General features: G+C 35.3%; 3 protein-coding genes across 8 annotated transcripts in view; all 3 read right to left on the bottom strand.

Moving 5' to 3' along the window:
• The window catches only part of LOC136025924 (SH2B adapter protein 1-like), a 44,280-nt gene extending 11,412 nt beyond the window's left edge, over nucleotides 1–32,868 (bottom strand). For 2 of the 4 annotated variants that reach the window (XR_010617176.1, XM_065702002.1), the window contains exons 1-4: nucleotides 32,731–32,868; nucleotides 17,521–18,391; nucleotides 15,275–15,519; nucleotides 3,531–3,706 (exon numbers count right to left, since the gene is read on the bottom strand). Coding sequence is in view for 3 of the 4 variants with exons in the window: in XM_065702002.1 (XP_065558074.1) it covers nucleotides 3,531–3,706; nucleotides 15,275–15,519; nucleotides 17,521–18,305 (1,206 nt within the window). In the remaining variant the exon portion in view is untranslated. Of the gene's footprint in view, nucleotides 1–3,530; nucleotides 3,707–15,274; nucleotides 15,520–17,520; nucleotides 18,456–26,713; nucleotides 26,873–32,730 lie in introns of all 4 variants that reach the window. The other 2 variants (XM_065702003.1, XM_065702005.1) reach the window with 2 other exon arrangements.
• Nucleotides 32,869–39,918: 7,050 nt separating this feature from the next.
• Nucleotides 39,919–66,664, bottom strand: LOC136025921 (glycolipid transfer protein-like). Of its 2 annotated transcripts, none has more exons than XM_065701994.1 (5): nucleotides 66,541–66,664; nucleotides 56,514–56,569; nucleotides 51,900–52,021; nucleotides 46,016–46,163; nucleotides 39,919–40,164 (listed from the first exon to the last, which is right to left on the bottom strand). In XM_065701994.1, the coding sequence occupies exons 1-5, from the start codon at nucleotides 66,545–66,547 to the stop codon at nucleotides 39,982–39,984; spliced, it is 516 nt and encodes a 171-aa protein (XP_065558066.1). In that variant the 5' UTR covers nucleotides 66,548–66,664; the 3' UTR covers nucleotides 39,919–39,981. The 2 variants fall into 2 exon arrangements, with proteins under 2 accessions (XP_065558066.1, XP_065558065.1); XM_065701993.1 differs by lacking the exon at nucleotides 66,541–66,664 and adding an exon at nucleotides 66,265–66,494.
• Nucleotides 66,665–71,353: 4,689 nt separating this feature from the next.
• Nucleotides 71,354–118,982, bottom strand: LOC136025920 (gastrula zinc finger protein xFG20-1-like). 2 transcript variants are annotated; one of them, XM_065701991.1, is made up of 7 exons: nucleotides 118,872–118,982; nucleotides 108,524–108,692; nucleotides 104,970–106,044; nucleotides 100,862–101,019; nucleotides 95,547–95,840; nucleotides 86,300–86,470; nucleotides 71,354–79,024 (listed from the first exon to the last, which is right to left on the bottom strand). In XM_065701991.1, the coding sequence occupies exons 3-7, from the start codon at nucleotides 106,034–106,036 to the stop codon at nucleotides 78,486–78,488; spliced, it is 2,229 nt and encodes a 742-aa protein (XP_065558063.1). In that variant the 5' UTR covers nucleotides 106,037–106,044; nucleotides 108,524–108,692; nucleotides 118,872–118,982; the 3' UTR covers nucleotides 71,354–78,485. The 2 variants fall into 2 exon arrangements, with proteins under 2 accessions (XP_065558063.1, XP_065558064.1); XM_065701992.1 differs by lacking the exon at nucleotides 108,524–108,692 and having other exon boundaries at nucleotides 118,872–118,967.
• Between the last annotated feature and the right edge of the window lie 25,197 nt (nucleotides 118,983–144,179).

Raw genomic sequence — 144,179 nt, 5'->3', positions numbered from 1 at the left:
GGATGGTGCCTGAATAGCTCAGAAAAGTCATTCATTCACCTTTTTCAATTTTTATTAGCTTCTCCTTAATTTATTTTTTAATCCCTTACTGAGTTAGTGTTTCTAGCGTTTAATCGATGGGCGTTTCTTTCTCCTCCTCTACAGGCCTTACAGGGAATTATTACTATCTATTTATCGCACGTTTAAATAAATTTTAACTTAAAATAACATTAAATCATGTTCAAGTTTGCATAAAATTTTATTACGTGACGAATGTACAATTTTTTTCTTATTCAAACAGCTTTACGGATACATCACTCAGCTTTACAGTCCCTATTACAGTCAACTTTCGTCCCTACTGGTCCCTGCTGATCTCCGTTTCTTAGTCCTTCCACCAGGTACTTTAAAGGTGAGTTGGGGACCAGTCATCCTGTACCATTATACATGCTTCGTGTTTACCTTCCCTGAATTTCTCCAGGTACCCATTTGGAGCCGGATCGATTCTGGCTAATCTTACAGAGTCACACCACTGACCTTTGTTCCAAACCAAATAATTGGCGATATCAGGAGTCAAACCCCTATTCCAAGGACATGGAATTACATGTCGGGTCATAAGCCTAGCAAGGAAAGACTAAAAACAGTTTTATGCATCAATAAGAGAATTTTTAAATGAGGGATTGCTTACTAAAAATGAAGAAGTAAAAAAGAATGATATTCAACACAAAATAAATATTAACATGAATTAAATTATTTAATTATTATTAAATTATTTATTAAATGTTAAATTATTTTATTAACAATTAAATTATTTATTAGTTTATATTATTTTATTAACAATTAAATTATTTAATGAATAAACAAATATTAACAATAATTTCGGTCTGAATTTTTCAAAGAATTTTAGAAGTATTAAGCCAAATTGAGATATTTCTTTTTATACAAATGTAAAGACCGTGAAGAATTTGGAATATTTGGATGTTTACTTGTGGGGCGGAGCATAGTCAATGTGCTTGAAAACATCTTAGTAAAAACTTTGTCAAAGTCCTGACGCGCAGTTGCGCATGCTCCTCCTCTGTCCATTATGCACGGAGCTAAACTCTACTCCCTCCTCAAGATAAACCCGAACACAATTTAAATTCTACTAAATTATTTGTTTAAAAAGCTTTGTATTTCATGTGCAATTTTTGATTTTTTTTAATATTTATATTTTATCTATATATTTCATATATTTATAAGTAATGTATTTTTATATATCTATTTATATTATTTATCATATTTAAATTTTGTACTACATTGGTGCAGTCTAGCGGTTTTAATATTCCAATGCAAGACGACTATCATTTCATAGCTCGGATTCAGCTCTCCCCGTCTATCGAATTACGTCCAATTTTAAATTTGCTTTCCATGTTTTAAAATCGAAAATATGCTGATAATACGTCAGAAACAAGCAAAAATAGGAAAAAAGTTCCGATTTTTAAAAGCAACTGCATATCAGTTTCCAAGAAAAACAAATAATACCATAATTCTGGCTCGGTAAATGTGTTGGTATGAAAATAATGAATCCAATTATATAATTATCTCGTTTTTTTGGTGCTATTCGTCACAAAAGCCAGCGAACATAAGCAAGACCATCGCAGCAGGTTCTGCCTTATTATAACTGGCAGTTACGGCTGGTTGAGAATAAATACTTTCAAGCACTATGGTTCAGTTAATTTTTTGGATGTAAAATTACACCAGGAAGCACCCATAAATGGGTACAATTGGCAACGGTGTATCAGGCGAATTCCGTAGACAATATTTTATATATTCATATATTATGTATTTTTATATATTTAATTATATTATTCATTCTATCTATATTTTATATTATGTTTGTGCAGTTTAGTGGTTTTAATATTTCAATGCAAGACGACTATCATTTCATACCTAGAATTCAGCTCTCATCGTCTATCGAATTACGTCAAATTTTGATAATTTCTTTCAATTTTTTTTTTAATTGAAAATATGCTGAAACTACGTCAGATTATAACATATGAAAATGCCTTATTATAACTGGCAGTTATCGCTGGTTGAGAATCATCATATGAAAACGCCCTATTATAACTGGCAGTTATTGCTGGTTGAGAATAAATATTTTCAAGCACTATGGTTCAGTTAATTTTTTGTTTTGAATGAGAAATTATACAAGGAAGCACCCATAAATGGGTACAATGGGCAACGGTGTATCAGGTGAATTCCATAGACCCCAAAAATGATTATTCCTACATCTGCTATCACTAAAACATCACGGCAGCACCAAACCACCTAAGGCCAACATAGCTACACGCGCTCATCCTCCATCCCAATACGCATAAACGACTTCCGATGAAAAGCAGAAATGCCTATTCCGCTTTTTTAAAAGCCCCTTTATTGAAAATCAGCTCCGTCACTAATTATCACAGTAATATACAAGTACAAATAAAAATTCTTCTCACAATTATTCTAATGCTGTCTATTCAACTCAATATTTTTATAAAACGACTATAAAAAACAAAACAAAAAGGAACAAGATCAAGAAAAGCCATAAATACACATTTTAGCATTTTAAACTAAAGAAACGTTTCGAAAAACAAACGCGTTCCGGATTTTTTCGAACCAATTAACCTACTGAGCTAATCTCTAGTCTCACCTATAGTGTTACACTTGAACTTTTTTAAACCTCTGGCAGTCTTTATTGTAAAAACAGATCTCACAAGCAAAACCACCGAACTTGAGTTTTAAGTCTAATTCAAAAGGAGTCAAAATAAACACAAAACAAAAACAAATAATGCATCGAAAAACGATGCTGTCTATAGAATAATAAGCAATAGACATTTGGACCAAAAAAATACAATATAATACCAATAGGATAGAATCAAATAAAAGGCAAAAAAACATCCAAAATAAATGAAATGAAACAATAGGTTAGAGAAAGTTATCACAGAGGGTATGATCTATTATTGACCAGCTCGATAATAAAAGGTACCAAGTTGGGAATTTGTAATGGAGTTAGATGGGATTTGAAAGGAGTCGGTCGCAAGGGCTATGGTTTAGTTCAATTTTGGATTTCATAGTGAATGTCTTGTTTTCAGTAATTAACAAAACGGACATCTGTAAAAATTTAACAGACACTATTCCTTTGTTATTGCTTTTTCAGATTGATTAGCTAAAAGTTTGGCCATCAACAGTCCGGAAAAATGAGAAAATTTACAGATTACATGGATCACCAAACACCTGCACAGGGTGGGGGTCTTTGCGCCAAGATGTTTTCGTATTCTAGAGACAATCCGCCACTTTTTTCTTTTTTCTTTTTTTTTTTAGCTTAAGCCCTTCAAGAGTAAAATCAGGCTTATTTGCTCGGGAATTGTCATATATATTGTTAGAAAAAATATTTTTCATGCCTTCTAATGATGTTGTTCAATTTCACATCCTACAAGCTAAAATTTCATCTTCTTTCCTTTGTTTCAGGTTAACAAGGTTGCATGAAAGCAATTTTTAATTTTACTAATTAGTACAAGCATGAATTGCCTTACCTTAGCCTTTCCTTGAAAATTAAATGTGAGTACAAATTCTCCACGTCTGGTCTCACTCTGGCGCACTAAAAATGTTCCATGGCCTGTCTGGCCATCTTGTAACACTAATTGAGCAGCATCTGACCTAGACAGCATTCCATGGAACCAAGGATAGGTGAACAATATGTTGTATAGGTCTAAATAAAATAAGTATTAAAATAACTACTGGTCGATTCCTAAGCTGTATCCTCTTATGTTTCCGTCTATAAAACACTAGAGTCAACCTGTCTTGTTCCTCAATAGAAAGGCTTTGTTTATATTGCTTAGATTATCAAAATAAAATCTCAAAAAAATTTATTAGCATTACTTAAAATTACCAAAAATAGGGAACACCATAATGGGATAGGAATAAAGACCTAACATTAATAGATATGGTAAGGATACGGCATTAGACTTTACAGTCCCTTCCGGCGGTGCTGATCTCCGTTTCATGGCCCTTCAGCCAGGAAGTGCAATGGGGGGTTGGGGGCCAGCCATCCTGTGCTTTCGCACACCCTTCCTGTTTACCTTCCCCAGATTTCTCCAGGTACCCATTTAGAGCTGGGTCGACTCTGGCTAAGCTTACAGAGTCACGCCACTGACCCCCGTCCCAACTGAAGAATTGGGTACACTGGGATTCGAACCCTCGTCCTCTCAGACAAAGGATCCCGAATCCAGCGCACCAACCAACTCGGCCAGGATACAACTAGATATGAAATTATGCTATTTGAAACTTTTCAAATTATTAGTTATTATGGGCTGGAGTTCGCTCTTTAATATGTTGCCCTTGCTGGGGCAACCCTTATCTCCTAAAGATGCAGCATGTGCCAACAAAGATTACATTACAATCCCTCAAGAAAGAATATCCATAATTTCTTTCTATTTGAAGGCAAGAGTGATTACAACTTTAAACACGGTACTAATCTTTGTGAAATCACATCCTAACGTCACATTATTATTGATAATCCTTGTGTAGCCACTTGCATGAGCAAAAATTTTCCTACCTAAATGTATTGGAGATGAGTAAAAGATACACAAATTACCGTAAGGTTATGACTCCTAATTTTTGTTTACAAGTTCTCTCCTGATGAAGGAGGAATAAGAATTTAAAGCATGACAGGGCTGCAAAGATCTACAGTCACAAATACCTCAATCAACGTCTATGACTGGACACCTCTGAAATTCTCATCTACTATTGGTCCAAGGTACTTGCCCCATAGATTTGAAGCCAATTTTCAAGAAAAACCTTTCTGCCATAAATCTAAAAGTCGGAATGGTACAGGAGGGGCCATAGTCACACTTTTTGCCTTCAGTCATACGGACAGAAAATTTGTAAATAATTGAATTCAAACAAAATGCAACACAGTTTTGTCAAAACATTTTCAGCGAAAGAAGAATGGGCATGGATCCAATTGAGCCTCAAATCATACAGGTTGAGAATCTGGCCACATTTCGATTTCAAGGAGCTACAAATGCAGACATTTCTATTAAGAAATTAGGAACTGGGAAGGGCAGGTTTGCTGGAGAGACCCGAGCCCTCTTTGGTGACAAAACTATAAACAAAGCTTGAGCAAACTCAAACTCTCAACCCTGGATGAAAGGAGGCATGAATTGCTAATGAACTCTGGAGCTACCATCCTGAAGTCCTCAGCCCTCAGCACACCGAGATGTCCTACCTCCCTTTACTTCAGAAACAAAACAAGGTTGGTAACTCTGAGAGAGAGAAAAACTGTCAGAATACACGCCTACACACTCAACGACAAGATTTTTAAACTCCTCTGTGCCCTACTACGTCAGGTCTACAACAACAGTGTCCTGAAGTCGAGGTTATGGCTCATCATTTTTGTTTTTGGTGTTGTGTCTTTTTGTGCTTTTCTTTTTTTGTGTTTTTTTTTTACAATAACCATGTTATTGCAGTGTGAAAAAGGGAACGAATAAAGATTATTATTATTATTTGTTTCCTTAATCGTACAGATTGAAAATTCTTGCATGGTTCCAGCAGAAACAAGTAGCAACATGCCAAAGCTTCTGCAAAAAAAAATAAAAAAAATAGCAAGGTGAGAGAGCTTTTGGAGAGGCCAAGGGTCCACTTTAGACCTTAAATCAAACCGACTGGAAATTGTTGCACGTTCTTGACTTAACCAAGGTGAAGCATGCCAACCATTATACTTAATATTTGGATGTGAGAGAAGCGGATTTGTTGCAAGGGCCATTAACCCCTTTAGTCCTCCAATTATAGGCTAAAGATTTTAAGTTCTCACAGGATTCCTACTGAAACAATTGCAACCTGCCTAACTTTCTGCTTAAAGTTGTCAGAGGGATGGGCACAGAGTGCAGGTGAGGAAACCAATCAATTTCGGTTCTAAATTATACAAATAGAAATCCTTGCGCCATCATGGTGGACCTTAATTTCGAATCTTTGACGCGTGGTAGCCTGCTTCAAAAAAACGAAGTGCTGTTGTCAAATAAAACTAACTAAAAGCTCTTGCTACTCCTTTTGTTTTGAGAAGTATTCTTTTGCTTTTTCATATAAGTTTATTGCGTGGTTAGAGTTTCTGGAATTTCCCTCTCCTGAACTCACTGTTTCCTAGCTCTTCTAGCCCCCTAAGGGAAGGGGGCCAATCATCTAATTGGTTATCAGAAGCGGATATTCCTATTGTTGTATCTCCAATATCCAATGATGATAGCCTGAATGAAACCATGATTACTGTCTCTGAGTCCCCAATCCCTGAAACCGATAACCTGCCAAATGAGGGTTTTCAGACAATGGGCAGAAAACAGAAACGAAAAAAGCCTTCCGAGTCCTCCTGAAATAATTGGACTCTCAAACTCAGTCCCAGTTGTGGAGATAAAGGACAAACCCATTATCCTTTTTACTCCAACAGTAAAAGATCAATCTTTCTCTATCAAAAATATTGCTAATATTAAAATGAATCTTTTCAAAGCTTTTAGATGCAGCTTTACTGTGAATGTAAACAGAGATGGTTCACTAACAGTTATGTTTCTAGACAGAAATAAAGCCTGCAAAGCGCTTAGCCTACATAAAATTGACAATATCCCTGTTACACCTGAATAGTGGAAACCAACCCTGAAAAATTTTCAGAAAATAGTGCTGTACAACATACCATTGGAACTGTCAAATGATGACTTGAAAGATGGTCTTACGAACAACAAGGGGGAAATGCTGGAGGTTCTGGATGTTCATCGTATGGGCAAGCTGGATTCTAAGGGAACAAGAAGTAGTAAGAGTGTCCTCTTTATCTTACCTGCTAGTTCCCAATTTGACTCGGTTTTCCTTTTTAGTCAGCAAAAAGCTCATAAAATATACCAAGAAAAACCTCTCCAATGCTCAAAATGTTTTAAGCTTGGTCACTCATCTAAGTATTGTTCTTCTTCTGAACCAGGGTGCCCTAATTGCCTTGGTAATCACTCCTTGTCTACAGAAAGTAGATGTACTGAAGTGCCTAAATGTACAAACTGTGATGGTAGACATCAATCAACAGATCACAATTCATGTCCTAAATATGTTCAACGAGCTAAAGTTTTAAGGATTGCTCTTCAAGAAAATGTCCCTTTCCCTATAGCTGCAATGGAGCTGGCCAAGCTCTCCAAAGTACCATCAGGTCCAAGAGTTAATGAGGCCAAGGAAGTGAATTTAGCCCTTCCTCAAAAACCCTGGCTACAGGCCCATAAGAACAACCAAAATCAGGCACTCATACCTCCTACTGAGACTTCTTACCCTCTGTTGGCTAAGGAGCATCCCAAGGTGGCTAGTCCCTCCCTCAACAATTCTAGAACTAATCCTAAATCTTGGTCTGAAAAAGTGGCAGCTTTTCCTAATATTTCTACTCAAGCAAACACGATGCAAGATAGAGTTGGACCTCATATTACTAATTTAATTAAATATGTTGCATCAGTGGACCTGATCTTACAATCAAATATGGCTAAAGATAAAAAAGCCAGTATAACAAAAGAAATCGTAGAACACTACTTTTCCAATTTTATTTTCAATGAAATAGGAACAGAATTATCATCCATTCTCTCAAAGTATCATGCATGTCACCTATTCAACTCTTCCTATGTTAGCTAAGCTGCAGATCCTACAATGGAATTGCGTCTCTTTAAATTCAAATAAACTTGCTGATCTTATCCAATGTGCAAATGATAATAGAATTGGGATTATTGGGACTAATCTTCATCAGTACAAGAAAATCAAAATGCCTGGGTACAAGTGCTACAGGAAAGATAGATCAACTAACAGAAAGGGAGGGGGTGTTGCAATCTTTGTTCATTTTTCAATCCAACACTCCCCTCAACCCTTAACTATCTACAGGGATGAAATAGATGTTGTAGGTATAATAATTACCTTAGCCAATGGTAACCATCTTCCCATAAAATCCTTTTATAATCCATGTGGGAGTAAGGACATCCAAAGTATCTTGGAAGCAGAATTATCAGGTAATAATACCTTTATTTGTGGTGATTTTAATGCCAATACTCCTCTCTGGGAACAATCAGCTGGTAGCAACAAAGCAGGAAGAAGAATAAAGTACATAGTGTCCAATTTTCCAGACACCTTGATTTTCACTCCATTTGACTTTCAGACCAGGTATAATATTTCTTCTAACTCTTTCTCAACTATAGATTTGCTTTTGGGTCCTTCTTCATATTATGATCTAGTTCAGATGGTAAAGGTGTTGTCTCTTCAATCTGATCAATGTGCAATTCTTACATCATTTCAAGATTAATACTACACTCCCAAATCCTACGTCCCTACATTTATTAACTCCAAAGGTAATTGGTCCCTTTTTCGTGAGATATTAAATGAAGTAGATTTTCCTTTATTTCTTCTAATTCTGATATTGATGCCATTGAGTTTTGAGATCAATCCAGCTGGAGTCAGCTAAATTGGCAATTCCAATGACTAGGGTGCATTTTTACAATGGCTCCAAAAGACCCAAGAATTGGTGGAATGATGAGTGTAGGGTTGCAGTTCTGGCAAAAAGAAAGGCTCGTAAAATGTTTCAAAAGCACCCATCTCAGTCAACAGCAACCTCTTATAAGCAGTCATGTGCTAGGGTGAAACTACTTTGTAGGAGAGCTAAACAGAGTACATGGCTGAATTTCAGCTCAAGTATCAGTTTTAGAACCCCAATTTCAAAGCTCCACAATTTCATTAGCCAACTAAATAGTGGAAAGCAGCCTAATGATGACCGTAAATATGATATCATTCAGGATGGTTATCCAATTGTCTCAGATAAAAAGAAGGCAGAACTGTTTACTGATATTTTTAAAAATGATTGCTCAGATTTTCATCCCATCCGACCTCCTTATTGTAATCTCCCTCTTACCTCTTCTTATAAGGGTACTCTGATGAAACTTTTTTCCCAAGATAAATTTTGTGTAGCGCTTAATTCTCTTAACATCAAGTCTTCCCCAGGTTATGATGGTATTTATATGAAGTGGATTCTTGAGTCCCCAATGGTGGTTCATACAGCCCTCTTAAGTCCTTATAATCTTATTTGGTCAAGTCGAAAGTTCCCAGATGCTTGGAAGATTGCTCAGGTATTTCCAGTTTTAAAACCTTCTTATTCATCTAGTGATGTTAAGTCTTACCGTCCTATTTCGGTATTACCTTCCTTTAGTAAAGTTCTGGAAAGGCTTGTCTTATCAAGAATTGAGTGGTTTACTGAAGTCAACAATCTCTTTCCTAGTGAGCAAACAGGTTTCAAAAAAGGACATAGCTCTTTAGACAACATTACCCGGCTAGAAATTGATGTTTGTAACTCTCTTAAAATAAGACATGTCACAATGGCTGTTCTGTTTGATTGGTCGGATGCCAATGGAAACGTAGTTCACAATAAATTATTGGAAATCCTAATAAATCTTGACTTCCCGTATTCTTTTATAAGTTTTATAAAGTCTTTTCTAACTGATAGATATTTTACGTTCAAGTAAATAAGTCTAGGGGTGAGCAATGTCCCATTACGAGAGGACTTGCTCAAGGTGCAATATTGAGCCCTCTTCTATTCACCTTGTATGTTTCTGAATTTCAAGTATCTCATGCATCATTTGGCCTTTATGCAGATGATTTCATTATTTGGAAGTCGGGAAGGGATATTGGCCTTCTTCAAAGCCTTATTTAACAGGATATAAATTTTGTTCATAGATTCTCTTTAGCATTTGGCTTCCCAATCTCAATCAGTAAAACTAAAGCCATTATATTTACTAATGGTACTATAGATCCTCTTAATCCACTGACAATTTTCTCAAGGAAGACCCCATATTGCAATTCAGTGAAGTTACTTGGTTTATTAATGGATTCTAAAATGCAGTGGCATGAACATATTAATTCTTTGAAATCTCTGATTATTCAGAGACTTTGTATTTTAAAGAGACTTGCTGGAAGTAAGTGGGGATGTCACCCAAAAATTATTTTGAATATTCACAAACTATATATTCGTTCAAATATAGAATATGGGATTCAAATTTTTTCAGCTCGTCCTCCATCCTCATTCAAAATCCTTGAATCTTTGCAAAATTCTGCAATTCGAATAGGTTTGGGCGTGCATAAACATACTCCTCTGTCAAAGTTAAGAATACTGTGGGGATTGGTGTCCCTAAGTGAAAGAGCATCCAGTCCAAGGATAAAATATTTCTCGCAAATCCAGGCTTATGGAGCCAAGCATGCTGTATATGCACATAAATTTGCTGAGAAGTCAGCCTGTCCCAACGCCCATTCATCATGGAATCAGTTTCAACTGGAGGTCCAAAATTGGAATCAACATTCGCTTTATGTATATCCCTTTACTGAGTCCCCCCCATGGGAAATGAGTCCTCCAAGCTGTCAAGTAGATCTGATCTCCATTAGTAAAGATTTGATTCCTAATTACGAGATCCAGACTATTTTGGCTGAACATATCTCAAAGGCTTACCCCAACTATAGAAAAATATATACAGATGGATCTGTCCAGAGAGAAAGAACTGGAGCGGGAGCATGTATCCCATTCCTGAATTTGAACATCTATTCTCCTCTCCCATTGGGATCTTCTATCTTGTCTGCTGAATTATGTGCCATCCGCCTTGCCTTGGATGCACTTATAAATTATAACATGAAATCTGAAAATATACTCTGTCCCTCCGACTCTAAATCAGCATTACTATTGATCCAAAATATTAATGGAATTGCTAATGACAAGGATTTATATAATATTAGAAGACAGCTTCTTAATCTTAAGATCAAAGAAAATGAAGTCTATTTCCAACATGTTCCTAGTCATAAAGGCATCAAATATAATGATATGGCTGATTCTCAAGACGCAAAGGCTTCCATGTTATTTCCTAGTCCATCCTCTGACCTCAATTCACAAGATATTATCAGGCAAAGATCTAAATTTAATCACAGTAAATTAATGTTATCTCCATTTCATACAAGATTAAATGCAGTGCTATATTAACGGCTGAAATCAGGTGCCCTACTTCTAAATAGCTTGTTATTTCATTGGAAGCTGCAACATTCCCCTTTATGCCGAGTCTGTTTTTCAGCAGATGACCAGCATATATAATTTGATTACCAGGCTCAGAGTAAGGAGACTATTGGTCCTAAGCGTTTCTGCTCCTTGGCTAAGATTCCAAATACTTATACAGCTATCCTGGATTCTAACCTGTCATGGGAAATTGATAGTAAGATATTTAAGACAGCAATTGATACCTTAAAGAAGAGAAATATTGTTTAATAAAGATTAAAGCTTGAAGAAGTCAATTTTTAAAAGGACGTGATTTGTTTTTGATTGTGCAGAAGAGAGCAGGAATGAGTAGGAAGAGCCGTATTGGTACCGGCCGGCCTAGTGGCCTTAAACTGCTGGGGACAGGTAGCTCAGGTACTCGCACTTCCCATAATCAATAACAGTGTATTATTGTTCATAATTGCATATATTCATTGTTAGCAGACTGGAGGAGAATAGCGCTTCCAGTGGCTAGTTTCTCTGGAGAAGAAGTCAAAGAGGTGAAAGGACTTGTTGCTAGTTCATATACCTCCCTACAATTTTTGGACCTGGGACTAGATGGTTCAAAAAATGTCAAAAATTGTCCATATTTCTGTAAGAAATTTATACTGAAAGGCCGGCGCAGGGGGAAGGGAGCCTGAGATGTGTATGTCCACTTGCCTCCCTCTTAACATATAGAATATTCCGGCATGATTCTGCTTCAAAAAGATTCAACATAGCTAAATTTCTAATAAAAAGTTTATGCGGAGGGGAAGGGGCGGATTTAACGAAGGCTAGGGGCCCACTTTGATCCTCTAGCTTACTTTTGCAAGCTAAAAAATACTATATCTTACTAACGAAATTTTGTGAAAAAAATGACTTGACTTGACTTAAGTCTCCTGCCGGGTACTGCTCGGCGTAGAGAGTGACGTCTGCCTCCTCCACCCACTTCGGTCCATGGCAAGTATTTGCTCTTCGCCCTGTCTGATGTTTGCCATCGCCAAGAACTCGGACAGGCTGTCGGACCAACGTTTCTTCGGTCGGCCGCGAGGTCACTTCCAAGCAACTTTGATAGGGTCGAAGTCATAGATCATCTTTGCGGGTAAATGTGGTGGCATTCGAAGCAGATGCCCGAACCATCGTAAGGTTCACTCGGCTGCTTGAGTCGAAAACCAAGACTGCTTTATGAGCTGCAGAAGCTTTAAATTGCTGACGAAGTCGGACCATCGTAGGCCCTCAATCCACCTCAGGCTCTTTGCATGAAATACATCTATTTTCTTGAGGGTTGCAGCTGATGCTTGCCATGTCTCAGCTCCGTAAAGCATCACAGAGCCGACTAGAGCGTTGAAGATCCGCAGTTTCGTTGTGCGACTGATATTTGGTTTTCGCCAGAGGTGACGATTCAGTCTACCCATGACAGAAGACGCTTTAGATAATCTTGCCTGCAGCTCGGGGAGAAATGAGCCATTTGAAGAAATTACAGAGCCCAGGTAGGGGAAGTCTTTAACAACCTCAATGATAGTGGTGCTGTCCAGGCTAACTGGAGAGTTAACAGCAGGAGAAGACGGGTCTATGGCCATAATTTTAGTTTTGTTCCAATTTATATGCAGTCCTACTTTGGCAGCATCTTCTCGCACAATTCGGAGCGCTTCCAGCAGCTGCTCCATGGAGTCCGCCAGAATGGCCAAGTCATCGGCAAAATCAACATCTGTGATGATATGATCTCCGAATTTGAGCCCAAAGCTGAGACGTGAAGTGATTTTTGTCATAACGTAATCTATGATGACATTGAAGAGCATCTGGGGCCACTGCACATCCTTGGCGCACCCCTGTCGTGATTTGAAAGAACGGGCTGCGCCGACCATTTACTTGTACACAGCTCTCCTTCCCATGGTGTAGCGCCTTGAGAAGTCTGCAATATTTCTCGGGTAGGCCAGTCAACTCTAGAATTCGCCAAAGAGCTTTTCGATCGACTGTGTCAAATGCAGCACGGAAGTCAACGAAGGCAATAAATGCTTTCTGTCGGAGCTCTATGGTTTTCTCTACTATTTGTCGGATCGTGAAAATCTGCTCGATGGTTGAACGATCCGACATTTTACGATCATAATTTGATCGTAAAAATGAGGATCAAATTTTTACCAAAGTCTTCAAGGATTATTCATCAGCATAAAAATCATCCCTCTTTGCTCGAAAGTCAATTTTATTCCAATTAGCTGACTTTCTGCAATCACTGTCTACAAAGAAGAAAAAGGTAAGATCCAATTCATTTAACAATGAGAGAATTACCAAGGTCAAGAATGCAAATGATAGCACTCATCTGCCTCAGCCCAAGATAAAAAAAAAAAAAATTACGAACTCAACTAAAATCACGAACAGAAAAGGCTTTTAACAGTTGCAGATGGCAGCACTATCAGGTCCATAAGAATATCTTTCTTTATAGATCTTAAATTTGTTTGCTTTTTTTCTTACTGTAAGAACACATTTTGGCAATGAGGCCAGGGAAATACCGCGAATTTGAAGCATTAATACAATTTAGTCTATTTGAAGATTATACCTTCTTACTTGCTTGCTTTAGTACTTTTTTAATCGAATTACAATATCTGGGCATCGATGTACATTGTGGCTCAAGGACCAAACTTCTGGCCCCTGACAAGAATTATATGCAGTTTCCCAAAACATAATGCCACACTTTTCAATCTAGCCAGATGTCCGGAGTATCCGTCAAAACCCTAACTACATTCTCAAAATAAAGCTACATTTGGCTCTACAGCAAAAAATTAGACAAGACCAGAAAGTTACTCCTGTAACACCTTTACTCTTGTTATTCTGATAGATATCAGTTGCATATTTATGCAAAACTGGAGTGAATGTAGCAACAATGACTTTCTCATTAAGACTGTCCCAAACTACATATACATCAAAACCACAGTTTTTATGATCACTGACCCCCTTCCCTCTATACCTGACCAGCACGAAGGAGCATTTCCACTTTTGAAGTCTAACCCACATCAAAACAGACATTAATTTTGTAAAAAAAAGTTTTAAATTCAAACGCTAATCACTAAAAAAAATATACTTGCTAAAATGTAATAAATAATGCTAAAAATATTAATAAATAATAAGTAGCAGAAATAATATATACCTAAATATTTTTAACCAGCATGGTAGGGTTGCTTCTCCTATGATATGGTTTAAAGATGCGTCAAAAAACAAAACCATAAACAAAACAAAAAACAAAAACCAAAAACAAAATAAAATCCACAAACAGTATTCTTAAATTACAGCATTGTATCCCATAACAGTTATTGCTGATTTTGCCTTAACAGACAGAGGTAAAAACCAGAATCCATAAGATCCTCCAAATTAGAATAGTGCATAATTACGCGTTTGAACACAGTTTTCAGAGGAAAGGGTCCGCTGAAATTAAGATTTTTTTTCCTTTTTAAATCTCCTTAAAACATAAATTTTTGATTTGTAGGATTATAATTTATTGTAAACAAAAGAAAAGAGAGATCAATACTAAAGCTTCTCATGAAAGCAAAACAAAAGGCTGAAGTGTTAGTATTTTTTTTTTCAAATGAAATGTCAGATATTTTTGGTAAATAAATGAACAAAAATTCAACTGAAAGTAATGAACACCATTAAAACTTAAAACGAAACGGAAATATTTTGTATATGAGGGAGTCTGCCCTCTTCTCAACTCCTGGCTCGCTATGCTAAAGTTTCAGCAGAGCTTCTTATTCCAATTAAGGCCGTTGTGTTTCGGAGGTTGTTCTTAAAAAATTACGACAAAAAGATAAACTTTAGCATAAAGCTTGACTTAAAGGGAAAAAATATTCCCTTCGCTGGAGTCCCCCCTCCACAACCCATTTCCAAAATGTACTAGACCGTTTCTGTAAGAAAAAAATTTTGGCTTTGTTTAATTAGAAGGCAAAAGTGTAAGCCTTTATATATACATCAGTTGTTGTAGATAACACAACTAGCAAGAATAACACTATTAAGTCATTTCATTAAAAAATAAAAAAAATGAACTGAAATTATTCATGCAAAACAAATCAGATTTTGAAACAGCAAAAAAGAAACTATAACAAACCGCTTCAAAAATATAGCAAAACGAATTTAACCTATATTTTACATGTTCTAATTTTTACTGAAACTAAATAAAAATGAATTTTGCCAAGAATTATCTCTTAATAGAAATAAGAAACTCTTTAAAGGGATACCTAGGAATAGGTACCTTACCTCCTTCTGGACCTTCTAGGCGGATACTAGGAATGGGATCTAAACTAGAAGATGAGAGCTGAGGAGCTTGCTTCTCTGTTCTTTGTTGAGTTGATTCAGTTGGACTAGATACAAGTCGACTGTCTAATTCAGGTACTCCAAGGACTTCAATATTACTTGATGAAGACTCATGAGGTCGAGTTAATGTTCCTATTCTTGACCCCCCATCAATACTTGGATTGACTGATGACAGGCTCAAGTTAGCTCTGGAAGTATTAAAAATAACCTAGTAAAAACATCTCAATAATAATTAACGTTAAACTTTCGCTTGAGAAAAAATATTCTTTTCCTCAAATGTTTCCCATGTGTCAATAATGCCAAATCTTCGAATAAAGAGGCAAGAGGACACCACCAGTATGCTAAAGACCAGTAACACCAGTGGAGTATATACACCAGTAAACTGGCTAATCAGTTCTACTGGCCTGGTAAATTGATATTCAGATTAAAATCCGGGTACAACTTGGTAAGATTAAGTAAGATCGTGGCGACAAAGTGGTAGCAACCCATCACCAGTATACAAGAGGGTATAGGCCAGTATGCTGCCTAATCAGTTTTACCGCCCTGCGAAATCGAGATTTCGCTTAAAATATAGGCAGAAATTGGTGAGACTGGTAACGATTTTAGAAAAATCAACAGATTTGAAGCACATCACATACTAAAACAACAAAATAAGAATATTGTTCAAAAATTCTGAGAAACATTTGAAAGAAGTCTTGAAAGCAAAATATAAATAGTAAGCTTAAGGCTTGCTTTATCAACAAGCAGTTGTTTCAGTTCATTCTAAGGGGTCCTGTTTTATCATTCCAATTCATTAATTATAATTTCTAGATATCTATATTTTAGGAGTGGAAATAAATAAATTGGAACTGAGTTCAGTAGCTATTTCTGTTTAATTCCACATTGAAGCTGACTGGATTGGACAGTTGGAGAATTTTCGCTCAATAAAACAATCAGTTTTAATAAAACACGAAAATCCAGAACTTGATCAAACTATAATGACATGATTTCGAGGAAAACATGTCCTTATTTCTAAAATCAAGAAAAACTGATTTGAGTGTTCCTACAGTGGCATGAACTGTGGGGGGGGGGGCATATGCCCCTCAATTTTTAAAAATGCCACTTATTGCATTGCATTTTCGTTGAAAATAACTTTTTTAGCATTTTCATTGAGAAAATAAAAAATAAGAAAAATTTGCCCCTGCTCCTACAAATACAAAATCCCTTTTTCTGAGAATTTTTATTGAAAAATTGCTTTTTCGGCATTTCCATTTACAACTAAAAAAAAAACTTAGCCCCCCTATAGATTCTGTAAAATGCACTCACCCCCCCCCAAATTTCTATGAAGGTTCCTAGCTTTTTATAAAAACAGATATATCAGAAAAACCAAAAAGTTTTCATAGTCCAAAATCTAGCAACAAGAGTTTGAAAGCTTAAAATAATCCAATGGAATATAAATAGATAGAAGTCTATCTTGGGGTTTAGCTCACTTCCTCTCGTTGTCAATATTCCCCGAAATTGACGTCTTATTTATCGCAATTAACAAAACAACATGCCAAGACACTTGCTGAAGAATCTTTTGTCAAATACTTGCGACCCCCCCCCCAATAAACGAACAAAACGATAGACAACATATTAAATAAAACAACCAGTAAGTTAATGTAAAAAACCAGCATCTAAAAACATGATTTTGACTTTAAATGAAGGTATTTTGCTTACAAAGCACTAAATGTAGAAAAAGCAGACAGATACTCCGGGTGAGAGGCAAATCTGGCATAAGCCCTTTTTAGGATGGTATACAAATTATGTCATCTGACTTGTTGATAGTAGAAATTTTGTGCCCATTGATTCATATTCCAGTAACTGATGAAAAAGAAAACCCAAAATAGTCAATAACTGACGGTATCAATTGATATAGACAAATGGTATTAATAGCGGGTGAGAGTATGAAAGGAACAAATGGAGCTGTGTAGCCTCAGGCAGCTTGGTGCTGCAGTGAGTTGTTAGTAGTAGTAGTAGGTAAAATGCCAACAAGGTATTGAAAGCGAAATGCAAGCAGGAAAAACTTCCGCACACATACACTATAAAGTAAATAAACAAAGTGTACATAATGTAGATAAGAAGTCGACTGGCTCTTGTCCCCTTTCAAGTAAGCAAGTAAATAAAAGCTAAATAGAACCTTGAAAAAAAAAATTTAAATAATAACTTACCTTATTTTCGGAGGTTTCAGTCGTTTCACAATTTCTTCTATCCATGTTCTCATGTCATTACTATCCTTGACTTCAATGACATATTCAATACCACAATCGACTTTCAGAACAAAAGTATTCTCAGAATCAGGCATCTCTAACACTGATGTTTCCCTTGCTTCCACAATATCAGAACAGAAGAATCCACACTTTGCTCGTGTTGCTTTGGGTGGAGAATAAATTTCAACTAACGAACCTCCACTAGTTTTTACTAGAGTCATTCTACTTTTCTCCCAACGATTTTCACCATCTAAATCATCACTGGTTGAGTAGTTGACATAACTCTCTTTTTCAACTTCAACAATGATTTTACTCAATTTTGTCCTTATTCCTTTCTCTCTTGAAGAGCTTTTAAGTTCTAATTCATCAGAATTTTGTTTTGAGAACAACCGCGTTCCTTTCCGTAAACCTTTAAATGATAGTCTTCTAAAGAAACCTTTATTAGTAAACTTTGGTGATGGGGTCTCTGGTTCTGAAAACTCGGATTGGAATGTATTCGATCTGGTAATTGACCCTTCACAATCAGGGTTACTATTCAACTGAATATGACTAGCATCTGGTTCACAAATAGACAATTCTTTTAATAAAGCTTTATGAAGTGAATTTATGTAATCTGCGACTATATCACTTGTGTTGGCTGGGTTACTTCTAGTTATTAATGAGGCTACTTCTTTGGCATCTGCAATGGCTTTAGCACTGAAGTTAGAAATAGTTGGACATTGTCCAGGGGTTACTGTTTCATCCATTGTCACTTTTTTTTATATCAATTTAATGAGAATTCTGACATTTAAGGTTGAAAACACATATATAAGCAGAGGTATCACCAGAATTGCTGTAAAAAGAAGCGGTTCAATTTGTGCGTTGATAAAATTATGAAGAAACTGAATCAATGTGAACTGAAAGAAGACAAAAAAACATGCTTGAAGTTTTAGAAAGTTAAGAAAAGTAAAATCAATAACAAAAAATTAGTTTATCATCAGAATTGAAAACTGCAAATGAGAATTGCGCGATTCAAGCCCTCAAATACTTTAATGGGCGTTTTATGACAATAGCAAAATCACTCAAATGTGGAGAGACAAATTATGTTTTTTAAAATATTAGGGAGAGGTGCAAATTTTTTTTTTTTTTTTTTTTTTACGAAAACATGAAAGAGCAATGAGTTTCAAAATCTAGGCCCTCCCCTCAGATTCGTGCGCCTGTTTGCAGAGTTTGTGGAATTTAAAAGATTATCCATTAACATTTCGTCATGGCATTAAACCACAGTTTCTAACAGAACAGCCTCAAAGAAGGGACTGTTCAATTTGTGGGTTGGTTAAAATTGTAAAAAGACTGGCATCAAGTGTATGGTACTAAAAGAAAAAAACATACTTGAAGTTTTAGTAGCTTAGAAAAGTAGAACCAAAAGCAAAAGTTCACTTGAAAGTTTAGCTACTCCTTAGCATTGAAAACTATATATGACAGTTCTGCAATTCAATCACTCAAAAATTGTAATGGCCAGATTGCTGACTGGGGCACGAATTCACTAAAATGTAGAGCAAGCAAAATATGTTTTTCAAAACTTAGGAGGAGTGTGCGATAATTTTTTTTCGATCTATTCAATGAAAATACCAAAAAGCAAATTTTTAAAATCTAGGCAGGGAGAGGGCATCCCATTTCCTACAATTGGTGCTCCTGTTAGCTGAGTTCTTGGAATTTATGACAAGATCCACTCATATACAATCATGTCATTAAACACTTCTCACAGTTTGCTTTTTGAGGTTGTAAAATTATGTAAACATATTTTATAATTCAGTAAGCACTGGCTGAATACCATTAGCGGGGTTAAATTCATTGCAGCAATTGCTTTATTTTGCCCTGCAACCCTGCTGTGTAAGCAGTAAAAATCACAATAAAATATCTTATCCAAATCTCTTTCTACTAGCCTTTGGGTAGTTTTGTGTGATGATAGCCACAAGGCGTCGTAAAATATGCCAGTGAAAAATGTAAACTATCGGTAAAATAGATAAAATACCAAATCTACAAGGGGTCCATAAAAATGATGGTAAGATATATAAAATGCCAAATTTTACCATGACCAATGTTACCATTTACAACACTATTGTAGGTACCTGCCAACGAAATTGCAAGTGAATCTAGTCACTTTATTACACAAGGTAAATACAAACCCATTCTTTTTGTCTTCTAGGCCAAATTACTCATTCAAGTAGACCTTAGGATTTCCTTAGTTGCCTAGACTGTTACAAACACCAAAAACAAGAAGAACAATAGGGAATTTTTTAAGACAGTGGGAAACAAATTAGAATGAATATTTTGGCCCTATGTCCAAGGGCCGTCCTCAGCAATACAAATAAGAAAAAACAACTTACGAGAGGATAAAATCTATAAAACTAAAATGAACAATTTTTCAAAACAGTCCCAGCATCCTTACCTCAGCGAAGTTTAACCAGGACTGAAAAATAAATTGTTATGAAACGAGGCAACTCAATGATTGAAACGATCATTGAATTAACAGTCCTAACCTAGACTGTTAGGACCAATGAAATATACTAGGATATATAAGAGTGCTGTACTTGACAGTAAAAGTAAAAATCACCATCTAGTAGTGTCGAGGGTTAATTCAAAGCTAAATACTTGGAAGGGTTATGATGTTGGTAGACTCCAGGAAAATGATTTGAGAAAAACTTCCTTGGAACAGTTGAATACATTTGAAAATGTAGAAGATGGATGTAATAAATTTAGGAAAATAGTTTGTGAAGTTGCTTATTGTGCCTTAGAGAAGAAAGTTAGGAACATAGCTAGGAATAGTAGTGAAAAGGCTTTATGTTTAATAGAGGAGAAAAGGCTTGTAAAAGAATTATCTGAATGATACATCGTTTGAAAGTAACAGGAATGTAAAGAAAGTGGGGAAAGCATTAAAATATGAACTAAGGTGGTGTGAAGTGGAGACCATGGATAAAATTGCTGAAGATCTGGAAGATGCAACTAGACAACATAATAGTTAAATAGTGTATTGGCATGTTAATAAATTGAGAAGGAGTAGTCAATCCGGACACGTCCCAGTTAAAGATAGGAACAGGGTCACAATTAGTAATAAGGAAAGAATTAAAGAGAGATGGGCAGGCATTAGCCTGGTCTCTGTATGTAGCAAATTACTTAGTATTATGATACTTTTAAGACTGACATATCTTGTAAACAAAGTTTTAAAAGAAAAACAGTGCAGTTTTAAGAAGGGTAGAGGAAGTGTTGACCAAATTGTCACTCTTAGGTTAATAATTGAGAAGTGCCCAAGTTATTAAACGCCTATAATCCTCAGTTTCACATATTATCAGCAAGCATTCAATTCTGTTGATAGAAGATAAGCTTTAGCAAAGGTCTTACCTCTGCATGGTATACCAGACAAATACATTAATGTAATTAGGGCTATGTACAAGAAAAAAACTGCTGCATTTAAGGTTGTAAATGACGTTAGCAGCCGGTTTTGTATTAAACCAGGAGTTAAGCAGGGTTGTGTTTTATCCCCCTTTATAAGCAACATTTTGATGGACTTTGTCTCGAGGAGCATAGGAAAGGCAATAGGAGAACACAGAAATAAATTGGAGAAGAAAAACTTTCCTGAACTTAGATTACACTCATGATTTAAGCATTCTAGATGAAAGTGTGAGCAAAATGAATGAGCTTTTAGAGGTTTTGCAGGTTCAGGGTGTTAGAATAGGTTTGAAAATTAATGTTAAGAAGACTAAGCTGCTAAGGCTAGGAAGAAGTGGATGAAAAGGTGATGTTGGGTAACATTAATGAAGTGGACAGCTTCACTTAGCTTGGTAGCATTATTAATAAAGATGGTGTGGGCAGTGAAGATGTTAAAAGTAGAATAGCCAAGGCTCAGGGTGCTTTAAAAAGTTTGGAAGAACCAGAAGATAAGTCTGCCAACCAAGATTAGAATATTGGAAGCTACAATGGTGACGATGGTCAAATATAGTTCTGAAGCATGGGTGCTCTAAAAAGAAACAGATCTGCTAGATGCTTTCCAGAGACATTGCCTATTGATTGTTCTGGGTACCAGGCTGACTGACCTTACTTCAAATAGTGGTCTGTATGAAAACTTTGGTTCAATCCTGTTTTCTAGGGCTATAATGGGAGAAAGGTTGAGATGGCTAGGGTGCATTAAGCAGATGAAGGATGACAGATTGCTGAAGATTGTCCTTTCTGGCCAACCATCTAGGGCTAAATAGAAAGCAAGTTGTCTGCAGTTGAGGTGAGATGCTGTCATAAAGAAAGATTTAAGGGAAATGGGAACTTCCTGGGAGGGTATAAAGAGGGAGGCTTCAAATCGATTGGGGTGGAGGAAGGGCATGCATAGCTCTGTTGGCCCCAGGCAGCTTGGTGCTGTGGTGAGTTACTGGTTGTAGTAGTGATGTTGCAAACGATTTTGAAATCCTCATAAAAAGTTTACTTTTGCTATTTTTACTTCTTAGACTTAAACATTTGAGGAGAACTGATCATCAAAATTACAAAAATATGAAGAATAAAAGATTAAAACAGGAATACTCTCCAAATTGAAGGGGCCTCTAACCTCCCCGCTCCAAATGACAGGCCTGTGTTTGATTTCAAAATCAGTGGAAAAACCAAACCAAACCCAGTTTGATGTCTGAACCAATTTATGCACTCCTTGATGCGCTGAAGGGAGTACCTTCATGCCAGTACCCTGCTAACCATGAAAACAAAATGAAACATCAGGGTTTAAAGCTCTTTTTCAAAACTCCTTTTTAACATTCTACAGCAAGTAATCAAGTCAAACTTAAAAAAGCAGAAACTAAGAGGAGTATGGCTGAAATCCCTCTGCATCTTAAAGACCAGAACGTAATTTGCACTTTTCTGAAAATAATCTTTATTTCAAGCCATTTGTTTTTATTTTTCTTAATAAAAAAAGGTAAAATAACAGGGAATTTTTCTGAGGCACTGAAATTTGTTTGAAATTTATAAGAATATTTTGGCTCTGTATTCAAGTATATATATATATATATATATATATATATATATATATATATATATATATATATATATATATATATATATATATATACTAGCTGTTGGGGTGGCGCTTCGCGCCACCCCAACACCTAGTTGGTGGGGGCGCTTCGCGCCCCCCCCAAGCCCCCCCGCGCGCGTAAGTCGTTACGCGCCATAATAGTTACGCGCCATTGTAGTTGTGTCCCTATGTCCCACCTGTGAATATAGATAGATATATATATATGGTTTTAACTACGTAAAACTTGCGAATATACAACATTCTTTGCTGTCCCATTGTCTTTGCATATAAATAGATTGTCAGGTTTACCGACTCTTGAACATGCAACATATAATGGTCCATGGGAAAACAATCTGTATTCAGATCTATACCTCATGATTCTAATGATTGCCCTTGAGCTTTGTTGATGGTGATTGCTAATCGACCATTCCCTGTCCCGGTGTCCCGGTCGTCATTTACATCCCCCTGTTTCCCCCGGTGTCCCCGTTGTAGTTGTGTCCCTGTGTCCCGGTCGTCATTTATATTCCCTGTGTCCCGGTCGTCATTTGTATCCCGGTGTCCCGGTCTGTATATACATTCGTTTTTTAGTTTATTTTTTCTCCTTTATTTTTTTCCTTTTTTTTTCTTTTTTAGCTTATTTAGATTTTTAGATTTTTTAGTTTTTTTATTAGTTTTTAGTTTTTTTTTCTTTTTAGTTTTTTTGTCCCGGTCGTCATTTATATCCCCCTGTTTCCCCCGGTGTCCCCATTGTAGTTGTGTCCCTGTGTCCCGGTCGTCATTTATATTCCCTGTGTCCCGGTCGTCATTTGTATCCCGGTGTACCGGTCTGTATATACATTCGTTTTTTAGTTTTGTTTTTCTCCTTTATTTTTTTCCTTTTTTTTCTTTTTTAGTTTATTTAGATTTTTAGATTTTTTAGTTTTTTTATTAGTTTTTAGTTTTTTTTTCTTTTTAGTTTTTTTGTAGTTTTTACCTTCTTTTTAGTTTTGTTAATTTTTTTTTTACTTGTGTCCTGGTCGTCATTTATACTCCCTGTGTCCCGGTGCTTTGTTGATTGCTAATCGAACATTCCTTTTGTCCTGGTCGCTTTCTCTTTGAGTGTCGTCATTTATTTTTTTTCTTTTTTAGTTCTTTTAGTTTTTACCTTTTTTAGTTTTTTTTAGTTTTTAGTTTTTTTAGTTTTTTACCTTTTTTTAGTTTTTTTAGTTTTTTTAGTTTTTTAGCTTTTTTATTTTTTTTATTAGTTTTTAGTTTTTTCGTAGTTTTTGCCTTTTTTTTAGTTTTTTTAGTTTTTTAGCTTTTTTATTAGTTTTTAGTTTTTTTTGTAGTTTTTGCCTTTTTTTAGTTTTTTAGTTTTTTAGCTTTTTTATTTTTTTTATTAGTTTTTAGTTTTTTTTGTAGTTTTTGCCTTTTTTTAGTTTTTTCAGTTTTGACGTCACCTGATCCAGTTTTTTCAGGTGACGTCACCTGATCCACGATCCACAGATTCACAGACAACTTATTTTTATATATATAGATAGTTTTTTTTTTTTACTTATGTCCTGGTCGTCATTTATACTCCCTGTGTCCCGGTGCTTTGTTGATTGCTAATCGAACATTCCTTTTGTCCTGGTCGCTTTCTCTTTGAGTGTCGTCATTTATTAGTTTTTTCCTTTTTTTTTTTTTAGTTTTTTATTGGTTTTTACCTTTATTTTAGCTTATTTTTCAGTTTTTTCCTTTTTTTTAGTTTTTTTTTATTTTTTATTTTTTTTTAGTTTTTTACCTTTTTTTAGTTTTTTTAGTTTTTTTAGTTTTTTAGCTTTTTTACTTTTTTTATTAGTTTTTAGTTTTTTTTGTAGTTTTTGCCTTTTTTTAGTTTTTTCAGTTTTTTTTTTAGTTTTTTATTGGTTTTTACCTTTATAGTTTTTTTTAGTTTTTTAGCTTTTTTATTTTTTTTATTAGTTTTTAGTTTTTTTTGTAGTTTTTGCCTTTTTTTTGTTTTTTCAGTTTTGACGTCACCTGATCCAGTTTTTTCAGGTGACGTCACCTGACACATCCATCCACACATCCATCCACACATCCACAGACAGACAACTTATTTTTATATATATATAAGATATATATATATATATATATATATATATATATATATATATATATATATATATATATATATATATATATATATATATATATATATATATATATATATATATATATATATATAATATAAGAAATAAAATGCAATTTTTCAAACTAAAATTAAAAAATAAAGCAGTCACCACATTATTACTTCAACTAAGTTCAACCATGAGTGAAGATAAAACAACCCAAAGCACTGTTATTTATTCAGGTAAATACAAATCAAGAACATGTTTAAACATAATTCTTGCTTTTTTGGAAGCTAACCTCATAGATCATTTTGTTATAATTTCATTGGTATTGGCTATTGTTTTTATAGTATAATTTGTTGAATCATTTTTAATTAAACTTGTAGATAAAGCATCATGTGAATACTCCCCAAAAATCCTATTTTTACAAATATTATTTAGCTTAAGTTTAATTGGTATTGTCTCACAAATAACTTGTTAAATACTCAAATCATTACTAATGAGAATGGTATTTTCAAAAAGTATTGCACAGCTGGGTTATTCTGAGATATTGTTGCTTAGAGTAAAATCAAAAAAAAATTATGAACATTAAAACCTTTATTATATAATATTCAAGCTGTTGCATGTGTTTTTACAAATTTTGGTGAGTTCTACCCACGTAATAATTGCTGCAGTCACATGGTATTTGATGAACTGCTCTTTGGTAAGTAATTGGGGTTTTATCTTTACTAGAGTTTAAGGAATTCATGATTTTTGAACCACAAGGAAACAATGCACACGATCTTGTGACATAAATATTTGTATATATAGTAACAAATGTCAAAGCAGCTTATTATTGATTTATGCTAATCTAAATAAAACAAAAAAATTAGATCAACCTTAATTATGGGGCTTCAGTCTCTTTTCATTGACCCTAATTTTGAAAACACAATTCCTATTAATTTAGTAGAATTTTAAGCCGTAGGTCTACCTACGGCTTAATCTTTTCAATTGCTTTAAACCTTATTAATCAGGAGTGAAAACAGGAACAAGACTCCAAATATTTTTGCTGTGCCTCAGTGTTTCACTTCCATAACAAAAAGACTTTAAAAGGTCATCAAAGGACACTGCTTCTTGAGGGGGAAGGCCCAGAAGTAGGTGCTCTAAACTACCTTCTAAGGGAATCAATACAGCTGTGGATGCTAAGATGCCTTCACCTTCCTCAACTACATTACAAAATAGACAATAGCTCTCCTGTAGAATTTAACCAAATATTTTCAAAGGTGAAATTCTAGATTAGTGTTTTTATTTTGGAAATTAATTGATTTAGGTGAATAATAGTCCCAGAATGGATCCAGAGCCTTAATGATCTCCTTGGAAGATATTTAGAATTATCCATGTCCACTCCCACCTCCCCAAATGAGACTTAGCTTAAACAATCTTTGTGTCATAAAGGTGAAACATGAGAAATTTATCTAGCATACTGTTTAAATGAAGCAAAAATTGAGAGTTTTGTGCCTTATACCTTTACTCAATCATTGAGCAAATCATAAGATTATGAAAAAGAGGATTAAAAATTAAGATAAATCTTTTTTGTCAAGAACCAAGATCAGTTATAGTCAGAACCCCAGGAAAATTTCGTACCTTATTTGGATAATTTACGTCGCATTCTACTCTTGCATTGCTGATTAACGATACGTTGATAAGGTGTATGTAGAAGGAATCTAACTGGCTATAGGCAATTAGCTCACACAACTAAACCCAAAGCATACCACTGTTTTACTTTGAGTCCATTTTCAGACGAGTTTTATGACCATATGTTTTGCATCAAATTGGAAGTGCTGGGTGATAATTTGATTCAACAATATATTGATGTTTTAACTTTCTGTATTTGTTGTATTGATTTTGATATCTCTGATAATTTTTTTGCTCAAATTAATTAACTCTTCTTTATGCCAAAGTTCAATAAAAAAAAAAATTGCAATTAAAGAATATTTTACACATTTTTTTCAAAACATGGAATAATATAAAAATAAGCTTCAATGAGATAAATGCTTACCACAAAATCTAGATTTGAAATTACATGGGCTCGGTCTCCAGATAGAGGAATAAACTACTGGCTGTTTTCGGCTATTAAAAATCAGCAGCATTTCAATGTTTTCCCCTGAGAACTGTTTGTGCCTTTGAGTGATTCAACAAAAAAAGCAGGCTTTTTCAGCTGAAGGAAAGGAACAAACTTAAAACTTAAGCGAACAGAAATTATTTCGTATATAAGAAGGGGTGGCTGGCGTTTTCTCCCCCCACCATGGAAAATACCCCCCAAGCTTTAAAATAAGGCTTTCGAAATTTGAGGATTTGATTTGGGTTTTGTTTTTTATTTTCCATAGTGGCAAGGAATGTTGGTACTTGTGTATTATAATGGGTACTTATTCAAGTTAATGCTATGTAAAACTTGAGAACAAGCATGTTTCTTTGTTAGCTTCTTTCAACTAAGTGTGAGGCAAGACAAAGACGAGTGACAGACTAGATGGAAAATACATGATTTGGGCTATATATTTTTTCACATAATGGTAGGGGGGTAAGTATTTGGACACTTTGAAGTCAGAAAACAATTCTAACTTCATAATATGCAGAATAACTGTACCTAACAAACTTTGCATCCAGACCTGCTATACTTTAACCCCCCCCCCCCCTAATGTGCAAATATATAGACCAAATTTGTTTTTAAAGTAACAAAGAAATGGATTTGTTCTCAAGTTTTACACATTGTAAACTTGAATGAGTGGCATATAATACATAATTACCGAAATTTTTCATGGAAGGAGCCGAATTTTCCAGTATTATTTAAAAACAATCAGAAATTAAATAAAAAATGAAATTTTTCAACAGAAAGTAAGGAGCACCATCAAAATTAAAAACGAATTGAAACTTTTAAATATATGAAAGGACCAGCCCATTTCACAACCCCTTATGCTCTTTACACTAAAATATTGACTGTTTGTCCTAATTCTTTAAGAACAATTCCTAAAACACAATGGCCATCTAATTAGAACAATGAGCTTTATCCTAAAATTCTATAAGAAAAAAAAAACACTTTAGTATAAAGAGTGAGGTCAGGAAAAGGAGACAACCCCTTTCATATACATAATAATTTCAGCTCGTTTTAAGGTTTGATGTTGCTCCTTTTTTTCAGTAGAAAAAACTTGTTGTTTTTTATTTAATTACTTACAGATAGTATTTGTTAATGGGAAACATACAGAACAAATTTTAACAGCAAAAACTTTTTTTTTAATTTAATTTCTGATTGTTTTTGAGTAATACCAGTAAATATGGCTATCTCTTCATGAAAAAATCTGGTACTTGTGCATTAAATGTCACTCACTCAAGTTTATGGTGTGCAAAACTTGCAAACAAACCAGTTTCTTTGTTATTTTAGAAACCAATTTAGGCTATATATTTACACATTAGAGGGGGGTAAATCATAGCTGGTCTGCATGCAAAATGTGTTATGTACAATTATTCTGCATATTATGGAGTAAGAATTGTTTTCTGATTTCAAACTTTCTAAATACTTTACTCTTCTCCTCCCCCTCCCTTTATGTGCAAATATTGAAGCCAAATTATATATTTCCCATCTATTCTGTCACTTGTCTTTGTCTTGTCTTGTGCTAAATGGAAAGAAACTAATGAAGACATCAGTTTGCTCTCAAGTTTTACACAGCATAAACTTGAGTGATTAGTGCATAATACTCAAGTACAAAAACTCCTTCCCCCTACAGAAAATAAAAAAATAAAACTCTCAAATTTAGAAAGCATGATTTTCCACAGAAGTTATTTTCCTGAGGGGATATTTTCTGCAGGGGGGGGGGTATATTTTCCGGGGATGTTGGGTATTCTTCATGGAGAGGGGAGTGTTTTCTATAGGGGGGGGGGTATTTTCCACATAGGGGTTCCAATATTTCTATGAAGGGGCAAAGGATTTCCCAGCATTGTTTAAACAACAATCAGAAATGAAATTAACAAAACAAGTATTTTCAACTGAAAGTATGGAACAACATTCAAACTTAAAAAAAACAGAAATTATTATGTATATGAGGGGATTCACCCTTTGCTCAATACCTCACTCTTTATGCTAACGTTTCTTTTAGTACTTTCAAAAGAGCTATTTATTATAATTAAATGACCTTTTTGATTCAGGGCTCATTCTTAAAGAATTGGAACAAAATTTGAACTTTAGCTTAAAAAGCAAGGAATTAACTAGGGGGACCCCCCCCCATATACATATAAAAGGAAAGGTAAAGGATACAGCATTAGACTTTACAGTCGCTACTGATGGTTCTGATCTCTGTTTCTTGGCCCTTCAGCCAGGAAGTGCAATGGGGGCGGGGCAACCATCCTGTGCTTTTGCACACCCTTCCTGTTTACCTTCCCCAGATCCCTCCAGGTACCCATTTAGAGCTGGGTTGACTCTGGCTAAGTTTACAGAATCACACCACTGACCCCATCCCAAACTAAACATATAATTCTTGTTTATTTTAAGTTTTAATGTTGCTCCATACTTTGAACTGAAAAACCTGTTTTTTATTATTATTTAATTTTACTAGTGTTAGACTGAGATGTTTGACTTATTTAGTCCAAGGATGCATAAATTTTAATTTGGCAGAAGTCATAATACTTCTGGATGGGTTCTGATGTTTTCAAAAATTTGGTATTTGCTATTAAAATATTTTTAATGCTCAATACAGTAATATTTTTATGAAATTAACAAGTTAATCAAATTTTGAGAGAAAAAACAAGTTTTTTAAACTAGAAGTAGGGACTCTTATTAAAACTTTGAATAAACAGATTTTTTTTCCATATATGAGGGGGCTTCCACCTCCTAAGTCCCTCTTTTTTCATGCTAAATTTTGACTTTTTTCTCAATTATTTAAGAAAGACTGCAAAAACATTAGGGCCACTTAATTAGAATAAAAAGCTTTGTCAAAGCAATGAAAACTTTAGTTTAAAGAGCAAGGGATTTAGAGGGATGCAGTCCCACTCATATATGGACTCTTTTTTGTCTTTCTTGATGTATTTTGGCAATTTCAGTTAGAAAAAACTTATTTTTAAAATTTCAATTTCTGATTGTTAATCAGATCATGCCAGTAAATCCAGCTCCCTTAAGGTTGTCTCAGGCACCAACCCCCATCCCCACTCTGCACCCACCAACACTCTCTCATAACTAATGATTGAAAAGTGATTGAAGGAGTTGCTCTTAAAGAATTGGGACAAAAAGTCAAAACTTGCAATTAATTATAAGTATTTTTATAGCAAAATATAGTTATACTATACACTAAACTATACTTACCATTAAGAAAGCTTTTTTTAAATTTACTTTCTAATTATTCTCAAATAATACTGGGAAATATGGCTCTCCTACATTAAAAATTCCTTCCCCCATGGAAAAATTCCACCATGGAAAGCTCTTTCAATGTAAAAATACCCCTCCCCCCATCCAGGAAAATTCCCTCAAGACAATTCCATTCCAGCTGAAAATTCTACCCAGAAACTTTCTTGCAAAAAATACAAGGTGAAAAATGTTTCTTGCACACCTTCATTTGAAAAAGACTTCATTTGAAAGAATTCTTATTGTTTTTAAAATCATGATGGTAATCATCTCTGTGAAAATTTTCCCAGCAAAAAGCCAGCAAAAATGTTTTTTTCCAACAAAGGTGTTTTTTTAGAGGGGTACAAAAACAAACTTTTTAAAACACATAAAAAAATGTGAAATTAATACCTACACCCTTAGGATTTCTGGGAATGTTTCTGGTCTATGTTGTTGAAAATAAAGAATAACATTAAACCCCAAAATGAGCAGAATTTATTCCATACAGGAAGGTAGAAATTGTCTTCCTTCTATACAGAAAGAAGGACAAGCAAAGATGAGAAAAAGACCATTAATATCTATAGATGCACCAAACAAGGCATGCTCAATGCTGATAAAAACCAGAAAAGAACAGAAATGTCTAACAACAAGAAAAAAGGAATTGCAACTAATCAAGTGAAGATGAGAAAGGGGAAAATCATAATTGTTTGTCAATAAAACTAAAACTAATTAAAATCTAACCTGCATTATGCTGGACTCTTATTACCTGGATGGGGTTGGAGTACCTTAAATACATTTGGTTTGCTTTTTTGTGTGGGAGGGGTAGGTCAATTGTTTTGGGTCTTTGTTCTAAAAAAAAAAAAAAAAATATATTGTTTCTAGTTTCTTATCTCTTCTTGGACAGCACTTGTTGTTCCATTCTTCTGGTTTGTGTTGCTTTTGTTTTTATGTGTTGCTTTAGTAGCTTATTTGGTATTGTGGACCAATTGCTTTAGTAAGAAATTTTCTTTGAGGGGCTGTAGCCAAACTGTAGGCTAATGTGGTAAAATTCTAGTTTAGCTATTTTTTGCTAGGCTATCTTGGAAACAGGTCATGTTAGAAAAATAAAACATTCAGGGATAGGTCTACAGACTAAAGCTTGGGGGGTGCAAAGCACCCCCACCGACTAGGTGTTGGTAGGGCCACACCAACAGCTAGTATATAATAACTCTGTAATGGTGAGTTTGCAGTAATTATGCAACAAATTTTGCAGTAATTTTCCAACAAAGGTTTTTTTTAGAGGGGTACAAAAACAAACTTTTTAAAATACATAAAAAATGTGAAATTAATACCTACACCCTTAGGATTTCTGGGAATGTTTCTGGTCTATGTTGTTGAAAATAAAGAATAACATTAAACCCCAAAATGAGCAGAATTTATTCCATACAGGAAGGTAGAAATTGTCCTCCTTCTATACAGAAAGAAGGACAAGCAAAGATGAAAAAAAGACCATTAATATCTTTAGATGCACCAAACAAGGCATGCTCAATGCTGATAAAAACCAGAAAAGAACAGAAATGTCTAACAACAAGAAAAAAGGAATTGCAACTAATCAAGTGAAGATGAGAAAGGGGAAAATCAGAATTGCTTGTCAATAAAACTAAAACTAATTAAAATCTAACCTGCATTATGCTGGACTCTTTATTATCTGGATGGGGTTGGAGTACCTTAAATACATTTGGTTTGCTTTTTTGTGTGGGAGGGGTAGGTCAATTGTTTTGGGTCTTTGTTCTAAAAAAAAAAATATTGTTTCTAGTTTCTTATCTCTTCTTGGACAGCACTTGTTGTTCCATTCTTCTGGTTTTGTGTTGCTTTTGTTTTTATGTGTTGCTTTGGTAGCTTATTTGGTGTTGTGGACCAATTGCTTTAGTAAGAAGTTTTCTTTGAGGGGCTGTAGCCAAACTGTAGGCTAATGTGGTAAAATTCTAGTTTAGCTATTTTTTGCTAGGCTATCTTGGAAACAGGTTATGTTAGAAAAATAAAACATTAAGGGATAGGTCTACAGACTAAAGCTTGGGGGGTGCAAAGCACCCCCACCGACTAGGTGTTGGTAGCACCACACCAACAGCTAGTATATAATAACTCTGTAATGGTGAGTTTGCAGTAATTATGCAAGAGAGAAAAGATGTTCCAAAAGTCAAAATGTATCTATTAAGTCAAAATGTATCAAATGTATATATTTCTGACCCTAAGCAATTGTTCAGGTAATAGGAACATTGACCCAAAAACTGATCACTGAAAATTAAGGGAAAATGTAGTTTTTTCAAAGTATCAATAGGTATAGACCTGTGTAGTAGCCTAGGCAAACTTCTAAGACTCAGAAATCAGAAGAGATTAAACATTGAAGCTTGGCAATGCCTCAACATAGGCTAGTAAGTTTTTAGCACTGTAATAATTACAATGCATTTCATTTTCCTAGCCTAGCCTCTTTTCAAGATAGCAAAAAGTAGCTAAACTAAAATTTTACTGGCTACTGTTAATAAGAGATGGTAGGCTATTTTCAAGAATGTTTGTCAGATATAATTCAGATATAAAGTCAGATATAATTGGAAGGTCCATAAAACAGCCTACAGTGGTGTCTCTACCTTCTGCCTAACAATTCCAATGTAGCCTAGTGAAAAAACCTCTAAATTTACCATAAAATCTTACGGAAAATTGAATTTATAACTTGCCTTTAAATTTTCTATGAAAGGCTAGCCTTTTTTTTTAAGAGAAGGATTTTATCCCGAATGCAGGGCCTTCAGGAAATTGACTAGCCGCGTATTTAAAAATGTGCATTTTTTCTGTTTCTCCCTTGAAAGAAAGTTTTTTTTACGGTGCAGGTTATGGCTTGACATTGCTGTGTTTTCGCGGAAAAAGGTCTTTGTGCAATCGGTCAAATTCGATTAATTTATTATTTTTTTTATCAGCATAGAGTGTCATCAATGATTGCTTGTCAAACTGCCTTTCAAAAGAAAAGCTGAAAATGGATTTTATTCATAAAAATTTTCAGTCAATTTAGATTGAAAACTGTACGAGCAGAAGGATTTTTTTTGACAATTCAAATTTTATTGCTGTTCAATTTCTTGTTGTTGTGGTCTGCATAACCTCGTTTTTTTTATTATACTCACTAAGTAAAAACCATTCTCCAACATGTCTACATCGGAGATAATTATGAAAAAGAAATCCGACTAAAAATTCAATAATTAAATCGATTACAGATAGTTTAGAAGTTCTTTCTTATGAACGATTGGCAAACATCCAAAGGGAAATTTCTAAATAATGCAGGAGTTTCTTTCATGTGGCCATTTGAGTGGAATTATAAGTTTACTACCCTTTTTGAGTCACCAGTGGTTGTAACCCAACCGTCTCCTATTCAACACGCTCCTTAGTCGACATAAAAAGGTATCAGATCACAATTTTGAGAATCTCATTTTATTCAAAACAGTCAAAAGGTGCAATTACTATGACTCCTGGGATGAAATACCACCCTCCTACTGCCCCAGGGGCGATGTCGGTAAATTTTGTAAGTTGGCCATTGCTTAGGTGTAGATTTTTATTATTTAGAAAGGAGGTATGTTTGATCTTGTGCATCGAAAGCTAAGGGTGTTAAGGTAAAACCATCAAGAAATGCTGAGGGGATGTAAAACTAAATAAAAAGACACTATGTTTTTCCAGCCAGTCCAAATGGATACTTGCGATGTCCAGACACGACTAAGGGTATTAAAATGAAACTATAGGCCACGTCAAAGCAGTGATGATTTTAGGCCTGGGCAGGGGCAGCTGCCCCCTCTCGCTTTTATGACACTAAATTCCTTTTAATTTACATTCTTGGGGCAAACCTTGCCCCCCCCCGCTCCCTCAGATTATGAGCCGTAAAACTGCTACTTTGGCTAAAAGGAATGTTACTTACTCACTTATGGTTGGAATCGGTGTATTTCTAGCTTCTCTAAAAATCATGAAGATCTCTCTGGACCATGCTGAATAATCTTCTGCCAGCTTCTCTGCAAATGCGAGCTGATGGGCTGATCATTTGTAATGGCACATTTAGGATTGCCTTGGTTCAAGGTCTGAGTTGCCCAGATTCCATCAATACTTCCTTTATCCTCCTACTCTTCTCTTGCAGGACCTAATAGCCTTGGCTAGAAGTAATCGATGAGGCAAGTATTCTGTTCTGATGTGATGGATTCCAAACCACGTTGTTCAACCTCTTTAAACGGTGAGCGTATTAATAGCGAGTTTAACATGGTGTCGACTAGAGCAATGTAGAGTCAAAATTTTGTTAAGACATTGAAGTCGCGATAATTACACAAGGAAAGAGGCAAATATAGTGTACGCTTTTAGTTTTCACTGCTGGATATCAGCGCCAAAAGATCCATCAGTACAAAGCTAAAAACATAGATAAATAGTAAAATGTTTGACTTGTTACATTTGGGTCGTGATTGACAATTAGTGAACATAATGCTTAGTGATTAATAGCCATGAATTTTATTTTTACCATGCTCAATTTCGAGCTAATCAGGTCCACCCCGACCATCATGCAGTCACGCATGTTTTGGGCCCACTCATAGTCTCAAACGAGGCCAACACCGTCCGTTTGATCGAAGTGAGTCAATGGTCGATTGACTCACGATGTTTGACCTGAACTCTTAAATAAGAGCACAGTGCACTTTGAAGTGCCCAGTAGACTCAGAAACTGAACAGAACCAGAGAGGTTGCACTTTTGTCTTACTCCATAGTCAACCAGGTATTTGGCAGTTTTTTCGCCATAGACCCTTAAATCAACTTGCTTCCACGTCATAGGATGTCTTCATCAATTCAGTAAATTTGAGTGGCATTCTGTCAATATCTAGGATTTTCGAAGTTTCTGGCAAATGATGGAGTTAAAGGCACCAATGAAATTTAAGAATATCAAAGGCCAGTTGATCTGTTAAACTGCAGGATATTGAGGCAAAAATATAAGAGCAAAAATATTACCACTACAGCCTCTACCTTGTCGAAGACAGGCTCAAGTTTCTCGAGTTCTCTTCTCCTTTGCCACTTTGAAGCAGATCGAGGGTATGGTCACGAATATTTCGACAAAAAGTCTTATAAGGCTTATCTCCTTTTATAGACGACGCAATAAGGCTGACTAAGTATAAAGTAAAATGACCACTATATATTATTTATCTTTTTTGTTCACAAAGGTACTTTGAATGGAATAAGTTGTCGAGAATCTTGAGAGGGGGCTTATTCAATTGGATACTAAAAGATTATGTGTCCTTTTCAAGAGTTAAAAGTGATTGAAGGGCATTAAGCCCCCTCCCCCTCCCACGCCCATGATTGTCTTGAAGACATATGATACTAATTTGAGGTAGCTAATTTGTTTAACACAGTTGAAAGGTCTGATAACTAAGCCTCTGGGGGTGAAAAGACCCCTCCCTAACTCCCTTGGGGTATTGGCGGTAAGTAATGTAAATCACACAATACTCACATATAGTATTTACTATTGTGAAAGAAGGTATCTTCAACTATCGGTATCCAAAAAGGCTAAGGATATTGAAGTATAGCTTCCAGGAAATGTTGAGGGAGGTGATAAGTCTGAACTGTATGGTGGATGTTCAGGTAACTCTAAATGGAAATTTTCCGGCTAAGTCTTTATTCTCACCGCAGCATGAGGCAAAGCATCGTAGTGAGGCCGAAACAAGCAACTAAAAATGAAACTAATTAATAGAATTAATTGATTAATATATGAAAAAGACCTTTTCTTGCACAGTGGCTCTTGGGGAATCAACATTTTCAGAACATCTGAGAAATATTGCCTACCATGCTCTTGAATATCTCCTTGGGTAGTAAACAGCCACCCTCTATTGTCCTCTATGAAAGGACAAGGGTTGGTTTGAGCACCAACAGCTTTTCCACAAGTATTTACGCGGTTTTACTGTTGCCCAGACAAGCTACCCTTCTGCCTTATCTGCAGTATTCTCAGGATATGCCCTCATCATTCCTTGCAGACGTTTTCACTTTGCTTGTTTCGCTTTTATATCGTGATTTTAAACTATGAAAGTACTCCCTCTCAACAGATACAAAAAAAAGAATACATACACCCCCAAAAAAGGACATGATACTAACGAAAATTGGGGTGGAAAACGCAAAATATAAGAAAAAGCTTGAATAAAAGCTCAGAGCTGCTATCTATAATTAAACAAAAGAAAACAAAAACTTAAGAAAACCAATATACCCAAGAAAATCGGTGATAATTGCCTGTCTATTTGTTCGCTTTTCTTTTTCCATGGATAGCCGTATCAGCCTAGTTGTCTAATATTAATGGAAGAGGAAAAATTAGAATGTGAGTTTAAGGTTCCAACGTCCTCTATGACTAGTCAAAGAAATCACGCAGAAGTAGGGAATCGATGTCTACCATTTTTGTCAAAAAACGAAACAATCCTAAATCATAGAGTTCCAAAATGCTTTCGAGGAGAAATCTTGAAACATCCAGTTATCTATCGATTGGCAATCTAAACGCCTTCGGTTTCAAAGTGTGTGGTGGTACACAAGGGCGCATTCGTTACAAAGGATATGTGAAGTCAATAAAAAGTAAACAGTGGCTATAAGCCTCTCATCCAGCAAAATTAATAGCTATACAGTCACAGGAGCTATTAGGGGGGTTTCAGTGATTTCTTTTTCGTGTGTGTGTGGGGGAGGGGGGGCCTAAAAGCCTAAAAAATGTTATGCCCAAGTTTTAAACTTACTACAAGATATGTTCCGATGAGTATGGGATTGGGATTTTGTACATGATTTCCCTTCCATGTTCTTCGACAAAAAGAACAATGTGAACAACGAAACATCAAAAAGCTGACGCTGATATAAACATTTCTTAAAATTTTATATGTTTGTTTGTGTATACTTTTGCACTATGAAAATAACTTTTGTAACAAACAGGGTATTTAGGCTATGTCCTTATTTCATTTTTCCAACATAATATAGAGGGGGGTAGTTGCCCTGTAAATTTTTTGTTCTGTTAGAAAGGTCTCTACAACTTTTAATTTCCATTTGAATGAGCACTCTCAGATCTTTTAAGACCATTAGTTTAATGCAATCATTCATGAAAAAAAAAAAAAACACATACACACACAACCACGATCTATCTTCTGGCTGAAAATACAAAATTCAACATTTTTGTAGGTTGGAGATTCAAATAGATATTATAAGCTTGATAATACTGTTGCTTTGTCTGTTTCATTACTTGTGGATCATTATATGTACTTGATGATGATTCTTTTTACTTGTGTAGGACATAAGTAGCCTATAAGGAAACCAAGGTCCATGCTTTGATTGGATGGAGGGGCGTGTGCAGTTGTGTAGACCTCCAGTGGCTTCGTGCTGAAGTGAGCTGTCAGTAGTAACAGCACATGTATTGGTACCTGTTTAAGATTTGAACAGCTTCCTTTCAAAGGAGCTGAAAAAAAAACTAATATTTGTCTTGAAAAAGATATTTGAGATGTTGATGGAAATCCTCTATTCTATCTCATACAGCTTCAAAATCAGTTGATTTCCATGGAATGCTACAAATGAGCACAGAATAGAGGAGGCACAGGAACCGGCAACTAAGTAGACATATTTTATTATAATACGCAACTTTCCATATTCATAGAGGCTTTTAGTCGGCTCCCTTTGTTTTGCTAGACAGTGTTCTATAATGATTCTTGCGCATTGGTTATTAAGAAGTTTGATGATACTCAGCTCAATTCCCTATTTCATTTCGACCTTTATATTGAAACAGAGCTATAACATTGTAATAATTTATACGGACAACCCTCTTCCCATCCCCAATGAAATATCTGGTCTAGGTTTATAAATTTTTATTAAAAGTCTAAACCTACACTATCATCTTGAGTCTATCAATCTTGTTTTGACCCCCTGATTTCTTTCCTAAAACATGATTACTATTATTATTACTGTTGCTTATTTTTCACCCTTACAATACAATAGTATAATACGCAAAAAATAGGAATAACGCAAGAAATAGAAGAAGAGACTAACATAGAAGGAGGAAAAAACTCAGAACTGAAAGGACCTAATTTGCAAATTCGGTATCCAAACCAAGATTCAAATATTAAATTTGCAGTTTAAGCCTTGGATTTCCTGCAGCTACAACTTCAGCAGTAGGGTGGGTAGAAAGGAAATGACAAGTGTAAGCACAACATTTAAAATAGGGAATGTGGGAGCAGTCCCCTAGGTTTCACGGGAAAAGGTTCTAACGTCCAATGAGCACATTTAGGGAGGGATCCATTTGCAACTCCCTACCATGTATATGACTCCTCTGTATGCATCATTTCCTACAAAAAGGTCTTTCCTGTTGCTCCTTCCTGTTAATTCATCAAAGGATCATTTCATTTTTAGGTATTTCCTGGGACTTGTGATTCCCACTGTCGCTTATTTACTAATCACAGATTTTGTTTATGATTTTATTTGATCACCACTGCTGCTTTTCTTCTAACCGCAGTTTTTGTCGATTACTTTCGTTAGGAGCCCGTTGTGACGTTTGTTGTTGCCTATCTTCTAGCCATAGATATCGATGTGCTTCATTCTCATGCATCATTGTCTCAGACTTTTTCCCTTGCCTTTTTTTAGCTATTCGGATTCATCCATAATCATGTGTAGTTTCACATGACATATGCTGTGTTTGACAACTTCCTGTGGTGTAATTAAAATTTTACTGTAATATCAAGGATAATGTTAAATAGCTTTTGCCTTCCTTCCAAGGCACAAGAAAAAGACATAAAAGTCTAAAATAATTGATCCAGACCTCTTTTCAGAAAAAGAATATGAGAAACTAGAAAAAATAAAAAAATTTAGGCATCAATCTCAAAAGTTTTCCCATACTTCAGTAAGCCTCTCAATGGCTTGATCCCTACCCCGAAGAAAGAAAAATCAAAATCCTAGGCGCAGTGACAGTCCCATAGTCTATGTCTAAACTGAACATGAGTGACGTCAAAATACTACTTTATGCCTAAGTCACTGGATAGGACTTAGGACCTTAGCCTGGGGTTCACACCTATGTCCTTTACCCGGTTCAAAATTGCAAAAAACAACTATGTCCTTTACCCGGTTCAAAATTGCCAAAAAAACAACTATGTCCTTTACCCGGTTCAAAATTGCAAAAAACAACTATGTCCTTTACCCGGTTCAAAATTGCCAAAAAACAACTATGTCCTTTACCCGGTTCAAAATTGCCAAAAAACAACTATGTCCTTTACCTGGTTCAAAATTGCCAAAAAACAACTGTGCAGCAAGGCATAGGATCGTTGATAAGAAATTACTTCTTTGAATCCGTTAAAACACAAACTATAAAAGTGCAAACACTTTATTAACTTGGAAGCCAAAGCGATTTTAGCAAATGCCTGGTAGATTGGGCCAAAGAGTGTGGGTAACACACAATAGTGGAAATAGGTACTAGCCTAGACAAAAAACACCAATATAATTTAGCGTTTGGCGTCTCTTGACAGTTTTTCAGGCTTTATGATTGGCTTTCTGTCAGAAACTAAGATCAGACACTCACATCGAATAAACTATTTTTTCTTATTATTACACTGAAAAATTACAAAGAAACCCAAACTGTAGATGGCGTTGATAGTTTTGTTGTTGTTGACATTAGCCCCGGTTTCCACTAGTATGGGCTACCCATACTCTTTGGAGTGGACTTTACCTATTTTTACTTCTCACGCCTAACTTATTACACATCTGTTTGTTCTGAAACAGCTATTTCATAGTAAAATTTTAAATCAAGCCATCCTGGCACTTAAACTTAAAGACCAATGAGCACAAAAAGTTTCTTCTTATGCGAAAACACAGTTCTGTGAATCTAGGATAAAAGTAAAATTACTGAAAAACATAGAAAATTTGCCAAAAGATATGGAGTATTTATTGTTCCAGAATAATCGAGCAGTCAAAAATAACTAAAATCAAACAATTCTTTTGTCGTCGAGATCATAGTGAGCATACAGTTTGTTTAATACATCTAGATCCTGCTTCAACAATCTTAAATATATTTTAGCTTCTTCAATGATAACATCTTCCATTCCATCTTGTTGCAGTGCAATAGCTTTCAATAAATTTTTTCTGTAAGGACAGGCCTTCGAACAAAGCTAAAAAGAGAAAATTGGTCAATAAAAAAAAAATTAATGAAGAAACAAAGCCAAAAAGTAAGAAGCTCAAATGCAGGGTACCTTTGGGGTAGTGTGATGAGCAATCGTCCAAATTACAATTTACAAGGATCATCATATCTTTTTCTAGAAATATTACTTTTCAATTCTTTGACCGAAATTTTTCTATCCTACAGGTAAAAAAAGAAAGAAGTCCTTTAACTGTAAATAAACCATGGAAAACAGTATTGTATCATCCTGATAGTGGGAAGAAGATTTAAGTAATCAACAGCGATGCGGAAAGAGAGGGTGCTTTTGGGCCATCAACTAACATTCAATCAGCAATCCTAGACTACAGATCCAGCAGCCAACCAAACCCTTGTCATAATTAAAAGCATTTTTAATCAAGTCAGTCAGGATCAATCACTCGTATCCAAATTAACTAAAGAGTTAAATTTAACTCCAACTAGAATTTTGTATGAGCATTTCAATCCTGTAAATAAGTTAAATTCAAAATAAATAGAAAAATAAAAATAAAAAATAAAAATTTTCAAAGTAAAAAGTAAAATAAAATTCAAAGTAAAAATTCAAATTAAATAAGCGTTACCCTGTGGTAGCACAGTGAATTGACGTTCTGGTTGGCAATGCGGGGCCCAGGGATGGATCACACTACAGCAAGTTTGGGCAACAGACTTGCAATTTGTTCTTATAAAAAACAACTTCACTCCGACGCCTAATGCCCCAGTAATGGCTCTAGGGCATCTTTATATATGTACATTTTTAAAGGCACATTTGTCAGTCCAAAGGCAAGCGACACAACACATCGAAGATCTATCATATCCATACAGAATTGTTAACTAACCATACGAGAACGCAGAACTTTATTCATCACCAGTCCAGTTGTCAATTTATAGAATTCCTTCAGTGATTGAACAGTGTCATCGCACAGTGCCAGCACAAATAACAATTCTGTCAACAGAGAATGATACAACAAGTAATGAATTAGTTCACGAGTTTACACAGGTCAGCTCATCAAAAGCATTTGTGTCTTCAGATACCAATGTCCCATTCTAAAACAATAACAACCCCTGAGTGTGGCGGGACAATATTAGATAAGCGGTCGGTTCCACTAAAAAGCTCGTCTTGTTTTATTAAACAGCTCTTCTGTGCCTCTTACGAGGCAAGCAAAGACTATGAAAGAACACATAATCAAATGAGAAAGTAGAACTATCCAAAACTTAGATTTTCTTGACGATTTGATCCTCCTAAATTAAAATATTAGCAAAATGAATTATATTTTTGGAGGTTTAAAGGGTTCATGGCGCAAAAATAGGTTTGAACATTAATGTTAAGAAGACCAAGCCACCAAGACTGGGAATAAGTGAAGGCAAAGAGGTGATATTGAGCAACGAAAAGATCGACGAAGTGGGCAGCTTCACTTTTTAGGTAGTATTACAAGTAAAGACGATAGGTGCGGCGAAGATGTTAAAGTAAAAATTGTTATAGCCAAGACCCAGGGTGATTTTTTTACAGTTGAATAAAGTTTGGAAGAATAGAAAGATAAGTCTACGAACCAAAATTATAACATTAGAAGTTTCAGTGATGACAGTGATCAAGGATGGTTCTGAAGCATGGGCACTGCGAAAGGTGGAGGAGGATTTGCTAGATGATTTCACGAGAAACACGTTCTGCGGATGAAGGGTGATAGATTCCCAAAGATTGTCCAGGTCACCCAACCATCCAGGGCCAAAAAAGCAGGTCGTTCCCGAATGGGTGGATGCATGGCAAGGAAAGAGTTCAGGGAAACTGAAACTTCTTGGGAGGATGTAAAAAGGGAGACTTTGAATAGATTTAGATAGAGAAGGAGCGTTCGTAGCTGTGTCGGTCTCAGGAGGCTTGGTGCTTCAAGTGAGTTGTTCATAGTAATTATATCTATTATGGTAAAGTTTTAATTTTATTCCTGACTAGGACACTCTTTAAGTTGTTGAAGTTTAGTATTTTTAGTTTTATATTGAATTCAGTGGGATGAAAGTTTGCAGTTGCATTGCTTTATTTCTTATTTTGTTTACTGGAGTTTTATGCTGTTTCATATGTTTATTCTGTATTATTCCACATGTAATCTTTCACAGTTGGGCATAAATGAATAATTTTTATTGTCATTATACAACATGAATGATGTAAATGTCAAATGCAAATAAATACAGGGCGATACAAACAAAAAGAAAGAAAAAGGAAAACGCAAAATTAATCAAACATACTAAAATTCTTACTAGAATGTAAATTACTAGAGTCTTCCCTTTATTAAATAAAAGAAAACTAATTTTTTTTAGCTGAAAGTAAGGAGCGACATTAAAACTTAAAACGAACAGAAATTACTCCGTATATGAAATGAGTTGTCCCCTCCGCAATCCCTCGCTCTTTACGCTAAAGTTTGACTCTTTGCCACAATTTTACTTTTTAAAACAATTAAAAGCTTTAGCGTCAAGAGCGAGGGATTGTAGATGGGACAGCTCATTTCATATACGGAGTAATTTCTGTTCGTTTTAAGTTTTAATGTTGCTCCTTACTTTCAGCTAAAAAATTAGTTTTCTTTTATTTAATTTCTGAACGTTTTTGAATTAATGCATGTTTGGTTTTGGCTCTCCACACATAAATTATTATAATGAAATTTGTATATTAATTCTTTTTTTGGCTAAATGGCTTTCCCTTAGTTTTGATCAGACGATTTTGAGAAATAAGGGGTGGAGAAGGAGACCTAGTTGCCCTCGAATTTTTCGGTTACTTAAAAAGGCAACTAGAACTTTTAATTTTTAACAAACGTTTTTATTAGTAAAAAATATACGTAACTTAAGAATTAACTTACGTAACAAACTTTCATAATCTTACATTTTTATTATGTATACGAGGGGGTTTGTACCCTTGTTAATACCTCGCTCTTCACACTAAATCGTAAGTTTTGTCCCAATTCTTTAAGAATGACCCCTGAATCAGAAAGGCCGTAGAATAAATAGTTAAAATTACTAAAAATACTTTAGCATAAAGAGCAAGGTATTTATCTCCCCTCGCTCTTTATGCTAAAGTATTTTTAGAACCCCTCATATGCGTAATAATCTCTGTTCGTTTTAAGTTTCAATGCTACTTCTTCCTTTAATTTGAAAAAACGTTTTCATGTTTATTTTTCATTGTTTTCTTATAGTAGTGCTAGAGAATCCTGCGCCCTTGTCATTGAATTTTTCTTCCCCCATGACAGTCCTCCAAGGAAAGATCCTCCAACATAGCCCCCTCTCTTCAGCCCCACCCCCAAACAAAATAAAATCCCCCTGAAAACGTCTGTACACTTCCCAATTACCATTACTATATGTAAACACTGGTCAAAGTTTGTAACTTGCAGCCCTTCCCCCAGGGATTGTGGGGGAGTAAATCATCCCCAAAGACATAGTTATTATGGTTTTCGACTATGTTGAACAAAATGGCTATCTCAAAATTTTGATCCGTTGACTTTGGGAAAAAATGAGCGTGGGAGGGGGCCTAGATGCCCTCCAATTTTTTTGGTCACTTAAGAAGGGCACTAGAACTTTTCATTTCCGTTAGAATGAGCCCTCCTGCGACATTCTAGGACCACTTGGTCGATACGATGACCCCTGGGGAAAAGAAAAAAAAACAAAAACAAACAAACAAATAAACACGCATCCGTGATTCGCCTTCTGGCAAAAAATTCAAAATTCCACATTTTTGTAGATAGGAGCTTGAAACTTCTACAGTAGGGTTCTCTGATACGCTGATTCTGATGGTGTCATTTTCGTTAAGATCCTATGACTTTTAGGGGGTGTTTCCCCCTATTTTCCTAAATAAGGCAAATTTTCTCAGGCTCATAACCTTTGATGGGTAAGACTAAACTTGATGAAACTTATATATTTAAAATCAGCATAAAAATGCGATTCTTTTGATGTAGCTATTGATATCAAAATTCAATTTTTTAGAGTTTTGGTTACTATTGAGCACTAAACACTATTGGTTACTATTGAGCACTAATGTTTAGCACTAAACACGGCTGAACAATCTTTGTCTATAAGAACTAAACTCAATTGCGGAAATTAACCGTTTAGCACCGTCATTTGGGTTCAAAACCCAAATTGCGCATCTCTTTTGTGACAAAATTAACCTAAAAACTAAGAGAAAGAAGATGAAATTTAACAATGTTTACTGTGAAATAGAAAGATTTCAAGGCATAATTAAAAAGTGCTTTGTCTAAACATGGACGGGTGATTATTATAACATTGTATTTGGCTCATTGCAACGACTCTCTCCTGTTTCACTATCAATACAGGTTACAGTTAATTACATGAATTTACACTCAGTTATTTTAACTTCCAGTCTATTATTTCTATAGTTACTTTATGGAGCTAAGACTGTTTTTACATACCTAACATGAAAAACCGATCTTGTTTAAAAGGAAAATGAAATTTCATTTTATTATTTACAATAAACTGTGAAAAAATCTCAATATCTTACATTTGTCAATAATGGAGGTAAAATGGGTGAACTTTTCCAAACTTATCTGATAGTGGCACTGACTTTGCTTGTTTTATCAAGTTTTGCACGTTCTTTAGTCATAATTTACAGAATGACTGGCCCTCATCCTCCATTACACTTCCTTTGCTGAAGGGCCTTGAGACGGAGATCAGCACCGCCCGTTCAGACCTTAACGGTCTAGTGCCGAATCTTTTACCTTTTTTATGTCATAATCCTATCTTCTTCGGAATAAGGATCCTGGTGCTGCCGACTATTTGGTTTGGAACGAGGCCCACTGGTGTGACTGATAGCTTGAGTCAATCCCGCTCCAAATGGGTACCAGGAGAAATCCTGAGAAAGTTAAACGGGAAGGGCGAGTGAAAGCACAAGAAGGCTGAGAGAGGACATACACACAGGCACAGGAAAGCACAGAATATCATTTCACTTTCTGGCTGATGAGCCAAGAAACAAAATCAGCACCGCCGGTGAAGACTGCAGTAAAGTCCAGTGCCGTGTTTTGAATTTTTTTTTTGGTTGCGTTATACAAAATTACCAGAAAAGAACTCTTTACTTGGAATTTCTTTTTATAAAAGAGTAATCTTAAAAAAAGACCCCCTAGTATTTAGAATCCCCGGAATGTTGCTGGAATAGCAACTGGAGGATACTTGACAAAGAGGAAGACCAAAACATACGCTTTGTTGCATTTACCATTGGTACCACAAACACATCCAATTCATAGTCCAAACCCCTTGGAAAGATGTCTGGGCGGTGGTACATATAAGAAACGACTGGTAGCTCTTAGTAAAATGCTCTGAATGCGAGAGCTTTTTCCTCCTCTTGAATTGTCAAGTCAGCAAGTCAGCTTACACTTCTTGCGATGATGAATAAACTTGTACACCAAAAAAAATTTGAATTTTGTGCTTGTTTTGTTTCTCGAAAAGAAACAGTACCAGTATTCAATACAAGAGAAAAAAAGATGCAGAACTGATTATATCCAAATTTGGGTCTTACAATGCATTGGTGTCAAACCCGGCCTTTGAAGTTGTAACAGAGATCTCTGGTGATTTGGGGCAAACATAATAAGATACTCCGATATTCCATGAATTCCGTAGTTGGACTCTTTTGTAGATAGGCTGGCATCCATCTTATTTCATAGACATATAAAAAAATCGTAGAAGCGGAAATACTGTGGGTGCCTCTGGCGGCAAAGGAGGAAATTAGATCTAATGTAAGTGTTTTGTTTAATGTCACAAAAAATTCCGTATAGAATTCTAACATGTTTTTTTTATTCTCCACAAAACACTGGTTAAAGTAAGAATTTATGGCATAGACTAATTAGTACCTGAAATAGGGATTGAACAATCCATCCATGGTAGGGCTTTAGTGTTTTTTCATACGCGTTGCAACAAAATGCAGATATGTTTTCAGAAGGTGGGGTTTCCTTATCTTCAACTATATCATTCAAAAACACGAACATAAATTCAAGGCCTCTGAAAAAAAAGAAGAAAATTAAAGTTAAAAATTAACTGAAGTACTTGAAAAAGTAACAACAGAGAGGAAAAACATATGGCTCAGTTTTAAAGTGGAAAAAAATCTAACAAGTTACACTATGTGATCATTGTTCATTTTATAAGACCGTTGGCAATGAGATATTGAATGAGTTTTTTTTCAATGTAAAAAAAAGATCTAGATAGGCCACGACTTTGGAAAAATTCGTCAAGGGCCTTAATTAATTTTGGATTTTTTTTTTCCATCGTTACAATTACCTAGACGACCAATACCCTTACAGTTTTACTTTTTATGGCAGACAAAATAAAATAAAAATTATTTTGTCGAAAAGATTAAAAAGTAATCTTTCTGTTCACCGACCGAAGCTTGGTCCCCAAATACTTAGTTTGTATGAGAGTACTTGAAGAGATTCTATTCTTATGCTTCCTCATGATCCATCCATGAAATAACTGAAGCCACAATTATCCCGTACCATTAGACTGCGACGCAGATTATACAATTGATTTGCAAAATTTTCCAGACATTCTAACTATGACTGTCATCAGAATTCAACGTTAGCTGCATTTTAGCGACGGTTTTACGTTAGTTACAGGTTAAGAATGTCTTTCATTGTAAATCGTCAAAGGCTATTTATTTCAATTTATTTAAAGGCAAGGTTATGACAATTCCCTCCCTACTAGCGCGTCATTTTGAAAAAAAAAAAAAAAAAAATCATGTTCAGTCCCCCGAGAAAGATTTCAAATGAGTCAAACAGAATCTATGTGCCGCACAATCCGCACAATTGTGCCGCATAACAAGATAGGTCGGCTGAGCCAAGTAATGATGAATGGCAAAATCCTGCAGTTAATATTAGCCCATCAAAATGAAGAAAAGAGGGTGAAGGGGGGAGAAAAGGATAAAGACCATAGGAAGAAACGAGAACAATTGGATAATGTGTTTTTCTGTTTTCTAGTTCAGAAAACCGTAATCCAAAAAAATATTCCAATAATTTATGTTTCTAGATTTTGCACACAGGCTTAGAAATTCACTAATTAAATGGCTATATAACAGTGCTTTCACAGGAGTTTAAGATCTAAAACTTTACGGCCTTAAGAGTTCACTTGAGAAAAACTGAAGTAAACTCAGCAAGAAAAATCATGGAATTAGCAGATGCGTATAGGCAGGGGGCGTAAGTAAAAGGTGAACTGTATTGGTTACGACGATTATACAGAAACAACTAGCAAAGTCCCGCTAGAAAAAGGCCGGAAAAGTTAGAGGAAGAAGTAGAGGCTTACAAGCAAAAAGTAAAATATGAACTTAGCAACAAAATTGGGCATATGGTATCTGAATACTGGACAAAAAACCGAAAAAAACACTTGGGCAAGAAAAGTTGAAGGGAAAGGACTTGGGAAGTAGGAACATAGGGTAAAGAGCATACAACCTTCCCGCATATCCACTCGGGAAAGATCGTAAGTCCGAATGAGCTAGGATCTATAGGCCTTTAACTTGGCCCCCATTATCTCATCTTTTAAATGAAATGGTTCGATTACACTCTGGACATTCATTATAAAAGCGTGGTATACAGTAGCTTGAGCACGCTTTCTGGATAGAGAAAGATCGTATAACCAAGATCGTATCCAGGTTTTTTTCGGTGTGTGTGTATTTTTTGGGGCGGAGGAGGGAGGGGAAAGGTTACAAAATACTTTATAAAACGTAAACGAATTTCTACATGCATTTTTACAAGCCAGACATAAATTCTTGGGGGGGGGGGGTCGAACTGGGTAATCCTAACCCTGGATATGGCCATACGTATAACTTCAGTTATTACACTATATAGCTCAAAAGGTTTAACAATTAATGTTAGATACCACAGGAAATGCTAGAATGAGACCAAAAAATTTGGGAATTTTTCGGGAGTTGACTATTTCAGAAGCATAGAGGAGACTTTAATAGGATGTTGAATTTATTTGACTTAATATTTCGATTATTTTTCAGCAGTAATAGTCGAGGGATAGACAAGGGAGAACTGGGTCTTTATTAATGCGAGGAAATGACAGAAAAATATTCAAAAGGCTTGTTTTTTAAGACAAAAAAATGCTACGCTAGAATATAATTTATGGCATATAATACAGGTTTCCGTAACTGGTTTCTTGATATTTTTCTTCTTTATTTTCTGTGTAAAATAGCGACGAAGACCACACTGCCTTACCATATCAAACAAACACAAAGTAGAAACAATAGGGATTTTTTTCTTTCAAGACATTGTCTTAAAAAAAAAAATCCCCTATTGTTTCTACTTTGTGTTTGCTTGATTTTCTGTGTACGTTTCGTTTACAGCCTTCGAGCATGATCCCTATGAAATTTCAAATTCAATCTGGCAAACTATTATTCTATTACTCAAAGTCTATATTCAAAGACTATTATTCTCAGTCTATGGTCTAACGGAAAATCCAAATAGAAAGCAAACACATAAATTGACTCAATACATCCAATGCCACACGTAAAGAACATGTTTTCATCTTTGATTGATTAGAAAATGTCTCTTATCTCAAGGGTAACAAAAAGATAGCACACTGACAAACATTCTGAAAAAGGCAAAAGAAATTACTGTTTATACATCCGATAGACTCGAAAGTTCTCGTACAAATACTAATCTCTGTGATATCATATCAAAGCATCACCATCTTTTTTTAACATGCTATGATCAATCTCAGTTTATAACTAATGATTGGATTTTCATTCTGACTGTCCTGTTTTTAGACTTATTCTGTTTTTTATATGTTTAAAAACTTATCTATCCATCTTAAGATAAGAAGTCCGTTAAATTCACCAATATAAGTCAAATTTCGAGGTATTATTTGACCATTGAGAACAAATCGGACAAAAGAAGAAAAACGGACGCTCATTTTATTCTGCCCAAAGGGTGGAATGACAACGACACCCCTAAGGGTTGGAACGCTGACCCAACGAGCAAATGTGTCTTCTGTGTATTTTCTTTTCCGACCTCATCATATGGAACAAACGGTTACAAGATGTTAGGGAGATGGATTATCCGATTACAAGTTTGAAATTATAATGAATTTTCAGAGCCTAAAACTGATCAAAAGTCTGCCATCAAAGGCTACCTAAAAAGAGTCCATGGGCATTCTTTTTATAAACGAGTAGGTTATCTCTAGTTGAAGTAAGGACGATACAAAATTAATAGCGTGAACAGCGCTGGGCAAGTCATTCCCCTCCCCCTCACAATTGTTTGAATTTCAGTGGTTCTGGAATATGATTTTTTATATAATTTATTGTAAGTGTAGATCTAATTGAATTCTAGGTGTGACATTTCTGTCCACCTCGAATACCTCTGAAGGACAGTGTAATTCACACTCAGCTGAAAGCAAAATATACTTAAATAGTTCGTCTTTCTTTACTGCAACATGTCCTTACCTTAGATCTAAGGGTGTCCAGTATCCCCAGAGGCACCTTGGCTATCGACAAGGATTTTCCCGCCTTAACAGTATTCTCCATCAGGCTTAACTGAAATTCTAAACAATAGTGATATCACTAGCGAACTTACGGTTACATACATTTTTATTCTGCATTGAGGCTGATGCCTTGAGGTGTTGCATTTCTCAAATATAGGAGTAACTATTAGGAGTAACTACAACGGTGATAGGATATAGCCTCGCCAAACTCCTGAGAAAATCTTGAAGTGTCGTGTTAGGCCTCCAGTTGCATGAACACAAGCCTCTGCATTCAGATACGCAGCAGAAATTACTTTGATTATTCTTTGATGGGATGCCATAATGGAAAAGTATCTTCCATAGACTTTCTCTTTGGAGCAAGTCAAATGCTTTTTCAAGATCAATGAATACCATGTAAAGTTGGGGCCGCCATTTATGGGATTCTTTGGTGAGCACTCGGAGGGCAAATATAAGATCTGTGTAGGAGTGGTTGGTCTGAAGTCATGTGGTTCATCGCTAGGTTTATCATTCTGTTTTGATTGTATTCGCCAGAGAATAATGCGTCAGACTGGCTGTCCAGTTAGAAAGTAGACTTATCTCATGCCAATTTTCACATACAGATGCATCGATCTTTTTGAAGAGTCTAACTGTAAAACAATGTCAAGGCCGCATCGAGGGGGAGGAAGGTTACCGGGTTAGAACCCACCTCCCCCCATCACCCAAAATTTTTATCTGACTCGAAAAAAGAAATCCCCGCAAAAATACCCCTCCCCGAACAAAAATCCTGGATACGCCCTTGGATACCGTGTCTAATCTAATGTGAACTTCTCGAAGGACCATACAATTGCAAGGAGGCCAGCCCATCTGGACCTCAAAGACCACACAGAAAATTTAATCATTTCAGCTGTGATTCAATCTTCAATGGATGTTTTATTATTCTTCAGTTTCTGGAAAGTTTTAAGGATTTCTTCGACTGTAAGTGGATCAAAACTAATGTCAAGCGAGAACAGTGGTTCTGGTGTGATCCTAGCTCTTCGGTTGAAGCGGACGGTTAGGAACTTTTTCAAAAACCTATGGTTTCTTGACAACTTCTGTATCTGTTACTAGTCTTCCGGAATAGTTCCTAAAGGGTACTTTCAGGTTGGATTTCTTGCTAAAAATTTCTTATGTAATCTTATATAAACCGAGGCTGTCTCCTTTTTATGCAGCATCTCCCCTCTCAGATGCTTTCTCGTCCAAGTAATGATGCTTAGCACATCTAGCAGTATTTTGCCTGTTTGTCAATAGTTTTATAATTCTGATTACATTAGACTACTTGAGATGTAGAGTGGAACGGTAGTGGGGCTATTTTTAATTCGTTTTGTTGGTGAATCAGTGACCATGTTCCATCAGATAATCATCGGTCTTGGGACATTTCTGAAGTCTGGGCGGTGAATTTGCTGCCTCAACAGAAATTTGCTGCCCCAGCCCTTATCAGCGCGAAAAATATAAATTAAGCTAAACTAAACATTTTTTTATTGGTTTAAATGTGAATTTGCTTATTGTTTATGCGTTATTTTTTCTTTAAATGTTTCAGTTTAATTCATTTTTTCCCATTGATAAAGGCTTCTGGACGTGAAGCTAAAATATTCGTATTTCTTTATGATTTAAAGTTTGTTGCTCTTTTTCTGTTTTATCTATTGTTTGTTTTAAAATACTATACCCCTTTCTCTACATTTTAATTTCTTTAAATCTGTAAATGGAAAAAAATAAAAATTTGCAAGTGTACTACAATACCATTTTCTTGCCTTGTACAGCAAGAATGTAAAAGATTGAGGAGGGCAAATGTCGGGGAAAAATCCCCCAAGATTTTTTCTGGTACCCTCCTTCGCGTTTTTTCTGTTTTCACTCTCTTTTTTTAAAATAAATTTGCCCTTTTGGTCAATTATTGGCATCCTTGTCACATTGCCCCCGCCCCACTCAGATTTTACTCTAAATTCATCTTTGCTCTAGCCTTTATGGAACTTGAAGGAGACAGGAAGAGGATTCTAATTTTTGGTATTTTATGTTCATTTTAAGTTTGACTTTATTATCTGGTGTACTTTAATGCTCCTTTTGAGTTTAATTTCTTCATTCCAATTTATGAGACTGAATAAACTTTTTGCTGCAAATAAATGCTAGTCTTTGAGTTTTAAGATTGTTTTTCAACAGCTGGATTATAAGAAATATAATTGAAAAGTGCGAAAAACTTAAAATATTCCGAGGACCAATGAGGACATTGCGATACTAATTTAGCTAAGAATTTACCTTTTTAACCAAAGCAATGCTTCTAAAGAAACCGAAGACATCTTCTTGGGAGCTTCAATGATAATTAGATCATTCAAGTGGCGATAAGCATCTGGTTGAAGTTGGTATGCTTTTCGAATTTTCTAAATTATAATACAAATGAATTAGTTCTAAGAAAAGAAAATATTTTCTGGGATAATTAATAAAAGAAACAGGAATACAGAACAAAGATATATCTACAAAAATATAGATAGGAATCCTTCTGTTCCCAATTCTGCTACCATTGAGGCGACCAATGAAAAGAAATACAGAAAAATAAAGCAAGATAGAAAAGGTTACTGAAACTAACAACACTTTCAACTTATAACACAGGATGATCAGATTTCAAATTTACATCAGACCAAAGACCGAGATATATATATATATATATATATATATATATATATATATATATATATATATATATATATATATATATATATATATATATATATGTATATATATATATATATATATATATATATATATATATATATATATATATATATATATATATATATATATATATATATATATATATATATATATATATATATATATATATATATATATATATATACATGTATAGTATGTATGTATGCAATTTTTTTCAAAAACAGCTCCATATTTTTTTGTGAAAATTTGCATCATGATATATTCTTGCATAAACAAGAGCTAAGAGCTCATATGGCACTTGTGACGAGGCAAGAAGAGCTAAAAGCCAAGAGCTCATATGGTATGAGCTCTAACAAAATTCTAAGAATCAATAGATTGATTTAAAAGGAAAATCAGAGGCTTAATGCCAATCAGGATTTAAAATAAGAGCTCTGAGTCACGATGTCCTTCTAAATATCATAATTCATTAAGATCCGATCACCCACTCGTAAATTATAAATACCTTTTTTTCTAATTTTTCCTCTCCCTTTAGCCCCCCAGATGGTCGAATCTGGGAAAACGACTTTATCAAGTCAATTTGTGCAGCTCCCTGACACACCTACCAATTTTCATCGTCCTAGCACGTCCAGAAGCACCAAACTCGCCAAATCACTGAACCCCTCCCCCCAACTCCTCCAAAGAGAGCGAATCCAGTACGGTTACGTCAATCACGCGTCAAGGACATTTGCTTATTCTATCCACCAAGCTTCATCCCGATTCATCCACTCCAAGTGCTTTCCAAGATTTCCCCCTCCAACTCCTCCCAATGTCAAAAGATCTGGTCGGGGTTTGAAATAAGAGCTCTGAGACATGAATTCCTTCTAAATATCAAATTTCATTAAGATCCGATCACCTATACGTAAGATCAAAATACCCCCATTTTCACGTTTTCCAAGAATTCCGGTTTCCCCCTCCAACTCCCCCCAATGTCACAGGATCTGGTCAGAATTTAAAATTAGAGCTTTAAAACACAAGATCCTTCTAAATATCACATTTCATTAAGATCTGACCGTCCTTTCGTAAGTTACGAATACCTCAATTTTCAAAATTACCCCCCCCCCCCAACTCCACCAAAGAAAGCAGATCCGGTCCGGTTATGTCAGTCACGTATCTTAGACAGGTTTTTATTCTCCCCATCCAGTTTCATCCTGATCTCTCCGCTTAAAGTATTTTCTAAGATTTCCGGTCCCCCAACTATCCCCCCCCCAATGACGCTGGATCCGGTTGTAATTTAAAATAAGAGATCTGAGTTACGAGGTCCTTCTAAATATGAAGTTTCATGAAGATCCGATCATTCCTTCATAAGTTAAAAATATTCATGTTTTCTAATTTTTCAGAATTACCCCCCCCCCCCAATAGAGCAGATCCATTCCGACTATGTAAATCCCGTATCTAATACTTCTGCTTACTTTCCCATCAAGTTTCATCCCGATCCCTCCAATCTAAGCGTTTTCCCTGATTTTAGGTTCCCCCACCCCAAACTCCCCCCAATGTCACCAGATCCGATCGGGATTTAAAATAAGAGCTTTGAGACACAATTTCCTTCTAAATATCAAATTTCATTAAGATCCAGTCATCACTTCGTAAGTTAAAAATACCTCATTTTTTCTAATTTTTCAGAATTAACCCCCACCCCCCAACTACCCCAAAGAGAGCGGATCCGTTGCGGTTTTCAAACATGTATCTAGGACTTGTGCTTATTTTTTCCACCAAGTTTCATCCCGATCCCTCCACTCTAAGTGTTTTCTAAGATTTTAGGTTTCCCCCTCCCAACTTCCCCTAATGTCACCAGATCCGATCGGAATTTAAAATAAGAGCTCTGAGGCACTATATCCTTCTAAATATTAAATTTCCTTGAGATCCGATCACCCGTTCGTAAGTTAAAAATACCTCATTTTTTCTAATTTTTCAGAATTACCCCCCCCCCCCCAACTACCGCAAAGAGAGCGGATCCGTTTCGGTTATGTCAAACATGTATCTAGGACTTGTGCTTATTTTTTCCACCAAGTTTCATCCCGATCCCTCCACTCTAAGTGTTTTTCAAGATTTTAGCTTTCCCCCTCCCAACTCCCCCCTCCCCCCCCCCCAATGTCACCAGACCCGGTCGGGATTTAAAATAACAGCTCTGAGACACGATATCCTTCCAAACATCAAATTTCATTAAGATCTGATTAACCGTTTGTAAGTTAAAAATACTTCAATTTTTCTATTTTTTCCAAATTAACGGGCCCCCCACTTACCCCCCACCAGATGGTCAAATCGGGAAAAACGACTATTTCTAATTTAATCTGGTCCGGTCCCTGACACGCCTGCCAAATTTCATCGTCCCAGCTTACCTGGAAGTGCCTAAAGTAGCAAAACCGGGACCGACAGACAGATCGACAGAAAGACAGACAGAATTTGCGATTGCTATATGTCACTTGGTTAATACCAAGTGCCATAAAAACGATCTAGATCGGTCAGAATTCTGGGAAAATTCGTTAAGAGCCTTAATTTTGGTTTTTACAAAGGACGCTATTTGTAAAGATTGCTATGAAGTCATGACACTTGTCACACTTATGTGGAAAAGTTTATATTAAATTGCTTAAAGAGAAAAAACTGGTAATTACAAAAATATTTGCATATATTTTGACAAGAGATTACAAAAATTCAAAAACCTTAAAAAGAAAACAAAAAGTTTGAAGCTTAATAGAAATCGTTGCTAGAAATCGGACTTGCGATAATAATCAAATATCTGTGTATCGCTATTTCAGTATGAAAAGACATTAAATTGCGTAAAAAGCAAACAACTTGCAACTGCAAAAATATTTTTATATATTTTAACAAGCAATTACAACAATTCAAAAACCTTAAAAAAAAGGAAACCAAAAGTCTGAAGCTTCGTAGAAATCGTTGCTAGAAAAACCTCATTACGAAATTTCTTTTCTAATGAGCATAAGCCATCTCTTTTTAAGACATGAAAAAAGTTGAAAAATTTTTTAAGTCCCGTTAAGAATCATTAAATTATTATGTAACCTGCAAAAATATTTACCGTGCCTGAGCAATAATTTTAATGTTTTAATTCAAAATAGAAAAATGCCTGAAAACTATAAAATTAGTTGTTTTTTTGTTAGATAAAATCCACTCGCTATGTGACTAAGCTTACAAATTTGAACACAACCAGTTACATAATGTCAGTAGGGAGGCCTAAAAACGAAAATTTTCAATTATTACAAATGATGATTCGATATTTTGACAAGGGATTAAAACAATCCAAAAACCTACATAAAAACCTTATATAATGTCAGTAGGGAGACCTAAAAACGAAAATTTTCAATTATTACAAATGATGATTCGATATTTTGACAAGGGATTAAAACAATTCAAAAACCTTAAAAAAGAAAACCAAAAGTTTCAATCTTAGTACATATCGTTGTTAGAAATCGGGGAAACTTCAATAGTCAAATATTTTTGAAAATATGCAGTATGAAAAGACATTAAATTGCATAAAGAGCAAAAAACTTACAAAACATTTGTCTATATTTTAACAAGGGATTACAACATTTCCTTTATTAAGAAAACTTTTATGATTGCAACCAGTTATATTATGTCAGTAGGAATTCTCAAAAAACGGAAATTGGCAATCAATAAAATTGATGATTCTCTATTTGGACAAGGGATTACAACAATTCAAAAACCTTAAAAAAGAATACCAAAGTTTGAAGCTTAGTACATATCATTGTTAGAAATCAGACTAGCTTCAATAATCAAATATCTTTGAACATACTAAAATATGAAGAGACATTAAATTACATAGAGAGTAAAAAAAACTAGAAATTATACAGGAACAGATTTATTTCTACATGCTACAAGTGCATTTTTAAACATTTTTAAACCTATATCTGATGACAAATATAGTAGGCTGTAAATTCTGTTGGGTTGTAGATTTTATTCCCAATATGGAGCATAGGCAACTTTATATCCAGCTAAGAAAAAGTGAAATGGGAGAAAAATGTCATGTGATTGCCAATTTAAACTTAATATTAACATTGACAACAATCTTGACTATAAGCACATCATTTCTCTAGAGAAAATCTAATCCAAGGAAATCACTAAGCCTATAATATTCCCACTGGGCTTAATACACAAAAATCAATTATAATTTCAAAAATAAAAACTTACATCTACATTTCCGTTTATATCACTTTTTACAGGACTGAAAACTTTTCCTAATAAATCTGAAAAATAAAACAAACTTTAATTTTATTTTAGGGCATAGCCTTCCAGCAATGGAGGAAGGGGAGTACATAAAAAATAAATAGAGCACTACAAAAACAAGGAAAAATCAACAGAGCACGATAATTTCTAGGACAAAAAACAATAAAAAAAAAAACAAGAACACAGGGAGGAAGGGAGGAAGAACAAAGGGGGAGGAAGAAAAGCTATGAATTTGTAACTACTGTTACAAATTCATGGATGGTTTGAAATTCTTGGTTATGTTTTTCAAGAGCAACAATGTTGTGTAGAATTGACAGATAATGGCGACTAAAACGAAGCTTAGCAAACACTATGGAAGTTCTATCCAGTGGCGTTTTCATTTCATCCTTCTTAACAAAGATTTTAAGACAGACTTGTAGCTTATATACCTCTTGGATCCGATGATAGCCAGATTTTCTCTTCTTTTAGCAGCCCTTAAAACCATGACAGGCTGGATCAGGAAGTCAAAGGGATAGCAAACATCATGACTTGCCAAGGCGAGTGAAGTCCAGTAAAATAAGCAATAAGCAGAACATTACCAATAAATGCAAGAACATCCACACATTGTCCATCAGCAATAGCCTATAAAGCTTGCATAACCTGGTTGATATAGTTATGAGTCTGAAAGATGTGCGTTGATTGGAGGTTTTTGTTATTTTGGCAATAGGAGAAAGAGACAGAATATTGACAGAACCAAACCATGTGCAAAAATCATCTGCAGCAGTAATGTGAGATGTTCTAAAAGTGCAGAGCAACCATATTTAATAGGTAGAGCATGAAATCCATCTATGCCTTGCAACTGCCCAGGTTTAAGGCACATAATAGCATCAGCTACAAACAGTACAGATACAATATAATCAGAGTCGGGGAATGCATGCAAAAATTAGTAAAGCTCTTCAACATATTTGTGTGCAAGTTGGGGGTCTAGTGGATGAGTATTTTGCCTCATAGAAAGAATGTCAATCAGATAAAGGACATAAGCAGTGGAAAGGAAAATTTTGGGGATCCTTGAACAGAGCAACAATCAACAGAAATGTAGGCTTTCTTTGACTTTTGTGCTGTCTGATCTGTGGTTTACTTGTGGTGATTTTGAAGTTCCTTGACGAACTTCTTCTTTGTTGAGATGTGGATACAACTGACAGGACCAGATCATCGTCGGTCACATTAAATCCATAGATGTCATAAAAAGTTTGTTGAATCCCATGATTGAGAAAGAGTCGATGTTGGTTGTGGACAAAGAATTGTGAATGTATGTTAAATCTTTGTCTTTATCAGCAACATTCAATGATTATCAAATATTAAACCAACCATAAAAGAGTGGACAGATGGAGTAGTTGGGTTACAGGTAAAATTTCAGACTATTAGACATGCAGAATTACTAGAAATAATGCTTGAAATTTTTCTACATAACTTTTTAGAGGCAAGAGCAAAAAGGCATTCAGATGTATAATTACGTAAATATGTCAGCAAATAAACATTATAGGTAAACACATTGTCAACTTTAACAACAAGTAAGCAATCATTGGATTCTACAAGCACCTGCCATATAGCAGAATTCACATAAGTCTCAAGACTTTCCGATGGGTCTACCACCAGCACTATTTTGCTTAGAAGAAGTTGCATAGGAAGTAAACTTATTTCTGGTATCCCAAAGACTAAGGCTTAACTTCCTTAAAAGACCTTCTTGTAAGTAATACACAAGCTCATAAAACCTGAAGACTTTTGAACAAACCCACCATTAATGTTTAGATTTAAGCACCTTATACTGACATTGTGGCTGACCATGGACACTTTAACCTCACGGATTGAGCTGAAACTTGGCCAAACAATTACTTAGACATTTCAAACTATAACACATGTAGCCAGCAGCGTTGCACAACACACAGAACACACTAGCTCTACACGTGTTAGAACAGTCATGATTGGCAGAATCACATCTGCCGCAAATGGTACTTGATTTGCAATTCACTGCTAGATGACCTACCTTTTGAGTCCATGATACCTAGAGCAACAACAGGTGAGAAAGATAAACTCCTAAGCGGGCAGACGTTAACCAATGCTCACTGATTCTTTTAGCAAAAATTCAAAATAACTACAAGTCTTGAGCTGTACATTAAAGGTATAACAGGCCCCACACTGGCTTATCTCTGTGCTTTTGAGGATAAGTTCCTGAAGTCCAGAAAATTACAAGGATTAGGGCACTTATTTAACAACAGCATATGCTGGTTCTCTCATAGATGGTTGAGCAGCTTCCACACTCTCATCTATTCAACTAATGGTAGACTTGGAGTACATAACAATCTTCCCATTGTTACTCAACCAGTTCAGATCTGTAATATCATTTGAAGCTTCTTTGTATTTGATCCTTTTAATAAGGGTACTAACGCGTGTCTGCCTAATCATCAGATCAGGATGCTATGAAAATGCCACAGCACCCATACAATCACCAGTAGGACTTCAACCTATACAAAACTTTCTAGAGGAAGAAGAAATAAAGTGCTGTTATGCTGAAGATTGCTGACCAAATGAACTTAAAGAAAGCAGATACAGAGTGGGAAAACAATAAGCCATGTGCACGCAAACAACTCACTAATGCTTAAATACAGGGAGCAGTAGATGGCAAGGATAATATTGTACAACTTAAAAAACACAGTGAGGCAATTTCAGATTGTCATAAAGGCAAGAAAGGAAAATCAGCATAAGCTGCACCAAAATAATACAAAAATCTGTTCAACAAAAGGATTCTGAAAACATGAAAATTGGAAAATACAGTAGTTACACACAATATTTCCCTGACGGGAATGAATGTATAACAAATTATTAAATTAGTTGAATTTGTAATTGTCATCTAGACTATAACACCCGGAACAGAACAGGCAGCTAAGAGACTGGAACAATTAAAAAATACAGGTAGACATGTGTAAATTGTCTGATAACCATACATGTGTTACTAGCAACCAGTAGTTGCTAGTAGTTACAACATGACTCATAGAATATTAGGAGCAGACAAAAACACATATTGGTGTGCTATGAAGCTTTAAACAGACTAGCATGGACCAAACTAGAATCGGAATCTTTCATTCTCATTTCTTAGTGGGGCCAGACAGATGCTACCAGAAGCTGGACCAGAGGGGGGGGGGAAACTACCATAGAAAGGTGAGATATAAATAACCAAAGGATATGATTACAATCTTAACCCCACAGAGACCAAATATCTTCATCTACTTTGAAGGTCTGAAATACAAATGGCTAATGAAGCCATTACAGGAAGTAAAAATTTTCAGAATCATCTCACTGAAATTAGAACAGCTGATTCCCCAAACTCCAAAATTGTCACACAGCCATGGGAAAAAAGTCCTCTAATAGAAGAGCATCCAGCTACAACAAGATACTGTTTGGGGATGTTCCATGAATTGGATCGTAACCTGGATGACATAGTTTTGGAGGTTGACATCTAACAACTGGCAACATATAGGGTAAGGACGAGTAAAGTAGCCTCTAGTACCAAGCTATTGTTTTTTTTCGAGAGGGTTCTGAGATGAAGGGTCCTTGTGGCTCCAGGTCAGTTTGGTGAGTCTAGCAATAATAGTAATAATAACACTAATAATATCCTTCCATGCCTCTACAAAAGCTAAGACCCCAGCACAGTACAAGGCATTAGCAAACACAGTCTGTAGCCCATAATAGAGTAATTACAATTTTAATATAATTACACAACATAATTACTTTGGTATAGAGCTTCAGGAGAGAATTCTAAATAATAAGTCAGGACTTAGTTCTGGAGATAATTAAACTTGTCTAATTCATAAAACCTAAATCATTATCATCCGTGTCTGATGCCTAGACCTTTAGTTGGTAAATTTTCGTAGGGGATGGGTGGTTTGTTATCAAGGAAAATGCCAAATTGAACCCAATAGGCCAAATTACAACTAAATAAGGATGATATAAAATTTTTAAAGTAATCATTTTTTGAACCTTCAACAGAGAATATTAAATCCCATGACACAAATATTGAGGTTTCACCATCTTCCTTTTAAGTTTTTAGTGAGTTTTGCTGCTAAATTATAATTTATAAGCCTTCGTGCTTAAAAAATAACCCCTTTGACAACCTTGAGTGCTTACTATGCCATTTGATTTAGTTTAATAGCCCAAGCCCTTATCACCAGTTAATAACTAGCCCTTATCACCAGTAACAAAACCACTCTCTATGCGGATGATTCAAAACTCATAGGTCCCCACTTCTGCCCGCCAATCCCTCCAAACTGTTCCCAGCCACATGTGCTCCTGGGTCAAAAGATGGTTGCTGGAATTCAATGCTGAAAAATGCAAGGTCATACAAACTGGACACAATAACCCCCAGCTACAATACCTAATGACCCAAAACCCTGGGAGTCATCATATACTGGAGCATGTTCAGGAGGAGAGACCTTGGAGTTATTGTAGACTCCCAGTTAAAATTCAGCTCCACCTCCAGAAGATCTCAGCCAATGCTAGCAGAGCCCTAAGCATCATAAACACAGCATTACCAGCAGAAGTGGACATGTAATCACCAAGCTCTACAAAGGACTGGTAAGACTGTGTTTGGAGGTGGGGACCATCCTGGCCACCCCTCGATTCGAAAAGGACAAGGTAGTGCTTGAACGAATCCAACAAAGGGCCAGTAAGCTTATTGCCGGTATGGAAAACAAGCCCTACAGTGAACGGCTGAGGGAATTCAACCTCCCCTCTTTAGTCTACAGGCGGAAACATGGGGATATGATCCAGGCACACGAACTCCTCTTTACTAATCAAGAAAATGAGCTCCTGGAGATTGACCACTCCACATAACACGAGGACACCCAAAACAAATCTGCAAACTTCATGCAAGGACTGGAGCAAGATGCAGCTTCTTTTCAAACCGGATTGTGAACTTCTGGAACAACCTAAGGGAGAATACTGTTTCTGCTGAATCAACAGATGTATTCAAACGCCGTCTGGATGCTGAGTGGAGTGACAAACCGTGGAGATTTGACTGGGATGCACCAGAATCTTCCACCAGAATAGCTGTTTCTATGATATTGCAAGTATGCCCTTTTAAAAGTCTGAATGCACATAGCATATCTCAATTTAGTTGTAGATCCCCTTAACTTTTCCTGAAAGTTACTGGGATATTGCATTTATGCAACATTTGGGCAACCTAGATGCACTTAAACTCTTTTGATTTAGTTCGATAGCTATTAGATATAGTAGCAACAATATCAGTATTTGTAACAGTAACAGTCATACTTATAATCACAACTGTGTTAGCAGTAATTGTAGCAGTAGTCACAGTCCCAAGTAGTTGCACTTGCATTCACAAGTAGTTCCAGTTCCAGTCAAAACTATTCATAGTTGCAGTTGCATATAGTCATAGGATGGTGGTAAGTATCCGCAGTCACGATTAGCTGTAATTATAAATAGCTCTATTTGTAAGTATAACAGATGCACATGTTTGCAGTTGTATTTGCAATCAGCCACAGCTACAGTAACAAGTATTCATAGTTATAATTGTGAGCAATCACAATTGAAAGTAATTGCAGATGCAATCACAAGTAGTCACAGTCAAAAGAAGTCACAGTAACTGTCATAAATAGTTGCAGTTGCAAATATTTGCACTTGCTAGTAGTTGCAACTAACTGCAGCCAAAGGCACAAGTAGTCAGAGTAACAAGTATTTACAATAGTAAGGAGTTACAAGCAGCTGCAGTCACAAGTGTTCACAATCAGAAGCAGCTGCAGTTGCTAGTAGTTGCAGTCTCAGTCACTGCTGCAAGTGGTAATGTCATATTCACAAGTGGTTGTGGTAACAGCTGCAGTAGTAGTACTAGAAGTATTAGTAGTAGCAGCAGCATGCACATAGTGTTTTTTGGTAAATCCAATATCCTTCTCAGTAGTAATGCTAGTAGTAGGAACATACTGCCTTTTGACAAAAAAGGCACTTTTTTCAATGCCCCCCTCAAACTATCCTGAAAGTCTAAACTTAATATTCTTAGTAATTCTTGAGATGTTGGTGACACACCCTTCTGACAACCTGCATACACAAAGTGTCCTTTGATTTAGTTCAACATCTCCCTGAACATTCCTGAAAGTTTCACCATAATACCCTTTGTAGTAGTAGTAGCAGCAGTTGTAGTAATAGTAATATGCATGCACATAATGTCCTTTGTTAGTTCATCACCCTTTTCAAAATGATCTGAAAGTTTTACTTAATACCCTAAGCTGTTCCTGAGATATTGCTTATATACCCCTTTCACAATCTACAAGCATATGCATGTTCTGGTTTAGTTTAATATTGAACTTAAAATGCCCTTAAAGTTCAAACTTAGTACTCAAATTCATTTCAGAGATATTACTGGATAAGCTCTTTTGACACCTTACATGTAAAGAATGTGTTTTGGTTTAGTTCAACATCCCACTTGATATTCCCTGACTCTTCACATTAATAGCCTAACTCTTAATAATATTAATTAGCAGAAGCAGTAATAGATCTAAAAATAGTAGTAGTACACACTGATTTCCTTTGATTAGTTCAACACCCCCCCCCCCCCTACTTCCCCTGAAAGTTTCAACTTTATACTACAAGCTGTTACTGAGATATTCTTGATATGCCTTTTCGAAAACCTGCATGTACATAGTGCATGTTTTCATTTAGTTCAATACCTTCCCCAGCATTCCCTGGAAGCTTTGCCTTAATGCCTTTAGCAGTTGCAGCAGTATTAGTAGTAGTGCAAGCAGTAATCGTAGTAATAGGATATATTTAATGCCTTCTGGTTAGCTCAACATCCCAATGAAAATTTCAATTTAATACTCTACACCATTCCTGAGATTATGCTGAAACTTTCTTTTGACAGCCTGCATGCACATAGTGTGTATTTGTCAGCATTCCCAACAAGTTTCATCTTAATACCCTTATTAGCAGTAATAGATAGCAGGAGCAGTAGTAGTAGCATACATATAGTACTTTTTGGTTAGTTTAACATCCCCCACAGCATGACCTGAAAATTTCATCTTAATACCTGGAGTTATTCCTGAGATATTGCTGGTATGCCCTTTTGACAAGCTGTATGCATACAATGGTGTTTTGATTTAGTTTACCATCACCCTCAACATTCCCTAATAACTTTTCTTAATACCCTTATTCTTTTTGGAGACCCAGGATCAAGCATATCTTCTTTTACCCTATAACAAATCCCATTTGTACACAAAGGGCAAATTGCATAACTTACAGTTCTTAACTCAAAGTTTGTGGTGTGTCCTATCATCCCCAGAAGCATAATTATTTAACCTTTCAACTATGTTGAACAACATTACTATCTCAAAATTTTGATCAAATGTCTTTGACAGGAGGTCAGCAAAAAAGGCATGGGAGGGGGACTGGTTGCCATCTAATTACTTTTGGTTCACAAAAAGGCACCAAAGCTTTCAATTTCAAACTAAATGAGTCATGTCAAAGACTCTACAACAGCCCATTGTATATGAAGTGGCTTGGTGAAAATCTAAAAATCAATAAATAATACATAGAGCCCAATTAATAATCCCCCCCCTAATGTGAAAATATATAGCCCAAATGATAAATTTCACATTAATTTTTTTCTTTCTTTATTTGTCAGTGTTGCCTTTATTCACAGGTGTTACCTGAAACAAATGAGTGACATATTGCAAAATAAATGGGAAATATGTAATTTCTGCTATATCTTTGTATATTGGCAGGGGAAGGGGAATTAATTTTACACTTTTTGGAATGACGAGCTATAATTTTCCATATCATGAAGTAAGTATAGTATTTTTTTAACATGTTTCCTTCTCAACAGACCTAATTTTACACTGATACTAAGGTTGGCATAATAAAACAATTCTTACTTCACAATATTAGATTAATTAGCAGTAAATAGGCAAGATATCAGCAGCAATTAGTGGAAAATAATAATCAGCCTACAGAAAATTCATTGAGAAAATTTATTTATTTAGACAAAAGTGAAAGAACATGAATGGTAGTGGAAACACACAGAAAATCTATAAGCAATTTTTGTGCATATTATGAAATAATAACTGTTTTATCAACATGTTTTCTTCTGGAGAGGTCAACCAATAAATCCATACTAGGCCCAATGGTAGTTCAAATATGTTCTGACAATCCTGAAGCTTCTAGATTTATTCTCAAGTTTCATTTACCTAACTAAACTAGGCTGCTTTCAAAAGTGATCACAAGTTCCTATCTTGAAACTTATCCTAGCCTAATTCTATTCCTGAAAGTCTTATTTTCCCAATATACTTTGGTATCTGCATACAGTTGAGGGTATTGAGAAGAAACAGTATAAAATTCTGAAAACAACTTGAAAAACATCCTAAAATACTAGCTTTTGTCATTCCTAAAAGTACTTCACTTTACTTTTCCTCTCTCTCTACTGTGCAAATGTATAGCCCTAACTATATTTTCTATGCATTTTGCCATATGTCAATCTTTTGTTTAAATTTAATAAAAAATTCAAATATTTAAATCAAGTTTAATAGATAATATTTGTTTTACTTGGAAATCCAGTTTTAAGCCCTTTGTGGACCTTAAAGGTGATACATTTATTTTATTTTTTTTTGTTATCTATAGACAAGGGTTAAAATATTGGTTAGAATTTACTATTTGACTATAATTTCATTTTGTCAAAGTTATATAATCCATAGGGATTGATTCAACATGACCCAACTGAACAAACAACTTTAAATCTTCTAGAAACTGTCATGTTTACTATAAGCCATTAGCATCACTTGTTTAAAACCATGTACCCATAAATTGAATCAACTGGACAAAACCAGAAAACAAATGGGAAATATTCAATCTGGGCTACACATTTGTACATTAATGAGTAGGGGGATAAAATATAGTGAAGCTGCAGTTCTGTATATTATGAATTGAAAATCGTTGTTTTTAACTCTTTTCTATAGCCCAAATAAAAGGAAAATATACTATCTTTAAGGGTCCATAAAGGGCTTAAAATTAGATTTTCAGAGGAAATGATTATTTTATTCTGTAGGCCTAACCCTGAATGGGTAGATATAGTGGTGGGGGTTACATTCTTTTGCAGCAGTGATTACTATATTTGAAGAGCATAAAAAAGGCATTGAGTTGTATGTTCACTTTATTTGTAAGTCAATAATATGAACAACAAAAAAATTACTGGCTTTGCAATCAACTTGCCAAAGTACAGCTTTACAAGGCTATATTGTGCAGGACACACCTCACCAAAAATAGACTAGGCCTACTTGGAGACAAGTTTTTCTCTATAATATGTTGCTATATGGAATGACCTCCCAGTTGATGCAGCCTAATCCTAGAAAATCTTTTTTTGAGGCACTGAACCCTAGCTGTAGTAAACAGTAAAAAGTAACCAACATGGTGATTACCAGGACTAGCAGCATCTCATCGCTTGTGATGAAGCCATGAAGCCTTATAAAAAAAAGAACAACACAACCTTTACACAGATACCCAACTCTTTTCAGAAATGAAAGCACTTATATCATAAATTTTATTCTCTTGTTATTACTATGTTTCCTTCCAAATCTGTTTCCTCCCTATATGAAAGTAAGATACTTCTATAATTTTGAGTGGATCCAAAATATGTTGCTACTTATAGTAGTTATTTTCTAATTTCAGGATTCCCACTTACCACAGAAGTCTGCAACACCAGAAGCAGCATCCAAGAACAAAACAGTGTCAATTTTATCCTCTTTTAATTCAGGAAAAGGTGTCTTTATTCTAAAAAACGTTTTCTGTTCCATGTTTACCATAAAAAGAAGACTGTTTGGCTTAATTATTTAAGCTATTACAGGCATCTTTTATCAGTTACAGCCTAGCCTAGTTAAATAAGTGATTGCACAATTCTAATCGCTATGTAAACAATGTGCCTGATAAGATTAAAGTAAAAAACAGAAATTGGCCTAACTGATCATTCATTTTCTTGTCATCAGACACAACTGTCTGAGTTCGGTCGTGTTAGTAAAAAAAAACAAGCATGTTTTTTCGTTTGAAAAATAGATTTGTTCTAGATAAGGATAAGAGGGGGAAGTTGGCTGGCCAAATACTTTGGGTGACCAGAATGAAAAAGAACGGTTTTCATTGTTAAAAAAACAAAAACAAAAGCGAAATGCTAAATATTCGTTTTTTATATCATTTCTATGGTGCTAGGTTCCCCCCACGGAGAATTCCCTCCTGTGGAAAATACCCATGGAAATCATCCCCACATGTGAAGTTGAGCAGTCATAAAGACAGTACAAAATGGGTACCTTGAAATGTCGATCAGGTGTCCTAAGGGGTAACAGAAAGTCCAAATGTCTGATTTTTTTTAAATGAAATTTAACAAGCCTTTCTTAGAAAGAAAACTAAAAAAAAAAAAAAAAAAAAAAAAAAAAAAAAAAAAAAAAAAAAAAAAAAAAAAAAAAAAAAAAAAAATGGATGGAATCAAACAGTTTATCACATTTTCTGAGCAAAAACGCGAACGAAACAAATCAGATTAGTAGGCAACGGTCTGCCAAAACCTATAGTAAAGGGCCATAAGCCTTCAATGAATAATTACAATCTTTTTTTTTACCAAAGGTGCTTCATATGAAAGGGATGGTCGTATAAACTTCGGAAAGGTATCATTCGTTCGGAAACTGAAAACTTTAGTGCCATTTTAAAGAGTCAAAATTATCAGAGGGCAACCAGCCCCTCCCCCGTACCCTTTTCCCCCAAATACACCCGATCAAAACTATGAAGCAAATCACTTTAGTTTAATGAAGAATTAAAATAAAAACGTCAGAAATATTTTGATGCAATAAGAAGAGGTATCACCCTTAATCAAACTTGTAAATATTTTTCACATTTTTTACACAAAAAATCCCGCTGAATAATCTGTTCCCAGGAGAAAAGTTCCCCCCAAAAATTCCCCAGTCACATTCTCTCCGTATGTACAATTGTGCGTCCAAAGAGAATGAGAGACAAATAATAAGAATTCTGTATATGAATTCAGAGAAATTCCTCCCAGAACATTTCTTCCCCATTAAAATTCCGCCCGTGAAAATCCATTTCCCCCGCGAAAAGTTTCCGTATATTTTTCCATAAATTCAATCAACATTGATGAAATGAAGAAACAGAGTTATGGTAATGACAAAGGTATGGGTATGTAAATAATGGACAAGTTCCTGAACTTCTGCCCTTTCACTAGGAGCTGGAGAGGGGTTATGTCATCCCTAGAGGCATATTTGTCAAACCTTTCAATTATAATGAACCAAATGGCTATCCCGAATTGTATTCGCACAGGTGAACATGTGTAAATTGTCTGATAACCAAACATGTGTTAAAGATCTCTTGAGAATATTAGGAGCAGGCAAAAAACTAGTTGGAGTCCTTTGAAGCTTTAAACAGACTAGTATGGACTGAGCTAGAATTGGAACCTTTCATTCTCATTTCTTAGTGGCGAACCGAATGGCTATCCCCGAATTTTATTCAGATGTCTCTAGTGAAAAAAGTGCAAGGGAAGGGGGCTAGTTGCCCTATATTTTTTTTGGTCACTTAAGCAGAATTTTTATTATGGGGGCATAGCTAAAGGCAAAACAAAGTTTGTTTGTGAAGTTTTCTGATTTTAATGAGATTTACTAACGACAAATTTATCACGATCTATAATGAGCAATATAATTTAATAAATGATTGATAGCAATAGATATAAAAGACTGATAAAAAGCTTTTTTTCAAAAACTGAATATTTTCAAAAATATTGTGTTTTATCAAATCTAAACACTTTCATCAATTTTTGAACTACCAAAATATATTAAAAAGATTATATGTGTCTGAGGCATGCAAATTCCGATTGGAAACCTGCATCAAAGATATAAAACCTTACAAACACCAAATAAAATTATATTAAGTCTTACATGCGTCTTTCTCCCGTGGACAGAATACTTTTTATGCCGGTACACCAAGGTCCTTTCACTTTCAAAGCTCAAGCGAACACTATTTGATTGTTTCCTGGGTTTTCATTGTTAGTAAAAATAGCCAAAATTGTTACATTAAGTTTCATTGGAAATTTAAATCGTCTTGGGTTTACTACTGTAATTTTCTTGATATTTGCAGTCAAGATAGCATATTGTGTTTTAACTACGTAAAAGCTGTAAATAGAAAAACACTTATTGAAAAAGAAAGATTTTACGTATGTACGCCTTCCCTAGGTTTCGCGCAGCTCACTATTTATAAATCCAGACATAAAGAAATACCAAAGAAAGTAAAACGACTAACTAAATAAAACAATATGCTGTAAAAATTTAATGCAAGAAAACATATTTAGCGGTTAAAGGCTTAAAAAACATATTCCTTAATGCTAATAAGATAAAACCCTTATAAAATGTGCAATTAAAATTATTGGTAAAAATCAATTAACGGTCCTGTGTCAATTTTAAATTCTTGGTTTAAACTGCCTAAGAGCATAGGTAGGCGTGCCTTGTTTACCTCTCGTTCCAGGCAATCTAATGGTACTATGTCAATTTTGAATTCTTGGTCAACCTTCTGAGACTTTAGGCAGGCGTGACCTGCTAAAAGATAACAAACAAGTGTTGTTCCAATAAGAGAGGCACACTTACTCCCGCTGTTTACCCGTGCCATTTAGCTAGACACTTGGAAAGCTATAGGTTCCATCACTAAATTAGCTCTGTGACTATCTACCTTAGTTTTTCTGCCCTAGGAATGACGCATGGACGGACAATAGATAGACATATCTATTAACAAATGAACTAACATCATTTTTATACAATCCTAATAAGGGGGGTTAATGCCAGATTTGCCTCTCACTCAATTCGACTATCTGTCTTGGCTTTTTCTACAATTAGCCATGGCTTGATGCCCATAACTATTCGATTTTAATTCAATTGAATTAAAGTCTCCTTACAAATTTGCAGCATTTCTAGGTAGACACTAAAAACTAGATGACTGGAACTTGATACTATCAAATTCCAAGTCAAAAGAAAAGATGATTCAACTTTCATTTTACGAATCCGAAGACTTACTTCTTGTGCTGTAAGCAGATTTAAGTGAAAGCCTCTGAAGGCTTTCAAGACCGGAAGAAATTAGCGATGTTCAGCAGAAGTGGAAGTATTGATCCTGGCTTCGAACAGCGTTAGTTTTACCAGAAAGAGACAGATACTAGAGTTGTGTTGCACACGGACTACTAAAAGATGGTTATCAGTATTGTATGTGTTGATGCGAACAACACACATTGTTGTTCCTTTGCTTTATCATTATAAGATATTCCTAGGATACCACTCAAATTCCTTGAACATTCAGTGCCTGTGCATCAGCTTGACAGAAATGTGCCAAGCGATCGTTTTTTTATCTGCCTTCTTCAAACTTTCGGGCTGTGATATAGTCGGTTTTATGATCTCTACGGGAATTTTTTTGGCTAAGGATATTGAGAAATAAGGATTGCAGGAATAAATTACTTTACTTGTGGAAAAGATAGAGAAGTGTAGGCTTGATCGTTCTGTGCAAGAACATTTTCTTTAAATTTGCAGGAAAGTCATTATCTCCGTCTGTGGTAGAAATCACCACCTCCTCACCTTTCCTTACGACTTTTGAATATATTTATAACCTCCAAAGTGGGAGCTCAAATATTTGACGCCATCTGACACTACCTTTGAGTGCTATGCGACCAAACCCAGTTTCTAGATCCCTAAGATGTTTGGCTGGACTTTCCGGGATGGCAAGGTCGGGTCAGTTGTGTTCACCCTTGAAGTATTCCCAAATTGTGTGGCGGCTGAGTACTGATCGTGCAAGAAAATTGCTCATGAAAATTGAAATTGCACATGTGCAGCAGAAAATTGCTCATGTGCAGCAGATAGACCGTGTGATTTACTTTGTGGCTGTGTTAGGAAATGTTTGGATGTTTCTTTTATGCTCTACGGTTAACTTTTCTAGTTCTGCAATTTTCAAAGCTTCTTCTATCTATAATTCAGACTCATGTGGAAAAGTTTGACATGCTGGGGTGGCATCTTTTAAAGTTAGTTTCTTCTTACGTACATTGTGTGGAATAGCCAGGAGTTGCTGTTAGTAGCAGCCATAGTATAACTTTCTGTTATTCGCCAAATGCTTGAATATTTGAAGATTTTTTTGACAAAAGAAAACAATGAAATTGCTAACTTCAAGGTCATCAGCATTGTGGGGTACCCGTAATCAGTGGTATCAATTACCATAGACTACGTGATCATTGTTGCAAGTTTTTGCAAAACGTATTTTTTAAGAGCACAAAGGGCGTTTTTTTTAAACTTGCAAGATTAGCCCCCCCCCCGATCGAATATATAACGCTCATATTCGTATCGGGCACTATTGATTATCCCATATTCCATAGTCAAAGCTTCTGCTGCTTACTGATTGCCTACTAGTCACATTTTTGGCGAGTGGCTCCCTGACTACTTATTATAACTCCAAAAACGATGTTATATAATAATGATTCGATGATGACAATACTTTACATTTTCAACCACTATTACCTCTAGTCTCCTGCACAGGAATTGACAGAAATGTCTAAAGACCTCACAAGTGGCAAGTGCCACAAGGTACCAGTGCCGTCGCCTTCTCTGATTTTATGTGCAAAGTTATGAGGCTACCTTCTGGGAGCAATTATGTCTCTGCAAAATTTGTGTCTGGGATCGAGATTCGCACAATACCATCATAGCAATTATTATACCACAAACCTTACGAAAAAATGAACGGAATATAAAGACATCGATTCATTAAACTTCAAAAACTTGTTATATATAAAAAAAAATAGGCACATACAAAGTTTTCATACATGAGTTCAACAACTGAGAGAAGAAGAACATGGCACAGAAGTACTGTAAATTATGAACTATCAAAAGGTTCACTCAGAAAGTAAAGAACATTTTGCTATAAAATATTCAAATTAAAGACTGCCAAAAAGAAAAGAAAAAACTACCGTACTCAAAATATTTTTTGCATTCCCCCAATTCAAAGGCACAGGCTAGCATTTGTAGATCCTTCAAACTAGCAAAACAATCCTCCATCTTCTAGTACACTAATGGGACAGTTTCATAACCCTGATTCCCTAGAATCCAAGGAATTGGAAGAATGTCACTAAAGGCTTCAAGAGAAAAAGTGAACTACGAATGGAAATTCCGAAAACTTAGATTTTACAGCTATTTTCTAGAGATTCAAGGCATGGAATTTCATTGAAAGGTTCCACAAGGTTAGATTAGTTAGCGAAACTGCACCAGAACATTCATTCACCAGTCAGATGCACTACCAAACATTCTCCTCTCATATCGCCCTTTCCAAAGGTTCCACTTCGACAACATCTAACACACCCAGAAGTTATAGGTAAGATTACCTTTGATCCCATGTACAATTTAGACACAATAAACACTTCACAGTAAGTATTTGGAATATCGTGAAAATGATGTACAAAAGTAGGCTAAGAACACCAGTCAGTATGATTTACACCTATTTGATACAGAACATATCTGTGCCCTCCTAACGATGCCTCGAGACTTCTTACGATATTACTAGCACTTTCACATAAAATTCGACATTTTTTGGCGCTTTTAGAAGTTATGCCCCCCCCCCCTCAAAAACAAAATACGTTGCACATGTCTGCTCTTAAGGCTAAGACTTAAAATAGAATTTAGACCAAAAACGCAATAGTGTCTTCAAAGCTACGTTTAGTAGACCTTTCTGCAGTCTTGCCTCTTCCTTCCGTACCTAGGTACCTAATCTGAACACTTCTACCCATAGTAAAACATAAAAATCCTTAGCATTTTTGTATACATAGACCCCTTCAATTACACAATGTGTAAAAAAAAGGCGTGTCTCCATACAGAATCTCCACACGTTTCCGACTAATTCACAGCGTTTGAAAACATAACGTTCTTTAATTTCATGTCATTTTTTGTAACATCAAATCTAAATCAAAGTCAGAAAAAGGACACAGATATAAACGAAAAAACAAACCCAGATCATAGTAACAACTAGGGCAATGAAACATGAGGTCTAGATCACAAATCCAAGCTGCATTTCAGACAAATTAATAACAGTTTTTCCTACAATTCAGTGCAATTACTATAAATTATCTTTATAGTCAGAAGCAAGAGTAATGTGTCTTAGAAAGAAACTAGGACAATTTGTTAAGATAATAATATGAGCACTGGCGTAATGACATTCATACTTGGATACCCTTCAGTATCCCAGAATAGATAAATTATTTAGTAAATTAAAAAATTATGCATTCAAAAATAATCACTTTGCAAAATTGGCAAATCATCTGGATTACGCAACTAAACGAGGATGTAATTTTCAGGATCAAAATTTTGAATTAAGTTAAAATTAGAATTTTTACTGCATGATTAAATCGCTAGGAAAATCTTTTAGGATAAAACAGTCCACCAAATTCATACCTTCGAATTTTCGACATCTCAGCGCAATGATGAGTGCTAAGGAATGGTTACCAAATTAATAAATGACTGCCAAACACCCGAAATACCAAAATTTAAGAGCAGAATACTAAAAATTAGCTAAGTTTGGTGCGACTATTCAAATCACCAAAATTTAATCTCCTACAATTAGAACACGGGATAATACAAAGGCTGGCATTGTAAGAGGCAATTATATTTATAACTAAAGAATAGACTCGAATTAAAACGGAATCAAATATTTCCCAAATGTTTGAAGCTAAATTGAATGCTAGGAATCTCTATCAGGATACAAAAATAAAATGGTTGTTGCATGCAATGCTGGTGCTGCTATTTTGACAATATAATTAAAAGATCTTCATTTAGTTTTGAAAGATGCATCAAACAGCTTTGAAATTAACTAATAATAATATTTTTTTGAAACATATTTTGCATTATCTGACATTTCGTTAGGGACAAAAAGAAAAGTCCTACAATTAATTTTTTTTATTCCTCTCAAATTCTTTTCCCCCAGGTAATCTAATCCCCGCCCCCCGGAAGACTTACAAAATAACACCCTTAAATTGCTTTTTTTTGTTTTGACCTTCCAATCGTAAGGGATGACCCTTTGTCGATCCATATCCTTTAGAACAAGAGCTGTTTATGTTGTAAGTTTAGTAAATTAAGATCGTAAAAGTTTAGTAAATCGAGTTAAAAAGAACAAAAAAAAAAAAAAAAAAACGATTTACTAAATCAAGTTTGGTAAATCGTAGCAACTATCAAATAGTTATTATTAAAAATCAAGCACAAGTATAACAGCCGCATATGAAATATTCAGAGGCCAAATCAACCAAGTGCATAAATAGAAGACAATTCAAGATGATTTATTGCTGCTTTGAATTTAATACACTGGTGGAAACAAGTTTTTCATAACTGGCTTTTTTCTTAAGCTCTCTGAATTGGTATGCTGACTTGTAATGAATCATAGTAGCAAGTGCCCTCTGTTATAGGCAATAAGGTGAACAAAAGTAATAGCACTATATACAGGGATGTATAGGGGGGGAGGTACAAAAGAATTTTTTTTTTGGGGGTGGGCTACAAAAAAAAACATAAAATTTAGATTAATATTCATTTCTGTTACGTTTTTACGGGTATGAAAAACATATTGGAGTGTGGGGGGGGGGTGTCAAAATCCGTAGCCGCCTCCTCCCTGGATACAGCCTTGTCTATATAGCACCATTCTATTTTGCTTATTCATATTAGTATTGAAGCAATACCTGGGAACAGGTTCGGTGTGAATGTTTACTGAGAAGACATTGTCTCTTCTAACTGTCTTAAACATGAACTAACCCGAGGCAAAAATACTTTCTCTGTTATTTTCTGTTAAAGGTTTCTAAAGCATAGAATCCTTATGATCCTAATTGAACCAACTAAGACAGGGTTAACAGGCAAAGTCTATTCTCTGTTGTTTGTGTTTAAGCTTCCTGAAGTGTAGAATCTTTATACCCCTCTTTATACCAATTAAGACTAGCATTGACATATAAAATATGTTTTCTGTTATTAGTGCTAAGGTTTCTAAAGCATAGTCTTTATGTCCTAATAACACCAATTAAGACAGGACTTAACAGACAATATCTATTCTCTGTTATTTGTGTTCAAGCTTCCTAAAGTGTAGAATCCCTATACCCCTTGTTACACCAATTAAGACCAGGTTTGAGATGTAAAATATGTTTTCCGTTATTAGTGTTTAAGCTTCCTATAGTGTAGAATCTTTATGATCTTAATTACACCAGCTAAGACAGGGCTTAACAAGCGAAATCTATTCTGTTATTGTGTACTTAATAGGTGAAATCTGTTCTGTTATTTGAGTTTAAGCTTCCTAAAGCGTAAAATTTTTATGACTTATTATACCAATTAAGACGGAGTTTTACATGATTGAGTATGGAAAAGTGTTCTTAAATGCGGTCTAGAATGAAAAAAAAAAATCAAAGTTTGGAAAAAAGTCTTACTGATATTACTGATCCTACTGACCCCTTACTGATACTGATATTAATCCTAATTCCCCAAGAATATCATTGACACTGTTAAAGATTAACCAAGTCAAACAAAAACTTCGATCTTCAAAGATTGATGAAAAAAAAAAACATAATGGTTTTTGTGATTAAAATTAGTAAAAAACATATAGAGATATATAATACAAAGGTAATCAAAAATACATATGAAATGAATATGTAATGAGATGAAAATAGAAAATCGACGTGCACTAAACAAAGTATAAAACCACCAGAAAGTATTGAAATGTTAACAATAAATATCCTGAAAAAAGAAAATGATGACCAAAATTATGCATATTTACATAACAAATAAAAAACAACATTAGTGTAACCAAATTAAAAACAATCTATTCTCTACCTACATTGAGTGAGATTTTTTCTAAAGATTAGTCTCACTACCCCTATCCACCAAGTAACGATAAGGTTCTCGGGGCAGCAGAGAATACCCCCCCAACCCAGAAACTGGACCCTCCCCTAAACGTTGACATCATACAAGACTGAAACAAAAATTATTGCTTTTTCAGTTATACCAGCTCCAAACGCAGCTTCAAAACTGATTAATAGTAACTTTTTGTGGCACAAATCAACTATTTTTTGTAGCTGTTAGCACAAATAGGTACACAACACATAAATGAAAAAAAAACAAAACAAACAAAGCCCTTGAAGAATCATAACCGATATCATTAGAGGATGAATTTGAACCCCTTTAATGTTAAATAATTATGGTTTCAGAATAAAATTTAATCATGATAACCATTCTATGTCTTATATATATTGAAAGAAATTTTCCCAAATATTAGTCAGAACACCCCCCCCTACACCCAGACAAAATATGGGTCTATATTTGACTATTTGAAGTAATAGCCCATCTCCTAATTCACGTAACCGAAAACCTTCTGGACCTTTTCTAAAAATTGAGACCAGGTAAAATTGAAGCGTAAACTACTGCTATATAGGGTAGCCCCCCCCCCCCTACAATAATGTCTTCTGACAGAAGACCATTTAACTCTTCATTCTTCCAGTTAGACCTAGAAAGTAATCCTACTTCTAATAAAACTGTTAGACAAATAAAATAGCCAACAAAGCACATAAAAAGGAAATACAAAACATACAAATGAGAAATCAAAACAGTATATTATAAAAATAGAAAACTATAAATCTTTTAATGCTAAACTCTTGAAGTGCTATTGGCATGTAATTTTACAGTTTAAGCAACATTTTCCGTTACTAAACCATGGATTGTAGAATAAATTTCTTATTTCTAATCATGACCTTGTTAATATAGAAGCCTGTGAATCAGTATTTCTGGCAAGAGCAGAGGGCCTAAACCCTACAGGGCCAAGATGACACCTTTTCCTTTTGAAAAAGTATCATTCTTTTTAAAGCCTACTGTCTCTATTCAGGTTTCTACACAGTGTGCCCTTAACGTAGCATGATTTTTTACAACCAAAAATAAGTGAAAGGGAAAGGGGAATGAAAATGAACGTAGAGAAAAATTTGAGGGTTCTTCCAATATTTCCATCTGCATTTACAAAGACTATAAAAGATAGGTGCGACTGATCGAACGGAATGATTTAATACTGACAGAGGAGTGGAATTGAATTGAAAAAAAACATACGAAATAAGCAAAAATACTGGTATTTTAGCCTAATGCCCAGGTGTTGTCGAAACATAAGACTTTCTCTGAATGAAAGTGCTCTCTGATTTATAACTTTTGGTTGACAATATCTATGTTCACAAGACTAGGAAACATGGTTGTAATATACAAACAAAATATATTATAAGGTATGGTCAATCAATTGTAGCAAGCAGCTTATCTTTCAGTCTCAAATTTTACTGAACTTAATGTCGAAAATATAACAGTTCAAAAAAGGGATGAAACCTTTTAATTGACAGTGAAACAAATATAAAATTTTTTAACTGGATATTTCGAACACATATACAGTGTTCATCATCAGCAGTAAAACATGTTTAGCAGTAAATATGTTTTACTGCTGATGATAGACACTGTATAGGCGTTCGAAATAATCAGTTAAAGAATTTTAAATTTGTTTCACTGCCAATTAAAAGGTTTCATCCCTTTTTTGAACTGTTATATTTTCGTCATGGAAAGGCAGTGTGGTCTTCGAAGTGATCTACGTCGAGCATAATATATTTTCAAATTCAGACAAAAAAGCTCTTATTTAATTTTATGAAAAAATTTCCTGTCAGAGATCATAGGTTGAAAAAAAAAATCTTGCACAAGGCACCTGTTCAGATACAATTTTCGACAAAATGCTAAAAAATTTCTGACAAAATGATAAACTCTGTTTTGATATATCTGTCCATTTTGTCAAACAGCAACTTTTAATGAATATTTTCTTTTTCAAAAATAATGATCCACAAAATTAGAATTTTTTCTCTTACTTTTGGTCAGTAAACATTCAATGAAAGAGACAAATTTTGAATGAAAGGTTTTAAATTTTGACCAGACAATTACTAGAGATTAACGAATTGGATTCTTAGTGATCAGCCATTAGCCCTCTAGAACTCTATGAATGAGCTCTCTGGAGCATCTATATATGCACTAATCTCTAGGGATTACCACCAGCTAAAAAAAAAAAAAAAAAAAAAAAAAAATCAACAGGACTTTAGATGTAAAATGAAAATGACTTAAAAGTGGAAGTTCAGGGAAAGTAGTAAAGCATGGCATGTATCTTAATCGTAAATCTATTCGGATATTAATTTTAAATTAAAATTTGTTTCCTTAATTTTAGCCAACGATAGGCTATAGGTTCGAATATAGGTTCGAACCGAATATAAGTTCGATAAAACCTTGGACTAATCTAAATATTTTCTTTATTTGCCTAAATCAATATGGGCTATGTCACAAATATGTCAGGTTGATCTTTTTTTTTGCAAAGAAATAATCTTCAAAATATATTTTTTTAAAACAGGAGGGGGGGGGTTCACATTTCCAAGATCCATTCAAAGGTTTTCCTCAAGGAAAAAATTTATCAATATTCTTTCCGCAACAATTTCTATCATATGTGACCATGTATACTCGGACAAAATCTTAATTTCTAGCATATTTCTAAGGATTAAGTTTTAAGGAATTATTAAATTCAGTTTGTCTAGGTTTCCTCAATATTGAACAGAAAATAAATACAGGCCGCAAAAGGGGTTCACCCCTGAGATAAATTTGATCTGCCACCTAAATAATTTTGGAATACTGGGCCTAAGACGCAATTGTTCAATTGCAACATCCCTCTCCCTACCAAAAATGATGACCCTTCCTCCTACTCTTCCAAAAGATCTGCACAGAGCAGACCAGCAAGCAATACCATTTTTGTTTAGTTTAGAAAAACTATTCTGTAAATAAAAACACTAGGTCAATTCTTAAGCTCACATTTACCCATGGAAAACCACTAATTTAAGTGACTTGGAAGATGCCTATTCAAATGTGCCACTTTTTCAAACCTTTCCCCACATATAGTACACTGATGAACCCAATCATTTTGATGCGTTGGAATATGCTGCCACATCTCATCCTTTGTGGGGAATACTGATTTACAATATCCACATTTAAAACCTTGCACATGAGTGTGGACATGTCTCTTCAAAGCTTTCTTGCTACTAAACTGCTCTTTACACACATCACACTTGTGTACATGTGCCACTTCAGTGGCTTCTTTCCTCACCTTAATCGAATGGGCTGACTCCAAATGTCGCACTAAGTGCTGTTTGTGCATAAAATCTTTTGAACACTGATCACAAGAGAAACGCCGTTGCTTGTGTGTAGCATTGATATGAACATAAACGCTACTTGGATTAAGATATGTTTTCCCACATTCTTTACAGGCATACTCGTTGCCATTACCATTTCTTCTCTGTTTCTTCTTTGGCTTTCTAACTGTTGCCACTTCTAAGTACTTTACTTCACTCATTGGAATGGGTGGATCATGCTCTGAAAAAAAGAACATTAATATCATAAGGAAATATACACATTTTTACGTCTGATTTTGGAGGTAGAGCTTTTATTTCCTTGCGGATCTTGCATATTTTACAGGCGGATCTGTATATTGACTGTCTCATTATTTCAATGCTACTGATCTGTGTTTTGGTTGTCGTCTGCAAACGTTAGTCAGGCTAATCTAGCCATTCGTGGTTCTCCGTATGAGCGTCTACCGTCATCAGATAAAGAGCTCCGTGTGGCATTGATTGCCCTTTTGCGTCTTTCATTTTATGTATGACAAAAGTTACATGAATCTCCTGATATTTGAATATCCTTAAAAATTTGTCTTATCTAAGATTCGAACCTATGTTAACATGGCTACAGGCAAGCGTTCCTACAGCTGCACTATCAAGTCTTGTATAATTAAGTCCATTGTATAATCAAGTATTGTATAATTAGGAACATTAATATCATGAGGAATGATACACATTTTTACGTCTGCTTTAAGAGGTAGAGCTTTTATTTCCTTGCAAATCCTGTATATTTTACAGTATACTGATCTAAGTTTTTTTTATTAAGTCTGTCTTTATGTTCATATAATTTTGTTTTTATGGCACTTGGTATTAACCAAGTGACATATAGCAGTCGCCAATTCTGTCTGTCTGTCGGTCCCGGTTTTGCTACTTTAGGCACTTCCAAGTAAGCTAGGACGATGAAATTTGGCAAGCGTATCAGGGACCGGACCAGATTAAATTAGAAATAGTTTTCTAATTTTCCCGATTTGACCATCTGGGGGGGGGGGGGGGGAGTGGGGGCCCGGTTAATTCGCAAAAAATAGAAAAAATGAAGTATTTTTAACTTATCAGCGGGTATTTGGATCTAAATGAAATTTGATGTTTGGAATGATATTGTGTCTTAGAGCTCTTATTTTAAATCCCGACCGGATCTGATGACATTGGGGGGAGTTGGAGGGGGAAAACCTAAAGTCCCGGTTTTGCTACTTTAGGCACTTCCAGGTAAGCTAGGACGATGAAATTTGGCAAGCGTATCAGGGACCGGACCAGATTAAATTAGAAATAGTCGTTTTCCCGATTTGACCATCTGGGGGGGGGGGAGTAGGGGCCGGTTAATTCGGAAAAATAGAAAAAATGAAGTATTTTTAACTTATGACCGGGTGATTGGATCTTAATGAAATTTGATGTTTGGAATGATATTGTGTCTCAGAGCTCTTATTTTAAATCCCGACTGGGTCTGATGACATTGGGGGGAGTTGGAGGGGGGAAACCTAAAATCTTGGAAAACACTTAGAGTAGAGGGATCGGGATGAAACTTGATGGGAAAAATAAGCGCAAGACCCAGATACATGATTGACATAATCGGAACTTATTTGCTCTCTTTGGGGTAGTTGGGGGGGGGAGTAAGTCTTAAAAATTAGAAAAATGAGGTATTTTCAACTTACGAACGGGTGATCGGATCTCAATGAAATTTGATGTTTAGAAGGATATCGTGTCTTAGAGCTCTTATTTTAAATCCCGACCGGATCTGGTGATGGGGGCGGGGAGTTGGGAGGGGGAAACCTAAAACTTGGAAAACACTTAGAGTGGAGGGATCGGGATGAAACATGGTGGGAAAAATAAACACAAGTCCTAGATAGATGATTGACATAAACGGAACGGATCCGCTCTCTTTTGGGTAGTTGGGGGGGGGGGGGTTAATTCTGAAAAATTAGAAAAAATGAGGTATTTTTAACTTACGAACGGGTGATTGGATCTCCATGAAATTTGATTTTTAGAAGGATATCGTGGGTCAAAGCTCTTATTTTAAATCCTGACCGGATCTGGTGACATTGGGGGAAGTTTGGGGTGGGGAGACCTAAAATGATGAGAAACGCTTAGATTAGAGGGATTGGGATGAAACTTGGTTGGAAAAATAAGCAAAAGTCTTGCATACGTAATTTACATAATTGGAACGGATCCGCTCAATTGCGGGGGGGGGGGGGTAATTCTGAAAAATAAGAAAAATAACGTATTTTTAACTTACGAAGGAGTGATCGGATCTTCATGAAACTTCATATTTAGAAGGACCTCGTAACTCTGATATCTTATTTTAAATCTCAACCGGATCAAACGTAATTGGGGGGGGGGGGCAGTTGGGGGGACCGGAAATCTTAGAAAATACTTAAAGCGGTGAGATCAGGATGAAACTGGATGGGAAGAATAGAAACCTGTCTAAGATACGTGACTGACATAACTGGACCGGATCTGCTCTCTTTGGTGGAATTGGGAGGGTGGAGATAATTTTGAAAATTGAGGTATTTGTAACTTACGAAAGGGTGACCAGATCTTAATGAGCTCTTGGCTCTTTCGACCTCGTACCATATGAGCTCTCGGCTCTTCCGACCTCGTCACAAGTGCCATATGAGCTCTTAGCTCTTGTTTAAATAGTCATTCATGATTTTGCTTAGACAGCATGCTATTGAGCATTTAGGATGTAATATTTTCACGGCAAGGGCCTGGGTAACATATATACTAATGATATATATCAAATGAGCCGTGACTATAGGGGCACCAATTGGGAGGGGGAGAGCGTAATATCCCCCCACCTAGATTTCAGTAAGCACATTTCATCATAAACTTTTTTTTAGCCTGTGCGGCCAAACTATACAGGATATATTGGGCGGTCTTAAGAGATCCAAATAAACGACAGAAAACTATATTACAACACCTATTTCCCCAAAAACTTTAAGTTTTAACAAGACTTATGTCATATTGTTATTGAATATTGTTTTTTCGATTCAACGGAGCAGAAGCTCCATTTTAAAGTTCAGGAAAAGGCAGTCCCTGAAAATGTTCCAATATACCTGCTAGGAAAACACCAAAGCCAGATGAATAAAAATGTCATTTGATTAATATGACACCTTCGGGAGCTCTCTGTGGTGCACTTTGCTTTGATTGAAGACACAAGTTACTGTCTTTTCAAACGAATTCCCTAGTCGAAGCACAAAATCTTAATATCTTTCACGATAAATATTCCCTTCGGATCACTCGTAAATTTACCCTTTTTCTTTTAGACGGGCAACCGACGCTACCCCTACCCCCCACGTTTTTCCTTTGAATATGCACCCCTGTCTAATTGATAAAATATTTCAGTTTTTCCCACGGATTCTCAATTCATTGAACCCCATATAACCTTTCAGGTTATCCCAAGCCAATAGCAAGTCCATTCAGTCTCTAAGTGAGCACAAGGGGAAGGTAAACAGAAATTGTGTGTGAAAGCACTGGGTGGCTTAAAATGCCACTACCTTCCATTGATTCAGACTTTCAACTGAGTACAACATCAATAAAAACGAAGAGGATAAAGGAATGATATAGGGCTGTGAAAGGATATTCCTAATAAGAAGTGTAAGAGGAAGAGTGTCTAAGGATCCACTCGAATAATCAATGAACAATAAACTAAAACTAGTGTTTATACTAAACAGATGGCAGAAGATCATGATTAGGCATACTGGCATTGCTATCTTTCCTACTCATAGGAAAATCCATCCCACGGCAGTGCGTTCATTCATTCATTTTAAGTTTTACGTCGAACATCAGCCCAAATATATGGAAATAGGACGAACAAATTCACGTTACATTTTAAGCCACAGCTTTCATGACTGTTAGATTCAACCTGTTTTCTCTATCTGATTTGAGAATTCTTCGATCCAAAATTTGCACCTTTTTAACGCATATTCTTGCCAACGTACGATCTTGAATATTCTGACCACGATCGGCTCTTAGCCCTCTAATTCAACTACACATTTGAGCTGCTAACGATAAAAAGAGACAGCTCTTTCCTTTTTTCGTTTACTCTTTTCTTTTTATCTGCTTTTATTTTATGTTTGCTGTTTTTCCACCCTTTTCCCTCCTTTATAAATTTATTTTACGTTGAATCATATCAACCAGCTCTTTCCTTTTTTCGTCTACTCTTTTCTTTTTATCTACTTTTATTTTATGTTTGCTGCCTTGCTTTGTTTTCGTTGAATCATATCGATTACTTTCTAATAAGAACGCATAGTATTTCAATTGTAGATCCCTATTTGCTCTACCGTATTAGAGTTTGAATGCCAGATTTTTCATTTTTCTTGCCATATACATACACTATAAAAGGCTGTAAAATAAAGTGATAAAGGTATTGAAAGACATCCGTTTACCTGAGTAATACTGAGTTCAAAATATAATAGTATATTTTGAAATTTTTATCCTTAAAAATACTTATCTTTTGAACGTAAAAGTGAGGTTGATATATATATATATATATATATATATATATATATATATATATATATATATATATATATATATATATTTATATATATATATATATATATATATATATATATATATATATATATATATATATATATATATATATATATATCTATATATATAAAAATAAGTTGTCTGTGTGTGTGTCTGTCGAGTGACGTCATGTTTGTGTGTCGACTGACGTCATGTTTTCGACTGACGAAATTACAGACCGGGACATCAGGACACAAATGACGACCGGGACACCGGCACATAGGGAATATAAATGACGACCGGGACACTCAAAGAGAAAGCGACCGGGACACAAGGAATGTTCGATTAGCAATCACCATCAACAAAGCACCGGGACACAAATGACGACCGGGGCACAGGGAGTATAAATGACGACCAGGAGTAAACGACCATTAGTAAAAAAAACTAAAAAAAACTAAAAAAGGTAAAAACTAAAAAAAAAAACTAAAAAGAAAAAAAAAACTAAAAACTAATAAAAAAAAACTAAAAACACTAAAAAACTAAAAAAATAAAAAAGAAAAAAAAAATAAAAAAAGGAAAAAAATGAAAAATAAAGGAGAAAAACAAAAATAAAAAACATTAAAATAAAAAAAACGAAAAAGAAAAAAGAAAAAAAACTAAAAAAACTAAAAAAACATAAAACCAAAAAAAAAAACTAAAAAGAAAAAAGGGGAAAAATACAAAAATTTATTTCATCATATACCATTTCAAAAACGAATGTATATACAGACCCAGACACCGGGATACAAATGATGAGCGGGACACAGGGAATATAAATGACGACCGGGACACAGGGACACAACTACAACGGGGACGCCGGGGGGCACAGGAAGATATATAAATGACGACGGGGACACAGGGAATGTTCGATTAGCAATCACTATCAACAAAGCTCAAGGGCAATCATTAGAATCACGAGGTATAACTAAAAAACTAAAATAAAGGTAAAAAACTAAAAACTAAAAAAAGACCAATTCAAAAACGATTGTATATACACACCGGGACACAAATGACGACCGGGACACCGGGACACAAGGAATATAAATGACGCCCGGGACACTTAAAGAGAAATCACAGACTGGGACAGACCGGGACACCGGGATACAAATGATGACCGGGACACAGGGAATATAAATGACGACCGGGACACAGGGACACAACTACAACGGGGACGCCGGGGGGCACAGGGGGATATATAAATGACGACGGCGACACAGGGAATGGTCGATTAGCAATCACCATCAACAAAGCTCAAGGGCAATCATTAGAGTCATGAGGTATAGATCTGGGGCGCGAAGCGCTACCCCAACAGCTAGTATATATATATATATATATATATATATATATATATATATATATATATATATATATATATATATATATATATATCTAAATTCACAGGTGGGACACAGGGACACAACTACAATGGCATGCAACTAATATGGCGCGTAACGACTTACGCGCGCGGGGGGGGGCGAAGCGCCACCCCAACAGCTAGTATATATATATATATATATATATATATATATATATATATATATATATATATATTAGTTCAGTAGACCATAGCCCAAATTCAGCAAAAAGGTAGACCAAAGCAAAAAGGAGAAATGAGTGAAGTAACTTTTCTTAAAATTTCTGCTTAATTTAAAATTCAGAAATAATTCATTTCATATTAAAAGTGAGGCAACCTTTGTTTTTTTTTTACATAAAGTTTCTTATGTAAGATTTTTTTTTTAATTTATTTTTTAATTTTTAGGAGATAAGGGGAAATCTACCATGATTAGGATAAAAAGTTTCAGTACTTCAAACTGAAGTACGGCAAGCATATTTGTATGTACCATATGTCAAAATATGACAACAAAGCGAAAACGCACAAAAACAGCAAAACAACAACTAACTCAGTCATCGCGGTTCCAGGTTTTTCTTCTTTTTTTAAAAAAAAAAAAAAAAAAAAAAATACAGCTTTAAAAAAATGTCGCAGCAGAAAATACTCCCCCCAAAGCCAAAAATTCTCTCTCCCCCCAAATAATTTCCGTATATTTCCCACACAAACATTATATGGAACAATGGGCAAATTTAATAACTTATAACCATATCACCTGAAGCTCTGGGGGGGGGGGGCTTATCACCCCAGAGATATGTTTATTGCAACTTTCAACTATGCTGAACCAAATAGCTATCTCAAAATGTTCATCAGATGTCTTTGAGAGAAGGAGTGGCATAGAAGGGGGGCTAGTTGCCATCCAATATCTTGGATCATTTCAAAAGGACACTGCAACTTTTAATTTCCTTTTAAGAACCCTCTGCCGATCTTCTAGAACCATTAGTTCGACATAATTATCCCGAGTAATAACAATAATAATAATAATAATAATAAAAAGTCACATCCGTGATCTTTCCTCTGGCAAAACATACAAAATTCCACATATTTGTAGAAAGGAAATCGAAACATCTGCGGTAGGGTTCTCTCATAGGCTGAACCTAATTTTAATAAAGTAAAATTACTTAATAAAGTAATTTTATTAAAATCACTTGACTTTTCTGGAGTGTTTCACCCCTTTTCCGAAAATAAGGCAAATTTTCTCAGTCTCCTAGCTGTTGATGGGTAACATTAAACTTAATGAACTATATTATAACATTATATATTATATATATTATATATGATAACATATATTATATATATTATAACATTAAACATTAAACTATATTATATATTTGGAATACGTACAAAAATCCATTTCTTTTGATGTATTAATTGGTATCAACATAGGGGTTCAACGACATTAGGGTTTCGGTTATTATTGGGCCGAGTTGCTCCTTGCTTACAGTTAGTTATTACAAACTGTTTGATATGAATAAAATTTTCGAGAAATTTCAGAAAAAAAAGAAGGCAAACAAATACCCGTTAAAATAGAGACAAGCATGACGACATATAAAGGTTCTACCCAAAACATTTTTTACTTACCCTGATTTTGCTCATTTTTTTCATTACTTGCTGTCTCTTCATTTCCCCCGTCAAGCTCCACCGAATCACTAGTAACTTGTGGTTCTCCTTGAGGTTCATCACTCTTAGAATTGTCATTTTCAATCTTAAACATCTCCTCTGAAGTCACTAAATTTCCAGTTATTGAGTTACCTAGAGAGAATACAATAAATTGTGGAGGAAAAGACGATGACAAAAAGTGGGATTGTGCTGATATTTCCGGATCTTAAAGACTGAGCAAAATTATTAAAAAACAAAACGAATATTGAAATCAAATGTAAAAGCTATTTTCAACTTTTAAGAAAATTTGGGATCTTATGCACTATTACCCACTAACTTGAATCAAAAGAGAGTTCAAAAAGCATAAGTGACTGTTAAAATACAAACGACAAAGCCCTTATTATGGCAAAAAAAAACCTTTTCTTTATCAGCACCAGAGGCTACTCAAAAATGGGTGATAAACTGGTTGAATGGTTCGGAGAAGAATAAAGGAATGGTCTAGCTTCACTAAAGGTATAGCCGTATTCCAATAATCTCTCCTTACAAACAAATACATACACAAGTTTAAATTGTGTCGCAGATTAGTTATTGTTTGCTGGTAGATGGCATGTGTGTCCTAAAGTAGGCCTAAAGTAGAAATTGCTGAATGTGACAGGAATCGAGTTTTGTACTTCAAGGCAGATTTTACGATACCATATGAAAAACGTCCTCGTGGACACAAAATTTTTTATTCCTGTTTTGGGTCGAAGTTGAAAAATATGCTTCTTTGCCACGGAAAATTCTGTCTCGAATTAAAAATTCAAATTTTTAGTTTAAATTCAAGTTTTAGATTTAAATTCAAAATTCTGTTAAAACTTACTTAAGCAGTATTAAAAGTGTACTATTAGCGTTTTTGCTCGGGCAGGTATTCAAAACAGTCCTTGTGTAGGACACTGAATTACTAACAAAATTAAGGCGTATGGAAAAAGAGGCATCAAACGCAAAGCCCACTCGCGCTTGATACCCATGTATTTTTATCTTTAAAGTGCATGTTTTAAAGATGAACTTACCTCCTCCAGCCCCACTTATCGTTCTTCTGCCCTTTGCGGACAGCTCAGCGAACGATTTTTGGCAATTATCCCAAAAGTTTGAAAAAATTAAGTGAAAGCTACGATGTTTTAAATTGAATGATAATAATTGTTTCAATCATTGACAGTATCAATAGCTATGTACTAATAGACAACAATTTTAATGGTCGAGATTCAGCTTCATCCGTAGAATTATATTTTTGAAATTTCCGCTGGACTATTTTTAGATTTCAAAATACGCCGAAAATAGGTGAAAAACATGCAAAAACAGGAATTTTTTGCTATGTTTTTAAACCAAATTTAGATCATTCTCAAAGAAAGTTTAAGCAATACCATAATTCTGGCTTGGAGAATGATTTGATTTGAAACTAGACAATCGAATGATATAAATATTTTGCCCTTCAATGGTTGTTTATTAATATGTTCTCTGAGGCCAACCTTATTCTTATTTTTGATTTGATTTGATCTTGTTTTTTTATATTCTTTTGATGTTTTTATTTAAATAAGGATACAATAAAAATGCAAATAAAATGGTCAATGTCCCTATTAAAATTGGCGTTCCTGGTAACTGTAGAAGCTGAAAGATCTTATTATAATGTTGGGCTTAATTATAACAAATTACACAAGGTTTTCCTAAGGACAAAATTAAAACCAAACCGAAGATAAAGACTTTCACGTCTGTCAAACAACGTATATAAAAATAAAGAGTTTCAAGATACATTGCGAAATAGCTTTTCTTATATACACAAATTTCTTATATACAAAAATTTTTCTTATATACAAAAAATATTTCTTATATACAAAAATCACATTTTTGGTAATATTTACTTTCCCTCTTCTTTGGCTGGTTTATAATAAGAAACATCGGCTTATTGATCATTAATCAAGCACATTTGAAGGAACAGTTTAAGCTTGAGCCTCCCTCCAAGTATTGAAATTGCTTGTGCCCACCATCCTCTACTATTTTTCGTACAAGCATCCATTTTATGAGGTTGTGTCTCACTCTTCAAATGAATGCGATCAAGTTCAAAGCTTGATTGAGATTAAATAAAAAAAAGTTTTTTCAACTAAATGTAAGGAGCAGTGTTGTAACAAGCACTTCAAATTTGTTCTCAAGTATCAAGTATTAAGCGTTTCCAATTTCTGTACTTACATATCAAGTATTAAGTACCATATCACAATTGTACTTAAGTGGTACTTGAGTTTTAAGTACAGAACTTGTACTTAAGTAGTACTTCAATTACTACTTAAGTACAACTATACTAGTACCATCTCTAGCTCAGTCATATCTAGTTGCATAATGGAAATAAAATAAAGTCATTTAATAAAGGCATTATTCAGTTTCAACAAATAATTAAACACCACGAAAGACAGTATAGCTCTGCTTCTTTTAACGTCAGTTAGTTCTAAACAGCAACAGTGCCACATGCATCCACTAGACAAAAATCATCCAACAGTCTACCAAAGTAACTAACTATGGTATTCAGGGTAGTTCTAGGAATTCTTCAACGGTTGTTTTCTACTTTTTCCATTTAGTCCGAACTGCACAGCTTTAAGTCAAGATACATTCAAAGAAGTGTAGCCTCCCTTGCATAAGGTGAATGATTTGTCTTCTGGTGGAGATGCTGGTACTGGGAATATGGTTTTAGCACTGCTGAACACTCAAGCTTGAGGTCTCCAAGCAAATTCCTTCGTTGAGACAAAATGAATCCTCCAGTTGAAAAAAGTCTTTCAACAGGAGCTGAAGATGGCAATACACAGTTGTACTTTCGAAAAACTTACATTACCCACATGAGGGTAATGTAATCCTTGAGAACGCAAAGGTCCCTCCGATTGTCTCCTAGAACCTGCAAAACCTCTCTATCTTCACTTTGTTAAGTGCTGAGTTAGACTGTAATGAATCGCTCTCATCTTCTGAGAATTCGTAAAAACCATCACCTGACAAGTGGCTGGACTTGTCGTCATCAGGATCACTTGTTCTCATCCTTTTAGCCTCCTCAGCCAACATTGTTGCAGCTGCTTCATTCCAGGTGTCGGGGAATATTTTGTTTTTGAAAATGGGCGTGCTGCATGTTGCGAGGACGTAGTCTTTGCAGCTTCGGACGGAACCCCCCAGAAAGCTAAACCGCCGCTCAACACCATCTAGTAGTGCGCTAACCAATGGAGCAGTTTACTTCACAGACTGCTTGAGCTTCATCAGTTTTTTCTGAAGGCTTTTAATTGTCAGGTAAATGCTTACCAAAGAAACAATTTTTTTTTCAGAATTTTTTTTTTTCAAACGATACTGTTTGAAAAACTACTACTTTTGAGTCTTGAAATACCCTTTTTTTGAAAAATTCTTTTCTGTAAAAAAAAAGGTCTTTCCATTGAAGCGGAATGTACTTAAGAGAGCACTTGAAAGTCTTAAGAATTTGTGGGTACTTGAGAGCATCACATAACTATTTATTTTACTTAAGTATTAAGTACTCCAGGAAGAATGTACTTAAGTAAAACTCAAGTACCTTGATTTTGTACTTAAGTAGTACTTGAAGTACTTCCCAACACTAGTAAGGAGCAACATTAAAACTTAAAACAAACAGAAATTATCAGACATGTGAGGGGGGTCACCCACTCGTCAATGTTTTGCTCTTTACGCTAAACTTCTAATTTTGTCCCAATTCCTTAAGATCGGAACAATCGAAATTTCGTGTAAGTACGTTAATTCATCAACAGATAGTTGCAAGTCCATGGGACTTGGAGTATGTTATACCGCACCCAAATGTGATGGAAAAAATACGGTTCTACCTGATGATGCAAGTTCTAAAGGTAGTAGTAGTGATAATGTGTATTTTCAACAAAGTGCGCTTGGTTCTGAAACACAGTTTGATGATGAAGAAAAAATCTTCAATTTTTTCCAGTGTCTTATTCCCTAATTTCATCAGGACAATAGAAAAGGAGGAACATGAAGACTCAGTCCCCTTTCAACCAGATGTTTCGAGTCTCAGTTTGGAGACCAAAGCAGTTAAACCAAAGTTTAGTTATCTTATTTATTCATGGTCACTGAGCGAACACATAGAGAATGAGCAGTATTTCCAGTAGAATTATCCGGAATTTTATGCTTTAGAGATAGATTTGGAAAAATTTTATAAGAAGGTGATTCAGGAGAAGTATTGTTAGCAACAAGAAACCGGGATTTGAAATAAGTAGCTGTAAAAAAAGAAGAGATTTAAAGCCAACTAAACTAATCCAATTAGACTCTGGCCAAATTTTACCAAAAGATATATATTTTTTTCGAGCAAAGCTAGAGATATTCTGGGAGAGGATTGTTTGATTGTGACAGAATATCATCAGAACTCAATGACATTAACTGAATTTATTAACAACCATGGACAGCTGAGCAAAGATAAGAGTTATCTATCTTTTTCAACAAATATGAAACAGAAGTTTGAACTAATAGACACACAAAAGAATCGGATTTTCATGCTGATTTTAAATATAAAAGTTTCATCAAATTTAGTCTTACTCTTAAAAAGTTACGAACCTAGGAAAATCATCCTTAATTTGGAAATTAGGGGGAAATACCCCCTAAAAGTCATAGAATCTTAATGAAAATCACATTCGCATTCAGCGTATCAGAGAATCCTGCTGTTGAAGTTTCAATCTCCAATCTACAAAAATGTGGAATTTCGTATTTTGCCAGAAGACCGATCACAGGTGCGTGTTAATTTGTTTGTTTTTACACGGGTGATCGTACCGACACAGTGGTCCTAGAATGTCACGAGAGGGCTCATTCTAACGGAGATTAAATGTTCTAGTGCCCTTTTTAAGTAACGAAAACAATTGGAGGGCACCTAGGCCCCCTCCAACGCTCATTTTTTCCAAAGTCAACGGATCAAAATTTTGAGATAGCCCTTTCGCTTAGCATAGTTGAAAAACCTAATAACTATGTCTTTGGGGACGACTTGCTCCCTCAAAGTTCCCTGGGGAGGGGCCCCGCTCTTTACGCTAAAGTTTTTTTTTACTGTTTTAAAAAGTAGAGTTGAGAGAAAGAGTCAAACTTTAGAGTAAAGAGCGGGGCGTTGAGGAGGGAAGAGCCCCTTTCATATGCGGAGTAATTTCTGTTCGTTTTAAGTTTTAATGTCGCTTCTTAGTTTCAGCTAAAAAAAAACTTTTTTATTTATTTAATCATCTATAGAATCAAGACTGGAAATTGCCGGCATTGAACAAAGGCGACCATATTCTTGTTGACAAAAATGAAAGTATATTGGCTATTGACTTTGGATTAACTGAATCTTTGGAGACGGCAAATGTCAATATCTGTGGTAATCCTGGTTACCAACTCCCAGAAATTGAAACCTATGGAGCCAAATATAAGATAAGACCGGTAACAACTTGGTCCTTAGAAGCATCATTGGGTTCCCTTTTGATTGGCAGAGAACCATTTGATAACGGCTATGTTCTTATGAAGCTAAACGCGTGATTGACTTGAAATTAATGAACAAGAAAGCTCAATTGGCTCGTAGTTTAGTTCGCAGGTGTTTGCAACTGATGAGAGACAACAGACCAAGTATGAAAGAAATACCTGAAGATCCTTCGTTGAACACAGGTATGATCGCTTCGATTGAAAACAGGCCACTTTTAGGAATACGTCAAATGGATTGACTTAAAATTTTTTGTGTCTTTGCTTTGTTTATTATATTTTGCAATAAAAATATGATAAATTATATAACATTTGATTTATAATTAATAAACAGGAATGCTTCACGATTGGCTCGTAGTTTACTACGCAGGTGCTTTGCAACTGACCAGAGATAGCAGACTAAGTGTGAAAAAAATACTTGGTTCAACATAAGCATGAGCGCTTAGATTGAAAACAGGCCACTTTTAGGAATGCGTCAAATGGATTGTTTCAAAACTTATTATTTTTTGTTGTATGATATACCCACTACTGCTCAAGTTGTTCATGCATTGACACGCCGGTTTCTTTCGCTAGTTTTTTTCACCTTAGCGTAAGAAAGACTAAGAGAAGTGACAGAATAGATGGGAAATATATAGTTTGGGCTATATATTTGCACATTCGGGAGTGGGGGTAAAGTATTTGGACAGTGTGAAGTTAGAAAACAATTCTTACTTCATAATATGTAGATTAATTGTAGCTTACACATTTTGCATGCATATTCGCTGTACTTTACCCCCCTCCTAATGTGCAAATATATAGCCCAAATGTAATTCTAAAGCATTGTATTTTTTTTTTCATGTTTAGTATATTTTATTAGGATTAATCTAACTTCACTTCTTGAGTGGTAGTGGGTATATAATACAGGTTCCCTAAAAGAATTAAAAAATACGAAGACTCTAGGTGCTGATAGTGTGGTCAATCTGTTTCCTTAAATACAGTGATGGAGAAGTTAAGAGACAATTTACTGAAGATTATGAAGATGATTTTCAAAAAGAGGAAGTACCAAGTGATTTTACGAAAACTTTAATTAAATCCCTATGTAAGGAAGATAATAAGAGTGAGTGTGGTAATTATAGAGGCATAAGCTTGGTTATGCCTTTAAAGTTACTGAATATGATAATACTCTTCAGACTTATAGATGATGTAGACGAAGTTTTAAAAGAAGAACAGTATGATTCTAGAAATGGGTGAGGATTCATCGACCAAATTTTTATTCTTAGACTGATAATTGAGAAGTGCCTCAATTATCAGACCCCGTTAGTCCTTTGCCATGCAGGTTATAAGCAAGAGTTTAATTCAGCCCATAACGGAGTATATTATATTAGTATAAATATTATACTAGTGTCACCAAGCTCAGCCCTTTAACTGCCTGTTTTTTAAAACCATTTTATTTGCAAGGATATACCATGACACACTTATGTAATACCAAAAAGAAACGTACTTATATAATATTATTATTATATTCTCTGTGTGTGCATAATATTATTATAATGTTGAACCACCAAGGACGGTGAAAATGACGTGAACGAATAAATTATATAAAGAAGGAAATGATGAAATGAGAAAATAAACAACGTGAAATTGTTTTAATTGGTTAAACGAATACTTACAAAGGAATATGTATCTTTAAAAATCTGGAATTCAATGTCTTTATGAAAAAACCTCGATATTTGGCAGTTTTTTTTCACATAGAAAGAACTGGGGCCTGGAGGGCGACTGCCCCCTGCCTCATAGCAAATTGCACCCCCTGATGAGATATGCTTGTAATTATTACAAATTTGACCTCGACGCAGACACCCATACAATAATCTAATCCACCTTTCGGCGAATTTCCAAATTGACTGAAATAGTAATCGAGAAAAATAGGCAAATCACAAGAAACTGGGATATACCTGTATAAACGAAAATCAGCGGATTTGGGAAAATGCGTGGATGTGGTTTTTGGCAGTTGTGGGTGCCAATTTAAAACCAAACAAATGTGCGGGGATGAGGGAAATCAGTGGGTTGCGTACAGTGTTGCCACTTCTAGTGGTTTATCACTAGTTCTGGTAATTTTTTATATTGTCTAAGCAAACAATAACTAAATCAACACAGATATCACTACATTATTAAAGAAAATCACTAAATCAACCAATAAATAACTGATATCTAGTAATTTTCTTTCACCGGGTGGCAACTCTGGTTGTGCGTCAACCTTGCTAACTATCCATGTGAGAGAAAGGCATAACGATTAAAATGTCGATAATTTTTGTTGCCTTCAATGGTTTTGGAGGATCTTTGTTGCAAACGTCGTAAAACTGGCGAAAATGTGGCACTGCCGTGAAGTCTCACAATTTTGAAACAACCAAACAGTTGACACCAGAAAAAAAATGTTCTTAGTTTGGCGTTCTCGGAACTTAAATAAAAGGAGATAATAAAGACGTAGATAATTTCGAAGACAACACTGTCTTTATATGATGACAAATAAAAGGTCAAAGAGGGATAAATCCTCTTAATATACAGTGATAAATTTCACAAAAAAATACTAGATTTTCCTGTCGCATATGCAGTGAGCGTCATCAGTAGTAATACTGATGACGCTCACTGCATATGTGACGGAAAGATCTAGTATTTTTTGTGAGATCTACCAATGTCTATTACGGATTTATCCATGTTTGAACTTATTCGCCTTCTAATCCGATAAGCAGACCAATAAATTATGAATCTTCTTTTATTTCGGAGAAGGCAACCGTAAACTAGGGGTTCAATTGAGTTTGATGTGTGAAGGAATTCAACGGCTGTTTCAGTTGAAGAAAGGGGATCCAACGGCTAAAATAATGTTTGGCACCTCCCCCAGATTCGAAACTACCCTTAAATTCATATTTTTTGTGTATTCCAGTGATTTTGTTATTTTTTCTTCTAGGAAAATTAAAGAATTTGATTTCTATAAAGGCTGGTATACCTAGATGTCAAATAAGTTTAACAGGTTGACCTGATGATAACGTTCCCCAGTCCGACAGCGTGAAACTCGGAAGCCATAATCTACCTTGCAAGACCACACTCTACATGATTTCACCAATGGAACCTGTTTTGCCAAATACCGATGAGTAAGTCTACAGGTCTTTTCGGCCATCTATTTGTTAACTAACAACGTTAGATAATAATATTATCCATTCTAGCTGAGTGGTCCGTGCGCTAGATTTGCAATCCAATTTCCTTCAGAAAAGGCGTTCGATTTCTGATGTCGCCCGTTATTTGGTTTGTGAAGGGGTCAGTTATCTGTGTAGACCTAACCAGAGTCGACTCAGCTCCAAGTCGGTATTTTGAGAAACACGGGGATGGTAAATAGGTAAGGTATTCGAAAGTACAGGATGGCAGAACCCCAGCCCCGCATTGCACTTCCCGGCAGATGGCACTACTGGCACCGCCAGCAGCGAATTTAAAGTCTAGTGCCAAATGTTTTGCCTTGCCTTGCCTTACTTCTCTCTCTCTCATTCAAATAATGTCCTGTGGTGACGCAGTGGGTTTGACCTTAGCTTGGTAATACGGGACCCAAAGATCGAATCATGCTGCAGTAATGCACTGCAGGGCCGACGCGGGGACCTGAGTAGTCAAGAAGAGTCGTTAATCTGATACAATACAATGCCTTGCCTTACTTACTCTTAGATACAAGTTTTTTTATTGGTGGTGGCGTTAAAACCCTACCCCCCGTCCTGGATACGGCCTTGATTACTATATAACTTACCATTATGAAATCCTTTATTATCTTCTTCAGGTCCAGTTAGTAAACACTGGACAGCCTCAGTAACCTCAGTACAAACTCCATTTGTTAGAATCTGACTAGTGCTATTCTCATAACTGAACTCGTTTTGAGATGGCAAGTCACGAAAAGTTTCATCAACAGAGACAAGTTTTTCACTATTGGCTTTCAAAAACATCACAGTCCTATGATCATTGCTTTTGATAAGAGGTTTATCAGGCAAGAGGGATAAACCAGTTTCTTCATCGAGTTCCATCTTGTGAGCACGCAATAAATGAGCTAGAAATAAATTGAAAAAAGTTTGAAAAAACACTAGAATCCAAGAGAAATAGTGATCAATATGAATAGAATTTATAAAAATTTATAAAAGGCAAAATTTATAAAAAAGATAAATGTCAGAATTCTAAGAAATTTTTCCAACCGGACTAAAGCCTATGTTTTGATTAAGACCCTATTTGTTATCTTTGACTCGCTATCTTTAACTTTTCAGTATTAACAAGATTTTACCTTCTAGCTATATCTTCAAGAACCTCAGAAATTTCCCTGCTTTTCTCATTTAATCTATTATTTTCTTTATTTTCAACCAAGTTTTAAGCATTTTCGTTCATATTCCTTGCTGCATCTGCTCATTCCATCCATCGACTTTTTAGTTTTCCAATTATTTCCAATTTTTTACCTTGTAAGTAGTTCCTCTCCTAAATTTATTCTTTAAGTTAGCCCTAGAATTTCCAGATGACGTCTTCACTTTCAACATCAACAACCCTTTCTAAGAATAAGTGAATGTAGGAAGGTAAACAACAGTAAGTGAAAGTTTTTCACCAAACTGAACGGAATTTTTTGTTTTAACCTTGCCATACCAGAAAAAAATTTCTGGATACGCTCTTATAAATAGTACAACAAAACCTGAGTCTAACCATTCAAAAATTTTCTCCGCACATACATACATATAAACTAAAACATCTTATAAATAGTACAACAAAACCTGAGTCTAACGGTGCCAACAAAAATGCAAATTTTTGCTCATTTTTGAAAAGGTTAGTCCTAGGCACCAGTTTGTTTGTTTTTCTAAGTGAATTAAGGCAACCTTAATTCAAAATCTTCGAAGGCCCCCAATGGCCCCCTCGTATTGATGGTACATATCCTCAGCACAATTATTCTCTTTTTCTATGACTTAAAAATATTAGTTGTATTGGCATTACTATTATAATTAAGTGTTTTCAATGGCTTCCACATGAGATGGCAAGGAGGCACACATCCTCCTAAATAAAACCATAATGAAAAATAAAATGGCCTAAGTTGTTTACACTTCCCGTATAAAAAAAACCTTTCAAGAGGCGGAAACTAATCTGGGGACTGTTCAATTGTTCGTGAAAAGACTTGTTGAATTTTGAAAAGGATGTATCTAGGGAATTGTTAATTTTTTTTTATTCGCACAAACATACATATAAATTGAAACTTGATTCTTCCTGAAGCCAACCACTATAGTTGAAATATTCATGAAAAAACAAGAGCTAAGAGCTCATACGGCACTTGTGACGAGGCCAGAAGAGCTGAGAGCCAAAAGCTCATATGGTATGAGCTCTAACAAAATTGTAAGAATCAATAGATCGATTTAAAAGGAAAATCAGAGGCTTAATGCCTATCGGGATTTAAAATAAGAGCTCTGAGTCACGATGTCCTTCTAAATATCAAAATTCATTAAGATCCGATCACCCACTCGTAAGTTATAAATACCTAATTTTTTCTAATTTTCCCTCTGCCTTTAGCCCTTCAGATGGTCGAATCTGGGAAAACGACTTTATCAAGTCAATTTTTGCAGCTCCCTGACACGCCTACCAATTTTTATCGTCCTAGCACGTTCAGAAGCACCAAACTCGCCGAAGCATTGAACCCCTCCCCCCAACTCCCCCAAAGAGAGCGAATCCAGTACGGTTATGTCAATCACGTATCTACGACATTTGTTTATTCTATCCACCAAGCTTCATCCCGATTCCTCCACTCTAAGCGTTTTCCAAGATTTCCGATTTCCCCCTCCAACTCCCCCCAATGTCAACAGATCCGGTCGGGATTTGAAATGAGATCTCTGAGACATGAATTCCTTCTAAATATCAAATTTCATTAAGATCCAGTCACCCGTTCTTAAGTTAAAAATACCTAAATTTTTCCAAATTAACCCCCCTCCCCCAGCTCCTCCGAAGAGAACGGATCCGTTCCAGTTATGTCAATCACTTATCTACAGCTTGTACTTATTCTTCCCATCAAGTTTCATCCGATCTCTCCACTCTAAGCGTTTTCCAAAATTTCCCCGGATCCAATTCGAGTCGAAAATGGAGCATCTAAGACATAAGATCCTTCTATATATCAAGTTTACTTAAGATCTTTAAAGCAAAATAAATAAGATAATGAGATACAAAATAAATAGATAATTAAGATATTAATTAATACAATATATAAGATATAAGAAAATCTTATAAATAAGAGCTTTAAAGCACAAGATCCTTCTAAATATCAAATTTCATTAAGATCTGATCACCCATTCGTAAGTTACAAATACCCAATTCTTCCAAATTACCCCCCCCCCCCACCCAACTCCACCAAAGAGAGGGGAACCGGTCCGGTTATGTCAGTCATGTATCTTAGACTTGTTTTTATTCTTCCCATCCAGTTTCATCCTGATCTCTCCGCTTTAAGTATTTTCTAAGATTTTTGGTCCCCCCCCCTCAATGACGCTGGATCCGGTTGAGATTTAAAATACGAGATGTCAGTTACGAGGTCCTTCTAAATATGAAGTTTCATGAAGATCCGATCACTCCTTCGTAAGTTAAAATACTTCATTTTTTTAATTTTTCAGAATTACCCCCCCCCCCCGTTCCCCCAAATATAGCGGATCCGTTCCAATTATATCAATCACGTATCTAAGACTTCTGCTTGTTTTCCCACAAAGTTTCATACCGAACCCTCCACTCTCAGCGTTTTCCATGATTTTAGGTCCCCCTCCAAACTCTCCCCAACGTCACCAGATCCGGTGGGGATTTGAAATAAGAGCTTTGAGACACGATAGCCTTCTAAATATCAAATTTTATTGAGATCCGATCACCCGTTCGTAAGTTAAAAATACCTCATTTTTCAGAATTAACCCTCCCCCCAACTATCCCAAAGAGAGCGGATCCGTTCCGGTTATGTCAATCATGTATCTAGGACTTGTGCTTATTTATCCCACCAAGTTTCATCCCGATCCCTCCTCTCTAAGTGTTTTCCAAGATTTTAGGTTCCCCCCCCCCCAATGTCACCAGATCCGGTCAGGATTTAAAATAAGAGCTTTGAGACACGATATCCTTCCAAACATCGAATTTCACTAACATCTGATCCCCCGTTCGTAAGTTAAAAATAATTCATTTTTTCTATTTTTTCCAAATTAACCGGCCCCCACTCCCCCCCCCCCAGATGGTTAAATCGGGAAAATGACTATTTCTAATTTTATCTGGTCCGGTCCCTGATATGCCTGCCAAATTTCATCGTCCTAGCTTACCTGGAAGTGCCTAAAGTAGCAAAACCGGGACCGACAGACAGACCGACAGAATTTGCGATTGCTATATGTCACTTGGTTAATACCAAGTGCCATAAAAACTTACTAATGAAAAACTAAGAAGTCACCCACGCTGGTTACCCAAACAGTTTGAGAAATTTAGGGCGCCCCGTTCACTGCGAATCCAGGGGACTTGTCGGTCACATGTCAATTCTAAAACTCGGTTGCCCACCTGAGACTCTAAAGCTCGGTCGTCCGCCTGATACTCTTGGCGGATGGGCCTATCAGGCTTAGGCTGCTTTTTCACCTGCGAGTCCAGTGGAAATTGCCCATCACGAGTCAGCTCAAGAATCCTTATTTCATATGAACAATCTCAGTTGCCCAATTGCCTGCAAGTCCTGTGGACATGGTCAATCATAAATCTCTGTATAGTTTTATGGGGGGGGGAGGGTCTTCAATTACCTTCAAATGACTTATAGGACTAATAGACTATTTTGATTATCCTTAGTCAGTTCCTATTTACCTTAGTTCTCCCCTAGGATGGATGATAGACTGTCTATAGACAAATTGACGGATGACCACTAAGTCGCCTGGACTCGCAGGCGAAAAAGCGACCTATGCCTAATAGGCCCATCCGCCAAGAGTATCAGGCGGACGACCGAGCTTTAGGATTTACAGATGACCACCAAGTCACCTGGACTCACCAGAGAACAAGTGACCTAAGCCTAATAGGCCTGTGGACCTGAAGTTTCAGGCGGGTGACTTAATTTATAAGCTCAGACAGTTCTACTAAAACAAGATTAATTAAAAGTTGGTTGACTGACAAGTCGCCTGGACTCAAAGGCGAAAAGGCAACCTAAGCCTAATAGGCCCACCCGCATTGAGTCTCAGGCGAGTGACCCGCGGGGAGTATTTTCCGGGGGGTGGGGTAATCGCCGGCTCCACGATTATTTTCCAGAGTAGAAAAAATTAAGATTCCGTTTAAAATATACAATCTGAGCATAGGATATACATTCCTATAATCGAGTGTTTACCAGTCCATATACAAACATATAATATATATATATATATATATATATATATATATATATATATATATATATATATATATATATATATATACATATATATATATATATATATATATATATATATATATATATATATATATATATTATATTATATATATATATATTATATATATAGAGAGAGAGAGAGAGAGAGAGAGAGAGAGATGGCACAAGAATTACTTGTTATGTATAAGCTTAGTGCCTGAAATATGTACCACAATCAAGATTATCCAAGAACAGCTAAGAGTCAATTATGATTGTAATCAGCTTTAAGTAATTACTTAACTTACGCAATTACTTAGTAAAGTAATTAATTAATTTAAGAATTTTTTTTAGTCAAGTAATTACTCAATAAAGTGGAATAGTGAGCCCTTGAAGGCGCAGAAACTGTACTCACAAGACTAGGGGCATTTGTCATTTTTTCTACGGAAAAGACCAAAGAGACATTTTTCTATGAAAATACCACCCTTCCCAACAGTTATTTTTCAAAGGTCGGAGAGGAGGGGGCAAAAATCAAAGAGGGCGATCAGGTACCCTCTCCCTAATGGAAACCACGGAATTTATTGAATGTGGAAATCTTTAGCACGGGAAACTTGAGAAACAAGAAAAGTAAAGAGTCATTTAAACTTTAAAGAAAAAACAATAAATACTAGTAAAGTAAAAAAGTAAATCAAGAAAATAAATTAATAAGGATATATTCTAACCTTTTAAATTATACTTCTCATTGAATGTCCGACCACAGAGTTTACAGGCATAGGCTTTTGTTCCATTGTGAAAGCGCATGTGACGTTTAAAGCTGGAATTCTTTGGAAAACTCTTTCCGCACTCTTGACAAAGGTAAGGCTTCTCTCCAGAATGAACTCTAAAAGAAGAAGAAAAAAAAACATGTGAAGAATTGAGGCAGGTATATCCAGAATATGCATCGGCACTGTTTCTGTTTTCTGTTTCTGTTTTTTCTTGCCTGTTTCTGCCTGTTTCTGTTTTTACAAAAAACAGAACAGAAAACAGAAACAGGCTACCTGTTTTTGTTTTACCTGTTTCTGTTTCTGTTCTGTTTTTTTTCATCTGTTTTTTTCCGTTTCTGTTTTTTTTTATCTGTTTTCTGTTTGTTTTTTTTTTCAAATGCCGCGCTATCTAGCGGGCATGATACCGAAACGCATGATACCTATCCGTACCTACCGTACCGAAACGCACATCTAGCGGGCATGATACCATGATACCGTTGATTTTTGAATTTAAACAAAAAGGGAATAGTTGTGGGAAAAGTCAAAGTCATGGCCAATTGTAGAAAAAAGCTAAGACAGATTGTCCAATTAAGTGGGCAACCCAGTCAAGGTTAATTTTACCCCTTTGATTGCAGTTGTGACTGTCTCCCATTTATGCTACACCTCTCCGTGCATGCATGTCCCTTGACAATGCCGAAATAGAGTCAACCCGTTGACTACGGGTTGACTACTTTAAAATTTTCCTCTCATGCATGTCACTCCACAATGCTCAACTAGAGTCAACCTCTCATGCTAATTCACGGCGGGGTAAATCTGAGCGAAAGAGAGAGATAGAGAAAGAGAGAGAAGCTTGAACGCTATACAGTGGACATGGGCTAGATGGGAACCCGATATGACAATGTCTCTACTGTTGGTATATGTGTAGCGGATGGCTATTACCGCTTGAGCAACGGTCTAACCATTGACGGCTTTAAGGATTCGTGCTTTAAGCGGCAAACATGGGCTCAATGAAATCCCATATAAAAGAGGAATATAGCGTTGGTTTTTACTTAGAGCAATGGGTTACCGCTAGAACAGCGGTCCAACAAGCCACGGCTTGAAGGCATCCGTACTTTAAGCGGTGAACCTAGACACCTGGGTATGTGTGTAGCGGAGGGTTATTACCACTTGAGCAATGGTCTAACCATAGAGCGTTGGTATTTGCTTAGAGCAATGGGTTACCGCTATAGCGACGGTTTAAATAGCCTCTAACTTAAGCGGTGGACATAAGCTAGATGGGATGATTCTGTGTCTGTCTGGTATATATTAGCAAGCAGCGGTCTAAGTAGCCTCGGCTTGAAAGCATCCGTGCTTTAGCGGTGAATATAGTGTTGGTATATGCTTTGAGCAATGGTTTACCGCTAAAGCAACGGTCTAAGAGCAACTAGGGTAAATTGTCAATTATAAATGACATTTAAGCTTTAAAGGAATATAGCGTTGGTATCACCCGATTGGACACATTTTATGACAAATTTCGCCCCCCCCCCCTAAAAATACGCTAGTGTGTTGAATTACACGAAGTTGCTCATCTTTTGTATGTGACTACAAGGATTTAACAAGAAGATGTTTTCTTTCCTATTAGAAATAGAAGAAGTAAGGAAAAAACAGGAAAAACAGCTGTTTTTTTTTTAAAAAAACAGCTGTTTTCTGTTTTTTCGAAAAACAGAATAGATTACAGAAACAGGTCACCTGTTTTTGTTTGACCTGTTTCTGTTTCTGTTCTGTTTTTTTTTCTAACTGTTTTTTTCTGTTTCTGTTTTTCTCAAAAACAGAAACAGTGCCGATGCTTAATCCAGAAGGAAAAGATAAGTTTAGAATGAGAAAAATCATAAATGTAGTCAGCTTTGTGGGAAAAACCGATCTACTTCAGACTGAAAGTTTGAAATTTATATAATTATACTATAGATATATAGATAATTATATAATTATATATAGGTACATGTTTATTTACAACAAGAATTAAACCATATAAACAAACAGCACAAATGCCTAAGGGCATACTTAAGTGCGTGGTATATCACAAAAAAAAAGAAAAAAAAAAAAAAAAAAAGTCATTACTTCAGCTTAAACTAATGTGCACTTCTTATGGAATTCAAACTTCAACACTCACAACGGAAAATATTATGGGAGACCAGCAACATGATTTCTATAGTTTATCTAATAACCTTGACAGGTTCCCAAAGCCATTTGTTTCACCTATTTGCGATTTTTTTAATTTCTTAGAAGTCTCCAATTATGGGCTAAAGTCAACACCTCTAACGAAGCAAAAATTTTGGCATCTTTTAGTAAGCCCAAGTTTTATTGTGCTCATAATGCCACTTTTTTGTCAAAACTGGAAAAATATATTATAATTCTTGGTTTTATGCACTTTTTTTCAAAATTTCGTCTTTTTCAGCAAATTTGGGTCTCTGACTAAGAAAAAAGTTTTACGAAATTTTTCAGAAAGCAAAATTTACCACAAATTTTTTTGTGGTAAATTAAGAAATTTACGTAGTCAGATTTTCCTCTAGCAGCAATAGTTTTGGGTTGTTTGTTTTTTGTCTGAAGCACCACTAATTTCATAAAAAAAATTGAGAAATATGGTAACGGGATTACAGAACTAAAGAAATAACGAACTATAAGCCTGAAAAAAAAAAAAAAATCAAAAGAGGCTACATCGATGAAACTTTCTAAATAATTGTCCATTTTTTTGAAGTCTAAAAAGCTTATCTTTTGAATTTCTCACGGGTATTATCAGTTAAAGTTTGAATAAAAACTAGATGCTTTTACCACAAAAAAAAGAGTAGGACAACCTCTGCAAATAGGTCTCTCAAATAAAACTCCTAAAGCTGCTCCAACACCAGCACACCAAATACAACCAATCAGCTTGAAAAGATTTTTTCCACACGTGTTGTTAAGAGAGCCCTTTTCAATGCCTAAGCATTTACACTGCCATCTTTTTCCTCCTCAAAGCTTATGTAGGCGGAATAAGGCTTCAAATTACCTTGGGAGGTATATATTTTTCGCCATTAACCCTATGCACCGTAAAATGAACAAAGTGGAGTAAAACCTGGGTAAAAAATACATTAACCCTATGCACCGTAAAATGAAAAAAATGGAGTAAAACCTGAGTAAAAAATACATTAACCCTATGCACCGTAAAATGAACAAAGTGGAGTAAAACCTGAGTAAAAAATACATTAGCCCTATGCACCGTAAAATGAACAAAATGGAGTAAAACCTGAGTAAAAAATAGATTGAGCAAGTATTTGCTACAAAATACTTGTTCAAACTAAAAATAAGGAATTCAAAACGAGATTCGACATCCGACGCTACATCCAACGCTAGCAAGGTCGACCGTCTAACGTCACATCAAATTAGCACATTTCAAACCAAAACACAAGAGGTAGAGAAAAAGGCAACTACCAATGAACAGTCAAAAGGACCATATAGGACATTTCTTAAATTTGACCTAAAAGAGTCTGACAACCTCCCCCCTAGAAGAAACTTCTAACCCCCCTAAAAGATTAGATGAAGCCATATAATCAATTGAGCTTTAGCTATATTGCTAAGTCGAGGAACAGGAAAAACAGAGAAGAGAGAAATTAGTTTGTCTAAGAGACAAGAAAAAAAGAAAAAACTAAAAAAGAAGAAAAAAATAAAAAGAAAAAACTGAAAAACGAAAAACTAAAAAAAAGAAAAAAAAATTAACATTGGAAGATTCACATTGCCGGTAAACCGGTAGTGGGGGACTAACTGACACTCCACGTGTTGCTGTGGCGTGCAGAGAACAGCAGAACAGAAAGAACAGCAATGTTCTTAATGGGTCAATCAACCCGTTCAAAAAAAAAATCATCAAAGAAATATATTAATAAGAGTTTTATATGGGCCCGTCGGGGGAGGGGGGGATTGATATATATTACACTATATATTATATAGTGAACTAATTATATTATCATATTTAAAAATGCATGATAAAAGTTATCGAGTATTGTGTTCACCTTGTCCCTATGCCAATAAAGGAGTCTTGTACATATTTACCTAATAAATATATTTAAAAAAATCAAACCTTTGATGTAACTTAAGAAGAGCTTTTCTAAAAAAGTTCTTTCCACATATATCACATGTGAAGCTAACTTCTTTTAAATGAACAGCATTGACATGTCGACGAACACCAGTCCTTTGAGTAAAAACAAGCCCACATGTAGGACAAGGATACCTCATTTCATCATGAATTGCTGCTATATGCTTTCGAAGGCTCGGCTTGTGACTATATGATTTTTCACAATGAGGACATGGAAAAATGTCCTTGCTCTTACCACCTTTCGGTCCTGTATCAGCAGAAGAAGGATTCAATGAGCTGCTGGAAGCTTGGAAAGCTATCTTCAAGTTTTCGAGGACATTTTGCTTCTTGAGTGGTGGAGAGTTTTCAGCAACTGCTTCAACTGCTTTTTCATCATAAGATTTTTTCTTCTTGGGTGGCTTTTGTACTGTGGATTTATGTCCAAACGTATAATCTGGGAGAGTTGACTGATGAAGCAGTCCAGACAAGGGGGGAGTTGTTTGCACCCCTTTACTTATAAGAGGACTGTTGAGGATGTGTGAGTTCATTTGCTTGGAGGTTAGAAAGTCTGATGGCATAACTTTGTCGATTTTAGAAGAATGATCTATTTGCTGATGGTTAATAGATATTTCAAAGTTCACATTTGAATCTAAGCTTTGAGTCACAAGACCATTAAAATCCTGGTTTTGCTGTTGTTGGTTATTAAAGTTTGGTACACTTTTTTCACCATATATAAATCCCTGTTTCATTGTCAGATCAAAAGTAACTGGTTGTTGTCTTGGAAAAAATGAACTAATTGTCTGCTGTGCTTGCTGTATAAAGTCGTTTCTATTTGATGATAGATCAAATGCAACATTTAACTGATTGTCTCTCTGTTGGCTAGGTTGAAATGGGTTAGTAAAATTATTTGCATAATGGTTGGAGTTTGTGAAATTCTGATGAGTAGTTGGAACAGTGTATGTTGTAAATCCATACGGATAGTGAAGATTTTGTCCTTGATTAAAATGATGTTCTTTGTTGCTTATCGATGATTCATTGCTGTCCATGTTTGAGATATGCATAGGATCTGCCATTTTTTCGCCTGAAAAAGGATCAACTTTAAATAAAAACACAACTTCGTTAGGACCCAGAATATAAAACCACAAAAAAACCCAATAAATTCTAAAAAAGGAGAAAACAAACCAGAAAGACCATGTGCATCCCCTTTCATATCAATACTATTACCCTTAAAATAAAAATAAAAACTGAATCCCGAAATATGCTAAAGGCCCATTTACAATGATATTTTATTGATACCAAGATATAGCTAGTCCTAATTTGAGCCAATCAATTTTTTTCATAGAAATTATCTGATTAGCTAAAACATTCGATGAAAAATCCTGATTGACTCAAGTTAGCTCTAATTATATCTTGATATTTGTAAAAATCACTTTGAATGGGCCTTCAGGTGTAAAGATCGAGCATTGTATTGAAATGATTAACAGTTTCAGCTTCCATTCCGCGTTAATTAACAAGGCTAGACTGGGGAACAAATCCCCCACTCCAGGGTAGGTGAAAATGTTTATAGTGTAGTAGTCTCTTCTCATAGCTCTTTGCAACTAAAAGGATTTGGAAGAATTAGAAGATTAGCCTTTGAACTTTCAGCTATGGCATCATTCATTCATTAACTCATAAAACCTGTATTTTAAGAAGTATAGCTGAGTAACTTACGTCATTTGAGTCATTGCTGATCATATTATTTTTATAAACACAAACAAAGAACAAGCATCCGTTTAAATGTTCAAATACAAATACTTAAAATGTTCAAATACTTCAAATATTGAAGCTAAGTTGTCTCCAAAACTGACCCCATGGCTCAATTTTGCTGTTTTTCGTTTTCTTTTCTCATCAGAGTTCTTATTCATTAACTGATTGTTGCATAATAATAAAAATTAGTGATTATTTTTGTGAACTGTACACGTTAATGCACTAATAATTGATCTTTTGGAAGTGCCAATACCACTATTACCAACTGACTCCAGCGCCATGCTATCGGAGGCATGCTCCTCCTCAGCTCTAATCTATTCAAAATCTCATTCTGTACCCCCTTCCCATCAAGTTCCAATTTTCTTCATATTTTTCGTTATGAAATTCTCCTGTCCCATTTGGCGACAACCTGCTTTTCCTTTGGCACCTCATAGACTACTAAAACGAACAGTCTTTGGCAATATGTCGTCCGTAACACGTGTCCTGTCCTTTTTATTTCACATACTTTACGCAAAAAAAAGCAACTTCAGTTTGAATTATATCAAATCATTCAATTTGATTTGGATCTCCGCATCATCACGCATGCTTGAATTCTAATATTCTCAAAATTGTATTCTAGTATTCTATACTAATACCAATGTATTCTAGTATTCTAATAATTTTATAAAATGTATTTTGTAAATATTTTGAGTGACTTTTCGTATGACTTTTTAAAGGATGATTCCCATCAATTTACAAAGATCAAGTGTCAAGCACATCTTTGACACTAATACATAATAAGCATTGCCATTATTACATTTATTATACATTATTATTACTTGACAATGGAATCTAGCTAGGTCATCCAAAATAAAGGCACACTCTCAACAGGTAAATTCCTTTGCTGGCAATGTCCTTTAATTTTGGATGGACAAGATGCAGAGAGCCAAATTTTTTGAGAATAATAATAATGTAATAACTAATGTATTCTAGATTCCGTACTTAAACATTACTAACAACGTAATGAGCCTAATTTTTGTTAGCTGATTTCCTAGTCTGACTTTAAAACATGAATTTTCAGAACATCAATTCTTCAGTCTAAGGAAGAGTTGACGCTTCAAATCAGAAAATAAGTTTGAAAACTATTGGTTTCTTGTAATGACTGAATTTATTACTTTTTATCAAACAGATTTACTGTGTTTTACTTTTAGTTTTACTACTGAAATAGATATAATCGTATAGCTCTTATAGCATCAGAGTTAAATTTAGAAATGCATCATATTAGGAAATATATTTTGGAAAAGGTCAAACCCTATAAATAATAAAATTCAAGGCTCTTTACCAAACCAGAACATACCAAAACAGAAAGATCTTTAAGGCTAGTCTCTTCTAGTTTTTATATAATGCTTTTCTTTGTATGCTAAAATTGCTGACAACTGTCATGATTTAAGCAAATTCTAACAGCATTCAATTCAAAGTAAATTCCTATGTTATAAAGAAATTATTAAAAATTTCCTTTATATTTTATTCTGTTTTCCAACAAATATTAACTTAGTTATTCAGATTTGTAAATAAAAGAGAAGGGAACGAAGGTTTTAGATAACACTTCCTATCACAGAGAAGCAATTTTGGTTGAAAACTTGTTTTTATATAGATTTTTAGGACAAAAAAAAAATTTCGGTTTTCAGCATTTTCCTTATTATAAAGCTTGCAGTAAATACTAGAGCTTCTAAATAGCACACAGTCTTAATTATACAACTAACACTTAGCAAGCACCAATAAAAAAAAGGCAAAAAAACAATTTTGAAAATTAAATTAGAAATTTGCTTAGTTACCAAGTTGTCCACTCTTTCTTTCCTAGTTGTAAGACTCACGAGTCCATTGAAAAATAATAGCCAAGTTATAACAGCCTTTAGTGCCAAATTTCCAGTTCCAAAAATTTGATGCAAATTTGATGCAAACTCTCAGGTTATTTGAATAAAATTGCCAAAAACAGGTACTTTGCTATGAGAAAGAAACAATCAATAAAACATGGTTTGTTTTGTAATATTTGCCTTTACCTAGCACCCAATTATGTTCTTTTATTTATACAAGGTGAAGTATACAACACGGAGGATTTTCATGTTGTATTATTGCACTGTCAAAGGAAGTGCGTATATCAATAAAACTTAGAAGTATTTAAACATGCAAAAGTGGTAAAAAAAGCTCCCAAATTTAATAAATTTATTTAAATAGATTCAATTCTTTAAATACATTCTTATTCCATGCCCCCCCCCCACCTGGAATACAGAGCAGAGTAGAAAAAATAGAAGTGTAACAACCACTCAAAGAAAAGGATTTTTTTTATTTGGGTTTTGTCTTTAAAAACTGTTATAAAGCTTGTTTAGAATTAAATAAAAAAAACAAGTTTTTTTAAATGAAAGTAAGGAGCGACATTAAAACTTAAAACGAACAGAAATTACTCCGTATATGAAAAGGGCTTTTTCTCCTCCACGCCTCCCTCTTTACGCTAAAGTTTGACTCTTTCTCTTAACTCTACTTTTTAAAACAGTAAAAAACTTTAGCGTAAAGAGCGGGGCGTTGAGGAGGAAAAATTCCATTTTTTAGAGTTTCGGTTACTTTTGAGCCGGGTATATATATATATATATATATATATATATATATATATATATATATATATATATATATATATATATATATATATATATTATGAAAAGAGAAATCACCAATGCAATAGCACAAACACATAAAAAAAAAAAAAAAAAAAAAAAAAAAAAAAAAAAAAAAAAAAACAGCACGAGAAAAGGAAGACTGTTTTCCTAAATTAGTGATTAATATAGACCAGCACTTGAATGAGGCCTTAACCCTACTCATCCATACAATAACATAGGCCAAACAGCATAGCCATACACAATCAACCATAAAGAATAATCCATGGACAGGCAGTCATGTCGTCAATAAGTATAAGTCGTCATTTACCAAACAATAGAGACAATAAAGACAAATAATTCAGAGGCAACAACCCAACACAAGGACTCATCAGGAGAATACACTTGCATATAGGGTTTCCGCACTTTAAATTCTCTACCCAGTCAAGTGTTGTGCCTACCACAGAATATCCATGGCATTCCCGTGTCAGGTATCGCCCCCAAAATACATGCCTATGAAAAAAAAAACAGAAAATGTAGAACAACCAAGTAACACCAAAACAAGCTTATCCTGTTAATATATTCCTCTTTTTAGCAACAACAGGTAAACTAAATATGATAAATTTTACCAAATCACAAATATTAACACTGCAAAAAACCTGAATGAACTAAACAATTATAGAATTCATCTTTACCATGTGGCTATTTAAAAAAAAAAAAAAAAAAAAAAAAAAAATAAAAAAAAAAAAAAAAAAAAAAAAAAAAAAAAATATATATATATATATATATATATAATTAGCTATAGAACATAAGTCTATTTTTTTTTGTTTCTTCTCCTTAGTTTTTATAATATAATCCTAGTTAAGGGGTCAAATTTCAACTTTATTAACCAATTAAGGATCATCCTATTCCTATTCAATGGGTCTTATCCTATAAGTCCAATAAGGTCTTATTGTATTAGGAATCTTGCCTGCCTTTCTTTCATAATGACGAAATGTAACTTTTAGAGTGAACCAGAACGAGAATTTAGTCAAGATAGCAGAATACGGGAACTAAAAATATTGAACTTTTAATTCTAAATAGATAAGTAATCAACAAATGAGTCTAAATAAATAGCTTAAATTAAATAGTAATATTCTTTCTTTTACAGTAAAACTATTAGTTTTTCTACACTGGTGTAGAATGATTTTACTGCTTACTGTTTGAAATACGGTCAGTCAAACAGGTACCCAATAGTACCTGTAAATAAGTCCTGTGGAAAACATCTAACAAATCCCCCATCTTCCAGAATGCGCGCATTTTGGAGTGATCCATTCAAATAACGCCAAAGTTAAATCCGGAGTTTGGCTTACTGATTTAATAGTGATAAGTCTTTAGTTTTATCTGACATTAGTTATTCTCATCTGTTCCATACTTCCCCACAGGTAAGTGAATCCATTTGTTTCTTTATGTTAAATTAGCATATTGTCCGTTTCAGGAGTAAGTAGAACTCTTGTTACTTTTCACATCCCTTATTCAACTAAATTACACATAAGATACATAAGATGTTAAATACATAAGATGTTAAATACTTAAAAGTGTTCCTACTGCTGAAGGTAGGAAGACGAAAAAACACGCGCTAACAAAATTTTCTGTCTCATTTGAGCTGTAAGTGGCACCAAGAGCCTGTAAAAAAGTCTAGCAACTTCCTGTCAATTATGAATAATAAGAAAAAAGGCACAAATGTACTTCTCAACCAGGATTTGGCTCAGCTAACACAAAAACATCAGACAAAACTCAAATCCATCATATCAACAATTCTTTTCTGTGCAACACACGACCTGCCACTGAGAAGAAAAACAGATAAATTTTTTTTAGGATTTACTAAAATTCAGGCAGGAAGCCAGCGATTTGGCTTTACTTCATCATTGGAATGATGGCTCAAAAAATGCAAGCTATGTGGGCCATAAGACCCAAAATAAAATTATTGATATTTGTGCTACATCCTTAGGGTATACAATAATTAAAGAAAAAGGATATGTTTTCCATTTTAGCTGATGAGACCATGGATATGGCTGGAGTCTAACAACTGTCACAGGATTCGTAGCATTTTGAAAGCACAACAAAATGTATCAGGGAAGATTTCCTCGGCCTTCCTCCATTATTAAATGGCCCAAACGCGCAGAACATCGCAAGTACAATAAAGAAAAAAAAAATTCTGAGTGGGGGCATCAATAAGTGATGCTGTTGGACAGGGGTATGACAGCTGCAGCACAATGACTGGCCACACCTCAGGGCTGCATGAAAATATTTGTGATAAATTACCCATTGCTCAGCATTTTCATTTTTCCAGTCATCACCTAAACTGAGTTGTTAATGACTTTATTAACATTCCACACATAAGAAATGTTGTGGGAATAATTAAAGAAATAATCAAGTTCTTGACACGCAGCTGTAGGTGTCACTTAACAGAACCTATGCAATACAAGATGGAATGAAAAATACCTTACAATTAGCTGTAGGTGTCACTTAACAGCAGATGTAGGTGTCACTTAACAGAAGCTATGCAATACAAGATGGAATGAAAAATACCTTACAATTAGCTGTAGGTGTCACTTAACAGCAGCTGTCGGTGTCACTTAACAGAAGCTATGCAATACAAGAGCTGTAGGTGTCACTTAACAGCAGCTGTAGGTGTCACTTAACAGAACCTATGCAATACAAGATGGAATGAAAAATACCTTACAATTAGAAAATCTAATTCTATGTTTGCCAATATTATGCAATCCCTAGAAAAGTTATCATTGGAGGGAAATAGGGAAACAAAGCAAAAAGCTTATCAGCTACACTGTGCTGTCGTGACCATAGCATTTCTCATCTACTCAGAAATGATTTCTTGGTGTTCCAGCAAGCTTGAGGTAGTCAGCCAGATAATGCAGGAAGTAAAAGTTGATCTACTGAAAGTGTTGAGCCACAGTCAACAGTTAATCAGCCTTTTTCAATATGACCAAAACCGTAGTGAACTTCTATTCAAAGAAATTATGGTGGTTGTGTGTTATAAGTCAGAGGTCATAGAAATAACACTCATAATGCCAAGAACAGGCAGTAAACAATCTCACAGGGCTTAACAACCATACATAGTTATGCTGATATGGTTCTATACCCTTATTCAGACCATTTCCCACTTGTCGCAACAGTATCTTGTGGCCAAATAAAAAGAAATGAATTAAAAAAAAGTGAAGACTCGTTTGTTAAAAAAAGAGAATTTACAGAGGTTTGGTGAAGAGTCAAACAGCATTGTTTGGGTGCATTTGATTACATGATGGGGATTGTGCAGCCAATATATGATAAGATTTTCCCAGTGAAACGTAGTTTCTACTTTTTTCCCACATAAATCGTTCACTCTACAGGTAGGTGATTAAGGAGGCAGATAATTTTGTTGTTGAGTGCCGAGACACCACACGTGCAGGTTTCAGAATTAGGTATTCAGCTTTGGCTATTTGGAATGATATCCCAGCTGGCATTCAGGAGGCTGAACCCATTGGGTCATTTAAAGTACAGTTTAAGAAACATTTATCAGGAGAGGGTAATTAATTTTGGTATTATTTGTTAGTTGAGTACTTTTTTTATTTTTATTTTGTAAAAAATTTTTGTTGTTGGTTGAGAATCAGAGGATTGCAGCCGTCCATCATTGGGCTTCTCAGGACTACCCCGGGCGGTTGTTTGTATATATAGTTTGTTTTGTAATTATTAGTAAATAAAATAAATTCGTCTAAAAAAAAAGTTTGTCTAATTTGTCATAACAATCCATGACTATTTTTATAAAATCAATATTCATCCCACACTTGGATTCAGATGTTGAACCTTTGATGGAAAATTTTTCTGAAATGAACCAAGTAGCATTTGAGGTTTTCAAACAGCACTCATAAAATTTAGCAAAAGATGCCAAATTTATGGACAATTTTAGTGATCAGTTGGCAACATGGTATGACCTCTGAAAAAACACTAAAGTGGCTGCTGACCTTGATAAAATGCTTTTGACTGATCTCCTAGATGAGAACGCCATCTTTCTACCTTCAATCTAACACAAACTAATTTATTAACAAGATTTTTATCTACCCCACACATAATTGTCCATAATCAAAAAGAAATGGTAAAAAAAACTCGTCTTCACCAATGATAGTTCTGTCATGATTGTAAATAAAGCTGATCAAAGGGGGAGGGGAGGCAACATGATGCAACTACCTCTTGTGCCATGGCTGGGGCATTGCACACTTTGATCAATTTTTACTGTGATTTGACTTTTTTTCTTATAATTTGAGTCAGGACCAGGGCATTTTAATTAATTTTGCCCAAGGCACCATCAGCCCTAGGAACCGCGCTGATTGCAAGTTTATGCTTTGGAAGGTTGGGAGTTTCAGAATTAGAAGGTGTACAACTAGACTTTTGCAAGAAACAGGTCAGACATAGGAAAAAACATTGATAATTTAACAGTTGAGTAAAGATTTGCAGCTAATGATGAAGTTCTGGGAATATTTTGTGAATATACCACAAGTTTAAACTCGCTTGTTTAGAAGCTTTTAAGTCTCTAAGTTTGTGGCAGTAATAGGTAAGGAAGATTTCGAAAACTTTTGAACTGAGGGAAACACAGAATAATGGATTGGATATAGAAAATGAGATGGTCAAAAATGGTCACCTTGATCAATATTTTATGTGATCAAGTGGTACATATTTGCCAGTATGAAAGGAATCTCTCGGGAGCCCTGTGACTCAGCTTAGTTGTAAAAAGACATGGGGTGAGGGGGTGTTTTTAAAAGTCAATTTAGAAAGGGAGGAGCTAACCTTCATTAGTGAGCTGAAGATGACAAGTTTACTTCTTGGACCAAGAAGGAACTATTAAGGGAGATGGAAAGAGCAATATAGTTCTCACTTTTACCCCATGTGTGGAGATATGGAAAGTAGGTCAAATGATAGCTCTATATGAAGAATTGAGTTAATGAAAAAAAGAAGTGTAAGGAGTTTGGAGGTTTGATGAAAGATGGCTTGCAAGCATAAAAAGGAATGAGTGTTTTGTAAGCGCAGATGAGTGATGAGTGGTTTTTTACTTGGTGTAAAGATTTTTTTTCGTTTTTTAGTGCTTATGTCACTTTTGCTTATGTTACTTAGAATGTATTTTTTCATTTTGTATTGCCATGAATTTAGGGTTCTTAGAGCAGTAAAACTATCATTATTATTTGTCATTTACTAACACTACACTTATCTCCTAACTAATTCACTTTTTGGGTACCGTATCAGAATTTCTCATTCAAATACTGTTGCCTTTTATATCACAAACTTCACTTCAGATTGATTTTGAGTTCTAAAACGTGTCATAAGCTGAACCTCCATTCACATGTATTGCTTTTTTTTCTTTGATTTTTTGAATTTTTGTTGGGTCTGTACCAGGGGCAGATCCAGGATTTTTTTTTAGCAGGGGATGCAAAATGTTTTACTCTGGTAAACTTACAAACAAAGAAATGCCAGCAATTTAAAAGGACTCAATGATTATATGCTGTAGTTTGGTTGTGGAAATGGTTGTAAATTTAATCTTAATCTCCTGAGGGTTAAAGTTCTAATAAATCTGTTGAAATTAAAATAGTATAAGAATATTGATACAAAAAAACAGTAAGTTATAGAAACCACTCTGCTATAAAAAAATGAAAAGCAGTTCACCCTCAACAAAAAATATGATATTTAATATGGCAACATGATATTATTCCTAAATTCACCACTACATTAGGGGGAAGGCGCCCCTCTGGATCCACCACTGGTCTGTATATGATTTGTTTGTCTGTTTATTCATGCGTCAACATCATGATAATAAAATAGGAAAAATTTGTCAGAATTAAGACTACAATTTGTAGCCCTTCTCAAGATTGCAACTGGACCAATGCAAGGGATGCTTGAACTTTTGCAAAAGCTTTTACCCAGCTTCATAGCTGCTTAATCAACAGTAGTTTATGCAATGAACATGCTAACATGGAATTAATGAAAGCTGTCTTTTTCTAAATGGTTCTATAGTGAAAATAGCTTGTAAAAGAGTTTGACATAGTAACTAGCTTGTTAACAACTCAAATATAATACTTAACTGGTCAACAAAATACTCTTTTATATTTTTTTTTACTATTTTTTATCTTGAAATTTATTTCCCCTCCCACCTCTGATAGAAATAGAACAGAAGGCATAATATTTGGGAGTTCTTTTTTGTCTTCAGAAGATTTTCTAAAATATCTTTTTTGTTATTTTCATTGAAAGAGGATTGATGAAAAAAAAATCTTCCCTATATAATGAAAATATATTTTGCCCTCAACCCCCTCCCCCATATACTGGAAAATGTATTTTGCCCTCCCCCCTTTGATATTTCTTTTTTAAATTGACATCACTGTGACAAAATACTTTCTTTTGAAGTATCTATCCCTTGCCTCTCTAAAATGGTAATTAAAACTAAACTGAAGCCAGGATAAGCCAGAAAAGACTACACAAACAGTGAAAATTACAAGAGTAAAAATGCTAAATCAGTGTCCAATTTACTTCAGAAAACCATGCCATTTATTTCTAGCAAAAACGAAAAAAAATGCCCTCTAGTGGAAATTATTGTGAATCAGCAAATATGTTCTTGTGATTGTTGATCTGTCTACCAGAAAAAGCTTTAGAGAGGGGAGAGCATGGAAACATCTAGGATACAATTATGGAAGCAATAATTACTGGGTAACAAACTTCTGTGTGGGCTCTTCTGAACTAAACAGTTCGCTGAAACAACAAAATATTGCTACCATTTAATCTCCCATTCAATACTGTTCTAAATATAATGGTCCCTACCACAGTAATTGAATTCCAACCCTCCCAAAGAATTCTGAAAAACAAAACATCATGCTTGGTAAAACAAAGCCTGCTAAAGAATCATCAACAATAGGCCTCTAATCTAAAACCAACCACTCTTCAATCTCAACTTTTGTACCTGGTTATTACCTTAAATTTATCTTAAATTGCACCAAGGAGCAATCTAAGGATTTCTCCTTGTAGAGCTCCATAATGATGACTTGAGTTGTATTCAAAGTTCTTTAGTGACTAGGTGCTGTTGTATGATCAGTGGTATCCCAATTAAGTTAACACTCTCTGGAGGACCACTCAGCATTCAGCCTAACTGTTTCATTATATAGTTTGTTCTAACTGTTGAAAAGTTTCAGGTGACCTCTAGTTCCTCTCATCTAATCCCTTCCTCCCATCTCAGCAAGACAAAGACAAATCCAAAAAATAATTACACCAATCCAGTAGAGGTAAAAAAAAACAGAAAATAATGTTAGTGACTGGATCTATCAGGTTAAAATCACAAAAGATTCATCAATGACTCATGAGCTGACTAATCCATCTGACCTTGTCCTACCTCTGGAGAATTATATTTTTACTAATCATTGCAGTGCCCTTAACCCTATTACAGACATCCAAAATTGTTTTGAAAGTTGTGAAGTGAATAACTTCACAAATAAAAAATCCCCTTTGTCTCAAATATGTAAATGTTGATTCATGCAAAATAGGAGATGACTGTACTTTTAGACAGAATCATGCTTCAAGCAAGTTTCTACAAAAAAATTATTGTGGCAGTAGTGCAAAAGAAAATTGCAAGTTTTTCAAGCATAGGAATAGCAAACTTGGCCAAAATTGTTCTCAAAATCATACAGCTATAACAGCTGCTTGCAACATCAAGACAGAAAATTACCATACAAACCCTGACCTGACCAAGAGTGATATTTCCTCAAACATTTGTAAGCAATTCTTAAGTGGTAATGTAGAGCTAGTTGTTGCAATTTGTTACATTTATGTAAATTATACCTATTAGGTAAATGTAGTATACTTGTGTGCTATTTTAAGCATGTTAATATTTGTACTGTTTTTTCAAGTGGCTGTTGCTTTGGTTGCACTAAAGCTCATGTTAAGGTTCCTCCTTCTTTTTATATAAAAAGAAATTCACCTACATCTCCTCTTTAGTCTAAAGGCAGAAACATGGGGATATGATCCTGGCACACAAACTCCTCTCTACTAATCAAGAAAATGAGCTCCTGGAGAATGATCCCTCCCACATAACACAAGGACACCCAAAACAAATCTGCAAACATCATGCAAAGACTGGAGAAATATGCAGCTTCTTCTCAAACCAGATTGTGAACCTCTGGAACAACCTCAAGGACAACACTATTTCTGCTGAATCAACAGATGTATTCAAATGCCATCTGGATGCCGAGTGGAGTGAGACAAACCATGGAGATTTGACTGGGATGCACCAGAATCTAATCAACCAAGTATGTAACTATCATCATAAGGAGTGATTCAACAGGATCAAAGTCCTTATTTCACTCTAAGCTGTGATTTAAGGTAATGACAGGTCTACCTATTGAAATTTTGGCAAAAAAACATTTTACCTTAATTTTCAGTTACCAGTTGCTTTTTCTCTGCCTTTAGTTCTGAAAATGTAATTCCTGTTATTTGGGTAGAATTATGAGCCAAATCACTGTTGTTGTTTTTTTTTTTTTTTTTAATTTAGGAAATGTATTTGCATATCTTTAAAGCCTTATGAATTGGGATTGAGCAAAGTTGTGAAGCTGAAAACAATTTTGTTGTACTTCATTCAAGCAGACAATCTATTTTGCAAGATTTCACTTTTATAACACACATATTTTTGAAGGTCATTAAAGGTCAGGGCCCTCTAGAGGGAGGAGTAGAGGTAGGTACTCCAAAATACCTTCACAGGACATACTGGGCCTGTATACCCATCCCTGAAAGTTTTGTTTTCCAAACCCTAAGCCCTTTCTAAGATAGCAAGAAGCCAATAAACTAGAATTTTACCCAAAATTTTCTTAAGTATATTACTAAGTAGCCTACTTCCTCCTTCTTCAAATATTAATTCATATCCTAGACTATTTTACAATTTTGGAACACAAGAAAACTCTTTTCAGCTTCATAACTTTGTGCAACCCTAATTTATAAGGTTTCAAAGGTCTGTAAATACATTTCCTAATTCTAGAAAATAAAGACTGATGTGGCTTAAGATTCTACTCAAATAACAGGAATTGCATATCCAGAACTAAAGCCAGAGATAAAAAAAAAACTGATGACTGAAAGTTATGGTAAGATGCTCTTTTGTCAAAATATCAATGGTCTAGATATGGAACTTGTCAAATAGGCAAATTTTTAAGACCTAGGAATTAGAAGAGGGTTAACATGGAAGCTTGTCAATATCTTCCCTGCATACTTTTTGGCCCTGAAATCATTAGGCCTACTGAAAGTTTTGTTTTACTAACCTAACCTCTCCTCAAGATAGTGAAACGTATCTAAACTAGAATTTTACTGTAAATTTATTCAGATTGGATACAATTCGAGAAAAGATTAGCAAATTTGAAACACAAAGCAAAAACAATACATAGAGACCAGGCAGCCTAATGAAGTGTTTGCCCTACTCAGTACATTTTGTTGAAATATCTAGCTTTTATCTTCAGTTTTCAACTAGAAACCGAAAAATTACCTATAGACTTGATACCAAGTCAATTATTAAGCATATGTTCCAGGTCTCTTGAAAATCTCTAGCCCCTTAAGAAGGAGGTAAAGACTCCATTTTCTTGTATGGCGAAAAATACAATGCACATGTATAAGGTTGGACATATGCAAATAAACAAAAATAATATGTTTTTCTGATTTTGAATATCAAAAACTAGAAAGATAAACCAAGCTTCCTTTAGTTTTTCATACTTAAAACATTTTATTTATTTATTATTGCCGTTTATTATTGTACAAAATAGCAGCACTGGCACAATATCAGAGCTACCAGCTCTCGCAATTTTGTGTTTCTGTCTCATCTTTTCGGTCATTGCCGTACTGTAGTACATAAGACACAGAAAGTCTTTTCTTGCTTTTCCATGAAAAACAGAAAAAGTTTGGCACAAAATGTGCTAAAGTTTCTTTTTCAATTTGGAAATTGACTTTAACTTATGAAAAAGAACATGAATTTGCCAACGACCTTTCTATGTTCCTACTAAGGCTAGAATACAAAGTCACTTCTAGTTCGCTGACGGTATGGGAGTTTAAGTAAATTTATCAATTACTGCTAGTACTACTACTAATAACTCACCACAGTACCAAGCCGCCTCAGGCTAACAGAGCTACCTAAGCTTCTTCCGCATCCTAATCAATTCTAAAATTCCTTCTTTACCATCTCCCGGGCAGTCCATATTGTCCTTAATTGAATTTAAGACACTCTGCCTCCGCAACCACGGATTACCTACTTTCCGTTTAACCCTAAATGTTAGGCCAGAAAGGACAATATTAGGCAATCTTTTATTCTTCATCCGCAGAACAGGCCCTAGCCATTTTAACCTTTAGCGCAGTATAGCCCAAGAAAGTAGGATTGAACAACAATTTTTATATAGCCTGCTGTTTAAAATACGACCAGTCAGCCAGATACCCAAAACAATCCGTAGGCAATTTTTTTGGAACATATCTCTCAAATTTTCTGCCGATTTTGGAGCAACTATGCTTCATAACCATATTTGACAACTGTTATCACTGTAGCTTCCAATATTCTAATCTTGGTTCGCAGACTTATCTTCTTCTTCTTCCGAAAAACAGCACCAAGAATCTATAAAAGACTCTTTTCTGATTCTAGGAGGTTTCTTCTAAATACACAATTAATGCAATGAAAATCGATAAAACCGCCGGATAAGCGGCTTTTTTCTTTATTTTTGTCATCAACATCAACACAATCAATATGTTTTTTTTTATGACTGTTTAGGAATATAATTTTTTTGGTTTCGATATAACAGAAACAATAACATAGAACAAAAAAAAAAGAAAAAAAAAAAAAAAGAATTGGAGGGCTTTTGGTTAGTACGAGTACTCGAGCTGCCTTTTCCCAGCAATTTAAGGCCTGTAGGCCGCTTTTTGCCTGTACGTCTCTTGCTACTCGCTCTCTTTTGCACTCACTTTGCTCTCTTCTAACAATTATATTATGCATGAAAAAATTAATTGTACTTTTGTACAAGTATTTTTCATCCTTACCTTAGACCTGAGATCTTCCTGTGCCTCCAAAGGCACCCGAGGCTTCTAAAAAGAGTCTCCAATCGGCTCTGTAACTGGCGGCAGAAATAATGTCCTCCCATTTTGGTTGTAGAAGGCATGAAGTTGGCACAAGTCACTGTTGAAGGGACGAAGAACTTTGTTCTGGGTCAAATTCTGTGGCTGGTGGCCTTGGGTAGCCAACAGAATGCTTGTTTGGGGATTCTGGTGTCGTCCATGCTTAGTATGTGACCTAGGTAGATCCATTTGTGTCTTCGTATTGTTTGGTGAGAGATGACTGGCCTGTGATGTTCCCTGTATATGTATTTGTGACTTTTTGAGTCCAGTGAATACCAAAGCGCCTCCGGAGGCAAGCGTTCTTAAATGGCTGGATTCTTTTCTCTCCGTTTTGGTTGAGATGCTAAATTTCCGACGCGTAGAGGAGGACAGGTACAACGTTACTATTGAAGAGGCGGAGTTATAGTCGAAGAGAGAAATTACTTGATCTCTATACTTTATTAACCTTCAGGTTACTGCATAAAGCCCTTTGAGTATACCAATAAAGTTAAAAAATGAACTGCATCTGAACAATTTTTGGGTTTTTAAGGTTTATAATTCCTCAATCTCCTGCAATAATATCTTCTTTTGTTACTTTTAGGGTATTTTTACTAATAGTCCTAGTTGATACATTTTTCTTTTTTCAGGTCAGATACATGGTTTTGTCGGATTCTATCGATATTGTTTGGATTAAAACACTTGGAAAATGCAAAACAGTTACAGTTTATCTTTTAATTTTAGGTATATCAAAATAGCTCTGATAAATATGGATTACCTTTGTATTTTGTTTTCTACCTTTCACGAATAAATCTTTAATTTTTTTTCTGATACAAAATCGTCAAAGACAACTAAATTTTGAACCTGGGGATCTAGGTCATTTACATCAATGATAACACTTTTATCATTACTGACAAAAAAAGATTCATGTGAGTTTTTCTTTCAGGACATTCGTCTTAGTCCTTAAATATTTATATTTATCTTCTTCAATATCTTTAGCATAGAGATAAATGTTTTTAAAGTATAGGCGATCATAAAAAAATTCCAAGAGTGAATTGGTTTTACTACATCTGGAGTTACCATAAATCAATAGTCGAAACGACCATTGGGGTGCTAGCCAATGTTTATTTTTAAAACGATCTTTATTTTTCCACATTCATTTACTTTAATAGGGGCTTTCCCATACGTTTGCTTGGTATAAATTTTTCTAAGTAAAATCCAACTATGAAGCTTATAGGTTTGAAGCTTATAGCTTTGAAGCTTATAGCTGAACTTCATGGATTATAGCTGATAGCTTCAAGGGAATCCCCAGGGTACCATATTTACTTTATCTTTTTTGAAATATAGTTGCCTTAGTCTTTGATGCTGATACTAGAAGAGAATAAGCCGTAGAAAAAGCCCATAGTTCTTCCATTGTTTAGTTTTATTTTGTTTCCATATCATTTGCATTGGACTCAGAGCTCCAAATCAAAAGATCGTCAGCAGACTCTGCTTTGCAAGGATTATCAGAGCTGAACTTAAAATCCAACAAAAACAAAATGAACAATAAAAAGAAAGAAAAGTCCGTAAAATGAAAGAAAGAATTAGACTGAACACAGGGGCGATGAGCTAAGGTATGAAATTAGGAATGAGAGGAAGACACACAAAACAGTTTAATACCAATCTTGAACAGCAAGAAGAGCACCAAGAAACCTCTATGGGAATCCTTTATGCACTGGATGGAAATTAGAGTGTTCTCTATGAACTCTACCTTTATAATGCCGGTCGGATAGGTAATTATTATGAAAAATCGATAACCCCCTCTAGGAAGTACATATTTTTAAGAGTTCTGCAGAGTAAAGTTTATCAACATTGTCTAAAGCAGCAACAAAATCCACCAGTATGACAATCAAAATCTTTTCTTCCTCTGTGGGTTGTCTCGTAGCAGCTTCTAGGGGGACTATATTGTCCACTGTGGATCTACCCAAACAATAACCTGATTGGAACCTTGATAATAACTGGTTAGATTCAACAAAGCATTCGAGTATTTAATGAATTATTTCTCTAAGAGGTTACCGAGGACCGGTAAAACTGAAACAGGTCTATAAGACTCCACTCTTTCAAGAGGATATCCTGGCTTAGGCACTGGAACAATAATAGCCTGCTTCTATAGCTTCGGAAATCTTCTACTCTGCCAAGATTGATTATAAATACAAATCAGTTAGGTTTTGAAAACGTCTCCAGACTAAATTATCAATTTATAATTGATTTCATCTTCATTTGCTACAGATGAAATATTGACTTCCCCCAGAAAATCATTCAACTCTGTTAATGTCAGAGGCACCAATAATTCCTCCTTTGACGTGGCCGAATCACGGGGTTTGCAGCTGAGGGGTTTCATCGTCACCAAAACCTTGGTTTTCACAAACCTGACGGCCAAAGGTTCTGTCTTTTTTTTATCAGTAGAAAACTTCGAAGACCACACTGCCTTTCCAGGACGAAAGTAAAACAGTTCAAAATAGGGATCATACCTTTTTATTGACAGTGAATAGATATAAAATTATTTAACTGGATATTTTGAACACACATACAGTGTTCATCATCAGCAGTAACTGCTGATGATGAACACTGTATATGTGTTTGAAATATCCAGTTAAATAATGTTATATCTATTCACTGTCAATAAAAAGGTATCATCCCTATTTTGAACTATTTTACTTTCTTTATCAGTATGTAATAATTTGTCACTGGACCATAATGACAGGACGGTACTGCTCGTGTTTTGTTACTTCCCAACATTTTATTTATAAAGGTATGCATCTTTGTTGAGGGGACATTTTCGTCTAATTCTAAGGAAAAATCATTCTGCTCTCCTCATTGAAATCAGTGTTACTTGGCTGGGATGCCTTTGAAACCTATTTCTTGCCCTTTTCTTATCCTCAACCGCCTTTTTGCAATCATCGCTCCACTATATTTTAATATTTTCTTGACTGTTGGAAAGTTAATTTGATCAGAAATAAGCCCCATAGCCTTTTCAGGAGCTCTTTCTATATGGTGTGAAATGAGGATTGCTTGACATTCTAGGTCTTCTTTCTCTATCAATGGAGAATAGTCTGCTTCATTTTAATATTGTTTGAAAAGATTCCAATTAGCTTTCCTTATATTCAGTTTATATCTTGTTGGGTTTGGGGTCAAGGATTCATTTGTTATCTGACAAAGCAGAGCAGTATGGTGAGTATGAGGATCGAAAACTCCTAAATCTCTATCTTTCGCTCTAGCCATGTAGGTCCATGTAGGTCATAAATTTGCAAATTTATTGTTGAAAAGGAATTTCCTCTAACATTGCAGTGAATTGGAAGCTCATAAGGAGTGAAAATGGAAATCTGCGTAGGACAAAAAATCAGGGTTGCAATAGAACTTCCTGCTTTATTTGAAGAAGAATACTTTCCCCATAGGAAACTATGAGCATTAAAGTCCCCCACAATAATAGTATTGGATTCACCTGTAATCTCCTGAATCATACCTGTTGTATCATTATTACCATTTGGACTATAAAAAGAAACAATTTTCAGTTTTTTCTCCACCTCTAGACGTAAAGAAGTAGTAAAAATGTCTACCTAATGGGGATACTCCTTAGAACCATTAAATGAATGTGAAATAGAGTGTATTATAAGGAATGCCATTACTCTTCTTTACGTCTAAAGAAGACGTAAAGAACGTCTTCTATTCGTAAGATGAAGACGAATTCCTCATTCAGCAGTAAATGAGTGAACTTGTTTGACTGCATTGAAACTAACACAGCGAATGTTATGTAATGTTTTGACTCTGTGAATACTCGTGATAGCATGAAATAACTTTAATTGATAATTGGATAAGAAGGAGTTTCTTGCTGTAATTTTTGGCCAGCGATTTCTGTTTTATGCAAGGTATTTTTGTAAATACCTTTTGGTGTAAGACGTTCCTTTTTAACGCATATGTTCATTGCACGCTAGGAACTAGCGTGGGTAAATATAGTTCATTTAAACTAGGCGAATAGTCTTATTTTCATACTGTTACTATGGGAAAGAAAGGCAGCGGTAAACGTAACAGAACCGAAGCGGACTTATCGGACCCTGTGATGAATTCGACAAATAATTCTGATGGTGGCGTTCTCACTGACTGTCAGAGAACTAATGCTGAAAATATTATTAAAATACTGGAAATGGTCCAATCCATAAATACAAACATTGAGGCGCTCCAACATAATTTTTTGGAGTTAAAATCAGATATTAGTGCAGTGACTAATCGTGTTACAACGATTGAAAATAAAAATAATATGCTGGAGAATGAACTTGTATCAGTTAAATCGGAACTTCGGATTTTGAAGAATATTGTGGAGGGCCAAACGGATATTATTAATAAATGTAAAGAGGAAATAAATTCAGTAGTCAGCCAATCATTTGTGGAGGAAAATCGCAGTAATGAGTGCAATGTATTATTTTGGGGATTGAATGAAGTACCATTCGAGGATGCTGAGTCGTTGATTAAAGAAGTGATGGTAATTGGATTATCATTAAATAGCGAAAATTTTCCGTCGTTTAGTATTATCCAGTGCTCTAAAAAGTTCGTTAAAATTAAAGTGGATAATACGCAAGTTCGATTTTCTCTTCTGAAAAATGCGAAGAAACTTAAAGGGAAAAAGTTCAGCACTTATAATAATATTTTTATTGGTGATGACGTTACGCCTCGTGTGCGTATTGTACGCAAGGAACTCCTGGCCATCCGTAATGTCTAGTAGATAAAGGAGTGGAATGCTGGGTACCCCCTACCTTACCCCCTGTTATTTGTGTAAAAAAAGATAACACTGTAGCGAAAGTGCTTTGGTACAATGCAAAGAATCTGTTTATACCGTAACGTGTGTATTTTGGTGATCAAGTCTTATTGAAGTCTTGTTAAGTTAGTTTTTAAGTATTCTTACGATCTTGTGATGTGTGCTTATTATTAAGTTGTGAGCCGTTGTGTTAGAAGCTTGAGCTTTATATGAACGGGTTACAGGCAATATTTTCATGGCCTATTATTTTTCTTATTTGTGTTATTATGTGGATCATTTTTGTTTTTCTTTTTTGTGTCTGTTTGTTATGTTTATTGAAACCATGTACCGAGATTTATTTTGTTTTTAATGACAATGGATAATTATGATCGTGATTCCCGGAGCAGTATCCGTCTTAATACTTTGGAAGCTTCTAATGTAGATTTTGGGGGTATATTTACGGAGCAGCTACATCGGAGTTATGACATTGGGGTAGCAGGGCATTATAAATCTGTTAGTTCCAAATATTTGTTTAAAGATGGAATCCAATCTGAGTATGGAGATGCGAGAGGCCTCAATGTTTTCCATCTTAATTGCCAAGGATTAAATTCTTCGTTTAATTTTTTAAATGAAGTATGTGATCTTTCGGTTTTCCAGGCCATCGGTCTTACTGAAACCTGGCTGAATGACTACAAATCCGCTCTTTTAAATATACCAGGATATAATTTCTACAATAGGAATCGACAGTTTCGGCAACATGGAGGAAACGGTGCATATATTCGAAGCGATATTGAGGTTTTAGTAAGAAATGACTTAGTAGTATACCAGGAAATGGTTTTTGAACCATTTATTCTTCAGCTTAGGCTGAAACCTAAAGATGCATTTGTTATTATATTGTATAGGCCGCCATCTGGCTCCATACCAATCTTTATGGATCTTTTAGATAAGCAGCTGGAGAAACTAGCAACTAGTTCACATCCATTTATGATGCTCGGGGATTTTAATATTGACCTAAGTGAGCTTGATGCGAGTGTTTCTATGGATTTTTTGCGGCTTTGTATGTCCTATGGTTTATTTCCAACTATAAATATATGCACACGAGTAACCACCTCATCATCAAAACTAATTGACAATATTTTTTCAAATTTGTTTTTTTCAGCTCCAAGAGTTATTATTACAGATGTATCCGATCATTTTGGGATTTCAACAAGATTTGATCTCTGTATTCCCCAAAAGTTAGCAACAATAATTCCTAAGAGTCCAATGCACGTATTTAGCCAGAGTAACCTTCAAAAATTTAAGCAGGCAATTGCAGAAGTTGATTGGAATAATTTAATAGACCTTACGGATGATATAAATACGAGTTTTCAAAGATTTTACGATAAACTAATTTTGTTAGTGACAAAAACATTTATAATGGTTCGTTCGTCATCAAGGAAAAATAATCCTAAGAAACCATGGATGTCGCCTAGCTTGTTGCGCTGTATTAATAAAAGAGATAAACCTTATAAGAATTCCATAAATAATGGAAATGATCCGATCTGCTTAAGAATTTATAAAAATTATAGAAATGCCCTGAATAAATTACTGAGAAATGCAAAAAAAAAAATATTTCGTAAATAAATTCACTGAGACTTGTGGTAACCCTGCAAAAACATGGAAAATAATTAAAAGTGAGATATCGACAGAGAATTCTATTATTCCCGATGAAGTAGTAATGCAGAATGGCCTACCAACGAAGGAACCCGAAGAGATATGTAATGCTGTTTCCAAACATTTTGCTAATATTGGCGTAGATTTATCTTCCCGTATAGTATCTTCTGATGAGGATCCTCCCTTGGAGTTTTTTATGAAGACTCCAATTGATATTTCTATGTATATGAGATGAATAGAGATCTCGTGATGAAGTAGAGGAAATTATCTTTGGGATGAAAAATACATCGGCAGGTAGTGATTCACTCAATCTTCTGGTGTTAAAATTAGCGTTTCCTTATGTTGCTGATATTCTTACTTCTCTCATCAATTTGTGCTTGAAACGGGGAACGTTTCCTGATTGCTTGAAAATTGCTAAGATTACCCCTGTTTTTAAAGGCGGTAATAAGAATGATCCAGGAAATTATCGGCCTATCTCAGTCTTACCTGTTATTTCTCGACTGCTATAAAAGTGTATTAATACTAGAGTTTATGATCATTTGGAACTGCATAATCTGTTAAATCCAATTCAATTTGGCTTCAGAAAAGGGAGAACCACAGAGATGGCATTATCATATATAACTTCGATAATCAATGGAGCTCTTGATAATAAGCTTAGAGTAGCGGGTCTGTTTCTTGATTTGGTTAAGGCATTTGACACTGTTGACCACCAATTACTACTTCGAAAATGTGAATTTTATGGGCTAAGAGGGGCTACTTTAGCTTTGATTTGTGATTATCTCCAAAATAGAGAGCATTATGTTCACATTAATGGATTTTCTTCAAGTAAGAGTCTTGTTAAATATGGTATCCCCCAGGGTTCTGTGTTAGAGCCTACTCTTTTTTTGATTTTTATAAATGATCTGCCAAATGCTGTTGCAACTACTTCTAGAATGGGGGATATAGTGAATCCCGCACCTTCGGGAACCAGGATCACTACACCCTTATTTGCTGATGATGCGACATTGATGTGTGTTGCCTCAACTGAACAACAACTTACCTCAACAATTAATGCAGCAATGACTATGACATGTCTTTGGTTGAAGATAAACCGCCTTGACCTAAATATAAATAAGTCAAATTTTGTTATTTTTTCACGGTCCCCAAATTATTATCCTTGGATTATGGAAATAGTTACACCGAAGGGAATTGTTAAGCGGTCAAAGTCCGTTAAGTACCTTGGGATTATTATTGACGAAATTTTATCATTTAAGTGCCATGTAAAAGCTATATATAAGTAGAATATTATCGCGGAATTTAGGGATTATCCGTAAAATAAAACATTTATTTCCTTCAAATGCTATACGGCTATTATATTTTTCTCTGATTCATCCGTATATTTTGTATTGCTCGTCTGTATGGCTTGGGACATTCCCCTCAATACTTCGCCCAATCCGCGTACTGCGGAATAATGCCATTAGATCACTTTGTGGAATAGGGAACCGGGATTCGGTCAGGTCAATGTATAGTATGATAAATATAATGCCTGCAGCCGGATTGCGTGATTTTTATACACTGGTTTTTATGTATAAGTACCATTATGGGTGCGTTCCAGAATGTTTTACAGGAAGTTTTCAGGATAGGTCTAATATTCATGATCATAGAATTCGAACAAGTGGAGATATTGAGGTTCCTCGCCTAGTTTCAAGTAGGACTGCTTTTTCAATTATTTATAGAGGGGCTAAGCTATGGAATAAGCTTGTTCCAAGTATTAAAGAATTGCCCATTAATCAATTTAAGGCCGTGCTGCGTGTGGGGTTTCTTGGTAGGTATACCTTTGAAATAGATTGAGATTGATTGATTTAGTATTGAAAATAATTGTTTAATGTTTTTTTCTTTTGTTTTCTTTTTTTTGCTTCGGGATCATGATATTATGTTGTTTGATTGTGTATGAATTATTTATATAAATTTTTTTTTCTCGGTACACGGTTTCACCTTTCTGCTCATTTTAGATTAACTCATTGTTTTTCTGTTTTTGTTCTTTTTTTCTTCTATTTTTTGTTCTTTTTGTTAGTAACACACCCTCGCAAGCAACGCTTTTGGTGCGCTACCGATTGATTTTGTCTGTGTTATTTCCTTTGGTTAATAAATTAATACTACTACTAATACTACTACTACTCCACCTCTCCTCTCGGTAAACGTCCTTCCCATAGATATTAAGACTTAGTATATAAATGCTCTAGTTTCTTGTAAAGGAATTAAATCAACAGGATTAAAAGCAATCACATTTATTAGCTCATTAAGTCTTAAATTATTCAGTGACACAACATTCAATTGAAGAGTTTTAAAATTACTGCTATTTTTCAAATTTTTTTTTTCAACGTTAAAAAAGTCAACTGATCCCAAACTGCTTTCATCGAAGTAATTCTAGTGACAGTGATCCACCTGACAGTGTGGACCTGTTGCGACAATCGTAGTTTATTAATATTGGTACTGCTTTTAACTGTTTTTATTTTAGTTCTTAATCTTTGTTTTTTTGCGATGAAGACGTTTCGTTTTACATAGGCAAAATATATGTGTCGTTTTATCTTTTTTCTCTACTGGTCTTGGTTTATTTTATTTGTTTCTTCATTGAGTTTTGTCTCTTTGTTGTTCTTTGCAGATTTCGGGGTAAATGAAGTGTGTGAGTTTAATGCTAATCAGGACGGAGTGGAGGTAAGAGCAAGTGAGGATCATGCTAGGAGCATAAATAAATGGGGCCTGTTTCTATGGGTTTTGTCTGGGATGGAGAATTTAGTGACATTAAATGAAAGAAGTGGGGAGCCTATGAAAGTAGGTGACATGCTTTTCGGGTATTACCCCAAGTATAATGAATTATGTTTTGGTAGCGTTATCTCTCTTACCATCGTTTGCGGGTTTCAGGGTTTTGGATGTGGCAGGGTCAGATAATTACCCAATGTAGGGTCTGTTTGAAATAGTATGTAGGAAATTTATTATCATTCATAATATTTATCATAATATACTATTATTTCTAACGAAGCCTGAATTAGCACAGTCTGATCCGACCACTTTAAAACCCTGAAACTCCCTCACGATGATAAGACAAACAATTTTAACAGAATATAATCCACCAAACTTGGGCCAATACCCAAAAAACATATAAACTGACCCGTTTTCTAATCCTCTCCAACAATTTCACTTAAAACTATTAAATTTTCCATCCAAAATATCCATTACCAACTAACCCCTTTTATTTATCATCCTACCATGGTCTTTACTTGCTCTTGCTCTTACCTCCATACCTTCCTGATCACTATTATACTTTCACACTGCATTCACTCCAAAACCCAATAGAAGACGATCCCCATGCAGCAATGGGCCCCAGAACTTCTCCATTTTATTTTTAGTATGAGCACCTAAATGAAATTATGACTAATAACATTATTTTATAATAATACGTCTCCCCGCTTAAAAGTTACCATGTGTCTTCACTACCACTATAAGTACTATTTTCTAATGGTATATAAACCCCACAAAAAAAACTCTTTCTTACTGCCGCTTTTATTCAAATAATGTTTTCAAATTGAATTCCAACTAGATTTACTTGTAAGAAAATCATAATTTATAGGGACTTGTACTGCACCATAAATCCAATTGTTCCTGCTGCTCTTCCTTGAAACATCGTGTGATACATATCTCTTATGACCAACCAGCTCTTCTCTCCCAGTTTCAATAAAATACACCAAATCTGATTCTCCTGCTGCTAATAAATTTATTTTTAAAATCATCATAGTCACGTATATTCCACTGAACTAACCTTATTTTACATTGCTCATAGCTCGCTTTATCCTTAAACATTAAACCATTGTCTTGAACTGGCGGCCTTTTTGTTTAACTCCAATCGCAAAAATTCTCACTCTTTGAAAACAAGGCCTGTAGCTTCAGACTTCCATATTTGGCTATGTACTGATGTGTCCTTTTTTTAATTTTCTTAACTACTACTGGGGCTCTGGAACATCATAGGGAGTTTTTATTGGCTAGTTTTAAAGAAAACTCCTAAATCTACTTGCTTTTGTGATCAACAAAACATAACATAAGAAAAGGAATCCATTTTTGCAAAAAACTTTACCTTTGTATACAAGATGAGAAACCACGTTCTAATCGTAGGTTGCAACCATAAATGACGTTCTAGCAGAACCATATGACGACATCAGTTGCAAGTGGGGTTAATTAATACTATAAGGCTTTTCCCTGTGTATGATATATGGCGGTAGTCTGCAACAATATATTTTGAGCTGGTATCTTTTTTCACAATTGATGCAACCAGTATTGGTGTAGATGTTCTATTTTAGCGATCTCTTTCCAAAAGAAAATTTAGTCCTACCTAATCTTCCCAAAGATTAATGTTATCAAAAAGAAGTCATACTATAAATCGTTTATGAATAATAACATCGGAATTTGAAACAAAAAACTTTCTTCTGGAACATGTGTCCAATTATCCTATTGAAGATCGTCCTTACGGATGTTCATTTAGTCAATGTTGCAAAGTTAAAAGAGAAAGCTGAAATTCTGGTGAAAATCTGGAAGTTCTAAAAAAAATGAAAAAATCTGAAAATTCAAGAATTGAAGTCAGTTTCGAATACAGACCTATCACTTGGAAGATCATTAGAGGTTTTTGGGCCTCATATCTTTTCATGGGTTGTTTACTTAGCCAAACTGTAGAATCTATGGTTATGAAGTATCAGACACCGAAACTGGAGCTTTGAAGGGAAAACAGAGAAAAAAGAAGCATAATGTTTTCAATGATAGGTATTTCAAAGGAAAAAAGAATACAAATAGCAGGAACGTCTGGTTTGTTTAATTTTATATTTATTGTTGTTCCCTTGCATATTTTATTTTGCATTTTTTTTGTTCTTCCCCTTTTGCTGGTAACATAACCGTGTCAAATAAGCGTTTGGAATTATATTTATCCTTGGCAATGTTTTAAAGTATATTCTTTTAAAATGGATGAATTTTGTAGCATTTGTTCATGTTTAATTTGTCATACTGCATTATACGGCTTTCCAGATTCTGATTCAGTGAAAAAAGCTTCAGGTCCTATATTTAAACTCTCTAATGGTACAGAAAAAGTTAAAACATAAAAAGAAGCGTCCCAAGATCGTTTTTACTCGTCGAACCATCAAGAATCGAGGAAGGAAAAAAATCGATAGGAAGTCAATATGGCTCAGTTAAGTGTATTAATTCTGACATTATTTCTACAGACGAAAAGTTTTTTTTTTGGCAAATCACAAATTAAAACCTGATTCACAAATGATGGTAATCAGAGGAAAGCTATTTTACTCAATAGGACATTTATCCACTTGAAGCTTTTAAAATTCCATGCAATGAAGTTTTCCTGAGTAGTGATGCTACAATCGTATAAAACAAATAGTATCACATGTTGAGGCCGAAAACTTTCTGTTTTTATGTGGTTCCCATTTTCCTTCTGAGATCCTTAAGGTGACACAGTTTATGAAAGCTGAAAAGCCAAATTAGAAAGTCAAAACTCTTTGGTGAAATTAAAGGCACAAAAATCGTATATTTATGGACTTTCAGAGGTTAAATCTGAAGCTGAATTCTTCGCTGCAATTGAGAATTCCTGGGGAAGGTAAAGTTTACGATAGATAGGACTTGAAACCACTTATGCCTGTTTGGAAATTTTCGGAGCTGAATTCTTTCTTAAAGCCAAATTAGTAAGAAATACTCGGATTATATTTAACAAGGACTCTGTATTATCTGAAAAATTATTACTTACTAGCTGTTGGGGTGGCACTTCGCGCCACCCCAACCCCTAGTTGGTGGGGGCACTTCGCCCCCCCTCCAAGCCCCACGTAAAACTTGCGAATATACAATATTCTTGGCTGTCCCATTGTCTGTGCATATAAATAGATTGTCAGGTCTACCGACTCTTGAACATGCAGCACATAATTGTCCATGGGGAAAACAATCTGTATTCAGATCTATACCTCATTATTCTAATGATTGCCCTTGAGCTTTGTTGATGGTGATTGCTAATCGAACATTCCCTGTGTCCCCGTCGTCATTTATATATCCCCCTGTGACTCCCGGCATCCCTGTTGTTGTTGTTTCCCTGTGTCCCGGTCGTCATGTGTGTCCCGGTGTCCCAGTCTGTAATTTCTCTTTGAGTGTCGTGGTCGTCATTTATATTCCCTGTGTTCCGGTCGTCATTTTTGTCCCGGTCGTCATTTGTGTTCCGGTGTCCCGGTCTGTAATTTCTCTTTGAGTGTCCTGGTCGTCATTTATATTCCCTGTGTTCCGGACGTCATTTGTGTCCCGGTGCTTTGTTGATGGTGATTGCTAATCGAACATTCCTTGTGTCCCGGTCGCTTTCTCTTTGAGTGTCCCGGTCGTCATTTATATTCCCTACTAGCTGTTGGGGTGGCGCTTCGCGCCACCCCAACACCTAGTTGGTGGGGGCACTTCGCGCCCCCCCCCCCAAGCCCCCCCCGTGCGCGTAAGCCGTTACGCGCCATATTAGTTACGCGCCATTGTAGTTGTGTCCCTATGTCCCACCTGTGAATATAGATATATATATATATATATATATATATATATATATATATATATATATATATATATATATATATATATATATATATATATATATATATATATATATATGTTTTTAACTACGTAAAACTTGCGAATATACAACATTCTTTGCTGTCCCATTGTCTGTGCATATAAATAGATTGTCAGGTTTACCGACCCTTGAACATGCAACATATAATGGTCCATGGGAAAACAATCCGTATTCAGATCTATACCTCATGATTCTAATGATTGCCCTTGAGCTTTGTTGATGGTGATTGCTAATCGACGATTCCCTGTGTCGCCGTCGTCATTTATATATCCCCGTGTGCCCCCCGGTTTCCCGGTCGTCATTTATATTCCATGTGTTCCGGTCGTCATTTATGTCCCGGTGTCCCAGTCTGTGAATTCTCTTTGAGGGTCCCGGGCGTCATTGATATTCCTTGTGTCCCGGTGTCCCGGTCGTCATTCGTGTCCCGGTGTCCCAGTCTGTATATACATTCGTTTTTGAATTGGTCTTTTTTTTAGGTTTTAGTTTTCTGCTTTTTTTTAGTTTTTTTAGTTATACCTCTTGATTCTAATGATTGCCCTTGAGCTTTGTTGATGGTGATTGCTAATCGAAGATTCTCTGTGTCCCCATCGTCATTTATATATCCCCCTGTGCCCCCCGGCGTCCCCGTTGTAGTTGTGTCCCTGTGTCCCGGTCGTCATTTATATTCCCTGTGTCCCGGTCGTCATTTGTATTCCGGTGTCCCAGTCTGTATATACATTCGTTTTTGAAATGGTAAATGATGAAATAAATTTTTGTATTTTTCCCCTTTTTTTCTTTTTAGTTTTTTTTTGGTTTTTACATTTTTTTAGTTTTTTTTTCTTTTTTCTTTTTAGTTTTTTTTTATTTTTATTTTTTTAGTTTTGTTTTTCTCCTTTATTTTTCTTTTTGTTTCCTTTTTTTATTATTTTTTATTTTTTATTTTTTTTAGTTTTTTAGCTTTTTTATTTTTTTTATTAGTTTTTAGTTTGTTTTTTTCTTTTTAGTTTTTTTGTAGTTTTTACCTTTTTTTTAGTTTTTTTTTTACTTATGCCTGGTCGTCATTTATACTCCCTGTGTCCCGGTCGTCATTTGTGATGGTTTGTTGACGGTGTTTTGTTGATGGTGATTGCTAATTGAACATTCCTTGTGTCCCGGTCGCTTTCTCTTTGAGTGTCCCGGTCGTCATTTATATTCCCTATGTGCCGGTGTCCTGGTCGTCATTTGTGTCCCAATGTAATTTCGTAATTTCGTCAGTCGAAAACATGACGTCAGTCGACACAGAAACATGACGTCACCTGACACACAGACAGACAGACAACTTATTTTTATATATATAGATAGATGTCTCGGTCGTCATTTGTGTCCCGATGTCCCGGTCAGTAATTTCGTCAGTCAACAAATATGACGTCAGTCGACAAACAAACATGACGTCACTCGACACACACACACAGACAACTTATTTTTATATACATAGATAGACTAGATGGGACCAGGCGGCTTCGCGGCTTCAATTCTAACCACAGAAAATTTACCGTCTTTTCATATTGAAAATTTTTTCAAAGATATTTGATTATTAAAGCAAATCCAATTTATAACAATAATTTCTAATAATCTTAAAACTTTTGGTTTTCTTTTTTAAGGTTTAAGCCAGTTGAGGAAGCTTAACTTTTCCTCAGGCACAATACATTTCCATTGCTTCGCCATTAAATTTCAAGGCCATGCAATAGGGACAAATTTCAGACATATATCCGATTTGAACATCTCCATTCAAGGTATAATCATCGGAAGGGCAGTACTTCAGTGTCAGGCAATTATCCACACATAACTTTTGTAATACATCAACACACCTTCTTCTTTTACTTTCTCTTTCAGCAGCAAGTCTGGTTTCGCGTTGATCTGGTGGTTCCTCCACACGCTCTTTTTTTACTATCTTTGTCAACTTCAAGCCTGGTTTCGCGTTTCTCTGGCGAATCCTCGACACGCCTTCTTTTTTTACTTTCTCTTTCAACTGCAAATCTGGTTTTGCGTTGCTCTGGTGGTTCCTCGACACGCCTTCTTCTTTAACTACCTCTGTTAACTGCAAGTCTGATTTCGCGTTTCTCTGGTGGTTCGTCGACGCGCATTCGTTGAAATAAATTGGACATTGCTAATCTTACCCTTTCTCTTTGAGCTGCAAGCCTCGTTTTGCGTTTCTCTGGTGTTTCCTTCTGGTGTGCTCTATTTGGTACCATCGTAGGATTAGTGGTACTTTCTCTTTGAGCCCCAGACATTTATATTGAATATGACGTCATATTGAATAAGACGTCTTATTGAAAATGGCATCATGTATTACAATGACAGCTTCCTTATATTGCAATCACTTCGTTTTGAATTTGGCGTCATATGTAGATTTTACTTTATTTTTTACATTTTTTTTTTAATTTTTCAATTTTTTTCCTTTTTCTTAATATTTTATTTTTTTGAATTCGAAAGAGAGCATTAAAGCCAATCTACTGTTGTAACTGTTAGTACATATTGCATTATTGAATACTTGATTAATATAGAGTTGTAGAGAAAATGGAAAAGAACTGAAACCTGATTTTTTTTAGTTTTTTTAAATGATTGCCATTGAGCTGTGTTTTTTCTGTTTTTATTCTTTTTTCTTTTTTCCTTTTTTTAATTTTTTCTTTTTTTTTAGTTTTTTTAGTTTTTTCTCTTTTTTTAGTTTTTTCTTTTTTTAGTTTTTTAGCTTTTACTTTTTTAGTTCTTTTAGTTTTTTCTTTTTTAGTATTTTTAGTTTTTTCTTTTTTAGTTTTTTAGCCTTTTTTTGTTTTTTGATTTTTGAATTTTTTTGTTTTTTTTTAGTTTTTTCTTTTTTTCTTTTGTTTTTTAGTTTTTTACCTTATTTTATTTTTTTTTAGTTTTTGCTTTATTAGTTTTTGCTTTTTAGCTTTTCTTTTTTCTTTCTTTTCTTTTTCAGCTTTTCTTTTTTTAGTTTCTTCGTTTTTTAGTTTTTGTCTTTTTTTATTTTTTTTATTTTTTTCTTTTTTCTTTTTTAGTTTTTTACATTTTTTATTTTTTTTAAGTTATTTTCTTCTTTTTTTATTTTCTTTTTCTTCTTTTTTTCAGTTTTTTCTCCTTTTTTTATTTTTTCTTAGTTTTTTAAGTTTTTTCTTTTTAGTTTTTTTTTCATTTTTTTATTTTTTTCTCTTTAGTTTTTTTTAGTTTTTTATATTTTTTAGTTTATTTTATTTTTTTCTTCTTTTTTTAGTTTTCTTTTTCTTCTTTATTTTTTACTTTTTTTTCCTTTTTCTATATTGAACTGATATAGAATATCAATTGCCAGCAATTGACCTGAAAATGTTTCACCAGAGTGATCGTTTTGCAATCAGACACGCATGCTTATAGTTAATTTTAGATTCTTTACGTGTTAGAATTTTTAGAATTCTAAATTAGAATTTTTTCAGGCAAGCATTCATCTCGTCCACAGGTGTCGGAAATGTTTGCCTGAAATCTCCCGCAAGCAATATTAATGTGCTACCCAAGGGTTTGGAATTTCCTCGCAAAGCTTGCAGTGATTGGTCAAGAGCCTCGAGCGAAAAACCAAAAGAAACTGAATAGCTATTTATGTCGTACAGGTCCTCTTGTATTCCCTGTTGATGCGGAAAAAAGTAAATATAGGAAATACAAAAACTTTTCAAAAGTGTTGACAGGAATTCTCCTGTTTTAAAATATCGACAATATTTGCTTTGCTTTGCAATTGTAACACGGATGTTGCCAGACAGTATAAGGTAAAACCTTCTAATTCAAAAAATTAACATTTGGTTCAGTCTCAAAGATATAAAAACCAAAATCAAAACTCAAATAAAATTGTATGAATGGAAAATAGAACAATAGTTTTGACTTACCTTGACTTCAGTCTTGACTTAAAGTTCCTTGTGTGAATACTTTATTTTTGGATATTAACCGGTTAATACAGTAGAATATTAACTTCTGTGCTTTCCCTGCTGACATTTTTGAAACTACCACTACTACTACTACTAATAACTCACTGCAGCACCAAGCCGCCTGAGGCCAACACAGCTACGCACGCTCTTCCTCCAACCTAATCTACTTAAAGCCTCCCTCTTTACACCCTCCCGGGAAGTTCCCATTTCCTTGTGTTCATAATCATATTTTTTATTATTTTCGCTACTTTCTGGGGGTTCTGGGGGTGTTCCAGCCTGATTCAGGAATGGTAACTACTCTTTAATATATTCTGAATAGTAAAATGTTAGTTTGAAAACAAATTCAAGGACAGTTCAAAAATGGAATGATGCCCCAAAAAGTTGGATTGAAGCACAGCACGTTATTGGAATTGTTTTAGCCGAAACATCTATTAAAGAGACAAATAGTGTTTTTTGCACTGATGTAGCTTCTTTTTTCAAAAATGTTTTCCTCACTACTAGTGAGGTGCTGGAGCATCATAGAAAATTCTTATTGGTTCATTTTGAAGAAAATTTCTACATATACGTGCTATTCCAATAAAAAAAATATAGTTCAAAAATGAGTCTATTTTTGGTACAAATGATTTATCTAAGTGTGCAAGAGGATTAATTGCGTCATAATCGTAGGTTACAATCATAAATGACGTTGGTGGAATTATATGATGATGTTAGTTACAACTGGGGTTCGTTCTTTAGCATCTTTCTTTAATATTGATGTGAACCACATTGCTATAAACACTCCTTTTTTGAGCTTTAAATAACAAAAGTTACTTCTATGTAATCTTCTTAAAGCTCAACGGTAATAAAAAGCGGTTAAACTATAAATCGTAGAGGGAAATTACATCAGAATTTGAAACAAAATCTTTCTTCAGGAATGTGGGTCCAATTATTATTATTTTGAAGTTGTTGGAAAGTCACTGTTGTAAAGTCAAAGGAGAAAATTCAAACTCCGGAGTGAAAATCAGGAAGTTTTGGAAATTCTAGAAAAGTCTGGAAACTCGAAATTCCAAGTCAGCATTGAATGAAGGCTTATTGCAGGTCTGATATCAGATCATGAGCTGCTTACTGCAGCCAGGCTAAAGAACCATATGTTTACAGGTATCGTAGACTAAATATGTAGCTGTGGGGGAGAAAAAAAGGGAGATATATAATATTTTCAACAATTAGCATTTAGAAAAAATACGTATTGCACAAATACCTAGTCTGTTTAACTTTATTTTTAACCTTGTTGCTACCTTGTAAGTTTGATGTTGCATTTTTTATGCTGCTCTTCTTTTTTAGGTTAAACAGCTGAGTCAAATATACATTTGGAATTAGATATGCACACTATAATCTTTTAAAGAACATTCTTTTAAAATGGAAGAATTCTGTGGGAATAGTTCAGGTCTAATTTGTCATGCTGTATTATACGGCTTTTCATATTCTGATTTGGTACAAAGAGCTCCAGCTCCTATATTTAAACCCCCCAAAGGCATTGAACAAGTTAAAAAGTCACAAATACCTTCAAAACATCAGTTTTACTCGTCAAACCTTCAACAATCGAAGGAGGAAGTGAAAAGATTGATAGCAACTAGATGTGGTTTAGCTAGGTGCATTAATTCTGACATTTTTTCTATGAACCTAAATTTTTTTGGTAAATCACCAATAGAAACAGTGTCCACAAGTGATGGTAAATCAGAAGAAAGATATTTTACTGAATTAAATATTTATCCAGTGGGAGCTTTTAAAGTCCCATGTAATGAACTACTCCTGAGCGATGAAGCTAAAAATTGTATAAGGCAAATAGTATCACATGTTGAAGCTAAAAATTTTCTGTATTTATATGGTTCCCATTATCCTAGTGGGATCCACCATTACGGTGGTATAGTTTGTCACCGCTGGAAAACCCAATTAGAAGGTCAAAACCCTGTGGAAAAATGTGTTTATGGACCATCAGAGGCTAAAACTGAAGCTCAATTCTGTGCTGCAATTCAGAGATCCCCCGGTAAAGGTATAGTTTACGATAGAGGGGAGTTGCAACTACTTGTTCCTGTGTGGAATTTTTTTGGTGCTGAATTTTCTGTTCAAGCTAAATTAGTAAGAATTACGTGGGTTAAAATCACCAAGAAATGCGGAATATTTGGTGTTTGCAGACTACGTGATATTTATTTACATGATATAGGTGATGCAGACCCGTTTTAAGCGAGCTGCGGAAAAAAACAGAAGGAGAATACCTCTGATCAAAGCACGATGATAGAACATTAAGAGAATGGTGAAACTTCCAATTACTCGGGATCAACTTAGCTTGAACATTTCTTTATCAAGTACACTTTTGAAGGTTTTAAAATAAAGCTGAATATAAGTTTTTTTTAATGAAGTATAATCGTGTAAACTTCGTATGGGGCTCATTTGATTGGTAATCAAAAGTTTTATTGCCCTTTTCGAGGGTTTAAAGTGACCAGATGGAAACTAGATCCCTCTTACACGCCTTCTTTTCCCCAAATAGACTCGATACAATTTTTTAGATAGTCATATCGGTCGATATAGTTCATAGATCAGATAGCACCCCTGGGTTGGTACCCCCCCCCCAGAGCCCGGGGGCTTGAGTTGTAAGTTGTGCCCCGAAGACATACAAAGTTCTTATGAAATGGGTGGTCGTATGAAATTCGGAGGCGGCTCATTTGACCGGAAATCGGAAGTAAATAGTTGTATTTATAAGAATGATAGGTGATTAGTAGGCAACTAGCCCCCCAACCCATATGCTCTCTTTTCCGCAAATGAACCCTATCAAAATGTTTAGACAGCCATTTTGTTCAAAGCAGTTCAAAGATCAAATAGCAATGCTCCGGGGTCGACACAGCACCCAGAACCCCGAGTTATGCTTCGGGGCATTTTAATATTTTTCTAAAATGGGTAGTCACATAGTTTTTTTTGGGGAGGGGGTAATTTGACTGGAAATTTAAAATTTTAGTGCCCTTTTTAAGAGTAAAAGTGATCGGAGGCCAACTAGCCCAACGTCCTCTTTTCCCCAAACGCACCCTAACAAATGTTTGAAATAGCTATTTTGTCCAAAACAGTTCAAAGATCAGATAACAAAAGCTCCAGGGTCAACAAAACCCACAGAGCCCGGGGGCACGTGTTGAAAGTTATGCCAAAAGGACAATTATAGTTTTTATGGGAAGGGTGGTCATATGAGAGTTCTAGTTCGCTTTTTAAGAGCGAAAAGTGATCGAAGGGTAACTATTACCCCCATGCCCTTTTTTCACCAAATGCATCTGACCAAATGTTCAAGACAACCATTTTGTTTGAAACAGTTCAATGATCAGAAAAAAAACTCAAGAGCCAGCAAAACACCCAAGAGCTTGGGGGTACATGTTGAAAGTTATGCCCTGGGGGCATATAAGAGTTATTATGGAAGTGGTGGTCGTATCTTCAGGGGGTTTATTGGATCGGAAAGCCCTTTCAAGAGTCAAAAGCAACCAAAGGGCAACTAGACCACGGCCACCTGTGCCTTCTTTTTCCCAAATATATCCAATCAAACTCTTGTGATAGCCATTTTGTCCAAAATAGTCCAAAAATCAGATAACAAAAAAGTTCGGGGTAACACAACCCCCCAAAGCCCGGGGCCAAGCATTGTAAGTTATGCCATATAAGGTTCTTAAGGAAGGGGTGTTTGCGTAAACTTTGGAAGGGGCTCATTCGATTTGAAATTGAAAGTTCCATTTCCCCTTCCAAAAGTCACGCGTGACCGGAGGGTAACTAGCCCCCCGCACTCTTTTCCCCAAATGTACCCGATCAGATTTTGGGATAATTGTTTTGTTCAAAATCTATCTATCTATATATATAAAAATAAGTTGTCTGTGGATGTGTCTGTCAGGTGACGTCATGTTTGTCTGTTAACTGACGTCATGAAGTTAGTTGTCGTCATTTTTGCTATGACGGTGACGTCATTAAAGATATTTAAGACATGCGTTCACGTAGAAATCTATTAATGTTTAACTTTAAAATTACTGATGAACTTACAATGGCAACAGCCGAGGAAGATGCTCAAAGAGTCTATGCCAAAAAACTTGCTGCTGATAGAGAAAGTCGGAAAAGAAAGCGTGCCGAGGAATCAAAAGAACAGCAAGGAAACAGGATTGAGGCTGATAGAGAAAGAAAGAACAGAAAGCGTGCCGAGGACCTACCAGAGCAACGCGAAAGCAGACTTGCTGCTAAAAGAGAAAGTGAAAAAAGAAGGCGTGCCGAGGAACTACCAGAGCAACATGAAACCAGACTTGCTGCTAAAAGAGAAAGTGAAAAAAGAAAGCGTGCCGAGGAATCACAAGAACAGCAAGAAATCAGGCTTGCTGCTGATAGAGAAAGTAAGAAAAGAAAGCGTGCCGAGGAATCAGAGCAACCTGAAAGTTATCGCCTGGCATTCAGGTACAGCCCAGTCGATGATTATAGCTTGAGTAGATGTGTTCAAATCGGGACTATATCTAAAATAGGTCCCTATTGCAAGGCCTTGAAATTCAATGGTGAAACAATGGGAATGTGTTGCGCCTCAGGAAAAGTTACACTTCCTCTATTGGCTGCACCACCAGAGCCACTGAAGACTTTCCTTACTGGAACTACGTCAGAATCTAAGCTTTTTTTGAAACAAATCAGAAAATATAACTCATGTTTCCAAATGACGTCATTTGGAGCCCAAATTGAAAATCCAGATCAATTTATGTCTACTTTCAAAGTAAAAGGGAAAATTTATCATAGAGCAGGGTCCCTTCTACCATTCTTAGGCGAGAATCATAAATTTTTACAATTGTACTTCATCAGTGATAGAAATTCTGAATTGAATGCACGTTGCGAAATTTCTCCCAACGTTGAAAGGACAATCGTTTCCCAATTGCAACATCTTTTCCACGAAAATAATAATTTAGTGCGTCTGTTCAAAACAGCCCATCGATTTGATGCCTACTGATACGCATAAAATTGTTATTTCCGCTGACAAAACGCCTCCTGGCCAACATGTGCGTAGATACAATGCTCCAAATATCGACGAAGTGGCAATCGTTATGGTCGGTGATCAGTTTTTAACTCGAAATATGAAACACTCAGTTGTTAAGAATTGCTGAAACTCATCGATGCTACGATGCCCTACAATATCCTATCATTTTTTGGGATGGAGCCGACGGCTATCACTTTAATATTAAATTGATGAATCCAGCCACTAACAAAGAAATGAATAAGAAATGCAGTGCAATGCATTATTATTCCTATAGACTAATGATTCGGCAGGATGAAGAAAATTACATTTTAAAATGCCGTGAATTGTTTCACCAATTCGTCGTTGATATGTATGCTAAAATTGAATCAGAACGTTTGCTATATATCCGCCTGAATCAGACCAAGCTCCGCTCTGAACAATACATTCATTTGCGAGATGCAGTTATAAATGACGGGAATACCACAAACGTTGGAAGATTAACAATTTTACCTTCATCATATGCTGGCAGTCCCCGTCATATGCATGAATATGCTCAAGATGCTATTGCGTATGTTCGTCTCTATGGTCGTCCAGATTTATTTATTACATTTACATGTAATCAATCTTGGGACGAGATACTGCAGCTTTTACTTCAAGGACAATCGGCGGTTCATAGACATGACATTACGGCCCGTGTCTTCCGGCAAAAGTTGAAATCACTGATAAACTACATAGTAAAACTTGAAGCGTTTGGGTCAGTGCGATGCTGGATGTACTCAGTGGAATGGCAAAAACGAGGTTTGCCACACGCACATATACTAATCTGGCTACATAAAAAAATTACTTCGAACGAAATTGATGATGTGATTTCCGCTGAAATACCTGATGAAAATGTCGATAAGGGGTTACATGATATTATTGTAAAAAATATGATACATCAAATACATATGTAAATACATCAACAAAGGCAGTGACATGGCAGTTTTTGGCTTGCAGCCCGAAATCAAAGATATCGACGAAATCGTACAATATTAGGCTGGAAAATACATAAGCAGTAATGAAGCTGTTTGGCGAATTCTTTCATTTCCGATACATGAACGTAGTCCAGCTGTTGTTCACTTAGCGGTACATTTACAGAATGGTCAACGTGTTTATTTCTCGGAAACCAACGTGCAACAAAGAGCCCTGAATCCACCGGATACAAAGTTAACCGGTTTCTTTTCGCTTTGCAAAAATGATTCTTTTGCAAAAAAACTGCTGTATACTGAAGTGCCTTCGTATTACACGTGGAATACTAAAAATAAAGTATTTGAACGTCGAAAACAGGGTAAGTCAGTCGACGGTCAACCTACCATCTTCAAAGATACCACGATAGGAAGACTCTACACCGTTCACCCCAATCAAAATGAATGCTTCTTTCTACGCCTGCTTTTGGTGAATGTACCCGGTCCGACATCCTTTGAGTATTTGAGATCTGTAAACGGTACTATACATGACACTTACCGTAGTGCATGCCAAGCTCTGAATTTATTGGAGAATGACCAACACTGGGATAACTGCATCAATGACGCGTGCGAAACGTCAACCCCAAGTCAAATTCGTGCATTGTTTGACATCATTTTAACAACTTGCTCTCCATCAGCTCCTACAGAGTTATGGGAAAAATATAAGTCAAAAATGTCCGAAGATATACTCCATCGAAAACAGTTAGAGACGTCAGATATGAATTTTGATTTTACATCAGAAATTTATAACTACACTTTAGTTATTATAGAAGATTTGTGCGTACGTATGGC

This window comes from Artemia franciscana, chromosome 4 (genome assembly GCF_032884065.1).
Source record: "Artemia franciscana chromosome 4, ASM3288406v1, whole genome shotgun sequence".
In the NCBI taxonomy this organism is placed as follows: Eukaryota; Metazoa; Arthropoda; class Branchiopoda; order Anostraca; family Artemiidae; genus Artemia; species Artemia franciscana.
The sequence above is the reverse complement of the archived record's forward strand: the minus strand, read 5'-3'. Positions and strand labels throughout refer to the sequence as shown.

What these genes read in the sequence shown, in the direction of transcription:
- LOC136025921 (XM_065701993.1), bottom strand. Translation starts at nt 66,385, where the DNA reads ATGGTAAACATGGAACAGAAAACGTTTTTTAGAATAAAGACACCTTTT. An exon ending in ATATAAACGGAAATGTAGAT is followed by an intron (nt 52,022 to 56,513) that starts GTAAGTTTTTAT and finishes ATTATAATTTAG; the next exon opens with AAAATTCGAAAAGCATACCA. An exon ending in GCATTGCTTTGGTTAAAAAG is followed by an intron (nt 46,164 to 51,899) that starts GTAAATTCTTAG and finishes CTTTTTTTTCAG; the next exon opens with AGGCCTTGAATTTATGTTCG.
- LOC136025920 (XM_065701991.1), bottom strand. Translation starts at nt 106,036, where the DNA reads ATGGCAGATCCTATGCATATCTCAAACATGGACAGCAATGAATCATCG. An exon ending in TAATAAAGGATTTCATAATG is followed by an intron (nt 86,471 to 95,546) that starts GTAAGTTATATA and finishes TATTCTCTCTAG; the next exon opens with GTAACTCAATAACTGGAAAT. An exon ending in AAAAAATGAGCAAAATCAGG is followed by an intron (nt 79,025 to 86,299) that starts GTAAGTAAAAAA and finishes TCTTTTTTTCAG; the next exon opens with AGCATGATCCACCCATTCCA.